Consider the following 144,179-nt stretch of genomic DNA (forward strand, 5'->3'; position numbering starts at 1 on the left):
AATGGCATCCATGTGGAAAGTGGAAATTATAGCACCCCCATAGGGCCCCTTGTACCTTCTTATAAAAGCAACTAAAACCTCTGAGTTTCCAATTGTGTAACCAAACTGCATTTTTTGTGTCATCCTTTAGTTTTTTTGTTGATTGATCTTCCAAACAATTTTAGGAATACCACCCAAAAATTCCTTCAATGTTTATTTTTTTCACTGAAGGCCAATGTTTAGTTTAAACTTTTGAAATACACTTAAATTTATAGAAAAAGAACATTTTTCTTCAAAGCAAACATTACATGTGAAAACAGAAATATATCACTCAAATCCTTCTCTAAATCACAAAGTAAAAAGTTCACGGCAGGAGATTGAAACATTTCCACTGTGAGAGAGGTTTTATGCTAGTTTAAACGTTACTAAAGCAATTACAGCCATACCTCGGCAAGGGACGTCAAGATTGGGCTTCATGAATAGTAACCCATTGGGGAAATCAAAACTTGGTCTTTGCAGTGACAAGCACATTTTAATCACTAGGCTCACCCCCAGCTCCATGATACAGTGACGGTAAGCCTGACCATACCAGCATCAAAACTTGATGTATCGATGAAGAGGTCCATCAGGGCCAACCCAGGTGTTAAGTCTGTATTCTGTGTGGAGGAAATAGAGTTACTGGATTTGTGGTGTTAAGAATTATGGTAGTCCTTTCAGATCTCTGCCTGTCTTGGGACTTTTGAAATAGTCACCCTAAATGCATAGCATTATATTTTCTTATCTGTTGTTCCTAAGAAAGACTGGTCAGGAGGAAGAAAAATGTCTAAATGACAATAGCGGTGACATGATACATTAGTGCACCATAGAATATACCCGTCAATATCCACACACAGGACTGACTGACTGAGTTTGGTTTTACACTGATTTTAGCAGTATTCCAGCAACATCACGGCAGGGGACACCAGAAATGGGCTTCACACATAGTACCCATGTGGGGATTCGAACCCGGGTCTTCGGCGTGATGAGCCAACGCTTTAACCACTAGGCTACCCCACCGCCCCTCCACACACAGGAACAATATGCCATATATCTAATTCTTGACAAAGAAACATGTTCAATGTCATTTGTCTCCAAAGCGTTTTAGCGTATTATAGCCTGTGTTTGTGTCTCAACTTATTCTTTCAGCTGTTTCAAATTGGCGTCATGTCTTATTCAGTGAGCAAGATAACAAAACTTGACATTTATGTACATAAACTCAACTGGTTCTTTAAAAAACTCAACGTATTTAGGCTACAATGAACAATCAATGAACATATTATCAGCTAATCCTTTGAACAAAGTATGCTGCTTTTACACAGGCACCTAGAAGTGGGTGCATTAATGTCTGCTTCTGTAAACCTAAATATGACATTTTAGACAAATCCACTCTGCAAGATAACAGTGAGTTTAGTTTTACGCCGCCTTTAGCAATATTCCAGCAATATCACAGCGGAGGACACCAGAAATGGGCTTCACACATTGTACCCATGTGTGGAATTGAACCCAGGTCTTCAGCATGACATGGAACACTTTAACCACAAGGCTACCCCACTGCCCTACAAGATAACAGTGATTACTTCATCAATATATTATTGGTTATTCCTTTGATTGAAGTATTTTGCAACTCAGAATTCCTCTCTTGCTCTGCTGCCACATCCATATTACATAATACGTTCACAAAATCAAACTTTTTCATAACAAAATCCTAGAGTGAATAATTCCACCTGACATGAGAAATGCCGAATGAGAACCACTGATTGCTCTATATCCTTGACACCCTCAGAGGCAGGTTGACCTATGTTAAATTGTTTTAGTCTAGGGAATCCGAGTGCTGCCACCACTGATCAATTCTTGTAATAAGCTATTAACTGAGCATCGAGTGAATGACGACAAATGCACAATTGTACGGCTTAAATGATAACATGACAAGAAGGAAGCAGTAATTGGTGTATTGCATGTAATCTGCCTGAAAACATATGTCATCATTGTTTTGGGGTCCATGAAATGAACTTCATTGTTGCAGAAATAATATGTATACATAATTGCTGCATACTGAAGAACACACTGTACATAGACATACATGGAAGGTGACAGTCTTTCGTGAACATAAGAATTCAAGGGGATTCCCCTGGTTTTCAAAGAGGCACTCACTGCTGGTCTGGAAGCCCAGTATGTCAGGTGAATATGGTGTCGTCCAGAAGACTACAAGGTGGAATTCTGTTTCCATTGGCAAGGTTAGGGATTGACTTCACTGGTAATTACCAACTTCTGAAAATGCCCCCGCCTAATTATATGTATTATGTTCATGTTATAAATCTATGTCTATTGTACTAGTCATCTCTTGTTCTACCTGGCTTAACTATTCTCTTCGGTTAGAACATGATAGTACTCTACCATTGAATGTTGCTCTATGTGTCAGTACTGCCGCAATAGGTGGAATATTGCTGAGTGCGGCATAAAACTAAACTCACTCACTCACTCTGTATCAGTTACTGGTACACAGTATAAGGACTTACAGAACAGGACTGATATGATCTAGATGGAATTTGACATTGTGCACTGTTGCATATAAAACATTCACAGTTCCTGACAGATTGCCTATTGATATATCAATTGCACCCATGCAGGGCCCCACTAATTCCAAGTTGTACACACCTATACAGTGCCCCAACCTTAATGTTGTACACACCTATACGGGACACCAACCTCAATGTTGTACACACCCATACAGGGCACCAACCTCAATGTTGTTTACACCCATACAGGGCCCCATTACCTCTATGTTGATCATTTCAAGAAGAAGTACCCCAAAATCAGGAAATCTGTAAGATCCATCAAACTATTCTTACACTAAGCCAATTGACTGGTGAAACCACACCTCATCGCCTGCGAAACCTGTCAAGTATTTCATCCCATGCATATCATGCCTGATGCCAAACTGCTGGTTTTGCAGCGTTTCCTTGTTTTTGCTACTTTGTGAATGTAGCAATGATTACTGTAATATCAATAGAATGTTCAGCTAACTTGCACTTTCAACACTTCATTTGATAATGTAGGCATTACTTGTCCATCTCAGCTGAGGGAATGGAGCCGATATTCTTGAGATATTCTTGTTTCATTTAATTAGTACACAGGTGAGATGACTGACTGACTGACTGACTGAGTTTGGTTTTACGCCTCTTTTAGCAATATTCTAGCAACATTACGGCAGGGGACACCAGAAATGGGCTTCACACATTGTACCCATGTGGGGATTCAACCCGGTCTATGGCGTGACGAGCCAACGCTTTAACCACTAGGCTACCCCACCGCCCCCAGGTGAGATGAGGTGGCATGGGCTTTAATGTTGTTTGTGAGATTATTTACCTATCATGTGTACCCATACAGCCTGGGGATCGAACCACTCATCTTCAGCTCTCTAGGAAGACACCTTATCTACTAGACATGGGACAGTCCAATATTAAGGAAAAGCACACGGTGATCAGAAATAGGTAATATGACACCGATCTTACAGTAAATGAGAGTGAGTATGGTTTTACCCTGCTTTTAGCAATATTCAAGCACTATATGGTGGGAACACCAGAAATAGGCTGAACATCTTGTCTCAATGTGGGGAATCGATTGCCACATTGGTGTGACTGTACATAATCGTGTCTGCAAGAGTGATTAAATGAGTATGGTTTTACGCCACTTTTAGCCAGCAAGTGAGTGAGTGAGTATGGTTTTACACTGCTTTTAGCAATGTTCCAGCAATATCTCGGTGGGGGACACCAGGAATGGGCTTCACACATTGTACCCATGTGGGGATTCGAACCCGGGTCTATGGCGTGACGAGTCAACGCTTTAACCACTAGGCTACCCCACCGCCCCCAGGTGAGATGAGGTGACATGGGCTTTAATGTTGTTTGTGAGATTATTTACCTATCATGTGTACCCATACAGCCTGGGGATCGAACCACTGATCTTCAGCTCTCTAGGAAGACACCTTATCTACTAGACATGGGACAGTCCAATATTAAGGAAAAGCACACGGTGATCAGAAACAGGTAATATGACACCGATCTTACAGTAAATGAGAGTGAGTATGGTTTTACCCTGCTTTTAGCAATATTCAAGCACTATATGGTGGGAACACCAGAAATAGGCTGAACATCTTGTAATAATGTGGGGAATCAATTGCCACATTGGTGTGACTGTACATAATCGTGTCTGCAAGAGTGATTAAATGAGTATGGTTTTACGCCACTTTTAGCCAGCAAGTGAGTGAGTGAGTATGGTTTTACGCTGCTTTTAGCGATGTTCCAGCAATATCTCCAGCAATACACCAGGAATGGAGCTTCACACATTGTACCCAATGGGGAATCACACATTGTACCCATGTGACAAGTAAACACTTTAACCACAAGGCTATCCCACCGCCCATAACCGCCTCCGTGGTTAGAGAGTCCGCCCGGAGAGCGGAAGGTCGCGGGTTCGATCCCCGGCCGCGTCATACCAAAAGACGTTAAAATATGGTACTTGTTGGTCCCTGTCTGGCGCTCGGCATTAATGGGTACAATAAGGACTGGTCAGCTCGGAGTCAGTATAATGTGTCTGGGTGGGGTATTCATGCTTCACTGCGGCAGGGTATCTCAGTGGGCTAGCACTATAAAACCAGCTTCAGTCTGGGCTAGTACAAGCAGCCGCACATACACATACACATGCATGCACGTCGTCATATGAGCGAAATATTCTCAAGCACGATGTTAAACCCAATTTCAGCTCACCTCACTCACCGCCCATCTGTCTGCAAGAGGCAGAAAAATGTTCACAGAATATAACCTGATCAATGATGACACAGCACCTTTATCACCATGGACACAGCATTTGTCCTGAGATTGGCATTAAGGGAGATGGCGGCACTCATTATACAGAGACATAAGGACTGGTCAACTGAACAAAGAGACAGAAGTGTGTCATCTTACCACCTGTACTCATGCTAGGGAGTCCCATAATCCAACACAGAAATAGATAGAATGGACATAAAACTAAGCCCACTTTGTGAAACAAGGACCACCTCCATCGCCATTGGCAACAAATCCACTGTTCCTCAATACAATCCCATTCATCTTATTTTCACTTATCTTAAGTATATGGTTGGATGGTGCCATAGAGCCAGTGACTTTTACCTTCAATTAGAAAGAGTTATAAAACTAAAGTTCAGTCCTCAAAAAATAAACTTGCAGAATTCGACAAAACTCATAAAATTGAACAAATCACAAACACATACTCATTATTCTGCAATGATTTACAAAGAACATTAGGTACACAGATGCAGTCAGAATCTGGGTGAGTGGCAGTGGGTTGGATTCTTTACAAATCAAAATTTTAAACCTCAATTTTCTAACCATAAAATGCAGCTAGTCTGTGCTTATAAGATCATTTTTGTGCTCAACAAATATTAATGATATTTGTAGATCACTTTACTCAAAAAGTAGACACTGTACTAGACAGCTTCAACTTGAGTGACACATATCTTCTTCTAAGATCAAATAATCCATGAAATGGACAAAAAGCTTTCAAACAATATGCAGCCCAAGCAAAGTTTATTCATACCATTCAAAAGACAAAGTGTTTGACTGCAAAAACAGTTTTATGATGTGTAGATAATACCTAATGACAAAGATAATGTCTCAGTCTCAAAGAGACATGAACTTTTACACCAGACATCAGAGCTTTGTCTTCATTAAGCCCTAAAGGAAAATACATCCTAAAAGCCTTCAAAATGTACAACAAGATTAATGTTAATCAAAATTTACTGAGACTGCTCATTTTTTCCATTTTCAGAGCTGCACGTACTCCATGACTCCAACAGAGGGACAGTGTGTACATTCATCAGGCAGTTCTCGTCAGAAGTTCCTTAAACTGACCACCCATGTGTTAGAGAAAGTCATTACGAGCATTGCTGACAGAATAACTAGGGTATATCCTAATCGTCACAAGAGTAAACTGAAGCTAGCAATTGCTCCTACTTGAGTAGTTCCCTAGATAATAGTATACAGACATAGATAGTCAGTGCTTTACTGCCCCAATAGCCATCCATAGGATCTGTAGACCGTGCCAGTGTGTAGTTGCTATCGCCAACCAAGAACAGGTTTGTCATGTGATAGAGGAGCTGTTTAGGGAGAGATAGGGGAATTCTGGAAGACATATCAATATGGAAAATCATCCAAGTGAATAAAACCCCATTGAACAAAACACAAAACAGCTCCAAGGAGATTTTGTTACATTCAAGACTGTTAACCTGGTGATAGGCACAAGGACAAAGCAGTGACTCCATCTGCTTCAGTGCTCAGTGATTCTCTATAGTACACTGATATATCGTTTAACATGATGTATAAGGCCTGAAAATAATAGTCTTGGTTCTCAGGCAAAGCTGCATCATCACAAAGTCCGCTGCACATTTTGCTTTTATTTCTATTTTCAATACAAAAATGTGTTTGATGTGCGTGCAAAGTGAGCTTGGAAGCCAGCTGATGATAATGGCAGCAGTAGCTTTTCGAGCTTGTTAGGCAGTTCGCTAATTTGGCCAATGACAGTATGAAACTGCATGAAACATCATAAGACATGATGACGTACAAATTGAAAGACCTTTTTTGTACACAGAAATTAATATTACCTGTGTATTTGCCTTGTAAAATAGCCAGACATTGCGATCACACGTTTCACCAATCTGTGGGTGATTAAATTTTGAAAATACTTTCCATGACCAATAAATAAAACAAAGGGCATACAAAATAAGGTACAGTGGTTGGGAGACTCTGTGTCTCCTACAACTAACGTTGCAGCGGGGGACAATAAACGTAAAAATATAGCCCAAGTCCATCAAAGTGGACTACTTTCACCACTGCAGTATGTCGCAGTATCCCATTTACATTGATTCAGGATCGTTCAAACCACCTTTCGATACCCGAAGCCCTAATGAAATGAACCAACATGCGTGTAGGGCTAGCCTTGCTCCAAGACTCTACTGAATGCTAAGCCATGGATTTAAAGTAATTCTATACTTTCAAGAAGCAAGTCTAGATAAGCGGACAGTACAAGGACCAAGTCTGTTAGAGGGATATCTATATTTTTTAGAAATTATCATTGAAACTATTAATTATTACCTTAGAGACTTGTCCAAGTCTATTGTAGGGCCTGCTGGCTCACTGGCATATTTTGTTTTTGCTCATCTCGATTACAAAAATGACATGACTGTGTTTGGGTTCTTTTCCTAAGTAGGATTTTTTCAGCTGTGTCTATCTGTTCTCAGGACACAAATGCTTGAATTTGGTGGGGGTTGGGGTGGGGGTTACTGATCATTTCCTTTACATGAGCAATCTTCTTCCTAACATATTTGTTCCGGCTCATTAGAGTCTGACTGTTCTTCTCGCCACTAACTGTGACTGACAGGTCGTGTGAACTTTGTTTTCATGGTACTCTCCATTGATTGGCTACTGTCCTTGTTGACATGTCAAGTTATGTGCATATAATAGCAATTTCTTGACAAAACAAACTTTTGGAACAAACTTTTTAACTTAGTCTTGATAAGTATCTCTTAGGTAAGTGCCCTAAATTTCATTCATGATTCAAGGGTTGAAATTGTATGAAATATTAAGTTAAAAATCATGGAGTCAGGGCCATGGAAAACATATGGGAAACTGACCACTGACAATGTATTAATACTGTTTTAATTATTGTGCATGTAACTTTCCATTGGTATCTGATATGGTTTTATGTTGGCACTCTTGTCTTGAACATGAAATGTGAAAGTCAACCAATTATCACAAAAATGTCTGTGACAACACTAATCCTGGACTATACCAGAGCAATATTATGTGAGGTGTTACAGTGAGTTATTCACCAAGGCCAACAATGGTTCTGCCTTCTGTGATATTATCTTATTACATCCTCCTGTTGCCATAGCATCAGCTGTATCGCCACATCTCTGGACAAGGTATCAGCTTATTGCTGTAAACCCTACAATCAGCTGATGACCCAGGGCAGAAATGGACTCTTTAATTGAGGTGGCGACAGGTTGACAGGGACCGTGGGTGTGTTGAAGAGGTGGTGATTAAGTCTCTATGCGCAGAGTCAGTTGGGAACAGGGCTTAATGATGTGTAAAGTAGATCATGCCTTCACTTAGCTCGAGATGTAGACATCACGCTTGTATGTGGTAATGTATACCAGTACAAAAGTGATCATATCATATGATTCAATGAGCACCCAAACTGTAAAACATGACAACACCCACATGAACCAACACGATCAGTTTCGTACCTGATGCGACTAAATTTTCTACATTAAACATTCATGATAACCTTTAAGCCACCAGTTACTTTGGACAGAACCTGGAGATTGCTTGCAATATTTTAACTACAGACCTGACTGTGCATGACTTGAGTATTTTGCAACAATGCTGAGTGGGTGATTGATTGATTGATTGATTGAGTGAGTGAGTGGGTGGGAGGGTGATTGATTGATTGATTGATTGAGTGATTGATTGAGTGATTGAGTTGAGTGAGTGAGTGAGTGAGTGAGGATGATTGAGTGAGTGATTGAGTGAGTGAGTGATTGAGTGAGTGAGTGAGTGAGTGAGTGAGTGAGACATATCATTCCCGTTTTATAGAATCAAACCAGGGATTTTGGCATGAAGAGCAAATGATTAAACTACTCGACTAACATACAACCCAGAAGCACACACAAAACCACTTGGACACATTGCTTCCGGTGTTTGAGTAGATATATTTTCAAATGTTTGTTCAACAGGTGTGAAAATTCTGTATTTGTATTTCCAGACCACAAAAGGGTAAGCTCAAACCTGTGAGCGTATCAGCGTACACATGCAGTCTGTGCACCCTAGGGAGTACATAACCACTGCCTCCAGAGAGGCAAAACCATCTTATCCCACAAGGTACCCATTCACTGCTGGGTTAACAGAGGCATATTTCAAACAGTCCACACCACAAAACACATGCTCCAGTGTTGGGCAGGAAGTTCAGGAAACTTTAAGAGCTGCCAAACACAGTCGGGGAATCACCTGCATTCAATGTCACTCTTCATATACAATTTGTAAGGACATGGTCAGTCCAGGGCCTGACTGTTGAATTTACAACAAAAATTATGGGTTGGGAAATTCTAGAACTGAACCAAATCTATTTTCCTTGTAAGCAACAGAGGAAGGTTCTCAGGAAACAATATGATTCCATGTTTTCCTCCACTAGGTGTCATTCTAGTACGTGGCCCCCTGTGCAGGTTATGACACAGAGGTGCTACACCTCCTCAGCTCTCCCTTGTTCCACTAATTAGATCCTGGCAATGAGAGCCACATGTGTCCTCACTATCACTGCCACTGTATCAACTGACAGTGCCAACCCTTCCCACAGAACAACTCTCTTTCACACCATTATTCTACATGTATAAAGACAGTGATTTCTGAAACTAAAACTGCATGTTCCTTGCACATATTAGCTATTTGGAAACATATGTCACCAAAATACTTGTTTTCCAAAGAAAAACGCAAGTTGAACTTAACTTGCCTAAACAACTATTTATTCATAAAATTATCAAATAATGACGCTGTTTATGCATTCCTTACTTTATTGGCTAAACTTGAGATGTTTAATAATGTTGCTGTATTCAAACATTGCAAGCATTCCCTGCATTCAAGAAATTCCAGATCAAGATGCTCAAATGTTTCTTGAACGAAGGAATGAGGACTGGCCCCCAAATCTTTTCTTTTTGTTAATTGGCATATTTGGTAACACCTGAAACTGTAAACAACAACTTTTCTAATTCTTGTAGACTTAATATAAGTGCCTGTAAAACAATGTGTAGAATAGAGAATATGTTCTCTATGAGGAAATACAATACCTCATTTGGGGCATTGATATTTCCGAACTGATAAAAGCATTTTTTCTATTTGTCGGACATGCGAGGGTGGGTGTCCTACCTGCTGCCTCCCTGATCTTCTGCATGAAGCCAGTGACTTCCTCCTCACCATCCTCAGGGCTGCTGGAGGTGCTGCTACGACCTGCATCCATGACGGTATCCCACAATGCTCCACTTTCCACTAACACTGCGACGAGGTATCCATTACACTGTCACCGTGGTTACCTAAAATACATACATGTCATCTTAATTACATGTGTAAGGAAATAACAATTAGTTGGAGAATGATGGAGGCAAGATGAAGGTTTAATCACTCCTGGTACATTAGTAAGTTATAAACTACCTTGTTGCAGGTGACGTCTATGACAAGCTGAACAAATCTACCTATGAGTGAGTGAGTTTAGTTTTACTCTGCTTCTAACAATATTCCAGCAATATCATGGCAGGGGACACCAGAAATGGGCTTCACACATTGTACCCATGTGGGGAATGAAACCCGGGTCTTCAGCGTGATGGGCGAACGTGTTAACCACTAGGCTACCCCACAGCCCTTAAACCTATGACAAAGCTTCAGATTGTGTGTACTTAATTATCTCAGCAGATGGCATAGCTTAGGTTAACTATGACTTAATCATAGAAGGAGTCAGGGAATATTGCTATGAGTTATAAACAATGGATCACACAAACCAGTATGAATCTATGTACGTTTATAGTGGCACCATCAAAGGTCACGTGCACAACTGTGTCCGTTTTGTGACTCCCATTCTTTGATATAGGCCTACTATTGCTGTAGAGCTAAGATAACTTGGTGTGTCTGAGCCCATATAGTCTGTCGTACAGACCCTGAAGCAAATATATCCAAGAAAGCCCACGCAAGTCTAGAAAATGTGGCAAGTCTAGATTTCCTCAGCTTCAGGGTCTCTGAAAATGAAGAAAGTCTCAGGGCTCCTTTTTATTATTATTATTTTTCTTTTACTATGAATTTTTCTATGAGACTTTTTTCTGGGCAAAGTATCAAATTTTGTTATGTTCCATTTTCAAGAAACGACTAGTTGTTAGTCTAGTCCCAATGCCTATATAACTGGGCATCACTATGTATCACTTAACAATCGAGATCCATCACATTTTGTCTGTAACACTGACTGACTGACTCCAGGCGCAATATTCCAGTTCAAGAACACCAGAAATGGGCTTCACTCATTGTACCCATGTGGGGATTCGACAGTTTAACCACTAGACTACCCCACCGCCCCCTAACAGCAGTATCACTTTGTGTATGAACACTGCTGGTTATATGAACATCAGTCATATTCAACATAATTCATCATGTACAGAACTGATCTTCATCCTTAGAAGCAACTAATGGGATCAGGTGTCAGGCTTGCTTTCTTGGTTGACACATGTCATCGGTTCCCAATTACGTAGATCGATGCTCATGCTGTTGATCACCGGATTGTCTGGTCCAGACTCAATTATTTACAGACCTCCAACATATAGGTGGAATATTGTTGTGTTGGGCGTAAAACTAAACTCGCTCACTCACTAATTCATCATGGGCTTCCAACCACTGGTATGTGCCACCCTGGTGTGTGTCCCCTTGATAGAGTAGGCGGAGATACCACAGAAAAGATCTATGAGAAGGGGAGACAAATGTCTTGATTGCTGTCCTCTGCGTTAGTATACAGGTTCAATCGTAATGTTTCCTTCTGTCAAAAACCAACCATACAGAGGACACATCTACATGAACACTTTCAACTGGCTCAATAACATGGATATATTTCATCATAAACTTGTTTTTCCTGCAATGAAACAAAACAATGGCACATTCTATGATTTAATGTATTACAGAGGCCACATAAAGATTGACATTGCCTATAGTATAATATATAACAAAATGTCAACCAATTTTTCACAGCAAAAATGAAATATTCACTTTTCATTTTTTTGTTTTGCACTTTTTTGTTTGTTTTAACTTTCATTTCAAGAACTTTTTTATTCTGAGGAATTAAAACTATTTTTCATGAAATCCTTCATTTACAAGGGGGATCAGATGCTTCATCTCAAGAGTTTAGGAATAAAATAACTATTACCTCAAATGTACTGCATATTTCCAAAAATTACATCTTGAATTTTTAAGTGCACACTAAAAATTCCTTTCAAGTTAACCTCAGCTTAACGTCATAATAAACCAAACTAAGGTATCTGAGTGAAAGATCCGAGGTTATTAAATGAACCCAAACAGCAATTTGATTTCTTTTTAATTGATTCCCTGGAACTTGGCCAACTAATTCTGTGAAAAATAAATTGGTTTGGCCTGACATTTAACAACAAATAACTTTACACAACCTCGATAAACATGAATCCATTCTTCATGAGTTGCACAAAGATGAGAAAGTATATTACAGGTACTTTCTCACAGAACAAGATGTCAGATGTCAAGTGTCTGACATAAATATCTGTTTTCTTTTGAGCATCACTTTCAATTACGCTGCACAGATTTGCAAGTCACTATCAAGGCGACAAAAATCGGTCAGATCTCTTGGCAAGGGCATAATGCAACCCATCCTATTATTCAGCTCTCGTGTTATCATAATCATCGGTTACGCCTCAGTCGCGTCCCATTGAGATTTGCCATCAGTTATGACAGTATGAAAACCACCTCACAATGCCTGCATATGAAAATACCTACCAATTTTCATGACAATGAACACACGACATACTGTGATATATAAATGGGGCAGTATGTTATCTTTGTCATCAGAGCATGCCTTGGTACTACAGGTTATATCCTACACGGAGGTGCTTGCTGGGAGATATCACCCGTTAAAACAATGGCTGAACAATGGCTGTACAATGACTCTTTGCCATCATCTCTGGTGTCTGGGACAGTCACTTGTGATTTTACAGACACAAAACCTGTGATAACACAAGCAAGAACGACATGTGAAGACGCATGGATTCTTTACAACATCGTTTTCATTCAAGAATTTTTCAGAAATTTCAGTGTGACATTCTATTATTCAATATTGCCCAAACAGGACTTGAGGTATGCATGTAGTGTTGATGTGTTTACAATTTGTTCACACAGTTTTACATCACTGAACCTGATTTCATGACAGGACTGAAATGGGTTTAACCAGTCTATAATTTGTGATGATATGTACCAATGTCCTCCAATCAAAACAAAAATGTTTCAACTGAAAAACCTGACAAACCCAAACAATATCAACAATTCATTTTCAAATGATGGAAAAAATTCCTTGTCATGTGCCACCGATATAATCTTCATAATATACTCTTAATTAAAAAACTTTCAAACTGGATACAAAATATGAGCGTTAACAAACTTTTCAAAGACAGACATCTGATGAATGCACCACCATTTCTCCTTATCACCACCCCAAAACACAACGCATGGGATGTACGTGCACTACGCAGTAGCCCCAGACATGAGCATTGGGTGTCACTCTTGATTTTGACGGTTTTCAAGAAGGTCAATAAATCACTGTAGATCATAAATTTTGACAATCATCTTGCATCACACAGTTGATAGCGTTTGTTTCTAGCTGGTTTTTTTGTTTGAAAATGAAAACTGCACACATGCAAATTTCACGTCATACACCAATCATCTTTCAAGAGCGATTACTGTACAAACAACTATGGTCATAAGGAAGTACAAGTGGTGAGGCACTCTAAAAAAATCATTATTATCACATCAACATTGATTAACTCTGATATATCTCCCAATTTTTTCAATTGTAAATTAAAAATGAAGTTCCACTACTTATATTTAGAGTATACAATACACATGAAATACATCACAATGCACAGATAATATATATCATTACAGCTCTGGGCCCCATTTCACAAAGCTCTCGTAGCGCTACGACCACCACAAGTCAGTGTTACAGTATATGAGGTAGGAATGCTACAAGGAAAGTTACGAGATCTTAGGTTTACAAGAGCTTTGTGAAACGGGGCGCTAGTCTAGGTATGTACTTTGCCAACATTGACAACTACTGGAGAATTGAATTCCAAGACTGTAGCAGCACATCAATGGAAGCCCAGAGCCCTAGATAAGATTTAGCTCATGTGGGTACTGTACCCACTGTATTTTTTTGGAGTGGGTATTATGAATGTTGAGTGGGTATTTCATTTTCCGTTACCCACTGCTTTCAAATATGTGCGTATTTCAGTCATTTTACTCACCTAAATATTATGTCATTAAGTAAGCTTACTAAGCAGGTATGTTCTGCCTCATGTCATACCTAATCAAAACCAACTTAAATATAATGGAAATGATATCATAAAAAATCACTCATCCTATACTGACAGTACAACACTTGTCCTATACTAACAGTACAACTTGATAGCAATCAATGTCTTTTTCATTACGCAAGCGACTTTTATAAATATATTCCGTACGCATTTGTTTTAAACTTTTTGCATATCTAACATTTTAAATGCATGATTGGTACACAACAATTATTTTTCAATGCGTAATTGGAAATGTTCTATGCATATTGTACCCAGATACGCAGCTTCTCTGGGCCTCTGGAAGCCACTCACCAGTTCCCCGTACTGCTTAACTCCACTGCTGAAAATGACATCAACATATGCATGTTTACAACAGTCCCATGGCACTCACCAAACAGCTACCAGTAATCCAAGGAATCAAAAACACATTAATCACAAAAATTAACTTCTCCCCCAAAAAATGTGAGAGAGATTTCGGCCAGATACTGACCACTCAGCTCGGTGTCCCTGTATACAAGCTAGTTGCTCCCTACACTGTAGCTAAATGCTGACTAGAATGTCCACTATCACATAACAACATCAAGGATAGACCACCTGTCCACCAGTTTGACCACAACGACCAATTAGCCAGCCTGACTGAGAATCTAATCTCACAAGCGACACCCCCCTCCTCAAAGGTTTAAGTCCTAAGCAACGTTTTATAGTCAACAGCAACCTTAAAAGCCTATTTGCAGAAACCACTGTGCATACCTGTGAAATACCTGAGTTACCTGTACTATAGGTAGACAGTCAGGTGTATCGTGTATTCAGATAGGTGTATCAGGTGGGAGGCTAATGCCTGCATGGTCATGCAGCCACTCGGGGCCAGCTATGGGACAGACTTACACACCTCAAATACTCCCTCCTGGATAAAGTCCATTTAAGATGGGGCACAATTTAGATTTATTGCCTTGTGAAATGCAAAAAGAGCTTTAATCATTAAAGTGTTTATTGTAGTTTGTATGTATTGTACTACTATAACCAAGTTTCTATTGTGATAAGAACACAAATACATTCAAAGTGTAGCACGTCACTGGATGATATTCTTCAGTCCAACACTGACATCCTCATCTGTGATAGGTTTCTGTGCATTTGGACTGATGCAACATAATTAAATACTTGGAAAATAAAGGGTGGTGGGTTAGCCTAGTGGTTTAGGTGGATCGTCATGCCGAGGACCCGGGTTCGATTTCCTACAATGGCACAATGTGTGAAGCCTATTTCTGGTGTCCCCCACCGTGATATTGCTGGAATATTGCTAAAAGCGGCATAAAACTAAACCACTCACTCACTCACACAAGTGAAGTGGTTTCACCTTGGGTCCCCATGTTCAAGACGTGGGCTCCGATCCACAAAGCAATTGTGACGTTGTGACCTGTTGTAACTCTATAGTCTATCATAGACTTATGAATGTTGTAGCCCTACAAACACTTTATGGATCAAGACCTGGACCCCTAAAGACATTCCAAAAACAGAAAGGCAGAACGACATGTGAATATGTGTGGATTCTTTTCACACATTCTTTTCATTCAACAATATTTCAGAAAATTCAAAGTGACATTCTGTTAGTCAGTGTTGCCCAAACAGGACTTGAGGTATGCATGTAGTGTTGTGTTCACAGTTTTCCATCACTGCAGGACACACTGCAAAGGGATGGCTGACTGACTGACTGAGTTTGGTTTTACGCCGCTTTTAGCAATATTCCAGCAATATTACGGCGGGGGACACCAGAAATGGGCTTCACTCATTGTACCCAAGTGGGGATTCGAACCCCGGGTCTTCGGCGTGACAAGCCAACGCTTTAACCACTAGACTACCCCACCTCCCCGCAAAGGGATGGTATACTGTGGGCAAGTTTTTAATCATAAAAGTGACATTTCTCACAAATGCCTATTTAATCTCTATTTAATCTTTACAAACCCTCACTTCTGAAACTGAAACATTACATCACACTCCATATTTTCTTGCATACATCACAGAATTATTTACAGAAAACAGCGGCACAGAAAAGAATGCGCTGAAACTATTATCAAAAAGTTTGTTGACATCTGAACTTTGTTCACTACTATTGAATCTCTGAAAACAAAACTTCACCTGTTGTGAGAGGTTTTATGTCAATTTTCTAAGCACCAAGGGCCCAAATTATTATTACAGCAAACATGGTATTCATTAGGTGAACATTTAGCCCTAGAAAATAGTTAACTCACTTCTATATCTACTGAATATATAATACAATCCAAATGGATCACAGAACAATGTTAATTTCAGCTGGAACTCAGGCAATTCATCATCGGTCCTTCTTGCAAAGGACCTTAGAGTCCCTTAGCTCTTCGGCCCTATCTGTAACAGGGAAAGCAAGAAATAAAAAATATCAATTATAAAAAAATTACTCTAAACTTGAGCTGGTTTCTTTTCAAAACTCATCCTTCATGTGTGGGTAACAGGACATGTACTTGTCATTGTTTCATCTACATGATCTACCGGTGTATAACTGTGTCTTGTAACCTCTTATGTCCAAGTCTGTAGTTATCTGACTGTGCTTGTCTTGTCCATGCTAGCATATTCTCCCCTACTTAACCCCAGCAACATGAATCAGGAAATATAGCAATAGGCACAAAGTGGGCACAACAGAATCATAAACTTAGTCCTTAATTCATTTTGTCATTCAAATATTGATTTTTTCTGTTATCTTATTACACAAGGTATTTGGGGATAAAGGTCTGTGAAACAAGGACGGTTTCACAGGGGTGGAAATAACTTTAAAATTGCTAGTGTACTTTGGAACAGTGGCACATGTAAAATCACTTGCCCTGATAATTTTTCCACTATACCGGCCGTTTTCTTGTTTATTTTTGAAAATAAACAACATAAATAACATTGGAAAGTCAACTGGACACTGGTACAGTGTGATATACAAATTTGCTTGCCCGACTGAGAAAAACACTGGACTCGGGTCGGGCAATGGGTTATTTCCACCCCTGTTTCACATTATGCATATATATGTTCATAAAAACTGATATATTTCATGGTTAGACTGACAGCTCAATTGTCTGCTTCTGATTACAAGTACATAGACACCACCAGTTTGTACACTGTTACGGCTTATAATTTGCCGTGACAAAAGGTTTAAAAGTCCCCTTTGAACCAGCAAAACAGAACACAGACAAGTCTAAAATATTCAATATTATATTGAACAAACAATGAGCATACTACAATGAATGACAATACAGATATGAAAAGATACTGTACATGTAGGTATTTTCATGTGGTGATCAAACAGATGAGTTATTCAGCTTTGTACCAGCTTAGGCAGATTCACAATCATTTGGAAGTAAGTGATCAGGGTAAGACTTAGTCTGTCTCACAGTCCCTGAACCACAGTATTTTCCCAACTGAAATCCCCCTCCCGTATTGCTTAAGATCTAAATAAAGCAAGTCTAGATTTCCTCAGGTTCAGAATCTCCCATCTCACTGGGGTTTCTCTTCAATTTCAATGGGTTTATCTGTTGCTATCAAAATTATATATATTCAGAGACTTAGCATTAGTCTAGGTAAGACTCTGTCTATGACTGACTGACTGACTGACTGAGTTTGGCTTTACGCCGCTTTTAGCAAAATTCCAGCAACATCACGGCGGGGGACACCAGAAATGGGCTTCACACGTTGTACCCATGTGGGGATTCGAACCTGGGTTTTCGGCGTGACGAGCCAACGCTTTAACCACTAGACTACCCCACCGCCCTTCTGTCTATGAAGCCTTATCTCCATTCAATGAACCAACACTGTGACAGTCGTTTCAGAGAATGAGGCAATTAATGCAGCTGGCAACAGCCAAGCCATAACACACAAGAAAACAAATAATGGTGGCTGAGCCATTACTGTCTGAAAGCATGAGTATTGGGTGTGAATCCTGCCTGCATTGTTCAAAAGGATTTTCAGAGAATTTTTTTTTTTATAATCATGAAGAGGGCAGGGATTGTAATGTAATTAATGTAACATGTTTTGCACCAGAACCACCATAAGGTTTCTTTCAGAAAACAAATAATTAAATTTCATGAAGAGGCAGGGGCGACTATGTAATAATTGCCTGTGGTGCCTTGTCAAGCTGGTATAGTGTAAGGGAGATAACTCTTGTGCAACAACTGGATGCCCATGCTTAACATTTGCAGATCTTGAGGGGGTGCTCACACACCTTATATGTAGCACACTAAACACTTCTACATGTGGATATTAATACCTGTTTGCGTCTACTACTGCAAATCAAGAGTGATCGACCCAATCACTGTTGTTCATACCTACCACAAGCATATTCTCTTTATTTAAGCCTTGAAATGAGCATTGTTTGATAACCTATAAATATATAGCATAGTCGTATTTTGACATGTTTTAAATCATATTTGTTGAAGCATGTCGACAATATTCCAACATTATGTTGGAATGGGCTGAAAGAAATTTCAATGATGGTTGATCAAGCTGTGCTATACGTCACAATATACCCAGCAATAGCAATCTGTTGAACCAAAGTGGAATGTTAATAATCATTAATATTTTAGACATATATCGATATTATATATTTTGTAAAGAAGCAGTTTCAACCGTTATATGTTGTACCTGAAAATTAAGTAAGAGATAGTGGTGAGCTATAGCAGATTTTGACTGAATGATCTGGACAGTACTTTAAAAAAAAATAGAAGGGAGCATCATGATACCCTGCCGAGGCCCAGCTATTTACTTTGAGTCCTGTATTTGAGGGTCCCTGGGATTCATACACTTAATTTTCAGGGGTTCTGGACTACAAAATGGGGGTCCCAGACATTTAAATATTACTATCAATACTATGTTGTAACATTGTTGTAATTCAGTTACTGTTATTGCATTGTGTAGCATGATCTTGATGATTAAATAGCAAATGATACCATAACCCGGCTATTAGCAGACTCAGTGATAACTTATTGTTACTTAATCAGACGCGCTAATAAATTTCATTGCTTCCGTTGTAAATTGTTATGTATATAGGATGCAGGAATTTGCGTCCGGTAAATCCCTGCAAGGCCTAGTTTAAATTCGGATTACCGTATATGACCGTTGATAAACCAAATTTTAAGGACCCCAAATCTCCAAAATGGTATCAGTTTATCTACAGGTTACACTTTCGTCAAACATTTTTTTCTGGTGGTAAGAAAATGACATTGTATCGTTTCGCATGAATAGTTCATAACAAGAGAACACGACTTTGCCAATGAAGACGTCAAATTTGCCATTAAACATCACCAGACAAGATTATTACCTTTTTAGTTCTAATTTGTTTTTGCTTGGCATTGTATTATGTGCAGGAATTAAGAGTACCATGTGTATTTGTGGATAGAGAATCCATTTTTGCATGTTTTGAGTATATTTCACTTGTCCTAATCATCCTAATGACTCTAAATAATATCAGCTATACTAAAAACAATGAAAATGTTGACGTTAGAAAACATAATGAAGGCATTTTTGACAAATATTGAACAACGTTAATGCCATACCCAGAATTTCTATGTACTTATGGACAAATGAAACAATACTGCATCTATATACAATAATTAATATTTCACATAGCATGACTTGGTTTTTTTTCTGTAACCATGGAAACTAGTTATACAGGGCTGCAGGGCAACTGGTGATTTTTTCAAAGGAATTTAAAAACTATGCAGAAAATCCATTAGGTTTTGGTAAGCTGATGACTGGCACACTCATATTCGAGCTATATGACAGTGGCTTGTAAATACTCCTACAGTCTGGACCTGACAATCCGTTAAGTTAATTAGTGAGTAAGTTTATTTTACACCACACTCAGCAATATTGCAGGTATATGGCGGCGGTCTGAAAATAATTGAGTCTGGACCAGACAATCCAATGATCAATAGCATCAGCATCGATCTGTGCGCAATTGGGATATGGAAGACATGTGTCAACCAAGTCAGTCAGCCTGACCACCCGATCCCTCCCATTAGTCGCCTCTTACAACAAGCATGGGTTACTGAAGATCAATTCTAACCTGGATCTTCATGGTTACCAGATACCATTAAGACACCATTTACGATTAACACTGGTTACTGATTATAACCATGGAACAAATGGCCCCATATAACAGATTAATATATAAAGCCTTCTTACATTTCAATCCTGTATATGCAAATATCAACAACAGCATAATGCAGCACTTAAACTATTTCGACAAACATGATAAACAAAACAATTTCAAACCTGCATCATTGTTCTGCTTAAAACAAAATCTGAACTGGCTAAAAACGTCTAACAGCACAACATGCACTTCAAGAAAATGAAAACACAGCAACAATTCTTCAACAAGCACTGGAAAGACATTCTAAATTCATCAAGATGACTCACAAAATGACCTTGGAAAATATCCCATGCAACATCTTACACAGCATCATCTGGAACTCGTCATCAAAGGACCACAAAAGACAAGTCTACACTAAAACATTCTGGATCAAACACAAAATTCATATGCATATTCATGAAAACATTCAGCTACTATTCTGCCTATCAATGCACAAAGCTTTGAAAAAATGTTACATCCAAACATATGTCATAATACATTTGCATATAAATAACATGCTAACTTTGCTATTAGCTTCAGAAGAAACTTACTGTCAACATCCCGCCATATTCCTGAATAATGTCAAACCTTGCCTTGACATGCTCAAAGGACATTTCAACCCAGAAGTCATCCAGCAAGATGAGACAGTTCATTTTGCTATAAACCTTTCATCTCCCAGGCCAAGAATCTTTGGTGAGGGAGAATGGGGGAGCAGCTGTACTACATGAGGGGGAGGGGCTGCAGTGTAGCTGGGAGGGACCGGCTGGGCGATGAGGGGTTCTGGACCAGCCTGAGTAACAGGGACGGGTCTGGTTTGAAGAGCCTAACAGTAGTTTACATCAGATAACGAGAGTGAACTTTACAGCTTGCTAGAAATAGTTGAAACAAACGAGGTCTGACAGGGGAATCCCACTTGAAACAGGAACACTTAAACATATAAAATATCCTGGGAAACAAGCTCCAATTACCTGTAAAGAAAGGCACAGCGTGCCAGATTGTTAAATATACATTTTCCTTTTATTTTTCTGAAATCTCAATAATGGTCCTTACCCATAAAGATTCAAAGGAATGTCAGGAAAGAGCCTGTCAAAATGGATGACCAAACAAATGAGATGGTAAAACATCAACTTTGTACTCCGGATTACCAATGCATTTCAAAATCATATCAACTTGGAAAGCAATTATTTGTTTCGTATCAAACTGAAGTCAGTTTATCCATAATATCTGGATTCCGCAAGTACATTTGTGTAGTAGATAGAAGAAGTGTTGCAAAAATTGACAGGTCCCATAGCAAATTGGCTAAATATTAAACTATCAAACCTGAGAGAAAAGTTGAACGTTTTTGTCACAAATGTTTACCATTTTAATTTGATTTTATTCATTCATTTGATGCAAACATGAACATGATTACTGACTCTGAAGAGGTTTAGATCATACTATTTTCACTGACAATTACTACTCTGAATTAAAAGAAAGGCATACTGCTTACTGTTGTACTGAGAACACTTCCAATGCTAATCACGCTGAAAGTCTGGGCAGAAATGTACTGTGCTTGTCTCATCTTCAATACAAGATACAAGATACCGAATATTGTATTGTGCAAATGTTCTATGGAGAAACAGTGACAACATTCTATAAACTACATAAACCTAGTGGTGGTCCGATTAATTGAAATAATCGAAGATTGGTCGCAGTGACTAAACGACCAAGCAATCAATCATGTTTTCTCACTTGTTTTCATCAACAATATTTTTCACAAGGTTGGTTTTATCTATTACATTTCATAAGCACTACAAGCTTGTTCCAAGTCGTGATTGAATTCATCTTAAAGACACCAAGAAATTTATGTTCCTAACATACTAGTCATACCTTAAAGATGTGAAATTTTGACAAAAACACCCCAAAAATAACTACATGTATTTTTCCTTATTTTTTTTTGTGCATTAACAAATTTTATAAATGACACTAACCAATTATTTTCGATGATTGATCGGTGGTAATGAACCAGAGATTGATTTTAACCAATTCCCAACACTACATAAACCAGATATATAATAAGTCAGAGTAACAATACATACACTATTATAAATGTGTATAATGGCCTAGGACAATCTAGAGATCTTCTACATTTGTTTAAAGTTGTACAGATGGTAGCAGATTATTTCTATACTATTTGGTTCATTATTTGTAAGGTGGATGTTAAATTTTTCTGTGGTAGTAAGGCTTTGAAAGTTATTAATTTGAGAGGAAAGGGAGTTAAATAAGGAGTGTCTTACATCTGAATATTTACTACAATAGTGTTTTTCATCAAGGACTCAGCATTTATCACAAAGATGGTCCTCAAAGGTGTAGGTGGTCTTGTTCTTCTACCCAGTTCAATTTTCAGCCTGTGATCTCTCAGACTTAGTTTTGTGAAGTGGATACAGTGTTTGTTTGTCTTGCAGTGTTCTAGGTATGGTTCAAGTTTAATTTCTCATTTAAATGTTCTGTATGTTCTAAGTTTGTGCCTTGTATTTGGTTTATCTTGAAGAGAAGAGTGGAACATGTCTTTAAATTTCGATTGGAGATATCAAAGTACAGAGAAAGAAATTATATTGTTAGAAATTCACATCTTTGCCATTGACAACCTATTGGACAATAGTGATGCATCTTAATTGTGAATGGATCAGCAACCCTTTCTCATCATAATGCTGGATACAAAGGGTAGTTATCAAGGGAACAGACTTCTAAACTATGTCTCCTGTACTACATTTATCACTATTTAGTGTGAGGTGAGGTGAAATTGGGTTTATCGTCGTGCTTGAGAATATTTCGCTCATATGGCGACGTGCATGCGTGTGTATGGGTATGTGCGGCTGCTTGTACTAGCCCAGACTTAAGCTGGTTTTATAGTGCTAGCCCACTGAGATACCAGGCCGCAGTGAAGCATGAATACCCCTCTCAGACACATTATACTGACTCCGAGCCCACCAGTCCTTATTGTACCCATTAATGCCGAGCGCCAGACAGGGACCAACAAGTACCAAATTTTAACGTCTTTTGGTATGACGCGGTCAGGTATCGAACCCGGGACCTTCCACTCTCCGGGCGGACGCTCTAACCACTACACCATGGAGGCGGTCTTACTGTGAAAGATGTGTTAAGCCAACCAAAAGGGCACTTTAAGTACATGCATCAACAATAAATTTGTTAGAATAGAATAGAAAAGGCTCATGAAGATCTGGGTTAGAATTGGTATTCAGCAACTTTCATCATGAGAGGCAACAAACAGAACGGGTGGTCAGACTCCCTGACTTGGTTGAGGCATGACATTGTATTCCAATTACATAGGCCATCCTCATGATGTCACTGGATTGTCTGGTCCAGCCTCAGTTATTTACTGACAGACATTATATAGTTATAATGTTGTTGACTGTAGCTTTAAATGAGAAACAAACAAACAAAACTGTACCCTGTTAATTATGTAAGATTCTATGAGATCAGAAAGACATGTGTGACACGTATGTTCCTGCTCCACATAAGTGAGTTGTTTTCACGCCGGTTTTAGCAATATTCCAGCAATATCATGGCAGGGGACAACAGAAATTGGCTTCACACATTGTACCCATGTGGGGCATCGAACCCGGGTCTTCAGCGTGACAAACGAACGCTTTAACCACTGGCTACCCAACCTCCCCTTGCACCATATAAGGGCAGTACATCTTGATTAATAGCATGCATCAATGAATGCGAGTATGTTGCAGTCTAAAATAATAATCATGATAATGTATTTAAAGTGCATAATTATAGCTTTTCAAACACACATTCTCAATACAACATTGATCTTAATCATTTAAATTGTTACTATACCAGAATATCTGAAAACCAACATTATAGCTTTAAAAAAACCCATTCTGAATACAACACTGATCTTGAGCCTTTAAAATATGAACTACATATCCTGTGTATGTGAAAACTGTAACAATCAAAACAGACCCATATGGTTGCAGACACAATGTGCAGGCAGACCGAATTACTCAAGGATGTAAACCGATTCCTTCAACAACAAAAACCTAACTCCAAATGCTGCAGCTAAACATCTTGGCATGGGTTAGCTCTATCATGTCTAAAGTAGATCGGGTTGCACGAGCTTAATTACAAAGCATTACATGCAGCGAGTTAAAACATTGGGCCACCAAAACAGTGCTTCAGGCCATGCATTTATCATAGTAACGTTTTATCAATATTGCACCAAAATGTCTGTTCCCAATTAATATAACATTAACTCAGTTTCTTCAGTTATCTCACATAGGCCGCAAACATGGCAGTTCAAGCTCATCCTGTGCCATGATAGTTTAAAATAATGATTCTTATTAATTGTGTTTTATTATAATGAGTGTTATCAATTGTGTTTTATTATAATGAGTCTTATTAATTGCTTTATTATAATGAGTGTTATTAATTGTTTTATTATAATGAGTCTTATTAATTGTGTTTTATTATAATGAGTGTTATTAATTGCATTTTATTATGAGTGTTATTAATTGTTTTATGATAATGAGTTTTATTAATTGTGTTTTATTATAATGAGTGTTATTAATTGTGTTTTATTATAATGAGTGTTATTAATTGTGTTTTATAATAATGAGTGTTATTGTGTTTTATTATAATGAGTGTTATCAATTGTGTTTTATTATAATGAGTGTTATCAATTGTGTTTTATAATAATGGGTCTTATTAATTGTTTTATTATAATGAGTCTTATTAATTGTGTTTTATTATAATGAGTCTTATTAATTGTGTTTTATTATAATGAGTGTTATCAATTGTGTTTTATTATAATGAGTCTTATCAATTGTGTTTTATTATAATGAGTGTTATTAATTGTGTTTTATTATAATGAGTCTTATTAATTGTGCTTATTATAATGAGTCTTATTAATTGTGTTTTATTATAATGAGTCTTATTAATTGTGTTTTATTATAATGAGTCTTATTAATTGTGTTTGTTGGTAGTTTAACATTGTACTCAGCACCATTCCAGCTATGTAACAGTTATTGATACAATGGAGCTCTCACCAAACAAACCGATGATTGACATCAGAGTGCCATTGCACAAAACAACTTAGCACTAAGACTACCTTTATGGGAGTTACAGTCACCTTAGCGCTAAGATCGCTTTGTACAATGACACATTGGAACCCACAATAGTAGTGGAACATTGCTAAACACTGCTGGGTCATGATGACTGACTGACTGAGTTTAGTTTTACGCCGCTTTTAGCAATATTCCAGCAATATCACGGCCGTGGGACACCGGAAATAGGCTTCACACATTGTGCCCATGTGGGGAATCGAACCCAGGACTTCGGCGTGATGAGCCAACGCTTTAACCACTAGGCTACCCCACCGCCTGGGTCATGATGACATGCACCAACCAATGTCAATGTTTGACAACCTGATCCCAGATCTTCACATTGAACCATAATGGTGGTTTACTTGAGTGAGTGAGTGAGTGTTTACTTTAACATCACATCGGCAATATTTCAGCCATATTGTGACGATGCTTGACATGAAAGTCTGAATCCTGGATACATAGCTTGAGTTTCATTGATAACCAAATTTGCCTACATGGAAATATGTTAACTTTTTAAAATAAAATGACAAACCCTTAGAATAACAGAGCTTTATCAATAATGGGCAACCAAAATGGAAGCTTATGCTTAACTAGTGCACAGCAACTTTTCAAAACTATAGAACTATAATTATAAAAGATGTTTAAGTTACAAATTACTGCTAAGGTAACAGGAAAACAATTATCTCGCCTTTTAAAACCGATTTCTTTCACAGGCAAATTACATAAAATGAAAACAGTATTTTGCCAAAATATATTTTGTCAATGTATTCATTACAATAACATATTTTTAACAACATTTTTATCATTTGCTCTTGAAACATTGGATTATTTCAGCGTTCGAAATACCTGCCTGCCCAACCCCCCGGGACGAGTTATTTTCAAACACAGACTGCCAGATTCTCAAATTCAACTGCCCGACAGTCGAGTTAAAAGTTAGACATGTATATGAAGATATTCTTTATATTTCAGGATAATAAATCACTATTAATTCACTTGTAAAAATACGTTATGAAGTTCTATTGGATGATAAACTACGTCGCTTGTCAAACCAAAATTATTTGCGGGTAGGTAAGTTTGGGTCAGGCCTGGCCTGTGGTCTGGCTGAGATTTTTGGGAGTTTCATACCCTGATTATTTGTAATAACTTCACTTGGACCACTCATTCTGACTCTGAGACTGACTTACTTCACCAGTTGATCAATGAGAATGGTAAGAGTTAATTATGAACATAAACTATAATGAGAGAATTACTTACCATGCATGGATTTAAGTGAGTGAGTTTGGTTTTACCGCTTTCAGCAATATTCCAGCAATATCACGGCGGCATGGACTTAAGAAACCACATAGACAATATATACCTTGATGCCAATTTGGGGGCATTACAAACCATTTAGTGCTAAGACCCCGTCAGTGACATTATATACATTGATACCGTTACAAGCCCCTGTATATAGTACAATTTAAGACCATGTTCGGGACAATATTGGATATCCATTGATGTCATTTTCCGGTCACAAGTTCATGTGTCCAAGAAATCAGCTGGTTAAAAAAATCATCCGAAATACCAAAACATATCAGCGCAGCAACTGTCACTCACGTCCTGCACCAGGCTGAGCAATATCAGAAACCACGTGTATTTGTTTACATATTCTTGACACCGATGACGTAACCATATAAAAAACGACCACGTTACCAACAGCACGATAACATATCTCACTTGATATACATTTCTCACCTCAATATCGATGGCATGCGTCGTCCACCTTCAAAATATACATGCAATTGTCGCCCGAGGCCTTGTGGATGTCAATTTGCATGTAAATAGCACCCTTTGTCCATGTCAATGTACACAAAACCCTTTGATGTCTGGCGCGTATTGTCACGTGATAGGACACGAGATATTTCGTGAAAAGGCGTGTCTTTGAGTTCCATACCACATGTAAGGCAACATATTGACAGAGGTGATGCAGTTATGAAACAAACTGATATTTTATTGTGTTTACTTTGTTATTTCAGAGACAATACATATATATATATTCTGTGTATTTAAATGCGTGTAGTGAATTCTTTCAAAGGCGATTACTGTCGACTAGCTATCTCTACGCATATTCATATTCCTTGAAGCAGTAAAATGACACACGTTTTACAAACACTCTGTTTACAGCAGTAGATATCACTCAATTGTTTTATATCTCTGATACCTTATTGAGCGTCCATGGTGCTCACAAAGAATATATTAACAGACGCTTCGGCGCTCAATTCATTATATGATTAGTTACCAAGAGACTAGTCTCCCCTGAAACTTAAAATCCGGAACATTCGGATTTCTTCGTCAGTCTCGGAAATGCCAAATGATGTTATGTAACTGAAAACATCGTTACCACCTTTTCTGTTCATCATTCGTAAATATCAAATATACAGAAATAATTCACATATATGTTTAAAAATGGCTAATATAATTTATTATTTTGTTTGATTTGTCATGACGTTTTTTTGGTTTGATTTGTCATGGTAAACAGACCATAAGAAAACTACAAAAACGATAATTATAATATTTGTTGGGTTTGTTTAAAGTCGATTTTATGAAAATACTTTATTCTAAATCTATATCTAATTCTTTTAAAGAAAATCCCCAACAACACTGATAGCAACGACAATTAAGTCTCTACGGATGATCAACTTCTTTATTGTAAATGGCTACGTTTCGGTATAGATACGTATAACGTTTTCAAGCATAAGGATAAGTATATGTATCTACACCGAAACGTCGTCATTGTACAATAAAGAAGTTGATCACCCATAAAGACTTGTCATTCCTATTACTGACAACTTCTAGAATGCCTCTCAAACAAAACATTGATAGCTGTGATAGTTTTAATCGATTCAGCCACATCATTCCATAACTTCACTGTTTTGACACAATAATGCGAAATGTGTCCATTTCCTCAAATTTATGCTCTGGGTTTATTTTTCAAAATACTGGTTAGATGCATGTTTGTATGTATCACGGATCAAGGAAATTAAGTGAAGGTGGGGTCCAGATATATTAACTCGAAATAAAAAACAACCTGGAAGTGTCCGTCATGCGTTGTTTGTTTATTGTTCGACACCTCACTCGCGAGTATTTCAGCTGCATTATTTCAGTGTTGGTACCCATAGTGGTTAAAGTGTTCGCTTGTCACGCAAAAGAACCGGGTTCGATTCCCCACATGAGTACAATGTGTGAAGCCCATTTCTGGTGTCGCCCGCCGTGATATTGCTGGAATATTACTAAAACCAAACTCACTCACTAACTCTGGCCAGCTGTATGACGGCGAATCGATTCTAAGCCTAAACACCCAGCCATCTACATAACGATGATAGACGTACGCGCCTGAGAAACGATGACATGCACCGATACGGCCCCTCAAGTCGCGTCTTACGATAAGCACGTCTTCAAGGACGAATTTCATTTACACGAAGCTGCAAAACGAGGAATTTAACACACAACAGCAAGAATAATCCCCTCCAAAACATCCCTTACAAACATATTTGTACTTAATGTTTTAGTACGAACAGGAAGAAAATAGTAGTAGTAGTAGTAGTAGTAGTAGTAGTAGTAGTGTTGAAAAACAACTCAATTAACATGTTCAGCTACACAATTGATAAACCTAGCGGAAACGCTCGTTAAATGATCAAATGGATATTATATGGCATGTACATGTATGTTTCTTTCAATGACGACATAAAATCATGGTTTCACACATTGCACCCATGTGGGGAATTGAACCCGGGTGTTCGGCGTGATAAGTGACGGCTTTAACCCCATCTCCCCCTGTAAGTGGCACGTGGAAACATTCCGACTGAATCAACTTATAACATTGTCCCAACAAATTACAAAAAATACAGAATCAAGTCGTGAATCGACGCATACTGATTTTGTTGATTAACTAACCCTGCGCCATAAGCAAGACTCCATCTTAATGGTGGCAGTAAATGTTCGAGTTCGGACCTGAGACCAGTGACTGACGTCACGATCAATGCCGCAATCTGTCTCGCCAGCAAAGCTCTTCTTGGGACCTCTGTTATGAAGAAAGGCCAGGGAAGGTTACGAGCGAAGCTGCCTTGCACTTAGCCATTGCCTAGCGAAGTTTGGGACGTGAATAACGTTCTTCTTTACAAAACAGTTATTTGTTCAGTATTAACACAATAGTTATTATTTTTGGGTTTTTCACATTCGTTTAACACATTTCGGAAGTCTGAATGTCAGTAAGAGCAATTCATCTCTTCTTGCAGGCCCAGAGCCCGAGACCTCGACCTCCACTAGCACGGTGACTGTTCGGGAGGGCGAAACAGCAATACTACCATGTACTATCATGTTTAAGGGACGTTACAAGGTAAACCAAAATAACAAAGCAGTGGACAGTAAAGCAATTACATGCCTAACATTATGTGGGTCAGAATCGTCAGTAACGGAGTGATGGGGTATAGAGACCGGCTAGTATAGAGTGGGTTTGGGGGGCTGGGATATTTCTTAGAGACATAACTTTTTCAGTCTCTCCGTGCTTACCTGCAAGAGCGCTTCTGCGGCATGACACAGTCAATCACCCAACCTTTTCGGTCAGTGATTCAAAGCTACCAGTTGTTTCAAAACGCCCATCCCTTCACACCTCTGTAAAAATATACTTGCCAGCACCATTAGTGGGTAATATGTAATATGTATGAACTATGGTATTGTCAGTACTGTAGCTTGAGGGGATTGACGGGAGCAGAGGGTATGCTCATGCTGCATACCAGAATCTCCTCTCTCCCCCCCCCTTTCCTACCACCACACACACAATGCTAATTGTTATGCTCATCTCCCCACCCATACTCTGCACACACGCAGGTCCAAGCACGAACACATAGATGGTTATGGTCTTTAATTATTTTAATTTATTCCCTCCATCTTGATTTCATTTAGACGGTTTGGACAGGTCCACACTCCACTTTATTGACTTTGGAGTACAGGCGACTTATTTACGACCCACGTATTTCCGTGGAGAGACCTTTCATTGACGAATGGAACCTCCACATAAAATCCGTGACCCAAACCGACCAGGGTCAGTACACGTGTCAGATTAACACCAATCCAGTGAGACTGATGCCCGTGGAGCTGGTTGTAACAGGTAACAACAAACGACAAAGCCCTGTCCACAGTCATGACTATTTGACTCACTCATTATGGTGTAACATGTGTGATCAAACTGTAGGAACAAGTTTCCTTATCCTTGCAGTCGGTTGATAGCCTGAATTCTTTGAGGGCACAACAGCGGTGCTACCTTGATGATCTCTTACAACATATATCAAGCCAAGTTGAAACTGAAACTGACATTCTCAAACCGGTAGTGATAAAGGATCTCGGATTAACTAAACTAACTGGGGCATGCTTATTAAGAGACGTTGTTTTTTTTAATTCGGCACTTATTAGAAAGTGAAAAATGAATAAAATGTTTTTGAACTGGAACAGAAATTGAACATGGATACCAAGAAACCTGGTTATACACTCCGGGTGTGTACCATGCCAGCCACTAGATGCATGTCATTGATAACAGCATAGGGATAGGCCAGGTAGGGAGTAAGAACAACATATAGCACTTGAAGCCCGAAATCAGGAGGGATAAAGTATTAGAAGTAAATAACAAGCTGATGGGGTGCTAATATATATAGTCTATAGGTTCATTAGTTCTTCCTACGCTGATGATATGTAGCACCCTTCGTCTCTATGTGCCACTTGTCATCAATTGCATGCTGTTGCTAGTGTTAATCTGATGGTCGTCACAATATAGTGTATATATATACGTCTCATCACTTGGTTGTAGTCACTTTTAGCTTGATAAGATGTAAGATTCGTCGCTCTATGCAATAAACAAGTTGTTATCAACAAAGTCTTATGCTTCATTAGTGTATAAATACACCCTGATATGTTGTAATTTTTAAGTAACGGATTTGGACATGCCTACATCATCGGATTAGCTTGAGAGAGATGATAATAGGGAAGAAGAAGTGAAGAAGAGTGGAGAAGAAGAAGGGACACATCTGTTCTTTCCTTGGTCAGGAGCTGCGTGTATTTTGTGGCTTGGGAGAAATAAAGGACAATCAGTGGCTATTTTTCTCTCCTTGTCATTTCACATGTTTACCTTATCTGACAAAATTACACTTTCAGGTGGCGTAGGTTGATGTCAGTTCAGGAAGTGAAATTATGATGTAATGTCTCTTAGTTTAAAAACAGTGGTTCCAGTGAGGCAGACTGAGAGTCATGCATATAGTCGAAAATATTAGTTCACTGAAGTATTGACTGCAATTTCCATTTACTTGGATAAACTATGAGTTGACTCTAATTATTGATAATCAGTTCCGAGTTCCAAAACAAGAGTCGATTGCACGATTATCATATTATGAGCATGTGTTAATAAGTCACATGTAGTAAAGCGTCAACCGTTTGTAAACGTATCCTGCCCCACCGATGGCACACGTCACATGGAAAGGTATGTCAGTTGTTTACCTTATGAACACATATATTCATAGGGAATTGCATCGGACATCACTTTTCTGACTGATGGGTCTGATTTCGAATATCACGCTCTTGAGGCGAGTTTATTTCTAAATAAAAGAAGGTAAACAAAGGGCGATGGAGTAGCCTAGTGGTTAAGGCGTTGGCTCGTCACTCCGAAGACCAGAGTTCGATTCCCCACATGGGCTCATTGTGCGGAACTGATGCTCTGTAAGGGATAACGAAATGGTGAAACTTGACGTGCTATTGTACAAATACGGTTTCAAATCTAAACCTATGCAATGTATAACCTACGATATGTCGCACCAACATTGCTAGCTTCAGAAATTGATGTGGCCTACGAGATTCACGGTTGCGGGATGTGGAAACGCTCTGGGCATATTGATTCCATCCTACCTTGTTTTCGCTGGTGCTAGAATGGTGCAGTGAATTGCTGTCGTGGTTATACATCGAAAACTGAGGGATTGTCAAATAATGTGATATGCCAAGATTACTGGGACAGGCACTCCTTTCGATATGCAACTAAGGCAACGCCGAAAAGACGCCAATCTGACTCAACTGCCACGCCTGGTCACCTGCAGTCGACACTCAGACAGTCTGGAATATATCCCTGATAGTCAAAAACGATTAATAAAACTGCTTTCCCAGCAGCTTATGACACATTTTATGGTCATATACACGCAAACCATCGGAAAAGTAAAAACTGAAAAAACCCACCTAAATACATGTACATACAAAGTATTTATTTTAGCTTTTCTAAATAGTGGACCTATGGTCTACGTGTCCTCGCTTACTTTCTTTATTTCCCCTACTGAAAGGCCACAGGCCTGTAGTACAATACATTTACAAAACAATATTAACACGCACATGCAATACACATGAAGAAGAGCAAACAATCATGGGTAGCTTACATTGTGTTCTGAGATATATTCTGTTCTAAACAACATGGTAGAGCAAGCAAAAATGGACAAGTTTTGAAGTATTGTATGGTTTTTGTTATATAACAATGCTTAGAATTTATGAAGTTTGGATGGACAAAATAATATTTCTTGATATGGGTCATTTTCAAAATTGGTAGGATTTTCAATTCCTTATTACAGTAAAAACAACCTCTTTAAAAATGATTTAATTTTGATTCAAATAAAATCTCAAACACTTAATTATTGAAAAATACAAACATGCAGACTCAAATGTACCAATTGACCTTTTAATTGATACATAAGTAATTAATAGGAGGGGGGAATGTCCTGACCGTTACCACTTTTTAATCAGAATCAGGATTTTGAAATATAATTCAGAAGAACTTTTAAAGATGACATACACAATCTTAACACCAACTTAATCAAACTTGAGGGTAAAACCTATCATGATGAATCTTTAAAGAGTTATTTTGTATCTTTCATTTGTTTGTTACAACAAATAATTGCATCTTTCTAAAACACTATTATGTACATAGCTTTAAACAGGTGAAATTGTCTAAAATAAACATCTGCTACTAAACCCAGAACATCTTTAGATGACACCAACATAAAGAGGAGTGTTTCATGTATTATCATGAATGAATTAGAGCAGTAAATTAACACCAGTAACGGTTAGGACAATAGTGGTAACGGTTTGGACAGGAATGGTAACGGGCTGGACATAAACCTTAAACAATTTAATTCAACATAGAAATAGGTAACATGACTTCTTAACATGATTTACTTCAACTGCTAACCCTATTTTGGACAGACAGTGAAATGTGTATTAGAAATGGTAACTTGTAACAAATATGGCATGTTTTCTTCCATTGACATTTGTTATATCAATATAAAATTTGTGAATACATTTTTGGCTTCTGAATAAAAACAAATTATAGCTTCTAAAGAATAGAAAAACACAACTGTCTTGATTGAAAAATCACATATTATCCAAAGAAAAGTGCAATTGACGGGTGAAAAATGAATGAACAGTAACGGTTGTGACATTATTGGTAACGGTCAGGACATCAGAGTAACAAACGAATGTTATCCCTTTAAGAACTTGCAAAAGATGACACTGTACACATGGTCATGTTACACAGGTAACTGCATAGATATCATATTGCTGTTGATATTATGGTGCAGTGTTAGTCCCTATGAAATATACTTCGTTCATTCACTTGTATACCGTTAGTAATTTAGTTAACAGTTAGATGGTAACAAATATTTATCAAATAGAAAGGTTTGGCCAACATATTAGCAACTAGCAATATTCTAAGTAAAGGGTAGTCTTACATATCTCATAGTTAAAGTAAAAACAGACTACAAGCCAAAAATCTTTAAAAGTTGGAATAAGTTAAGGTGATTACAAAATTCGTCAATATGAAAGATGTCGAAAATTTCATTCTGTAATAAAAACAAACAAATTTAAGAGATTTATGAAGTATAGAGAGGTTGAACTGTATTAATGCCAGAATTGCCAACTACAATAAAAACTACACAAATATATGCATATGAACATAGGTTCATTATGTTTAGTGAGATAACTTCTGATAAAAAGTTCCAAACTGTTGCCATAAAACCTGGATCGGTTTAAATATGAAAGAGTGGGAATATCCATGAAAAGCTTTTGCATAATTGAATCTTTTTTTTTATGAATTATTTCATATGAACACAGTTTCATTATATTTAGAGAGATGATTTGAAATAGAATCAAAATTCTGATAAAAGGTTCCAAACCGTTACTACATTTTTGTCAAAACCGTTACCAAAACCTTGAAGATTGTTTTAAATATGGAAGAGTGAAAATATCCATGAAAGGCTTTCGGATTATTGGATCTGTTTGATGAATTATTCCATATAAACACAGATTCATTACATTTTGAGTACTAATTTGAAATAAAATGAAAATTCTGATAAAAAAATATGTCCATACCGTTACTATTATTTGTCCAAACCGTTACCAGAAACTGTGTTTCTTATGCTACTACATCAAAACTCCTTTGAACAGTACAATTCCATCAACATTTTAACTCTGAAAGAAATTATACATTCGTAATATTTCTTTAAACATTAATGAATAACTTCATTAGTTTCTCAAAATAGAAATCTTTTTTGTGCTGGCCGTTACTAGGACTGTCCAAGCCATTACTTTGCAGAATGGTAACGGTTTGGACAATTTCTAAATAAATCTGAAATAAAAAGTGAATGATCCCTAAAAGATTTGAAAAGGACACGTCTTCCACTTCTTCCATTTCTTGTACCATTATTACCTATATATGTTACATCCCTAGTTTCTAGATCGCTACCACAAGCCCGTTCATAATATGGAAATTCAAGGTAGAACATAAATCTAGTAAAGTTTTATCAAAATCGTTTAGAGTTTTGTCGGCGGAAAACGTTTTAGATTGAAAAGTCAGTTAAAATGTCCCAATAGGACGTTAGTCGCTTTCTTGGGTTCTCTGGTTATTACCGTCGCTTTGTGTCGAAATATGCTAAGATTGCAAAACCGCTGACGAGTTTATTGCAAAACCGCTGACCAGTTTATTAGTTTGGCACTGCGGCAAAAAGAGGACAAGTAAGACAGATGAGTAGTAAATGTGGGGTAATGAACATCAGACTTCCTTCAGTGAACTTGTGAGCAAGCTCAGCAGCGCTCCAATCCTAGCCTGTGCAGACCTCACCCTTGCTTGCTGTTGTATGATACTTTGTTGTCGCCGACTTCTGGTATCAATTCCAAATTATCAGTCATTAAACAACGTTTATGTATATTAGATGAGGAAAAGTGGTTTTCAGAGCTTTGGGACGACGTAGGCAAGGCTAACGGTAATAAGTTACACACTTACAGGTTGTTTAAAAATGATTGTAGATCAGAACTGTAAGTAAGATATATTATGTCTAGACATAGACATAGTAATCTAAGTAAATTACGCTGTGGTATCTTACCTCTTAATATTGAAATTGGACGTTATAGCAAACCCCCACACCAAAGATTATGCCCCTTTTGTGATTCTGTAGCGTCTGAAGCCCATTTTCTTTTAAATTGTGCTTTTTACCATGATCTTAAGGTAACTTTATAGATGAATTTAGCTTTAGCCCAGATGATAGTGATCATTTGATATTTATTATGGTAATGAATACTACTGAAATCAAGGTTCTTCAACTTTTAGCTGATACAATTAACGATATGTTCCGTAGAAGGCAGTTACATTCTTAATATATTTTACCTATGCACTATTTTATGTATGACATTAACACAACCGTCCAGACTGTATATTGTACATTTTTTAGTTAACTTGTTTTAGTAGTGTCTCATAAGCCAATGTTATGGCTGGGTGATATGTTTTATCCAGACATGAAATGTTGTTTTACCTGTAACATATCATGTGACACTTTAATAAAATATTTCTGTCTGTATTTCTGTCTCAACCTTTCGAGCCCCACATTGATGCATGTGATGAAAGCCTTGGTGAGGTTTTATTCCCAAACCAAGAAGGCGAGGAAAGAGTGATAGCCTATGCAAGCAGAGGACTGTCTCGATCTGAGCGCAAATATCCAGCTCTCAAGTTAGAGGTTTTAGCTCTAAAATGGGCCATAACTAAGAAGTTTCATGACTACTTGTATGGCAACCATGACACTGTTTGGACAGATAATAACCCCTTGACACATGTTCCGACCTCAGTGAAGCTGTGGTCACCGCTGGCTTGCTAACCTTGCTGCCTACGACCTTTCTATAACGTTCATTCAAGGTGCAAGGAAAAGGGATGCTGATGCTCTGTCCAGGTTGAGGTGAGGTGATAGGCATCAAATCCGTATCTGCTATCTGTAACTTGCAGCAGACCACTCCTTTGGTGGAAATGTTATCTTTGACCCAAGACATGACTGAAGTGTTCCCATCGCTCCAATATGCTGGTATAGAAAAGTAGACCACACCTTTGTAGTTCCCAACGACAACCCTGAACACCACCTGAATTCCCAACATCCCTGTATGCAGTTCACAATGGAAGAAGAATCTGACAACAAGCTCCCTTTCCTCGACGTCCTAGTAAAGAAAGAAGACAACAAGCTCTCCACTACTGTCTACAGGAAACCTACCCATAACGACCAATACCTTCACTTTACCTCCAATCACCCTCTACAGGTTAAGAAAGGCATCATTTCCACCCTCACCCAAAGAGCCAAGAACATCTGCTCTATAACAGAAGCCCTAGAAACCGAGCTAAACCACATCCGCCATGTCTTCGTCCATTATAACGAGTACCCCAGAAGTTGGTCAACAATGTCATCAGAACCACCCTCAATAAACCCTCCCGTGGGCAATCAGCACCCTTCGTAATAAGTATCCCGTATGTCCCAGCAGTCAGCCACCAGATAAGACGACTCCTTCAGCAGCAAGCAGGCATAGACGTTCTGTTCCGGAGAGGCAAGTCCATCCGCAAACCACCGTCAACAACAAAAGATGACCCCACGGGAGTAGTCTACCAGATCTGTTGTGAATGTGGAGACTTCTATATTAGTGAAACATCCCGCCCGCTCCCACTGCGAATTAAAGAACATAAAACTGAAGCGCAGAATAACGACTACAAATCCGCCATAGCCGACCACACACAAGCTAACCCTGACCAACCGAGAAGACTACAAGATTAAGAAACTCCTTGAGGCCATAAACATCCGACGTAACAATCCCACCATGAATCGTGATCAAGGTTATTTCATCTCCTCGGCCTATCACCACCTAATCAAAGACGACCGCAAGTAATCCTTCCATTCCTCCCTTGTCCATCTGGCTTCCATGCTCCCCTTTGTGCATTGCAATCACAAGTGTACTTCAACCTACTTACTTATCATCATCTCATTGTACGTCAAACTCATCAATTGTATAAACTCAACTGTAATCACAATCAATCACTCTGTACATCAACCTCCTCTGCTGAAATCACTAATCAGATACATGTACAATGTACATCAACCTTGTCAATTGTATATAGTCACTATGCAGCAATGTATATATTCTCCTTGTTTCAAGTTGTTGTGTCACTTGCTTGATAACGGTGTTAGTACCTACACCGAAACGTCACACTAATTGCAATAAAAAAGTTGACTATCCATAGAACTTTGTTTTCCTTGATGATGTGGTGTTTGTTCGCAAATGTAAATGGTTGATGGTCACTGAAAGCATCCAATCTGAATGGGCAAGATGCATCGATAAGTTGTATAATAAAAGGCTGCAAGGTATCCAGCAATTATAAACCATGTATTTTATATTGTAATGTATGTATATTGTAATGTATGTATGTGTGTGTGTGTGTATGTATGTGCGTTCGTGCGTATGTATGAATGCATGTCTGTATGTACGTATGTATGCATGTATGTATGTATGTGTGTGAGCATGTATGTGTGTGTTACTGTACGCATGCCACTGTATGTATGAGAACTTAAATGTGAATATAGCATATTGTGTGTGTAACATTTGAAAGTATGTAGTATCACTGTGCATTTATTTAACTGAATTTTTAATCTGCAACATTTTAAGGTGTCATTTCGGCCCTCTGAGGCCCGGTGTTTGTATTGTATATCTTGACTTAATGTGTTGTACCTTGTAACACATGACACTGTAATAAACTACTAAATGTCGTTCTGAGAGGTAAACAGAAGCTGGCCGATCTGTGGGAAGAGAATTTCTATGTCGTGGAGGCAAAGCCCAATATGGGCATTCCACTTTTCAAAGCCCAGAAGGAAGGAGCTGTTGAATGTTATTATGTTCTTGACAAGTTGTTTTCAATTTTCATGGATTTTGATACGCCCCCCTCCTGCGCGCTCCTGTTTGAAGATGGAGTTTGTCGTTGTTTTAATAGTGTTTTCAATTGCTGCTCTGGAACCCCAACAACACCATATGTACGTTTAAAAAAATTATCAAGTGCATAAAATGGTCTCAGTTTCAGACTTGAAGTAGTAGACCTTGTAAACTAAAGCTTTAACATCAGCAGTAAACATTATTGTGTGAGATGAATCAATCGCTCAGTCAGTAGGATAAACCGTCACGTTACAAAATTTGCCCGTGGCTCTCGCTTACCTGGCTGTTACCTCAGCTGTCGCTACACTATTGTCACAAATCTTGAAGTATTGAATGAAAATAATGATGGTTTGTTAAGCAACTTTTTTATTTTGTTGACAATAATTATTACACAATTCTGCAGTGTTGGTGCGTTTTTCCTTTTACTTTGGCGCTGGATTGAGTCATTTACGATTCTTTGTTTTTGAGTTAGAGTAGAATTCATTGGGGAGATTTTGACTCAAACGGACTTGTACCTTATAGATATCGGATACTAGATTGCGTTTTCTAGTAGTATATGGGAAGCAACAGCCTTTTCTGACCGTATGCCCATACTTTGGAATGTTGCCTGCACAGCCATTGCATATTTTCTACCAATCGTTGTTGTTCTATATGTATAGCTGCCATTTCTCTAATTGAAAACTCGTTTGCTACTATTTGCAGTTTGGATACAGACAAAAAGTAACAAAAACATTGGTAGCACTGACCAAATATGCGCTGTAATTAGGTTCCTAGAGGTATGGTGCACCTCCACCGTTTTTTTTCCTCAACTGCTTATACTATTTTTTACCACTGAAAATATTTCCTGAAATGTATCCAGATGGTGTTGTTGATCTCGAATTTGTGTGTGTGAAACATTGGATGATAGAGAATATTACAATGCTTACACTTTAGAGGACATGACATGACTTTTTTCAACAAACATGTTCTCGCTTCTGAATTTCCATGATAAAATAATTTACATCTCTTTCCCAAAATAGCAATGTGTTTTGCGGTCTTAAACTTGTACATTACAAGTTATTTTATCTAGACTAAATATATTGAAATATTTTCTGTGTAAAATTGCGATGACCTAGTTGTTTTAAAGTTGTGCATTGCCACTAGAATATGCTGACACATCTATGCCTTTCTATGAGCAAATTCCTTCTCTGTAATCTTTATTGTCGAATGTAGGTCGGGATGTCTTGCGTGAATACATTCAAATTGGTTGGTGAGCTTTGTTGACGCAACGGACCTCTGTCCATTGTACTATCGCTAAGGGCAGAATTGTTTTTTTTGTGTTTCTCATCGCCCGATCGCCCGACCGTTCCTAATTTTATTGCCGACCCAAAAAAAAATAATAATAAAAATTCGTTCAAACACCGCCGACACGAACTAGAACGTACCGACTTGTCATATATAATGTTACCACAAAAAGATCAGAGTTATAACCCTTGACAACAGACCGACCATGATGTCTGCTACTCGCATAGCAGACGAAAACGAAAACAAACATCTGGTCTATTTTGAAGTATCACCTTTATATCCCTTTTAAAGTGGGAGTGGTGTCATCTTAATTTGATAACCTTTCACAAGTTATTAACTCTATAAACTCATTAAAGCACAATATATTTGTGTTAGATACACTGGTCTCATATATTTGTCTTAATATAAGGTCAGACTTAAAGCTACATTGGATTCCATCAATAGAACAAGTTTGATGTATAAACTTTGGATATAACAAACTTTCTGGACAAAAGGAGGGGTGCGCCCCCCTGCACCCATTTCCTACATTTTATCAGCTATTAACATCCAAAAAGCCAGATGTTATTAATTGTCTAGCAAAGTATGTATTTCTTGCCATGAAAAAAAGAAATAATCAGTTGCAATTGTAAAGAATATGCATGGCGCCCTCTATGCATGGTGCATACATGTTGTGCTACTTGTATAATGAACTGGTGGCCACCTTAGTGTAACAATCTCTCTGTCTCTCTTAATATCGATTGATCTACAAAGATTTCATTATTTAATACTTTATTGATAGATTAATAGGTGTTAGCTAAGATATTTAGGGTGAGTTTATCGTTAAAAAACTTGTTCACCTTCCTCTCAGTCGCTGCCACAAGTTTGAAGTCCAGAAAATGCGAGAAATTGTAATAAGAAGTACAACAAATGAGAATTAAGAGCAGTATTCAGAATTTTGCCTTTATTAATTTAAAAAAAAAATATATATATATTTTTCCCCGACCACCGACCCATGTTCACAATTTGGTGGCTTCGTGAAGCAAATAAAAAAATGATGCCCTAACGCTTACTCATGCTTCACCGCTTACCATTGTCGCCATTTACAAGACTTGAGCAGAGAAAGCGACCCTCTGTTGGTGTGGAAGGATGGCGATATACTGGACATTCATGTTTTTGATCGGACTGGTCTTTTGTCAAGGTTAGCATTAGTTAGAATATATTGAAATGGTTATATACTAATGTCCATACTGAAAATACTGCCTGTTTGAAAGTGAGTGAGCGAGTTTAGTTTTACGCGGCACTCAGCAATATTCCGGCTATATGGCGGCGGTCTGTAAATAATCGAGTCTGGACCAGAAAATCCAGTGATCAACAGCATGAGCATCCATCTGCGCAATTGGGAACCGATGACTGTTTGAAAGTAACTATATGATTAATCACCGTGTGTTCAAGGATTATTTCAAAGTATTCAGCAAATATCTGCTTGTGTCCCGGAGTACATGTAATCTCTATTTCCGATTATTTCAGGTAATGTAATAAGATTTCACGAGGGCTTTTGGCATATACCACATAATTTTGTGTTGGTTGACCAGCAAAGATACATTGCGAGTACGAGTAATATTTTCTGCTTGTGTATTGTGAATTCGTTGCAGTTCTGCTAGTTAGGATCATGTAATCGCCCACCTCCGTCCACCTACCTGTTTATGGCCGACTGTAGCATAAATTCTATACACAGCGTGAAGAAAGTCATGATATATCACTAATATTGATGATTGTGACGTCAAATAACAATGATAATAACATATAACGACATTCTGTGTGACTTGTCAGTTGATGTGACATTGTGCCACATCCAGTGGTCAAACGGACCGAGGCTGGACCCCATGTTGTACGGCTGTTTGTACGTAACTGGAACCTTTACAGCTTGTTGTTGTTACAATACACTCACCCACTCAGTCATAATCTTACACTGACATCTAGTCCTAGAAATATAGACATCTTATTGAAAATATCAAGTCTAAATAAAAGTTCGCACTCAAATGAAGCCTGGAACAGTTCTAAACTTTAGGCTGAGGAATTCCAGAATTGCCCGATCATTCTAGATTTGAGCCTATCTGTTTTATTATTCATATTCTATGGTCTGGGATACACACTATCATAACCCTTCACATTTTATAATATGTCATCACCCATTCAGCAATTAACTTCAAGGAAGTCTGAATGTCTGTAAGAGCAATTCATCTCTTCTTGCAGTCCCAGAGCCCGAGACCTCCATCATTGAGACGATGACTGTACAGGAGGGCGAATCAGCGGAACTAACATGTACTATCAAGTTTAAGGGGAATTACAGGGTAAGTCAAAACAACAAAGCAGTGGTCTGTGAATGATTTAAATGCCGAACATTATGTCGGTCAGCATTGTTAGTAAACGCAGTGATGGAGGTGTAGAGACTAACTATTATATGGTGGGTTTTGGGGCTGAGATATATTGTAGAGACATAACTTTTTCATTCTCTCCGTGCTTAGCTGCAAGATCGCTGCTAGGCATGAAACAATCAATCTGTTCGTTCTGTGCTTGAAAGCAAACAATTGTTTCTAAAACCCCATCCCTTCTCATCCGTGAAATAAAATTGTCGGCACCATCGGTGGTTAATAAAGTATAGTATTGTCAGAACTGTAGCTTGAGAAGATGGGCGGGAGCAGAAGCAAAATGGCTGTTTGACACTTTTGCCTCCGCACTGCCGCGAAATTCGTCGTGAATGCCTGTAATTTAGATGGTACGTATGAAAGCGTGAAGCCTAGTTTGCGCACTGTTCGCGTCCTGTTTATGCATAAGTTACGCACTTGGCACGCAATGCGTGACCGAAAATTGTGCACATTGTCACTCAATGGCACTCTATCGCGCGACTGATTTACGTCTACGCCAAGTATTGTTGGCGCATTGTTTACGTGTAGTGTACGGCATGGTACGCACGACGCGCATTGTTCCACATGTTCCATATGCATTGCCACAGCCACTTCACGCATGCGTGAAGCAGTCGTATTATTAGGTCCCGCTTTGTCCCGCTTGATGCCACGCCATAAAAATAGCAGGCATCACCCATAGCCTCATGCATTCCTCGACTTGCTGTGGACCTACAAGATGTTGAACATTAGAGGACAAGCTCTTAATGCAGAAAAGAAAAGATGTCTATATCTCGTTGAGAAGTTAAACCCTCATCTTGAGAAGAAGAGGAGGTGGGACTCAAGCTGGCACCACTCTCCGCTTCTGAGCCATTGGTCACCCGTGAAGATCTGGGTTAGAATATTGATCTTCAGTAACCCATTTTGGCGTAAGAGGAGACTAACGGAATTGGGTGATCAGGCTCGCTGACTTGGCTGACACATGTCATCGGTTCCCAATTGCGCAGATCGATGCTCATGCTGTTGATCACTGGATTGTCTGGTTCAGGCTCGATTATTTACAGACCGCAGCCACATAGGTGGAATATTGCTGAATGCCGCGTAAAATTAAACTCACTCACTCGAATCACTCCTAGCCATTGGTAATTCAATATAGCTTCAGAGTTAAATCTGCAAGTTCTTACCAGAGGTCTGCAAAGCCATCTTCGAGGGCCACAAGGACGAAGTACTCAGGTGCCCTAAAAATAAAGAGGAGTGGAAGGAGGTTGCTGAAGGTTTTAGTTCCAGATGCAACTACCACAACTGTCTGGGGGCTGTGGACGACAAGCACGTTGCTATGAAGAAGCCACCCAAAGCTGGATCATTCTACTACAATTATATGGGCTTCCACAGCATTGCACTCATGGCCCACGTTTTTGCTTGATACAAGTTCTTGAATGTTGATGTTAGGGCAGAGAATGGTGCTTCAGATGGAGGAACACGGAAGAACTGTACATTGCATGAAGCTGTCGAGGACAACTGAGCTCCAGTGCATGGACCAGCTCCACTCCCTAATGATGACAAGCCTGTGCTATATCATTTCATAGATGCTCTCCGAACTTGACTGATGAAACCATTCTCTCATCTCTCCCAGATTAACAAATTCGGCCAGCTTCATGGTTCCCCCATCCGTCCATTTGTAACCCGGTATTTCTTTCTTGCTGAGTCTGATCCTCTTTTTCTGCTGTGTTTGGGTCTCTTCTCGAGGTGCGGAAACATCAGCATTAGAGGAGTAGGAGTGGGAGAAATTTCACTCTCCCTCTCTGTAACCTCCGTCTCTATCTCTCTCTGTGTCTCTTGTCCGGTCGCTTCTTCAAGTTTTCTGTCCTCTGCTGGTCCTGCTCTTCCTCTGATTCTTTTCTTCTTGGCAGGCAGGCATCTTGTAGATTGTTCGCTGCCGAAATGAGAACTGTGGGAACTTCTTCTTCTTCCGTTAGGTGCTTTGGAGGCCGCCTTCGTCTGTTGGCATTTCGGCAGACCTATCACGCCTGGGGATGTGTGGGGCGTCCCTCCTTGGGATTTGTGGGGGAGGCTGTGGAGTCACTCCTTGGGATGCTTGGGCCGGATAAGGATGTCCCTCCTTGGGTCGCATGAGGTTGGGTTGGAGTGTCCCTCCTTGGGACGCACCGGCTGCATCTGGGTGTCCCTCCTTGGGATGCTTGGGCCAGATAAGGGTGTCCCTCCTTGGGACGCATGGGGCTGGATCGGAGTGTCCCTCCTTTGGACGCATGGGCTGTGTCTGGGTGTCCCTGCCTGGGACGGTTGGGTTGGGCTGGAGTGTCCCTCCTTGGAACTCATGGGCTGGGCGTGGATGACTCTCTTTGGGACGCATTGGGCTGGACCTGGTTATCCCTCCCTGGGATGCCTGAGGCTGTCCCTCCTTGTGTTGACCCTCATTGGGTCGCATGGTTGCCCCTCTTTGGGACGCATGGGTGTCTATAAACGTGTGCGTGAGTATATATAGGTTTGTTTTTTTTGTTTTGTTTTTAGTAGACACGGCTTCTTCCCTGTTTTCGCCCTGGGGAGCGGAAACGGCAACCCCCCTGTTTTCACCCTGGGGAGTGGGCACGGCCACCCCCTGCTTTCACCCTGGGGAGTGGACATGGCCACCCCCTGCTTTCACCCTGGGGAGCGGATACGGCCACCCTCCTGCTCTCACCCCGGGAAGTGGACACGACCACTCCCCTGTACTCACCCTTGGGTGTGGACACGGCCACTCCCCTGTTCTCACCCTGGGGAGTGGACATGGCTGCTCCCCTGCTCTGACCCTAGGGAGTGGACACGACCACTTGCTGCCTCTCATTTCCATCTTTAGGAAGCATGGATTTGACCCTCGTTGGGACGCATGACGGTTGGGCGGACCAGGCATTTTCATTTGGACCTTGGGGTCTGTGTGCAATGACCCCGGTGATGGCCGTGCAACTGATGTGTCGTGGCGTGGGAGCTTGGGTGTTATTGACTCCCCAAGCAGCTGTGCTGGTACTGTGAGGTCAGGAGCTTGGGTGATATAGTCTCCCTGGCATCCTCGGGCAAACCGAAGACTGGCTGACTGATATAATTTCTTTTAGATATACTGACATAGTTCAGTATATAAAAGAAAGTTGGCTAGAGGCCTGTACATTGCATGATGCTCCGTAGGAGCCAGCAGCTGCGTGGCTGTCAATGTACCTATCCCTGTTTCTTCTCTGAGTGTTTGCCTGGTTGTGTCAAACCGTTGGCAATCAAGTATGATGTGAGGGACAGTAGCTTTGGTGTGGCACGTGTGACAGTTTGTGTATGATGTTTTGGTGATGCCTAGCCTAAGGCGGGTGAGCATGATGTCGACTTGCCTATTTTGTGAGGGAGTGGTTCGCTTCCCTTTTACACTGGGGCGGAGTCCATGATACCATCTGCCTTTGTCTGAGGTGTCCCATTGCCACTTGCTAGTAATTGAACCTTGGATCATGCTACGAATTTTGTTTTTTGAGTAAGGATGGTCCAGTGACATGTCCAATTCTAGCGCTTGTCTAGCTAATTTGTGAGCTCTCTCATTTCCGGGGATATCTTTGGAGATGGTATTCAGCACAGCGTGATCTCTTTCTCATTTTCCCTTCTTAGTGTCTGAATGAGAACCAAAATGTCCCGGATGGTGTCGGGTCTACTGCTCGAATGCTTAGTTGCCAGTGACTGCAGTACACTGAGAGAGTCAGAGAGGATGACCACTCTTTTCTCTCTAAGGTTTCGACTGTACCTAAGTGCATGATGTATGGCTTCTAGCTCCGCCGTGTACACTGACTGTCCGTTGGGAAGGTGGACCAAGATTGATTGGTTTGTGGAGGCTGTGTATATCTAGATACCATAGGCGGTTCTATTTCTCACAGGATCCTTGGATCCATCAGTATATATGTGAGCCGAGACTTCATCCTACTAAGCGCAATGCTTCGTGGCAACATTGGGTTCTCACTTTTAAGCACTTCATTTGTGAGAGTGGTATCGACATTTGGTGATTTAAATTCCCATGGGGGACATTGCACTGTCATTTGACATGTTGGAGGCTCCACCCGGTCACATCCGTGTTCTCGTCTAAGCTGAATGACTCTGAGCCCGCCTGGTGTTATGTCAGGTCTCTTTCGGAGCCATGCTTTTATGCGTCCGGGTAGAGTTTCTCTTCCCTTAGTCTAGTGACAAGTGGATTGGAGCAGCAACTCCAACAGTTCAATGTCAGTTTCTCACGTCTGAGTTTGAGTGGTAGCTCACTAGTTTCCACTAGTAGGGCCTAGTGGGAGGTGCGGGCCGCCGTGCCCGTAACCAATTTAAGAGCTTGATATTGTATCGTTTCAAGCTGGTTTAGAACCGTTTGGGAGGCGCTGTGGTATGCTTCACACCCATAGTCTATTTTGAGGGTCTTATAGAGGGTGAGGAGCGTTTCGACGTTTGCTCCCCAAGAGCTGCCGGATACAGCTCTCATTGCGTTGAGGTCTTTCTGACATCTTTTGGCTATGCTGTTAATGTGTTTTGCCCAGGTGAGGTGTTGATCGAAAATAACCTCGAGAAATTGTGCCGATTTCTCAAATTTGACCGCTTTGCCCTTCAGTTTGAGACTGGGTGTGTTGCTTACTCGGCAACCCTTTCGCTTGATTACCACTCCGACTGTCTTCTCAGGTGAGATGGTGAATCCCCATTTGTCGCACCATTTTTCCACACCATCGAGGGTTTTCTGCATTAGAGCCTGAATTTTGAAAAACTCCCGATGTCTGACCCAGACAGCCCCATCGTCAGCGAACTTACTGGTGTTGATGTTATCGTCCTTTCGGACATGTTCAAATAGGTCATCAATCATGATGTTGAAGAATGTGAGACTGATAATGCTTCCTTGCGGCATGCCATTATCTAACCTGTGTCGCTCAGACAGGTGGTCTCCAACTAGGACTGATATTGACCTTTCTTGCAAAAAACTTTGCACATAATTTGGCATTTTCCCTTGTACACCAACATTCTCTAGGTTTTGGAGGAGTCCATCGTGCCATACCATGTCAAAGGCTTTGCTGAAGTCTAAAAAGACAGCAGCTAGGTACTGTTTCTTGACCTGGGCTAATCTGATGTCATTTTCCAGGCGGAAAATGTGGTCAAGACACAAGACAAGCGGTTTGATCTGTATCCACTCTGGTCATGAGATAAGTATGCGTTTGTCTCAAGTTGCCACCATTGCCTCCATACTTCTGCACAAGTTTTATGTTAGGGATATTGGCCGATATGAGTTGGCCGATGCCTTCTTCCCTGGTTTGAGCAGAGGTATTACTGCTGCATGTTTCCATATTTGTACGGTGACGCTGGCGACGCTGTCAGGCAGCCTTTTGAGCATCTCATAGCTGACCATGTCCTCCCCTGGACAAATACCCGGGGGCTGCTTGGGTCGTGGTGGCAATTTTTCTGACTTTCTTCAGAACAATTGTTGTTGCTACTGACAGAGGCAAAGTGGGTGGCTAAGATACTGGCTTTATCCGCTGTTGTGTTAGCCCCTCTGCTTTGACCTCAGTGGATGTACAATTGTCGACGACAAATGTAATCAGTCCACCCCGAGCTTGCCCCATTCCGTCTTTGCGGTATTGCGTGTAGCCAGGTAACTGAAAGTTTGCTCTCCTCCCCAGTTTCGCTTCTTGAATTAATATAACGTGGAGTTTCAGTACCTTTTTCTTTGACTAGGGCTTTGAGTTCTTGGCCATGCGACCTCAGACCGTTGGCATTCCATTGCATTATTTGTAAGCTCATGATGACAGTTGTGTCCTTATATTTGGTAGCTTAAATGTTTATTTAAGCTTGTGTATCTGCTGTTTGAGATGGGAGGCAGATTGCCCATAGGACAGTATGTCCACAGTGTGGTGAGTTTGGACCCTTCATCACTGTTCTTTTGTGTGCCTAGTGTGAGTAAGGCGGCACACATGAATTCAACCAGCTTGTCAGCTATTGTCTTGTTGTGGGCATTGGTGTTACTGTCATGGCTTAGTTCAGCATGCCTTTTGCCTGTTTCCATTTCATTGGTGGTTTCAACATTGCCAGTGTTGTTTGCCACCTTTTTTGACTTTTTTTGCCCCTTTTGCCTTTTCGCCTTTGGCGTTTGTTTAGGTCGCGCACCCTTGCCCTTAGGGTTGCCGGCACTGGTTGCCTCAGCGTCTATTTGTGCCTGTGGTTTGGCGTTGACCTTGCCCTTGGTCGCTGCCTGTTTACTGGCATCTACAGTTTTCGGTGTCTTAGTCAGTTGGCCTAGAGTCTCCGTGCTTAGACTCTTTTCTTTTGCTGTCTGCTCCTGCAGAAGTTAGACTGGGACGAGTGTCCCTTAACTTTGCAGATTGTGCAATATAGTGAGCAGTTGCCCTTGCAGATTTTGGCTGGCCTGGAGCATGTTCGGCATTTTGCCTCGCTGTGGCAGTTTGCCTTTACATGTCCGTAGTTCAGACGATTGACACACTGTTTTGTTCGCCGGAGGTAGGGAAGTGTCGCCACTACTTCACCTGCCACTTTAACGGTCTCTGGGACTGTTGTCCCTAATATTGTGAGTATCACTACTCTGGTATTTTTGCCCTGACTTTTAATCCTATACATGTCAGTAATAGTCGGATCGTACTGTTGCTGGGTAGTGAGCCTTTCATCAATAATCCCCTTATCAAGACAGGGACTGGCGATGGGCACGCTTTTATATACGCACTGCCGAGTGTGCGGTCGTCGCTGATTCGTGCTGATTTGGGGGTAAAACAATGCGTGAAGTAGGCGTGTCGATTTCTTGACATGCACAAAGTATTCGTGCCGTGCGCAAAACTAAGCGGGAACTCTTCGTGCCATGACCATGCGTGAACAAGTCGTGACAAATACACAATCCCTGTCCGCCCACTTCACGACAAGTGAGAAGGCGTGAATGTTGCAAACATTTTGTGATCAAATCGGGCCAATGCATGACACTGCGTGTCAATGCGAACAGGTCCGGAAATTGACACACTGTGATACAATATGATACAGTGTTTGCGACAAGGTTGCACAATGTTACTTGTTAAGGTCTTTTGTTATTTTAAGTTTTATTTATTCTCCACATCATTATTGCTTTTAGGTGCTTTGGATGCGTGCAGACTCAGCAATATTGACTGATGAGGACAGGCGAGTTATTGACGACCCACGTATTTCCGTAGACGAATGGACCCTCCACATAAGATCCGTGACCCTAACTGACCAGGGTCTGTACACGTGTCAGCTTAACACTAATCCAGTGAGATCGATGTCCGTGAACCTTCTTGTTAAAGGTAACAACAAACGACAAAACCATTGTACAATTGCGACAACATGAAGATTCTGTGTCACTTTGAAACGAAACAGATAAGATATATATGATATGATAATACCATTCAAAATTTGAAATAACTTATGACTTGTTTTGCTCATTTGTATGGTGTAACCTGTGTCATCTAACTGTCTAACAAGTTTCCTTATTCTTGCAGTGGACTGATAGCCTGAATTCTTTGAGGGCAGAACAGCGATGCTGCCTTGGCTATCCCTTCTAGATTATACCTTATACTTTCTCCATAAGATTTAAAGATTAACATCATACATACCAAGCTAATCTGCAACTGAACCTGAAATTCTAAAACCGGTAGTGATAGCCTTTGATTAACTAAACCCTGGGAAGGGGATGGTTATTAAAAGACATTTTGTAATTTGGCACTTATTAGGATGTGAAAAAAGAATAAAATGTTTTTGAACTGGAACAGAAACAGAACATGAATGCCAAGAAACTTTAAAACACACACCGGGTGTGCACCAACCCAGATGGTTGAGATACAGCATGTCATTGATAACAAGTGGTACATAATTGGATGAGGCCAGGTAGGGGGTAAGAACAACATACAGCACGGGCCTTGAAGCCCGAAATCAGGAGGGATAAAGTATTAGAAAGTAAATAACAAGCTGATGGGGTGCTAATATATATAGTCTATAGGTTCATTAGTACTTCCAACGCTGATGATATGTAGCACCCTCCGTCTCTATGTGCCACTTGTCATCAATTGCATGCTGTTGCTAATGGTCTGATGGTCGTCACAATATTGTATGTATATATACGTCTCATCACTTGGTTGTAGTCACTTTTAGCCTTATAACGTGTAAGAATTGTCGCTCTATGCAATAAAAAAGTTGTTATCAACAAAGTCTTAGTTTTAAAACAATGGTTCCAGTGAGGCAGATTGAAAGTGATACATAACGCATGCAATTAACGCATGCAGTCGAACATATTAGTTCACTGAACTATTGACTGGAATTAGGGATAATCAGATCCGATTGTCAAAACCAGAGTCGATTCCATGATTCCAACATTATGAGCATGTGTTAATAAATCACATATAGTAAAAGTGCCAGCCGTTTGTAAACGTCTCCTGTCCCACGTGACATCCTGCCCCGTCACACGTCACATGGAAAGGTATGTCAGATGTTCACCGTATGGACAAATATACTAGGCACATAAAGAAACTGTGCATACAAAAATTTAAAATCTAAATTTATCAAACCTGCCTAGACACATAAGGATTTAAACTCAGAGGTTAGTGACATGTATCCAACATGCATGCACGTGCCACGTTCCGTGACGTCAGTGGGTTCGTCCTTGAGACGTGCAATACGTTGTTGCAAGTGCATTCCGGGAAAGAGAAACAGTGCAAATGAATGCCACACAATACTGTCACTTTGGGAAGCTCAACCCTTGCCCTTGCGATCGTTCAAAAAATTAAACGGCTATTGAAACACATAGCATGCCAAGGCTCACGTCTGCACAACGTCATGAGGCCATTGGGATGGTCCGTGGGGGAATGTCTCAACGACAAGTGGCTGCACATTTCCACTGCCACCGGAACACCATTTCTGCACAGGTGAGACGCTACCAGAACACAAATGACGTCATCGATCGGCCACGTTCTGGACGTCCATGTGTAACAACGCCAAGACAGGACAGATGGATAAGGGTGACCCATCTTCGCCACAGGTTTCAGACTGCAGTGATGACTGCCCGAACCATCCCAGGACTTCGCCGTATCCACCCCAACACAGTTCGACAACGTTTACGTCATCACGGGATGAGACCACGACGTCCCGCCATACGGCCTATCCTGCCACAACGTCATCGACAAGCTCGACGAATGTGGTGCGGAAATCATGTCCGCAGACCCTTGTTTTGGTGGAGAAATGTTGTTTTTACAGATGAGTCCAAGTTTAACATTTCCCATTGTGATGGACGTCAACGTGCCTATAGACGCGTGGGAGAACGTTATGTACAGGCCTGTGTCTTGGAGAGGAATCGCTTTGTTGGTGGTTCCGTGATGATTTGGGGTGGAATAACAGCACGCCAAGAACTCCTTTGGTGATTGTTCAGGGCAACTTAACTGGTGTGGGCTACAGGGATCAGATTCTTCGACCTGTGGCGATTCCTTTTCTGCAACGTCATGGCCCTGGGTTAACATTCCAACAGGACAATGCCCACCCTCATACGGCAATTGTTGCTATGGCTTTCTTGCAACACCACAACGTTGACTTACTGCCTTGGCCTGCAAATTCACCGGATCTCTCCCCGATAGAGCATGTTTGGGTCGAGATGGATCGACGTCTACGCCGTCTTCCTCATCCGCCAGATAACGTCCTTGACCTCGCAACAAAGCTTGAGAGAATCTGGCGTGACATCCCACAAACCTTCCTTGCACGTTTGATAGGGCTCTATGCGTCGTCTATGCGTCGTCTTCGACAGGGTTTTATAATTTATCTTTACCTATTATGAAATTATATCTTGTTTTTAGTACGATATGGCTGAAATATTCCCGATGTGACATAAAATCTTAACTGACTCACTCACTCAAGATCTGTTCAAAACTTTGATTAAACAATGAAGATCAATTCAAAATGAATCTGAAGAAATGAATATACAATAAACTAAATAGTACCCATTCTCAATGTTCTTTACCAAATTAACTGAACTCTTCAACACTGACTGGACAGTTTTCTTCGTATAGATAACACTAAGTCCGATTTTTCATCTGAAAGTTTTGAAACAACACAACTGGACACTTCAACAATGAACAGTGTTAATATCATTAAAATCAGTCGTGCAGTGATTAATACATTTTTATATCGTCGGATGATGTTTTCGGGCGTCATACGTTTTCGGGTGGCAGTGTTTACTTTCTTTCTAGCGAGGCAGGTTCAGTCACGCAAACGCTGTAGATCTCTGATGATGGCTACTTTTTAACATGAAGTAGTTTTTATTGAGTAAATGGCAAGTTAAACAATTGTTTGCGCGATAATCGTGGTAAAAATAACCTCAAGAGTAAAGACCCATAACACAAGGACACTTGTGATGTTTTTCTGATGTTTAAACCTCAACCTGCCATACCCTGTAACCAAATTGTTTGTGAAGGTAATGTACCTCGTACATCGCGTTCGATTTGCTGCTTGGTTGAATGTTAACCTTGTGAGTCCTATCAACTGTATGTAGTGGATCTTGGTACGAATGTCAGTAAGAGTGAGTGAGTGAGTTTAGTTTTACGCCGCACTTAGCAATATCCCAGCCATATGGCGGCGGTCTGTAAATAATCGAGTCTGGACCAGAAAATCCAGGGATCAACAACATGAACATCGATCTACGCAACTGGGATACGATGACAACACTTTATTTCCCACGTGGTCAACGTATGGGTAGTTGCATACTAATCCCGTACGGCATAACTGTAAACCATTATGACGTCATATGCCTAGTCATCACTGCGCCGGAGTAAGCACTTTTGCATGACTTCACACTGTATTGTCGCATGGAACTCTGGTTAGGAGAGTGGCAAAAGTGTACTACAGAGCAAAATTCTTCGCAAGCTCTTTATGAAACCGGTTTCGGTTCAAAACCATAACAATAACAAAAATACGCTATTTTGCCAACTTAATGCATGTAATACGTGGGTAATAAATAAAATACCACACGAGGTCTCATTACATATGAATTATACGAAACTTGTGACCTTCCTATGGTTTCTGACCTCGCTTCACGTGACCATCTTATGGTTTCTGACCTCGCTTTCGCTCGGTCAGATACCATAGGAAGTACACTCGTTTCGTATAATTCGTATGTAATGAGACCTCGTGTAGTATTCTCTATGTACGTGACGTTCCTGTGTAGAGACTCTGTGTATGGTTCTTGAGGTTATCAGCCGATTCCTGAATGTCTGTGTTGACACTCTCCCTCTGAAGAAGTGTCTGCTGGTCGAGGTTTCAAACCTGTTCAGAGGAAGACGAACCCTGTTGTGTATTCATTTTAGTGTGACTTCAGATCTAAAACGGTGCCTGTCTGTTGCATACGGATCCTCAAACTGTGCAGATTGTCTGATGAGCCCAGCCCATGGAGTAGCGAAACTGCTACGATGTATTATCTAGAATTAAGCCCACCAAAGAGTACAAAATATGTGGATGTTAAGTTTCTTTTTTGTTGAGTACTTTCCAAAGCAGTCCTTAACACAACACAATGGTATTCTGTATTTGCCATCAAAATTGGATTGATACGCCAGTGACATTTTAGCAGGGCCAAACGTTAATTTTCATGACCTAAGTCTCAGCTATCGTTTCCCACTGAGATCCAATAACTTTCTGTGAACATACTGGCGACCCTCTGTTGGTGTGGAAGGATGAAGATATACTGGACATTCATGTTTTTGATGGGACTGGTCTTTTGTCAAGGTTAGTGTTATTTAGAATATATTGAAATGGTTATGTACTAATGTATGTACTGAATATACTGACTGTTTGAAAGTAAATATATATATGATTAATGATCGTAGGTTCAAGGATTATTTCAAAGTATAAAATATCTCCTTGTGTCACGAAGTACAGTTAATCTCTATTTCCGATTATTTCAGGTAATGTAATATCATTTTACGAGCGCTTTTGGCATATACAACATAATTATGTGGTGGTTGTCAAGCAACCTGACATTGCATATGACAAAATGTTATCTTAAACTAAACCTTAAACGAACCGCTTTGAAGCCAAATTGAATTTATGAGTCTGAATCATGAGACTACTCTGTGCTGCTTGTGCATCGTGAATCCCTTACTGTTCTAAGAGTTGGTATCATGCCATCGCCTACCTATGTCTACCGATCTGTTATGTCTGTGTCAGGTAGAGAGGGTTTATGAATGTTGTCTAAATATTCATTGTACTGGTCGTGCTACCCCTTTCTTCACAATGGTAGGCGCCAATGGGCGTGTCAAATATATTATCATGTGGGGGTTAATTGACCACACACACAGACACACACACTATGACACAGACAGAGACAGACAGACAAACACACAGACACACACACAGACACACACAGACAGACAGACACACGACCACACACACTCTGAATACTGTCTTCTTCTTGCGGTTTCTGAGGGTTAGAAATGAGCTCCGGATCCTCCTGTTTGTGGCACTAAGCATACCAATCACTCGAAGAGTCATACCATAGTCCTTATAATGCTGTTTGTGACGTCAAATAACAGGGGAATAGGAAAGGATGCTCGACATACTGAGTGACTTGGCAGTCGACGTGACATTGTCGTGGTCAAACTGGCCGGGGCTGGACCCCATGTTGTACGGGCTGTTGGTACGTGACTGCAAACTGCATTGCCACACCCACTCATAATCTTACACTGACATTTACTCCCAGAAATATAGACACCTTATTGAAAATATCAAGTTACAATAAAAGTTCACACTCAAATGATGCCTAGAACAGTTCTAAACTTCAGGCTGAGGAAATCCAGAATTGCCCAGTCATTCTAACCTTGAGCTTATCTTGTATTATTTATAGTCTAGTTTCTTGGAGACGCTCTATCAAAATCATTCATATTTAAAATAGTTATAATCCATTAAGGAATTCACTTTGTGAAAGGTACTTCAAGGAAGTCTGAATGTCTGTAAGAGCAATTCATCTCTTCTTTCAGGCCCAGAGCCCGTGACCCCGACCTCCACTAGCACGGTGACTGTTCGGAAGGGCGAAACAGCAATACTACCATGTGCTATGCAGGGAGATTACATGGTAAACTAAGCAGTGGACAATAAAGCAATTACATGCCTAAGATTATGTGGGTCATAATAGTCAGTAACGGAGTGATGGGGTATAGAGACCGGCTAGTATAGGGTGGGTTTTGGAGGCTGAGGTATTTCTTAGAGCCATAACTTTTTCAGTCTCTCCGTGCTTACCTGCAAGAGCGCTTCTGCGGCATGACACAGTGAATCACCGAACCTTTTCGGTCAGTGATTCAAAGCTACCAGTTGTTTCAAAACGCCCATCCCTTCACAACTCTGTAAAAATGTACTTGCCAGCACCATTAGTGGGTAATATGTAATATGTATGAACTATGGTATTTTCAGTACTGTTGCTTGACGGGATTGACGGGAGCAGAGGGCCTGTTCATGCTGCATACCAGAATCTCCCCCCCACACACACACACACGCGCGCGCGCACATACACACACGTACCCACGCACGCACACAAACACACATTTGTTAAGCTCAACTCCCCACCCTTAGATAGCACAAGCATGAACACACAGATGGTTATGGTCTTTCATTGTTTTTTATTTTTAGATTTTTTCTCTACATATTTATTACTTTTAGATGCTTTGGGTTGATCCATACTCCACTATATTGACTATTGGGGACAGACGAAGTGTTGACCACCCACGCATATCCGTGGAGAGACCTTCCACAGACGAATGTAACCTCCAGATAAGATCTGTGATCCCAACTGACCAGGGTCAGTACACGTGTTTGATTAACACCAGTCCATCGACACTGATGCACGTGAAGCTGGTTGTAACATTTAACTACAAACGACAAAACCTTGTCCACAATCATAAGAAAACTCCATTGTACAATTGCAACGACATGAAGATTCTGTGTCACTTTGAAACAATTCAGAGGGGATATACAGGATACGATAATATCATTCAAAAGATTGCTGAGATACAGGATGACATTGATAACAAGTGGTACATAATTGGATGAGGCCAGGTAGGGGGTAAGAACAACATACAGTACGGACCGTGAAGCCCGAAATCAGGAGGGATGAAGTATTAGAAAGTAAATAACAAGCTGATGGGGTGCTAATATATATAGTCTATAGGTTCATTAGTACTTCCTACGCTGATGATATGTAGCACCCTCCGTCTCTATGTGCCACTTGTCATCAATTGCATGCTGTTGCTAATGGTTTGATGGTCGTCACAATATAGTATGTATATATACGTCTCATCACTTGGTTGTAGTCACTTTTAGCTTGATAAGATGTCGCTCTATGCAATAAACAAGTTGTTATCCCCAAAGTCTTATGCTTCATTAGTGTATACTTACACCCTGATATGTTGTCGGTTTTAAGGAACGGATTTGGACAAGCCTACATCATCGGATTAGCTTGAGATAGATGATAATAGGGAAGAAGTGAAGACTAGGAGAGAAGAGGAAGGGACATATCCGTTCTTTCATTGGTCAGGAGCTGCATGTATTTTGTGTCATGTGAGAAATAAAGTGACAGTCTGAGGCTATTTCATTCTACTTGTCATTTCACATGTTTACCTGATCAGAAATTTTTTAACTTTCACGAGTTGATGTCAGTTCAGGAAATGAAATGATGATGTAATTTCTCTTAGTTTTAAAACAATGGTTCCAGTGAGGCAGACTGAAAGTGATACATAACGCATGCAATTAACGCATGCAGTCGAACATATTAGTTCACTGAACTATTGACTGGAATTACGGATCATCAGATCCGAGTGTCAAAACCAGAGTGGATTCCACGATTCCAACATTATGAGCATGTGTTAATAAATCACAAAGTGCCAGCCGTTTGTAAACGTCTCCTGTTCCACGTGACATCCTGCCCCGTCACACGTCACATGGAAAGGTATGTCAGATGTTCACCATATAGACAAATATATTCATAGGGAATTGCATCGGACATCACTTGTCTGACTGATGGGTCCGATACTGAAATGTCACGCTCTTGAGGCGAGTTTATTTCTAAGATATCTTCAGGGAATTTGTCAAGTAAACAATGGGCGTTGGGGTAGCCTTGTGGTTAAGGCTTTGGCTCGTCACACCGAAGACCCGGGTTCGATTCCCACATGTGCTGAATGTGTGAGGCCCATTTCTTGTGTCTCCCGCCATGATATTGCTGGAATATTGCTAAAAGAGGCTTTCAACTAAACTCACTCACTCACCAAAAGTGGACCCATGGCCTACCTGTCTTCACTTATTTGGGCCATTTGGAAAATATTTTGGGTCATGTGAAATTGCTGCGACTTGTTTGCCATACAGAATAGTAGTTACAAACATGAGTTCAAGATCTGTTCTTCTGTGGGGTTATGTAAGTCCCAAGGCATTCAAAGTAAATAGAATTTTCCACTTTTATAATCGTAGAATATATGTCTTTTTAATTTATGGCTAGATTATCTAAAATTGCTAATAGCCGAAGGGATGATGTGAATCCAGCTAGGGTCAATGTAGGAAGTAAACGTACTGTAAGTCCCCATGGTCCCTAGTATGGTGATCTACCTTCAGTTGTTGGCAATATATAGTCTGTTGTTTTTTTATTGCATTGTCATTTAAATGTAAAATATTTTAGATTTAAATTACTAGTTTTAATTATATTTCTGAGATAATCTAGTTATTTTACTGTCCTTCTTCGACAGGGTTTTATAATTTACCTTTATCTATTGTGAAATTATATCTTGTTTTTAGTCACGATATGGCTGAAATATTCCCGATGTGACATAAAATCTTAACTGACTCACTCACTCAAGATCGGTTCAAAACTTTGATGAAACAGTGGAGATCAATTTAGAATGAATCTGAAAAAATGAATATACAATAAACTAAATAATACCCATTCTCAATGTTCTTTACCAAATTAACTGAACTCTTCAACACTGACTGGACAGTTTTCTTCGTATAGATAACACTAAGTCCGATTTTTCCATCTGAAAGTTTTGAAACAACACAACTGGACACTTCAACAATGAACAGTGTTCATATCATTATAATCAGTCGTGCAGTGACTAATACATTTTGATATCGTCGGATGATGTTTTCACCGGGAACTTGGGGGGAAACCAACCAAACAGAGGGAACTTGGGGAAAACCAACCAAACACCGGGAACTTAGGGGGAAACCAACCAAACACCGGGAACTTAGGGGGAAACCAACCAAACACCGGGAACTTAGGGGGAAACCAACCAAACACCGGGAACTTAGGGGGAAACCAACCAAACACTGGGAACAAGACCTTTTGGCATATAATTCATATCAGGGTATGAAACTTTCAGCCAGACCACAGGACTGGTTAGATGTAAAACTTGCCAGCCCTGATCAAAACTTACCTGCCCGCAAATAGGTTAGGTTTGACAAGCGGCGTAGTTTACCATCCAATTCGAAGTCATCATTTATTTGTACGAGTGAATTAATAATGATTTATTATCCTGAAATATGATGAATATCTTCATATACATGACTAAATTTTAACACCACAGTCTGGCAGGTGAATTTGAGAATCTTGCACTCCGTGTTGAAAAACCCGTCCCGGGCGTTCGGGTAGGCAGGTATTTCGAACGCTGTTTATATGTAATTTAACTCTTTGACACCCCGCACAAACGTACGATCATGCAAGGGACTTAATTCATGACAACAGGAATGTGGCCGGGCTTTATCGCGAATTTCGACCTTTGAGAGCACGAATGTTACACTTGATTCTGATTTAGTCGATCAACTTTCTTCTCGTCAACCGGCGACGTTCTCGATTCTTACTTGAAATATTGACGGCATGTGTAAAAATAGACGACAGTGACTGTTTGCATTATCCACTTCAGTTTGACTACCTATGCCTACAAAAGACATGGGTTGATAATTGCATTGATATGCCTGAACTGTGTGACTTAACAAGTCTATTTCTGTACTGCCATACAACTAGTTACATATGGCAGACTTTCGTGAGGTATTTATGTGTTTATATGGAAACCTTTTCTAGATTTCTGTTCGAGGGCCCCTGTTGATATTGATACGACAGATCGTATCCGATTAGGTAAGCGACTTATAGACACAGTTCGTGATGTTTTACTTCTAGTAGCATACGCATATGCAGAGTGAAAACTTTGATGACTTTTGTCCTGGGGATGAATCGATGTACTTGTAGATGCTAGATTTGTAAATGACACTTGTGAATAGATTTGGGAAATTTCTGTTAAATGTTTGTTACGTTTTTAACTTGAATATCTTAAATGGCCGACTGGAAACAGATAGTGGAGGAATCCTTACTTATATTTCTGAACAAGATTGCAGGTTACTTGTTTACGCTGTATCATCACTGGACAGTTTCAGTATTTCTCATCAGGCGATGGAATAGAGAGTATTATTATGTGATATTTATATAGCGCACATATCCACGCAACTAGTGCTTGCTCAAGGCGCTGGTATTTGTTTCCCTCGATCACTGGATGTCAATATCAACGTCACATCGTATTGTCAATCTCAACTCCGTGGGGAGTATACAACTCTTGCTGCCACTAGGCACACCGAGATTATTGTGGCCTTCTCATCCTAACGAGGTAGCCAATTCACAGCTGGGTGGACTGGGACACATAGTCACAGTACTTTGTCCAAATTCACTGCACGTTGCTGTACCCGCAACTAGGTGTTTGCACATATTCATGTGGCCACCATCTGGACATATACCAACGGATTCGTGGGTTCTTTTAAGTGAACAGGGTTGTGTACTGTACACTAGGGGCTGTGACAACACAAAGTTGACTCCAAGGTTTTTTACACCCGGTCACAGGTGGGCTCGATCCCGACACCTTCAACTTCGCTGGATCTCTAGCCTGGCGCTTTAGCCAGCTCGCCCACCGCGCTCCTGCCTTTGATCCTTAGATGCACTGATCCAGGTGACCTTTAGTAACTAAAGATGTCACATTCGTGACCAACTCGTGTTATTCCGGGACAAGCCGACTCTTTTTGGAGGTTACGGAAAGGGGCGAGTGGTGACGAATGAAGATGTCAATGCAAGTACATCCAAGTACAGATGGAATAATGAACACGCTAACACATTCATGGATAACATATCAGTTATAGGTTTCAATTTAGACAATTTCATAAATGTCTTAGAGAAGGATGTATATTTAGCCCCAGAGTGATTTGTTTGATTTCTACTTGATGCAGCTGATGATGAAACCTGAGACCACACAATAGTATATGGTTTCTGATGAAACAGAGAATGAATGTTAATGACTCTTTGTGGACCAGAGTCTCCCTAGATAAAAGAAGAACTCGTGTTATTCCGGGACAAGCCGAATGCTGACTCGTGCCCCCCCTTCGGGACCAACTCGTGTTATTCCGGGACAAGCCGAATGCTGACTCGTGCCCCTCATTCGTGATCAGGGGCGGTGGGGTAGCCTAGTGGTTACAGCGTTGGCTCGTCACGCCGAAGACCCGGGTTCGAATCCCCACATGGGTACTATGTGTGAAGCCCATTTCTGGTGTCACCCGCCGTGATGTTGCTGGAATATTGCTAAAAGCGGCGTAAAAACAATCACAGTCAGTCAGTCTTTCATGACCAACTCGTGTTATTCCAGGACAAGCCGAATGCTGACTCGTGCCCCTCATTCGTGACCAACTCGTGTTATTCCGGGACAAGCCGAATGCTGACTCGTGCCCCTCATTCGTGACCAACTCGTGTTATTCCGGGACAAGCCGAATGCTGACTCGTGCCCCTCATTCGTGACCAACTCGTGTTATTCCGGGACAAGTCGAATGCTGACTCGTGCCCCTCATTCGTGACCAACTCGTGTTATTCCGGGACAAGCCGAATGCTGACTCGTGCCCCTCATTCGTGACCAACTCGTGTTATTCCGGGACAAGCTGAATGCTGACTCGTGCCCCTCTGGTAGGATGTCACATTGGTGACAATTATATTGTTTTGAAACGTGAAACATTTAAAACTACAATACCTAAAAATGTCAGAAAGCGCCCGTAAAATCCCGAAAGCATGTGCGCAAGATCGAGAGAAATATTCACATTGGCAACATGCGTGCCGTTATGTAAACAAGAGCACCTGTGTGTGTTTGAACCTCACCGTTTGCTGCCCTATCTTTATCAAAACCTTCAAATTAGACAGCATAGTTCTGTTTACTATATTCCTATAATGCCAAAAATGACGATATTAATTTTGCACGATTTATTAAACAGTCACAAAATGCAATGAACTTTATAAAGGTACCTCAATCCTTACGCGCATTCCTATTGGTTTGTCGCCCCGGGCTGTCAAAAACACCTTAAGCGTCACATATGCATAATGAAGCGTATTTACAGTGAGTGAGTTTAGTCTTACGCCGCACTCGGCAATATTCCAGGTACATGGTGGCGGTCTGTAAATAATCGAGTCTGGACCAGACAATCCAGTGATCAACAGCGCGAGCATCAACCTACGCAATTGAGATACGATGACATGCGTCAACCAAGTCAGAGAGCCTGACCACCCGATCCCGTTAGTCGCCTCTTACGACAACCTCGAGTTACCGGAGATCAATTCTAAGATAACATGTGTGAAGATATTTTTTTCCCGTAAAATTTATGCTCTTTTACCTCTACATTCTCAACAAAGCCTCAATCAAAAGCGTTTGGTTTATGTTCGAGTCCGGGTCAAGTCAGATCAACATTTGTGACAGTCTATGTTGACAGTCAGGAAATTGGGCTTCATTTAGATCAACTTGTGAGCTATGAATACTACGCTTTGAGAATTTATAAAGTGGTATTTAGTTAGAGATAATACTATTGTACAGATATTGTATATATGTACAGTTCAGGATATCTCTATGACGTTTAAGTTCCTTCTGACAGCGCGGACCAAGTCGGACCCAACATTTGTGATGTAAAGACTATGTTGTCCTCATTCCCACTTAACAAAAACCTGGAATCAGTGCGTAAAAGATAAGGTGTTAAACCAACAGACATCAAAGAAATGTGATGCAGTTGACAATTGGATTGTTTAATTGACCAAGTTGACAAATCAATATAAATCACCACAAAGGAAAGTACAAATTCAAATGTAATATGATACAACAGCAGTTGTCATAGTAATAAAGACAGTGATGGTCTTAATCACCTCTCAACAATAATAAACCTTAGGAAATACATGATACATTATAGGCGACAACGTATCATGTTATGGTGCTAGAAAGATTCTTATACCGTTGTCAAGCAAGGGTCATAAAATCATAAATTAATAAAGAAGCTGTCGTCCATAAAGTTCTATTCATCAAGTTCTATAATGCCAATCAAATAGAACATTAATCCAATCTGAAACTAGGCAGACTAATCCTGGATAATGATTGGAACACACAATGCTGGATTGTTGAGATGTAACGTGACATGAGAAGCAATAGTTAGCTCCCCTTATTTACCCAAGAAAAAGAAACTTCAACACTTTTATAGTCAAATGATCACTTTCCTATCATACTAACCCTTTATGAATGTGACAGACAAATAAAACATAAACAAGATTTAATGTAAATGGACTGCGGGTAAATAATATTCAGAGATGTCCATGGAGAAATGTAATCGATGCCTTTAGAATTATTCGTTCTCTACGCATCATAGTTTTATTAATATAGTGTCCTTAACCTTGAGTCACTTGTGGAAGCTTTGACCATTGTTGTGCACAGTGGTGAAAATGTAAATGTACATGAGAAAAATGGTACGAAAAAAAGGTGTTGGATATTAAGACTAAATCGTTTAGTAGTAGTAGTAGTAGTAGTAAAGTAGTTGTTGTACATACAAATCATGTATACATAAATTTAAAGAGCTGTACATGCACAAGCCGCCAGAAGGATATAAGAAACTTAAAGAGCATTAAAGTACGTGAGATGGATAAAATGATTAAAATAGATTACATTAAATGATTCAGTTGAAATTAAACATGTTTTTTTTGTGCAAATGGAGTCAAGCCATATGACTCGGTACTCGGAAACCAATTCAACGCCTGTGTCGTGGATGCAGCTGATGATGAAACCTGAGACCACACAATAGTATATGGTTTCTGATGAAACAGAGAATGAATGTTAATGACTCTTTGTGGACCAGAGTCTCCCTAGATAAAAGAAGAACTCGTGTTATTCCGGGACAAGCCGAATGCTGACTCGTGCCCCCCCTTCGGGACCAACTCGTGTTATTCCGGGACAAGCCGAATGCTGACTCGTGCCCCTCATTCGTGATCAGGGGCGGTGGGGTAGCCTAGTGGTTACAGCGTTGGCTCGTCACGCCGAAGACCCGGGTTCGAATCCCCACATGGGTACTATGTGTGAAGCCCATTTCTGGTGTCACCCGCCGTGATGTTGCTGGAATATTGCTAAAAGCGGCGTAAAAACAATCACAGTCAGTCAGTCTTTCATGACCAACTCGTGTTATTCCAGGACAAGCCGAATGCTGACTCGTGCCCCTCATTCGTGACCAACTCGTGTTATTCCGGGACAAGCCGAATGCTGACTCGTGCCCCTCATTCGTGACCAACTCGTGTTATTCCGGGACAAGCCGAATGCTGACTCGTGCCCCTCATTCGTGACCAACTCGTGTTATTCCGGGACAAGTCGAATGCTGACTCGTGCCCCTCATTCGTGACCAACTCGTGTTATTCCGGGACAAGCCGAATGCTGACTCGTGCCCCTCATTCGTGACCAACTCGTGTTATTATTCGTGACCAACTCGTGTTATTCCGGGACAAGCCGAATGCTGACTCGTGCCCCTCATTCGTGACCAACTCGTGTTATTCCGGGACAAGCCGAATGCTGACTCGTGCCCCTCATTCGACCAACTCGTATTATTCCGGGACAAGTCCGAATGCTGCGACTCGTGCCCTCATTCGTGACCAACTCGTGTTATTCCGGGACAAGCCAGATGCTGACTCGTGCCCCTCATTCGTGACCAACTCGTGTTATTCCGGGACAAGCTGAATGCTGACTCGTGCCCCTCTGGTAGGATGTCACATTGGTGACAATTATATTGTTTTGAAACGTGAAACATTTAAAACTACAATACCTAAAAATGTCAGAAAGCGCCCGTAAAATCCCGAAAGCATGTGCGCAAGATCGAGAGAAATATTCACATTGGCAACATGCGTGCCGTTATGTAAACAAGAGCACCTGTGTGTGTTTGAACCTCACCGTTTGCTGCCCTATCTTTATCAAAACCTTCAAATTAGACAGCATAGTTCTGTTTACTATATTCCTATAATGCCAAAAATGACGATATTAATTTTGCACGATTTATTAAACAGTCACAAAATGCAATGAACTTTATAAAGGTACCTCAATCCTTACGCGCATTCCTATTGGTTTGTCGCCCCGGGCTGTCAAAAACACCTTAAGCGTCACATATGCATAATGAAGCGTATTTACAGTGAGTGAGTTTAGTCTTACGCCGCACTCGGCAATATTCCAGGTACATGGTGGCGGTCTGTAAATAATCGAGTCTGGACCAGACAATCCAGTGATCAACAGCGCGAGCATCAACCTACGCAATTGAGATACGATGACATGCGTCAACCAAGTCAGAGAGCCTGACCACCCGATCCCGTTAGTCGCCTCTTACGACAACCTCGAGTTACCGGAGATCAATTCTAAGATAACATGTGTGAAGATATTTTTTCCCGTAAAATTTATGCTCTTTTACCTCTACATTCTCAACAAAGCCTCAATCAAAAGCGTTTGGTTTATGTTCGAGTCCGGGTCAAGTCAGATCAACATTTGTGACAGTCTATGTTGACAGTCAGGGAAATTGGGCTTCATTTAGATCAACTTGTGAGCTATGAATACTACGCTTTGAGAATTTATAAAGTGGTATTTAGTTAGAGATAATACTATTGTACAGATATTGTATATATGTACAGTTCAGGATATCTCTATGACGTTTAAGTTCCTTCTGACAGCGCGGACCAAGTCGGACCCAACATTTGTGATGTAAAGACTATGTTGTCCTCATTCCCACTTAACAAAAACCTGGAATCAGTGCGTAAAAGATAAGGTGTTAAACCAACAGACATCAAAGAAATGTGATGCAGTTGACAATTGGATTGTTTAATTGACCAAGTTGACAAATCAATATAAATCACCACAAAGGAAAGTACAAATTCAAATGTAATATGATACAACAGCAGTTGTCATAGTAATAAAGACAGTGATGGTCTTGATCACCTCTCAACAATAATAATCCTTAGGAAATGTATCACACATTATAGGCGACAACGTATCACGTTATGGTGCTAGAAAGATTCTTATACCGTTGTCAAGCAAGGGTCATAAAATCATAAATTAATAAAGAAGCTGTCGTCCATCAAGTTCTATTCATCAAGTTCTATATAATGCCAATCAAATTGAACATTAATCCAATCTGAAACTAGGCAGACTAATCCTGGATAATGATTGGAACACACAATGCTGGATTGTTGAGATGTAACGTGACATGAGAAGCAATAGTTAGCTCCCCTTATTTACCCAAGAAAAAGAAACTTCAACACTTTTATAGTCAAATGATCACTTTCCTATCATACTAACCCTTTATGAATGTGACAGACAAATAAAACATAAACAAGATTTAATGTAAATGGACTGCGGGTAAATAATATTCAGAGATGTCCATGGAGAAATGTAATCGATGCCTTTAGAATTATTCGTTCTCTACGCATCATAGTTTTATTAATATAGTGTCCTTAACCTTGAGTCACTTGTGGAAGCTTTGACCATTGTTGTGCACAGTGGTGAAAATGTAAATGTACATCGGAGAAAAATGGTACGAAAAAGGTGTTGGATATTAAGACTAAATCGTTTAGTAGTAGTAGTAGTAGTAGAAGTAGTTGTTGTACATACAAATCATGTATACATAAATTTAAAGAGCTGTACATGCACAAGCCGCCAGAAGGATATAAGAAACTTAAAGAGCATTAAAGTACGTGAGATGGATAAAATGATTAAAATAGATTACATTAAATGATTCAGTTGAAATTAAACATGTTTTTTTTGTGCAAATGAGTCAGCCATATGACTCGGTACTCGGAAACCAATTCAACGCCTGTGTCGTTCAGGGATCTTATATTCGTGAATACGCTTTCTCAGTAAAGTCCCGATTGTAATATACTATTCCAAAAAAGAAACGCATAACCCAGAAATCTTTTGCGAATTTTTTTAGATTTTCAAACATGTAAATAACTCGTCCACAAATAGACTTTAGTACATGAATTTTTACATCAGTTTAGGAGAAGGTAATGTCTATACAACCAGTTGGATAATTTTAGATAACGGATGCGTTGGGCGCTATGGTGACCACGTAGCATGGTCCCGACGTCTGGTCTCCAGGCTCTCAGTCCAATCTCTCTCAACCTGTTCCGTACAGTTTGGCCGGATATTCTCCAGTCTAGGCACCCTGGCTGCTGTGCTGTCATCCGTGGCAGTACGATCATGCAAATGTAGTACCCGGATGTACCGATCTTGGGCTGCAGTGGTGACTCGAGGTCTGCCTGTACGGGGACGGTCATTTATTATACCTGTTTGGTTGTAACGAGCTGCAAGCAGTGATATCGTGCTCAATTTAACATTCAGACGCCTGGCAACAGAAGATTAGTAATCTCCAGCGTGCATCCTTTCAATGGCGATGTTCCGTGTCGTAGCGTCAAGACGTGGCGTACTGATTTGACCTTGAAACGCCTTCTAAACGAATGCCGATTTTCGTAAGTAGTCTGGATTTTTAAAGCCAGACAGTGCATGTTCTTTGCTGCACAATTTCAACCGGAAGGTGATTTCTGTTGCGTAGTGGAGAGTGGAGATGCTTTTTAAATTTTTGTACGAAATCTCATCAAAATCAACATTTTCAGGTAAAGTCGATTTTCACTTGTGCAATTGTGTACATTCGTGTTATCAACACTTTTGTCACATAGTTTGACGATTGTTTGAACACAATACGTAATTAGTAGATTTAAATTAATACAAAACGCCCATGCGTTTCTTTTTGTGTGGATAGTATACTATTATCAGGATTCAAACCCACACTTTTAGAGTCAGGCACCTAATAAAAGTACTGAAATCTGTACTTTATTGAGAACGTTTAATGCCGAACATAACATATAACATTACATCAGTAACATTTTTCACAGTTAAGCTCAGTCAAATAGAAAGGAAATGTTTGTGCTGAGCGCGCACACATAACCATTCGCCTCAATGATTCTTAAAGAACGAATAAACTTGGTTTTTTGGTACTCTTTTAACTATTACATATGAAAGATTTGTGGTCAGTCTTACGCGGAACACCAAATTCATTCTTTAAAAACTTGTGGTTAATTAGTACCGAGCGATTAAAAGTTGCCAAAAAGTCGCCTGCTTCACTCTCGCCCGCCAACGAACTACAGACAGGTTACGTAACTCTATCGCAAGAGAACTGCAGTGACGTCATATGAGGAAGGATTTTCAGTTAGATGTATAGAAAGTGTGTAGCAAGCTCGTCATTTTGATGATTTCTCGACATCAACGAAGACATGCCAAATCGTTGCGTTGTCGTCAATTGCTCCTAGAGATCGGGCGATGCTGTCGCCATGCATAGATTTGCACAGGACCCCGCAGTTCGTGCAAAATGGGTTATGTTTGTGAGTGCGAAGCGAGCGTTGTGGAAGCCTAAAACGATATCTTACTTGTGTTTTAAAGAATCAAAACTACTCACCAGTCGGAGTAAAGTATGTATATAATTGATGACCATAAAGATTTTCCATGACACAACTTGTAACATAACGATTTCTGCCTCAGAAGCGAGGTTGTGGTCGAAGTAACAATAATACTGTAAGTACCTGTAGTATTATATTGACCCTCACCTCGCTTCCACGAGAGAAATTGTTATGTTATACGCTATGTCATGCAAAATCCTATTGGCCATCAATCAAATACATATTTTACTACCTGTTGATTTTGTAACTCGGTGAAAACAAACCTAAATAGCATTTATACTCAGACTGGCGGATGTTCGCGATAGGGCGCCGCCATTTTTGAAAATCGTGAAGTCACGGGCTAATTAGTCTGTTAGAATTAATGAGATTATGGTTTGTTTTCATCAAGTTAGAAAATCAAAACTACTTTCTACTCGTAGTTAAATATGTATTTGAATCATAACCAAAAGCAAGGTGGGGGTCGAAGTGACAATACCGCGTGTCAAATTTCTTGCTACATTCGCGTGGTTAACGTGCACTCACCAGTCTGTAGATACTAGTCAATGTACGTCTTTATATTTGGTCTTATAACCCTAATTAGTTTATTATCATACTTGTATGCATTTTGAAACCACCTCACACCGCTCACAACGAGGGAGTATTAATTGCTGTATTGCATGCAGTTTTAATTGCATGAGAACCGACACTGACACTGCATGTGAAAACCGACACCGACACTGTTTTGAGAATACAAACAGAACTTCATTGTTGCATAAGAAATACATATAAGCATTTGCTGTGTGCTAAAAGTGTATGTTCCTATTTACCTAAGTAAAATTTCAGATTCTTCTAGCAATGGCAAAATAGGGTTGTTTAGTTTACCGATTCAAATAAATCAAATGTCAATGTTTAATATCATACGTAATAGACGTCATATTTTTACATGACATGATTAAATATCGAGGTAAAAAAACACAGAAATGGGATCAATTTGGATCAGTCATTATACAAATAAGGCCTAACGACACCAAGCGATTTTGACAGAATCGTCTATGAAAACAAGTTGTAACTCGGAAACTAGGCAAAGCAGGAGACAAAATTATATGACAGTAGATTGTGAGAACATATAGCTTTCATTTTCCACAACAGTTGTCACGATTTCAGGTTTATACAAACCGGTAAACAAGATAATTTACCCCCTGAAATGTCGATGAATTCTGCATCGGCCCTCATATCTATTCCTCATATGACGTCACAGAGACGCCCCGTTCTGATTGGTTGAAATTTCGTTCGCGGGTGAGAATTGTGCACTGTTGTCAAAAAGGTCTATTTAAGTTGATTAAAGATCGAAGTGAGTAGTTTTAATGACGGGGTTTCATTTATAGCGATGCCAGTGATTGATTTATGTATTTGTACCCCCCTAGAGTATATGTGATCTTTAAAGTGTTTACTATAGGTGGAAAAAGTAAGTCAAAGTTGTCAGTTCCAGCAAAATCAGTATCACTGTCGTGTCGTGTCACTGTTGTTTATCCATTACAGCAAGATTCGCGATTTTACAGGAATCCTTCGTGCAGTGATGCGTTAGGCGTCCAATTCCTATGTTTGTGTGAGCGTCCTGTTTTCTCCGTAAAGCAGGGCTTGCTTACCATTTTCGCCATAACCTGGTGCCGTATGTGATTTTCAGCTGTCCATTCAGATATTTGTTATCACGTTTTTGCCCTAATGGCCAAAGCAATCTTTTCCGTGTGATAATTGAGATTAGTTTTACTCCCGCTCTGAGTTAGTTCATATTAACATAAACTACCGGGCAAAAGAATGTTATCACTTTTTAAGTAATTGTATACAAAAACAAAAACGTTTGAACCCAAGCGGAAAACATTCGCCAAAACAATGATAACAACACAGCTATTCCTAAATTCGTACGAATCGTGTATTTTCAAAACGTGAAAAACGTTATTGTAGAATATTGGCTCAAATGCACGAATATGTCAAGACTTATACAAGCGCCACGAGACTGGGCAATCCGTATGCCGAATATCCGGCCTTTTATGTCAGCTTGCAAGGACCTTCAAATGCAGCCAGGCCACCATTGATAAACTGATAAACCGCTACCAGCAAACAGCCCAGACCCATGACCGTCCAAGGTCGGAAAGACCAAGTGTCGCGACGCCGGCCGAAAATAGATCCACCTCCGGAACAGATTCGGAAATGTCAATGGCGACGACAGCACAAGGACACGTCATTTGCAGACCAACAGTCCTTCGACTACTTGGCATGGTTGGTATACCGCCCCTTCCGTTGAATGTCCTTGACCCGTTTACACCGTTAATGCAGACTGTAATGTCCACGAACTGTACGTCGATGGCAGCGACGTGACTGGGAGAGAGTGCTCTTCACAGATGAAAGTCTGTTCAGTAACGATGGCAGAGTTCGACTTTTTCGAACGAAGTGGAGGAGAGCGACAAATTGCATTCAAGACGTTCATCCATTCGATGGAGAAGGCGTCATGGTATGGGGCTGCATTTGTAGCCAGAGAACAACAAGACTGATTGTCATACGAGAAAATCTGAATTCCCAGTGACACAGGAATGAAGTGTTGACACATTTTGTGTTGCCCTTTTTTCACCAACAGCCAAGAAGAGTCATTTTGCAGCACACCGTCAGAATTGGTCGAGAATACCTGCACAACATTAACGTCAACGTATTGCCTTGGCCAGCGAACCCTATTGAATATTTCTGGGATCATCTTGATCGTCAACTGAGACAGCGTGCACCACCGACAGGAAGTCTCATGGACTTACGGAACAGGAATCCTGCTGACGTCATCCGCCGACTGACGACGTCAATGAACATCCGTGACCAACTCGTGTTATTCCGGCACAAGCCGAATAGCGACTCGTGCCCCTCTGGAAGGATTTCATATTGGCGCACGAACATCAGAACTACCTTAACCAAGAACGATAACTCTATCCCTGTTTGATTCCAATGTTTCTTAATACCACCAAAGCACTCGTACATTGTTTTGCTGTTTTTGTTTGTACTGGTACATTTTATAGAATTAAACCTCTTTGATACAACTAAAAGAAGGAGAAAAACATTTTTGTTAAAGACACATTCTAATGTAATTATTACCAGCTGTTCACCTTATATTTCCAATTTAATAATCATAAATGACAATTGTTTTATTGAATATGCGAAAAAAAAATTCAGCTACATTAAATGCCAAAGGAAATGCTTTAAAATATGTCTCAAACTGAACATTCGTGTAAATTTGCTGTCACACCCATGGTGGATTTTTTTAAGGAATTCGCTGAAAAAATATGAATGACCCAAAAAGTCAGACTAAAATATCCCCAGAGATTGTGAAATATAAGCCCAATGTTAAAGATTAAAGTTGATTAGTTACATACAGATATAATATTATTGTTTTGAAACTCGTAGCGATTTATAATTGCATTTCCTAAAACTGTTGAAAGCACACGTAAATCTCCAAAACAAGCCCGCAAGATTGTCAGAAATACACTGAGTCTCAATTGAACCCATGAGAGCCGTATCAGTATTTTCTGTCTGGCAGAAAAATAACATACAGGCAATAGTGATACAAAGTTAAATAAGACTTTAATTCTTCAACACATTAACACACTCAACAGTGGCACAGAATTGAATCAAACTTTTACTTTTAACACAGTAAACACTTTAAACAGAGTAACATACTATGGAAGAAATAAGCACTGGATTGGGAATAGCACTGCATGGACAACCTTTCATGATAGCACTGAATTACAATTAAAGTCCAACTAAATGTGACATGCAATCGGCAAATTCCATTGGAGTTTTCGCACCATTTCTGAGTAGAATTTTTGGGGCCTTCTTAGCACCGTGTAGGATCTTAAGCATTTTTGTCTCAGTGTGGCTCTGCTCTCTTCGGATAAGGACAATGAATCTATATATGTTGGGGTGCTTAGTCTTGCATGCCATCCTTCGACATGATTTGTGGTCCTGGCACCCACAGTGTGGAAGTGATTCCACACCTGTCTTCCAGGACCCTCAATCCACTGCAGTGTCACATAGTCCGCAAAAGTGTTTACTGTGTTAAAAGTAAAGGGTTGATTCAATTCTGTCTGGAAATTCTCGCTTGTATTCTTATCAATATCCATATCCATGCAAATAAGCAAATGCTATAGATGTAAAACTTGTCACTTACGTTGAAGACCGTCTTCGTACAGGGCAGGCATGGGTCTGGTATCAGACTTGATCATATGCTTCAAATTGGCAAGGGATTTGTCCACTTTGATCTTGCTCTGATTTGCCGGATGGTTGTGGGTGTTTCGATATGTCGTAATAAGATCATTGGCAGTGTTGATGGTTGCTGGACACCCTGTATTGCAACATCTCCAATGCACACCGGTGTTACGTCTGTATTCTAAACTTATAACCTTGATAGACAAGGTTACGTATTCCTGCGTAATATTTACCTGTGAACAAGATGAAATTTATTCAGTGACATTAATTGAACATGGATAATTGGTGAGTTGATATCAGTCTGACAATCTATCAGTCCCTTGGCCATGAGTTAAGTTCAGCTAAATCATGAGACGACCCCTTTCCTTAGAACAACATCACTAATCCTAATCCTCTGCAGGCTACCTCCATAGTGAGGATAAACCGTCTCAAATAGTTGTGATTAATGTTCTTCATCGGAGGACGTGTCACTGTAAATAATACGGCGACGCTTGGCGGAAGGCGACAGTGACATCTGCTCATCTCAGCTTGGAATTCCCACTTGTTGAGATTCGAGGTTTATGTTAAAGACTCCACCGTAAATTGGGCCTGAAAACACCTTGCCTACAACCTCGAATGAAGACGATTTCAAGCCCATTGTGTTCTGAGAAGTGTTTTCAACCCCGCCATGAGAAACCACGGGAGGCATGGCAGTGGCAGAAGAACACATGTTTTGTGCCGGAGGACGCGGCTGACAGGGGCAGTGATCGAGACACAAGAGCGCCGCTCATCTTTTATAGTCCAGTCAGAATACCGAAACACCTTAAACAAATTGCAACAAAAAGTATTTTTATCAAAACACATTTAGTTGTCACCACATTATAACATATCAAAAGCATAGAAAGATATCATTGTTCAAAATATTGTTTTTGAGAGCCCCCGAAATTGACAAACGTCATACATTTGCCGCATTCAAAATAAGACCTTGCTGGGATACCGTAGCCAAGTTGAACGTAAATAACATGGCCGGACGGCACTTGACACTGATCATACAGGTAAATATATTGTCTATGTTCAATGAAAATGAAGTTATTTCTATTCATAAAATGTATACAATCCTTCATAGGTACGTGCAATGCAAAAACAGTGATCACATTTGACATAATTCTTTCATCATTGTTACTTTGTCAGCAGGCGTAACAGAAGCCTGTAGAATAAAGATTTACAAATTAGTAGATTTTAGATATATTATGTATGAGATACGTACTATAATACATAATATAATGTTAAACATGATATACTCTTAATTTCTTATCTTTTTCAATTTGTATCAATGATTTATTTCTGTGAAGCTCAGTTCTGCTTGAATTCTAAATCTTTGGAAACGCTTGTCCGCCATAAATAAGAAATCGATTTTGAAGGAATATACCAAGTTTTTTCGCATTTAATGGCTCTAAAGACCCAAAATTATTTCCTTTTTTCCTTTAAAAGTTATTTTAAACAAGACATAAAAAGTTATATCTATCCCTTTATACTTAAAATACTATTATATCTTAATAGATTTATTTAAAAAATGAAAATAATCGTAGCTCTGTATCATTTTTTATATTTTAGGGAAAAGAATGGCTTGCTCTGTTCTCTGTGGATTGCTGTGTATTGATGATAGAAAGCCCACTGTTAAACTTAGTACGAAGGAAAGTGAAAGTATCAACAAGGCAAGCAGAAGTCGTGGAATGACATGGAAACTGAAGGACAGACTGTTCATCAAGAATGTAGACGCATCTATCTCAACCCGAACAACACAGCAGCCTCCAGCAGGAAGTCAACAGACGACACTGACATAAGATCTCAGAAACGCGAGCTTCGTTCAGTGGACAGCAAGTTTGATTTTCAGACTGACTGTTTATTTTCGGTCAAGTGGGAAGTAAGAAGCAAATGATGCACATGGTCCACGTTCGCACTGAAACGAAGGTCCAAGATACCATTAGAAGTGTCTGTTACCAAGGGCTGCAATACCCCCTCTACAGATAGGTCTTGCTGTTCAAATGCATCATCATTTTGCATCAAGATTCCTAATTGATTCACTCAATCGCCATGGATTTTGCTCTTCGTATACAGAAATGAAGAAATTTGAGAGACCACCCAAGACACAGATATATCTGGTTTTGAGTCTGGGCAGTTTCTTCAGTTTGTGGCAAATAATGTTGACAACAATGTTCGGACTCTTGATGGTTTCAATACCTTTCATGGAATGGGCATAATAGCAACAGCCGCTCCTGGAAAGAAAATCAACAAAGCAATACCAAGGACAGGTGCTTCCTCAAAGGATATAGTGGCAATTGGACGAATTGGAATTGGCTTTTGTTTAAACCAAGACTCGCCATCACGAGGGACACCCTTTGTGTGTGAGACTAAATAGAATGGATGGTCATTTGAAGAGAAATTCTGAGAACGGAGGCCACGATACTTCTTCTACAGAGCTACCGGACACCAGTCAGGGTCACTCAGTACAGAAGGAGGACAGATCATAAGCCAAAAAACATGGTATTATTCCTCCACAATTTGTTAAGAATAGCATCGGGAGATCCCTCTCCGAGTTGACCCATTTCCCGAAGTTTGTTTATTTCAGACTCAGACACGACCTCGGCGGCTTGGGTTACTTGCAAAGACCTCCCTAGATCGAGCAAATTCGGGGTCAAGTAGTATTGATTTTTGATAGTTCAATCTCCTCAAATGGCGGTCCAAACTTGATCGAAATCCGCGAAGGGACGATGGCTCATACTCGTCCCCGTTAGCTTTTTGGCATCCATGAAAAAAATGCACAGTATTTGATTCAGTTCGTTTGGGGGAATCTTTTCAAGAGATCTGTATTCCTTCAGAACATTTTGGAGATACATCGTTTCAAGTCATATGTTGTTTTCTTAGCCGTGTTTTTTCATTTTTGGTCAAAAAGTCATTAATTTCTTTATTCCATACTTCATCATTTGTGTCATCGAAATTAGCATCTAGGCCAAGATCACCATCCTTATTTTCTCTAAACAGTTCATTATTCAGTTCTTGTGACAGATCCAAAGCATCGCCAGTCCGCAAATTTGGGGGAGGGACCAAAGAAACAGTCTCGGGCAACACTTTCAGTCTATATCTAGGTACTTGCTTTCCACCCTGGGCAGTCCTGACAGGAATGAGTGATGAAAGTAGTACCGGTAATTTCAAAGTTCACGTATTAATATTAGCCAATCAAATCAATCGAAGGCGTTATGGCACATATGTTTTATAACGAAGTGCCACGTGGGTATTAAATGATATATACTCAGCAGCTAAAACTCCACGTCAGTACGAATTCAAAATTAGATAGGCACTGTAATCAAATCGTCACAAAAATGGACAAAATAAGCGGATCAAAAGCATTTTTTGTGTACAATATCTTGACACATCAATGAATAACACAGCACAATTTCAAGATATTACGTGAACGTTTGCAGTCCAGTCAGACTCTTGACTTCAGTATCTAGTGTGACCACCACGAGCGGCAATAACTGCAGCACAGCGTCTATGCATGGAGTGCACCAATCGATTGATGAAGACCATTGGCACCTGGAACTACACTCTGAGAAAGGCCTGGCGCAATAGATCGGCTGTGTTCGGCCTTGGTATGACATTATTCAGTCTCCTCTGAATTTCATCCCAAAGATGTTCAATTGGGTTTAAATCAGGACTAAGGGCTGGCCACTGCATAATGTTGACACCGTTCTGCTGTAGGAAGTCCCGTGTAGCTCTGGCAGCATGGGCCATTTCTGGTGTCCCCCGCCGTGATATTGCTGCAATATTGCTACAATCGGCGTAAAACTAAACTCACTCACTCACTCACTCACTCACTCTGGCAGCATGGGCCCGGGCGTTATCATGCTGGTGAGGTGAGGTGAAATTGGGTTTTACGTCGTGCTTGAGAACATTTCGCTCATATGACGACGTGCATGCGTGTGTATGTGTATGTGCGGCTGCTTGTACTAGCCCAGACATAAGCTGGTTTTATAGTGCTAGCCCACTGAGATACCATGCCGCAGTGAAGCATGAATACTCCACTCAGACACTATACTGATTCCGAGCAGACCAGTCCTCGTTGTACCCACTAATGCCGAGCTCCAGGCAGGGACCAACAAGTAGCATATTTTAACGTCTTTTAGTATGATGCGGTCGGGGATCGAACCCGCGACCTTCCGCTCTCCGGGCGGACGCTCTAACCACTACACCACGGGCGTTATCATGCTGGAAAATGTTGTTCCGGTGACGTGCGAAATGTGATTTGACCTGGGGTCTGAGAGCGTGGTCGATGTAGCGCACCGCTGTGATGCCGCCTTCTCTCCCTGGACCAAGGTTCTGGAACACCACAGGACCCACTCTCTGGTTCAGGCCTATTCCACCCCATGCAATGATGTTCGCACCTCCCCATGAGTCTCTATCAATAACACATTGGTCTGAGTAACGCTGGCCACGTCGTCGCCATATTCTTGTTCTACCATCTGCAGTTGATACGCAGTACCGACTCTCATCTGTGAACAGAACAGTTCTCCATTGCCTGTACCGCCATTTATCGTGTTTTAGGGCAAACTGTAGACGTTCACGCCATTGACGAGGGGTGAGGATAGGTCTACGGTAAGGTCTACGGCAATGAAGATTCCCGCTGTTAAGACGTCGGCGTACTGTATCAGTACTGATTGGTCTTCCGTGTGTTCCCACTCTCTGGCATGCTGTTTCGGATGCCTGCATGAAGGGAAACTGTACATGCTGTCTCACAACATGGCGGTCTTGTCATCACCCTTGGTCTGCCAGTACGGGGGCGATCATTTACGGTGTTGGTGGCCCGGAAACGTTGCTGCAGCCTGTAGATGGTCCGAACGTTGACCTGGAAGTGACTGGCAACGGATTGTGCAGTTTGGCCAGCTTCAAGTCTTCCTAGCGCCTTGTTCTTCTGAGCTGTTGTGAGTCGCGGCATTTTGCTGACGTTGTAATGTGAATGTTTCAACCAGGTTTGGGGGTGCATTCTATAGGGCTGGTCCTTGTGAACAGCACGTGCAGCATAAGTTGCATGAAAAACATGGAGAACATCGTACCATCTCCGAGATCAGGTTGCGTTTTTGAGACCATTTCCTAGGTTCCATTCTGAGTTTGGGAAGGAATGTCTTTGCTCAGGTAAATTTGGAGATGTTGTCAAAAACAGATGGTTGGTTATACCTACTTGGGTTGTCAGTCAAGACGTGATGAGGTAATTTTACGACGATGTAAATTGGCCACAGTCGCTTTACTATCTGCTCAAAAAGGATGGAGATGGACCTCCTATGTGCATCTCTTGCGATGAAGTGTTCACTGTGTGGACTTTTTCAAAGGGATTCTCATTATGCAGCAATACATCTGAAAGATCTGTTTTCCCGCGTGAGCGTTCATCTCATTGTAAACTACTCGAGAGAGACTGATCTGTATCATAACTTGTAACTATGCAATGTGAATGACGGATTGCTTGTTTGTAATTGTGTTCTATGGCTCTTTTCTTTTTGTAAGTAATAATGCAATGAATAACTATGTTTCTGAAACCCCCCAACTCATTTAAGCTTAGTAATTATAATGTCCATGTATGCAGACATCGGTCTCGTCGCTATATGGCTGAGATAATGCCGATGCGACGTAAAACCCAACTCAACTCAACAGTCAAGACAGCCCTTGACTATTAAGTTTCTGTTCTTCATAAAGTTATCTTAAACTAAGCATTAAACGAACCCCTTTAAAGCCACTGGCATCTGATGTTGCTGAAGGAACCAAGTTAGCTATTGGATATGCTATACAGGAGATATAATTAATGGCTCCATTTGAAGCTGTTTTTTCATTTACCTACCTACATACCTTGCATAATTCAACACACACACACGCACGTGCGCGCGCACACTGAATACCGTTTCCATTCTGTGGTTACTGAGGGCAAGAAATGATCCCCGGAACCTCGGGTTTGTTGTTAGAGCCGCTTGTAGCGTGAAGACAGTCATGATATAGCACTGATATTGCTGATTCTGACGTGAAAAAACAGGGAATAGGAAAAGATGCTCGACATTCTGTGTGACTTGTCAGTTAATGTGACATTGTACCACATCCAGTGGTCAAACGGACCGAGGCTGGACCCCATGATGTACGTGCTGTTGCTATGTAACTGGAACCTTTACAACTTGTTATGGTTACAATACACTCACCCACTCAGTCATAATCTTACACTGACATCTAGTCCTAGAAATATAGACATCTTATTGAAAATATCAAGTCTAAATAAAAGTTCGCACTCAAATGAAGCCGAGAACAGTTCTAAACTTCAGGCTGAGGAAATCCAGAATTGCCCAGTAATTCAAGTCTTGCTTAGCTGCAAGATCGCTGTTCGGCATGAAACAATCAATCACCCAATCCTTTCGTTCAATGTTTCAATGCAAACAATTGATTCTAAAAAACCCTCCCCCCACCTCCCCTTCACACACCTGCAAAATTAAAATTGTCTGCACCATTAGTAGTTAATATGTATAGACTATGAACTATGGTATTACCAGAACTCTAACGTGAGGGGATGCAGATAGCTCAAGTACGAACGTATAAATGGTTTATGTGGTCTTTCATTATATCATTTTAATTTACTTTTTACATCTGTATTGCTTTTAGACTTGTTAGACGGGTGAATATTCCATTTTGTTGACTTTTGAGGACAGGCGAATTATTGACGGCCAACGTATTTCCGTGGAGAGACCTTCCGTAGACGAATAGAACCTCCACATAAGATTCGTGACCCAAACTGACCGGGGTCAGTACATGTGTCAGATTAACACTAATCCAGTGAGATTGGTACCTGTGAACCTTCGCTAACAGGTAAGTACAAACGACAAAACCCTGTCCACAATCATAAGAAAACTCAATTGTACATTGCGACGACATGAAACCATGTGTTACTTTGAAACGAAACAGAGAAGATATATAGGATGTGATAATATCATTCAAAATTCAAAATAACCCAGAACTCTTTTAACCCATTCATATGTTGTAATCTGTTCCAGTCAACTGCAGGAACAAGTCGTCTAATTCTTGCAGTGGACTGATAGCCTGAATTGTTTTTGAGGGCAGAACAGCGATGCTACCTTGGCTATCCCTTCTAGATTATACCTTGCACTTGCTCCATAAGATTTAAAAGATTAACATCATATATACCAAGCTAATCTGAAACTGAACCTGAAATTCTAAAACCGGTAGTGATAAACAACCTTTGATTAACTAAACACATGGGAAGGCATGGTTATTAAGAGACATTTTTAAAAATTTGGCACTTATTAGAATGTGAAAAATAACTAAAATATATTTGAACTGGAGCAGCAAACAGAACATGGATTGGATACAAAGAAACCTGGATATACACTCCGGGTGTGTACCGCCCCAGCCACTAGATGGCTGAGATACAGCATGTCATTGATAACAAGTGGTACATAATTGGATGAGGCCAGGTAGGGAGTAAGAACAACATATACCACGTGCCTTGAAGCCCGAAATCAGGAGGGATAAAGTGTTAGAAAAGTAAATAACAAGCAGATGGGGAGCTAATATATATAGTCTATAGGTTCATTAGTTCTTCCTACGCTGATGATATGTAGCACCCTTCGTCTCTGTGTGCCACTTGCTATCAATTACATGCTGTTGCTAATGTTAATCTGATAGTCGTCACAATATAGTATGTATATATACGTCTCATCACTTGTTGTAGTCACTTTTAGTTTGATAAGGTGCAAGCATCTACACGTCGCTCTATGCAATAAAAAAGTTGTTATCCCCAAAGTCTTATGTTTCATTAGTGTATACTTACACTCTCATATGTTGTCGTTTTTAAGGAACGGATTTGGACATGCCTACATCATCGGATAAGCTTGAGATAGATGGTAATAGGGAAGAAGTGAAGACTAGGAGAGAAGAGGAAGGGACATATCCGTTCTTTCATTGGTCAGGAGCTGCATGTATTTTGTGTCATGTGAGAAATAAAGTGACAGTCTGAGGCTATTATATTCGACTTGTCATTTCACTTGTTTACCTGATCAGATTTTTTTTAACTTTTACGAGTTGATGTCAGTTCAGGAAATGAAATTATGATGTAATTTCTCTTAGTTTTAAAACAATGGTTCCAGTAAGGCAGACAGAAAGTGATACATAACGCATGCAATTAACGCATGCAGTCGAACATATTAGTTCACTGATCTATTGACTGGAATTAGGGATAATCAGATCCGATTGTCAAAACCAGAGTCGATTCCACGATTCCAACATTATGAGCATGTAATAAATCACATGTAGTAAAAGTGCCAGCCGTTTGTAAACGTCTCCTGTCCCACGTGACATCCTGCCCCGTCACACGTCACATGGAAAGGTATGTCAGATGTTCACCATATGGACAAATGTATTCATAGGGAATTGCATCGGACACCACTTGTCTGACTGATGGGTCCGATTTGGAAATGTCACGCTCTTGAGGCGAGTTTATTTCTAAGATATCTTCAGGGAGTTTGTCAAGTAAACTATGGGCGTTGGGGTAGCCTTGTGGTTAAGGCTTTGGCTCGTCACACCGAAGACCCGGGTTCGATTTCCACATGTGCTGAATGTGTGAGGCCCATTTCTTGTGTCTCCCGCCATGATATTGCTGGAATATTGCTAAAAGCGGCCTTAAACTTAACTCACTCACTCATCAAAAGTGGACCCATGGCCTACCTGTCTTCACTTATTTGGACCATTTGGAAAATATTTTGGGTCATGTGAAATTGCTGCGACTTGTTTGCCATACAGAATAGTAGTTACAAACATGAGTTCAAGATCTGTTCTTCTGTGGGGGTATGTAAGTCCTAAGGCATTCAAAGTAAAGAAAATTTTCCACTTCTATAATCGTAGAATATATGTCGTTTAAATTTATGGCTAGATTATCTAAAATTGCTAATAGCTGAAGGGATGGTGTGAATCCAGCTAGGGTCCATGTAGGAAGCAAATGTACTGTAAGTCCCCATGGTCCCTAGTATGGTGATCTACCTTCAGTTGTTGGCAATATATAGTCTGTTTTTTTATTGCATTGTCATTTAAAGTTAAAATATTTTAGATTTAAATTACTAGTTTTAAATATATTTCTGTGATAATCTAGTTTTTTGACTGTCCTTCTTCGACAGGGTTTTATAATTTACCTTTATCTATTATGAAATTATATCTTGTTTTTAGTCACGATATGGCTGAAATATTCCCGATGTGACATAAAATCTTAACTGACTCACTCACTGTAGATCTGTTCAAAACTTTGATTAAACAGTGAAGATCAAATTAAAATGAATCTGAAAAAATGAATATACAATAAACTAAACAATGCCTATTCTCAATGTTCTTTACCAAATTAACTGAACTCTTCAACACTGATTGGACAGTTTTCTTCGTATAGATAACACTAAGTACGATTCTTCCATCTGGAAGTTTTGAAACAACACAACTGGACACTTCAACAATGAATAGTGTTCATATCATTACAATCAGTCGTGCAGTGACTAATACATTTTGATATCGTCGGATGATGTTTTCGAACGTCATACGTTTTCGGGTGGCAGTGTTTACTTTCTCTCTAGCGAGGCAGGTTCAGTCACGCAAACGCTGTAGATCTCTGATGATGGCTACTTTTTAACATGAAGTAGTTTTTATTGAGTAAATGGCAAGTTAAACAATTGTTTGCGCTATAATCGTGGAAAAAATGACCTTCAGCGTAAAGACCCATAACACAAGGACACTAGGTTTTTTTTTTCTGAAGTTTAAACCTCAACCTGCCATACCCTGTAACCAAATTGTTTGTGAAGGTAATGTACCCTGTACATCGCGTTCGATTTGCTGCTTGGTTGAATGTTAACCTTTTGAGTCCTGTCAGCTGTATGTAGTGGAACTAGGTACCAATGTCAGTAAGAGTGAGTGAGTGAGTTTAATTTTACGCCGCACTCAGCAATATTCCAGCTAAATGGCGGCGGTCTGTAAATAATCGAGTCTGGACCAGAAAATCCAGGGATCAACAGCATGAACATCGATCTACGCAATTGGAATACGATGACATGTGTCAACCCAGTCAGCGAGCCTGACCACCCGATCCCCTTTCGTCGCCTCTTACGACAAGCATGGGTTCCTGAAGATCAATTCTAACCCGGACCCTTACGGGTGCCGTCAGTAAGATACAGTGGATGGCAATCAACTGAGACTAAGAAACTGGCACATAATGCACCCCAAACAATGACGCTGACGGACACAACACTTTGTTTCCCACGTGGTCAACGTGTGGGTAGTTGCATACTAATCTCGTACGTCACACGAGTGTCGTAACGACTTGACCTGAGATTCTAAGGATTTGATTGGATAACAGATCATATCCGTCGAAAAACATAAACGCAATGTTGATGTTAGCCGAGTGAAGCAATTGCAAACCAAGAAACGGGGTGCTACGGAGTAGTTTACTTTAGGAGGCTGTACGAGGCGATGACAACTGACATGCATCGTGACGTCGGTTACCAAAGGCACAGACGAGAATGATATTTCACGGAAGCGAGTTTAGTATTCTATTTGTTACTCTCCAACATAAACTGATGGAAACTGCCTACGAAGTGTGATGATTCTCAGCTTTCCACGAGTCAAGCAATGTCTAATGCCATTGTGACAGAGGTATTAGCATTGTGACGTCATAACTGTAAACCATTATGACGTAATATGCCTAGTCATCTCTGCGCCGGAGTGAGACGAGAATGGTATTCACGGAAGCGAGTTTAGTCTTCTGTTTATTACTCTCCAACATTTAGAGAATAACCAACGAGGTACGAGTGATTACGGGAAATATGCCCGAGTTGAAATAATGTTCACAGTGCCGAGCCTTGGCGAGGCACTGAACATTATTTTAACGAGGGCATATTTCCAGTAATCACACACTCTGGCAAAAACCTGTCAAGTTTTGGGAAAGTCAACGGTTAAAGGTTGAGAAATCAAAAAGACAACCATCCCACGAATACATCTAGAAAAAGTTTTCTGTCAAGAAACTCAACAAGTTTGAAGATTAAACAACATTTTGTTCTGTGGAAGGCGTGTTACACTCTCGTCTTAGTAGAGTACAGCAGTTCCAAGAAGGGTAACTTTAGTTGGAATCTGAGTCTATGAAATGTGTCAATCTCTGCATCGGCTACTGGGACCAACCTCTCAGATTAATTAGGAATGCGTGGATATAAAAAGAAGAACATTTAGCACTGTTTCCGGTAAGAAACTAGCTGTTTTCTGGTTCGATGGCATGGACGCCGTGTCCGACTTATTTGTCACACCTTCAGATAACATCTTTAGTCGGTATCTTGCTGTTTCTATTTCCCCGAATTCAGTTTCAACAACAAACAGGTTTTGGGAATTCAAGGGCTGTAAAATTCTTATCATTCTTCCTATTTGGTCACCGTCAACTTTAACTAGGTAAGTGACCTTGATCGGGGTTAGCCTAACGGCGGCCATGTTTGTTTATAAACAATGCAAACGATTGTTTTGGTTTTTTTTAAAGATTATATAATTTAAAAAGACTACTATTTATAACGCAATTTTATTCCAAAATAATAACGTCTAATAGAAAGAATATTTATATTCTTTAACCATAATGTTTTTTTTTTAGATCTCGGAATGTGTGATTACATTACTTAATGTCAATTTATCAATGAATCGATGAAACTTTATGAATGAACGTAGGGTGTGAAAGTAGTTCCGGTATCCAATGAAAATGTACAAATATACGATCAGCCAATTAACGTCGAGAATCACTAAATTGCATACTGTGCAAATATCAAAAAGATATTACACGGGATCTCCTCACCCGTATGGGTAATAATTAGAGAATAACTAACGAGGTACGAGTGATTACGGGAAATATGCCCGAGTTGAAATAATGTTCACAGTGCCGAGCCTTTTCCCGTAATCACTCGTACCTCGTTGGTTATTCTATTTATTACCCATAATGTAATTTAAAAGGAAGAACCACGAAATAAAAAACACCCGGAGACAGGACTTGTGACCTTAAACAGCTGATTCGTATTCATGCGCGTATTAAACCTAACTTCTCCAGTGGTAATAACATACTACGCTATGGAAAAAGTACATCATAAAATCGCTTTAAAATACAACAAAATTATTATGCCTGGAATAATTAATTAACATTTGTTAATATGATAAAAATGATCTTTTAAATATATCATTGAACTTAATACGAGCTAAACATTAATTCGATCAAGTCAGTGTGACGGAACATCGTTCATTCACGACTGACGTGTTTTCTGGCGACGGGTGACGGTGTAGTGTTGAAACACACTCTGGCAAAAACCTGTCAAGTTTTGGGAAAGTCAACGGTTAAAAGTTGGGAAATCTAAAAGACAACCATCCCACGAATACATCTAGAAAATGTTTTCTGTCAAGAAACTCAACACGTTTGAAGATTAAACAACATTTTGTTCTGTGGAAGGCGTGTTACACTCTCATCTTTAAGTAGAGTACAGCAGTTCCAAGAAGGATAACTCTAGTCGGAATCCGAGTCTATGAAATGTGTCAATCTCTGCATCGGCTACTGGGACCAACCTCTCAGATTAATTAGGAATGCATGGATATAAAAGTCATCTTGAAGAAGAACATTTAGCACTGATTCCGGTAAGAAACTAGCTGTTTTCTGGTTCGATGGCATGGACGCCGTGTCCGACTTACTTGTTACACTTTCAGATAACATCTTTAGTCGGTATCTTGCTGTTTCTATTTCCCCGAATTCAGTTTCAACAACAAACAGGTTTTGGGAATTCAAGGGCTGTAAAATTCTTATCACTCTTCCTATTTGGTCACCGTCAACTTTAACTAGGTAAGTGACCTTGATCGGGGTTAGCCTAACGGCGGCCATGTTTGTTTATAAACAATGCAAACGATTGTTTTGGTTTTTTTTAAAGATTATATAATTTAAAAAGACTACTATTTATAACGCAATTTTATTCCAAAATAATAACGTCTAATAGAAAGAATATTCATATTCTTTAACCATAATGGCTTTTTTTTAGATCTCGGAATGTGTGATTACATTACTTAATGTCAATTTATCAATGAATCGATGAAACTTTATGAATGAACGTAGGGTGTGAAAGCAGTTCCGGTATCCAATGAAAATGTACAAATATACGATCAACCAATCAACGTCGAGAATCACTAAATTGCATACTGTGCAAATATCAAAAAGATATTACTCGGGACATCCTCCCCCGTATGGGTAATCAAAAGTGATAGAAACTGCCTACGAAGTGTGATGATTCTCAGCTTTCCACGTGTCAAGCAAGGTCTGATACCATTGTGACAGAGGTATTAGCATCGTGACGTCATAACTGTAAACCATGGAACTCTGAGTAGGAGAGTGGCAAAAGTGTACTACAGAGCAAAATTCTTCCGCAAGATCTTTATGAAACCGGTTTCGGTTCAAAACAATAACAGTAACAAAAATACGCTATTTTGACAATTTAATGCATGTAAGACGTGGGTAATAAATAAAATACCACACGAGGTCTCATTACATACGAATTATACGAAACTCGTGACCTTCCTATGGTTTCTGACCTCGCTTTACGTGACCTTCCTATGGTTTCTGACCTCGCTTTAAGTGACCTCCTTATGGTTTCTGACCTCGCTTTCGCTTGGTCAGATACCATAGGAAGGACACTCGTTTCGTATTATTCGTATGCAATGAGACCTCGTGTAGTATTCTCTATGTACGTGACGTTCCTGTGTAGAGACTCTGTGCATGGTTCTGAGGTTATTAGCCAATTCCTGAATGTCTGTGTTGACACTCTCCCCCTGAAGAAGTGTCTGCTGGTGGAGGTTTCAAACCTGTTCCGAAGAATACGAACCCTGTTGTGAATTCAATTTAGTGTGACTTCAGATATAAAACGGTGCCTGTCTGTTGCATAAGGACCCTCAAACTGTGCAGATTGTCTGATGAGCCCAGCCCATGGAGTAGCGAAACTGCAACGATGTATTATCTAGACTGACTGACTGAGTTTGTTTTTACGCCGCTTTTAGCAATATTCCAGCAACATCACGGTGGGGGACACCAGAAATGGGCTTCACAAATTGTACCCATGTGGGGATTCGAACCCGGGTCTTCGGCGTGACGAGCCAATGCTTTAACCACTAGGCTACCCAACCGTCCCGTATTATCTAGAATTAAGCCCACCAAAGAGTACAAAATATGTGGATGTTAAGTTTCTTTTTTTTGTTGAGTACTTTCCAAAGCAGTCCTTAACACAACACAATCGTATTCTGTATTTGCTATCTAAATTGGATAGATACGCCTGTGACATTAGAACAGGGCCAAACGTTAATTTCCATGACCTAAGTCTCAGCTATCGTTTCCCACTGAGATGTAATAATTTTCTGTGCACATACTGGCGACCCCCTGTTGGTGTGGAAGGATGAAGATATACTGGACATTCATGTTTTTGATCGGACTGGTCTTTTGTCAAGGTTAGTGTTATTTAGAATATATTGAAATGGTTATGTACTAATGTATGTACTGAATATACTGACTGTTTGAAAGTAAATATATATATGATTAATGGTCATAGGTTCAAGGATTATTTCAAAGTATAAAATATCTCCTTGTGTCACGAAGTACATTTAATCTCTATTTCCGATTATTTCATGTAATGTAATATAATTTTACGAAAGCTTTTGGCATATACAACATAATTATGTGGTGGTTGTCCAGCAACCTGACATTGCATATGACAAAAAGTTATCTTAAACTAAACCTTAAACGAACCGGTTTGAAGCCAGTTTGAATTTATGAGTCTGAATCATGAGACTAATCTGTGCTGCTTCTACATCGTGAATCCCTTACTGTTCTAAGAGTTGGTATCATGCCATCGCCTACCAATGTCTACCGATCTGTTATGTCTGTGTCAGGTAGAGAGGATTTATGAATGTTGTCTAAATGTTCATTGTACTGGTCGTGCTACCCCTTTCTCCACAATGGTACGCGCGAATAGGCCTGTCAGATATATTATCGTGTGGGGGTTAATTGACCGCATGCACAGACACACAGACACACACACACAGACACAGACACACAGACACACAGACACACACACACACACACACACACACACACACACACACACACACACACACACACACACACACACACACACACACACACACACACACACACACTGAATACCGTCTTCATCTTGTGGTTTCTGTGGGTTAGTAATGAGCTCCGGAACCTCATGTTTGTTGCACTAAGCATGCAACATATCTCTTGCCAACACCAGACAAAATGACTGTATTAGCCAAAGGACAAGGTATGATAAGGGTGGGTTTTGGCCCACAAACAGAATTGGCTGAACACATGTTATTTGTTTAGAGACAAGATGGCTTTGCATAAAAAAGCTATTTTTTAAATGATCTGAGGCCATAATTTCAATGCAGAGGGGCCAAAAATGGGTTTTATCAGTTCCCATGAAAAAATAAGAAGAAATCTTAAATATCAGTGTGCCATAATGACTTATATACAACTATTAGTTTATTTACATACAAACTGTATCAGTTTTGCAACAGGTATTCATGAAGAAGAAACATGTCAACATCAATCACACGGTTTTAACTTCAAGGGGCCCAATTAGGGTTGCAATACATTGTGGACAGTAATTCAATTACTTGCCAATTGATTACAAAAAGCACATTATTGACCACTTTCTTTGCAAACATAAACTATAGGTCAATTTTACAATATGTACTTATGATAACCAATCATGTCCCACGAAAAATCACAGGGGGCCCATTTTAGGTCTAATTACATTTTGGGCACAGCTTGATTTTAACAAGTAAGTGTTAAAAGTCAGTATTCACAACCGGTTTTAGCAAATATACAGTAAACATCTCATTCATAACATGTTATTACAATAACCAATCATGTTGCACTAAAAATCACAGGTCTTGACCTCAAAGGGGCCTATTTCAGGTGAAATTACATTCTTGGCACAGCTTGATTTAACACCATGTAAGTGTTAAAAGTCAGTATTTACAACCGGTTTTAGCAAATATACAGTAAACATCTCATTCACAACATGTTATTACAATAACCAACCATGCTTCCCTAAATATCACAGGTCTTGACCTGAAAGGGGGCCATTTTGGGTGAAATTACATTCTTGGCACAGCTTGATTTAACACCATGTAAGTGTTAAAAGTCAGTATTTACAACATTCTTGCAAATATATACCGTAAACATCTCATTCTCAACATGTTGTTATAATAACCAATCATGTTGCACTAAAAAGCACAGGTCTTGACCTCAAAGGGGCCTATTTCAGGTGAAATTACATTCTTGGCACAGCTTGATTTTGACACCAAGTAAGTGTTAAAAGTCAGTATTCAAAAATCTTCAAAAAGTAATTATTCACAACTCATTCACTGCAAATATATATAAAACATCCACTTTCACTCTTCATCCACATGGTCATCAATCTCTGAATCAGTTTCTGAATCACTGTCAACAACTGCAGCATTCAACCGTGTATCACTAGAGTTGCTGGAAACAGGCATATTGTCTTGGTGTCTGCCATACCCAGATCTTCTCTCAACTGAAAAACAGATGACTTTATATCAAAAGAAAATCCTGTTTTAAAACTTTGATATTATAAATCTATACAAGAGTAACATTACTTATTTATTTTCAAATGTCAGTAGTCTGGCCTTGAATGCTTCTGCAGATTTAATCACCACTGAGACATCAGTATTTCTGAAATTCTGTCACATTAAATAAGAAAATTGAAGAAAAAATATTGGTTATTTTTTAGCACTCACATTATTCTTACCTTCCACCTCAAGTTTTAAGTTGTCATCTTCATGAAATGACACTCCTGAAATCAGTCCAAGCAAATTTCTCTTATCTGAAAACAAATATTTGAAATCATAAAAGAATTATCATTATGTTCAAGAAATTGGTGCTTTGTAATTTTTCTAATGCTAAACATGTCAATAGGATAGTTATATAGGGAAGGGAATTGACCTCCAAAAGCATAATCAATTGTTGAGGCCACTTTTTGATCAATTATAGATATAAGATAAAAACAACTGTTAGAGCACTTGAAAACAAAGGTAATCAGTCCTCAGTTTTAATATGACAATTGAAACCAATAGTCATTGATTCTGTAAACATATTTTTAAGAAGAAATAGTGAACGCTTTAATTGATTATGTGATTTGGTTATCGGTAATTGACTGGCAGCCCACAAAATATCCATAAACTAATTATTTGTTTGATCAGTGCACCACTAATTAACAGCTCTGGACAGTTTGTAAATATTTACTTAAAGAAATTACCATACTAACATTTTGAAACAATGCTTACCTTCTACAGGTTCTTTATTGTGTGGGAACAAAGTGGAAAAGTCAGTGTCTTCAGGCTTAAACAAGATTTACATGATGTTAATTCAAGTTTGTTTGAACAGTGTAACTTACATTACCAAACTTAAGAAATATTTTTACAAAATTTGTATTTCATGTGCACAAGTTTTGTCAGCCAATTTACAATGTTTAACTTAACTTTTGAAAAAAAATAGAAGAAAAGAAAAAACAATTAGGATTTGAACCTGAATGTCTGATAACAGAAAAAAAATTGAGAAGCCATCACTGTAACCACTAGGCTACAGATTCTACTGTTATTATTTGTCACTTTAAGCTTATATATACACTTTGCAACAATGTGTCACTTGACGTCTGCTTGCTTTTCATAATCTGCTAGACCTTGATACAATGTTCTTATTCTAACAATATTAAATGTAGCCTGATATATCCTAGAAAACATCAAGGTACATTATTTTTGTTAAAATGTGTATGTTTATACACTGTTACATCCAGTGGAATGCCAGTGTTATTTGACAGTGACAGGTGACACAGAGGGGTTTGCTAAACAGATGATAGAACAAATATGAAAAAATTCTAGCATAATTACAAAGATTCTCACCTTTAGAATGCTGCCTGATCATATTTTGAAAAATCTTCTGATGTCTTCTTATTTTTCCAGCAGTGATCAACAGGGTCTCCAAAAAACTACCCTTGTTTACCTCAAAGTAATCAGCCTTGAGAGTCCCTTACGATATTGAAACTGTTTAATAAACATGTTTGATAAGTTCATTTTAGTGCTCTAAAACATTCAAAATAGTAATGAATCATGCTATAGTTGTGTAAATGTGACAGATAGTTTTCAGAGATATTACTTTACGCCAATGTTTATTTTTGAGATGTTGTATGGGGCAATTTCATACAACAGAAAAAATGTACTTTTTTAAACATTTTGATATGAGCAAAAGCGTGACCCACCACAATTTTTAGGAGTGCATTCTAATTTACTCTCTTCATGTGTGGTGAAAAACTTGGGATGGGTCAAGCTTTTGCTCACACTTTTTTATCACTCTGAAAATATGAAAATGCAGGTTTTTCGAAGATATTGTAAAATAGGTTAATTTTGAGGTCTTCAAAGAGGGAAAAAACAGCACTAAAACATAAAAAAAACATATGGAGGTAATTTCAACAATTCATTTAGCATTTTTTATGCTAAAATTATCATGTTGTAGAACTTTGAATATCATGAAATTTTGTGGGCCAATAAGGGCTTTTATCATACCTTGTCCTTTGCGAACGTCATTAAGTCCTTGTTTCATCCGGCGGCCATATGAACAACGTTTGAAATCTACGTATCATCTGGCCGTCAGATTTACACACGTTTAAAGGGGTGTTAAAATAAACGAACATTCAACTCTGCATTTACATGTGTTCCACAGGTGTGTAAATCTCGCCATTGTTTCCATGTGTTTCCTAACATGTGTAACATATGTAAATGCTGTGATTGTAGGACATGCATTTCAATACCCTTGAAATCTCGTATGACCAGGGTTAAGTTTGTCATGTATTTAGTACATGCGTAAATGGTTGGAAATGGATAAATATAGTGTTACAAGATTAGCACTACTTTAACATGTATTTCAATGGTTCTGTAATGTAACTGTCCCACTGGGTTCGTAAGCGCATCCGACCACGCCATAATGTACTGAGATAATTAGAAACACATGGCGAAGTGATACCCATGACTGAGCACCACTAACAACGTGCGTGTCTTTCTTGACAAACACAAGTAGTAGATACAATAGCGGTCCGAGACCAAGTCAAACAAAAGCCTCTGCAAAGCTATAAAGCTTTTGTCAGGCCCTTAGATCTCACCCTCCATTGTCTACTACTTTTTAACCCCCAGTTAACTTCCCAGCCCCACGTGACACAATAGTGTCACACGTGGCACTACTGTGCCACTATGACGTGTTGACAGGAGGTAACATTGTACCATACGGTATAATCAATAATTCCTCTCTAACAAAACCTCTCCCTGGCCCATCTCTCAAGTAGTACAAGTTCGGCTCGTCGTCTTTGATGTCCACTTTATCTATATTGTAAGTTTTGACTGACCATATTGGATCCGTGGCTCGCTTACGACTATACCCTTCGTGTTCCCCCGGCTGGTAGAGGTACCTCGCTAGGGCCCTATCTGGTATCTGTTTCTCCTTCCCATGCATTGGTGCAGCCGACTCAGCCACTATTGATTTTAGTTTGATAGCGTCGGCTGGTTTCTTGCCAGTGAGCCAAGTGGTTTCGCTGTTGATGGCCGACACCACCTGAGGTAGCCGCACTACCCATTCAGTAGATGATTTCCCCGGGTTGGCCATTTCTCTCGCATACTGATGCCCGAATAAGCACTCAGCCAAAGCCCTATTGAATCTCTCGACTATGGCTTGGTTGCGATGGGCTCTGGCCGTGCCATGCCTGACCTTGGTATTGTGTTTGTCTAGCAGTTGTGACACGGCACCCATGAACTCCCCCCCGGGGTCGACTTGCAGCTCTGTGGGCCACGTCAGCGGACTGCGCTTGTACATGCGTTCGAATCCGCTGGCTACCTGGGCCGAGTCTTTTGCGGTCAAGGGTTCGGCTTCCTTGTAGCGACTAGCCACGTCCACGACGGTTAGGGCATACTTGTACCTCTTATCGTGGGGTAGGAACAGGAGGTCGGCTTGGTGAACGCTATTGGGTATGCTAATACCGAACTTCCTTCTAGGCACGTAGCGTGGTGCCGGTAAATAGATCTGCCACAGGGCTTGTTTTTCAAGCCACGCTTTGGCCTCGTTTGGGGGTACTCGAGCCATTTTACCAGCTTATGTACGGCGCTAGCTCCTTTCCAGAACACACTCTGGCTGTAGTAAATAGCCTCAAACTTTCTCTGGTTCCGTGACATCCCACCATATATACACCTATGTTTTCTCCAATATACTAAAATTTAATTCGTTGTTATCATCCCAAAATGAAGACATTTCCTTGAATACTGCTAAATATCTGTTTTATGCATTCGAAAAAAGGAAATCAATTTTGTCATATTAAGATTGTATATATTATACATGCTTTCATTGTTAACATTTTATTTCAAGTCTGCACCGATGAGGTGTTTTTGTACTCATAGGCCCGTGGCCTCATAGTATCAGAAATAAAGATTTGATTTGATATACACCTATGTTCTTGGTTCAATTTCTCATGCCCGTACGCGTACGTGTTGATCCCATCAATAGCTATCCAACACTGTGTATCCATCGGCGACAGGGACGTCTTGTTTATCGTCAGTCCGTATATCCTATGCCCATCACTTCTAAGCATGTTCATTTTATGCCTGAAGGTACGGGTCTTCGCCTTTCTGATCTCACCATTGTCGGACTTCAGGATGAAGTACATCTTGGGCCTCAAGCCTATGTACTCGGCAATGGGTGTGCCAGCACACTCGTCCTTCATCTTACCTACGACCTTTTTATTTACCGTGCTGTGTATGGCATGGCCCTTGGGGTAGTCGCTGGTGTCATACAAATCGAGGCGTTTCTTCATGTCCTCGTACACGTCCTTGGTTCGAATCTCCATTAGCAGGGATTCCGTGTCAGTGTACAGCACTTCGCACCTGTCGCCGTACTGTTTCTTGAGCTCGTTGTAGTAAAAGTCGTACATCAGGTGTTTGGATAAATCGAGGATGCTCATCCCCACGTAAACAGGCCGGTTGAATTTGATGTGACTTTTCTTCATGTGTAGGGCCACCAGGTCGTCGGTGAATATCTTGCTCCGGTTGAATGCCGGACTGGCTATCAGTTTCCTGAGCTTGTCTTCCTCTTTTGACCGAACCAGTTTCACGATCACGCATTTCCTCAGGTTCTCCATAGTCTTACCGAACCCCGAGTTGTTCATGAGCTCGTAGAGGTTTCTCTCAAATTCACTGGTGGCCCGCTTTTGCTGGTCCGTGTTCATTCTGATGTAGGGCACCATCCAGGGGCTCTGGTCGATCATGAGCACCCTGTGTATTTTGGTCAGCCTCATACCCAACGACAGGTACAGCTGTAGGTTGCGATAGTGAACGATGTACTTCGTCTTATTCATTAAGTTGGGTACTACTTTTTCAACGTCTGCCACCCGCCCACCTAGCAAGTTATGTTGGTACTCAGATATCCAGTCTGGGTTAACCCTCATACGTTCGGGGGCCAGGGGGTAGCTGTTGTGTGATGTGTGTAATGCCTTGGGGTATTCCAAGTCCACTTCGAGGATATAGCCTTTGTTCGAATCCGGCGAGATGCTCATAACATCAATCTCATACGATACCCATTCGAACCCCCCTGTGGGTAAAAACTGACTCATGGCCAAGCCGTACAGGTTGTTGGCGTCGAGGTAGAGAATATGATTGATTGGCTTGCTCGGGTCGTAGCCCTTCATGTATTGATTATTTGCTTTCTTGTATCGTTTGGTTGCCATGGAAATCCCACCTTGCAAGCCTTTCTCAATGAACAGGTGCATGTCGTAATCGGTGAGCAATTCCAACTTAACTCCAGTCTTTTTCAACAATGCATCCCACGACAGACCTGGGCTGGTGTAGTACCATGCGGGGTCGAGTTGATATTGCTTGAAACACGTCCTCCTAAACGTCTCAAACACGTCGGCTAGCAGGAGTACATCTGTCCTCAAGTACAGGTCATGGTAGTCACCCAGATTCTTACAGACCAGTTTATTCCATACTTTAATCGCGTGCGAGTAATCATCTTGGGTGATTGTCGAGTCGGTCAGGTTGCTGTAAAATTGTCTGATGGGGGGTAGTCGGGTCTCGGCGAACTTGGCCCAGCCATCAATGTACTCGTAGGGGTACACGCCCTTCCTCATCAGCAGGGGTCGAGTCTCGGCGTCGGTGTATCGGTCGGTGATGGGGAAGGTATTGTTGGCCTTGACCAGACTGTCAAGTGACGACAGGAGGAACTGAACCGAGTCGATGAACCTCAGGCCATTCAAGCTGAAGGAGATGTATCTCTCCATGTTGTTGGGGATACTTTTCTCTTCCTCCTGCAAACATTTTAGAAACTTTTCAGCCGCGTCGGGACCCCTATACACTACGGGAGCTTTCGTTTCCCAATCACATCGGACGACCATGTATCCAAACCCACAGGCCTCGTGCTCCTGTGTTTTTTGTGTGGCTGGGGTACCCCCACCATCAACGCGTTTGACCAAGGCTTCTAAGTCGCCGTAGGAGACATAAGGCACGGACATCTGGTTCTTGTGGTTGCCGAATTTTAAGATATTGTCGCCTTCCTTAGGCATGTCGACTCGTATGGCCGTCTGCCCCACATCTTGGCAATCCTCCCGGTGGGATTCTAATAAATCAGCCATGTAGGCATCGTATGCAAAAGTGTTTTTTCCCATCGTATTTCGACTGGTCGTGCAACAGCCTGCTGAGGTGTTTTATCCACGTGTAGTGATACTTATCACCTTGCTGGGTCATGAATCCCCCAACAATGGGCTGATCCTGTGCATGATCATTTTGTTGCCTGCGTTATAAGCTATATTATTCTGTTTTTCTACTTTAGTGATCTGGGATATGGGATCTATACCATCCCAGTTGAGCCCATTGTCTTGGGGATAGCTAGAAAGCCTGTCCGAATGATTGTCAGCTGGAAACAAGGCTGACCTGGTAGCTACCCTCAGGCAATTGTCTCCTCTATTCTTGACGTTGACCATGGCCTGTTTTGCTTTGTAGTAGGGGGACAAGTCTATGTACGACCCCCCTCTGAATGGCACGTAGTTAGCTATGTCTAGGTAGACATTATCGATTTTATCAACAACCCACCCGGACCCCATGTGTGTGTAGCGTTCTAGGTATTCTCGTATCTGCTGAAAACTGATATCGATTGGCTCGTCTATAGTCTCGGTATGAGTCACGACTTCTTGTTTACTTCGGAAGTAAGGCTGAACGTACTCAATGACCCCATTGGGGTTCCCCCCTGCTGGTTATCGAGTGACATTTTCACTGTGATTTGAAACTTTATACTTCCCAAATCGTTTAGTTCCTCATTGACTTAATCAGTGATTAGAGGCTTGATATCGGCGATGTCTATGTTCCTATCAACATGCATGTGCCAGCCTCTCAAATAGTTACCTAGAGCGTGCTCAGTGCACATGAACTCTAGGTCAATAGCTCTATTCTGCTGTAATAGTTCTACAAGCTGTGGTTTCCTCATACAGGAATAACCTACTAACCCCAACTCGCGGGCCTCCTGTTTGAGTTGTTTCACAGTGTGGGGCTTTGCTACAGGGTCGTGTAATGATAATGCGACTAACCCGGCTCTCCCCAGGTGGGAATAACCCGTCAACCCTAGCTCTTTTCCTGGGAGTTTTAGTTGTTTTACCATGGGAGGGGGGTGTATGTTAAGTAATCTCAACAACTGTGGTTTCCTCCTTCGAGAGTAACCAACTACACCTCGCTGCCCCGCAATCTGCTTGAGCTCCCGAGTATTTGACATTGTTTACACACATAACTAGGTCAATCTCTAATTTCGCCACTGGGAAGGTAACTAAAGAAATTTGTTCCTCAATAATAACCGTATCGATTATTGGCTCAGTGTCGTATTCCCGTTTTTATTATTTCCAGAATGTCGCTGATATATGAATGTAAATCAACTGCTTCAGTTAAAATATACTCTCTGAAGACACCCTGATTTACAACAATCATCATTTGACAGTTGATGTGTCCCAATTCTTTGAGTTTGTTAATAATAAGAGGCTTGGCATCAGTAATAGATACATGTTCAATTCGCCAGCTATTCATTATTTTTATACTCGTAAATAATCTCTAATTACACCTCTATCCTGAGGAAGCGCCTATGTTCTTTTCTATAGTCTTTTTTCTTCTCGTAGATAAGATGATGTCTGACTACGTTTGCTCCGTGAGTTTTGCATAGGCAGTAGTGACCTTTCACCCCGATACCACACACAGAACACGTGTAGTTCAGGCTTCCCATGTGGAAACAACAGTACACCTCAGTCCTGCATCTCCTACCGCAGGCCTCGGTCTTCCCCATAAGTATGTACTGACATCGGTACGGGGCAGGTATCATCTTTGGTATACTTATATGAGTACTTAGTCTAATTGTTTTACAACCAACGCAGTCGCTGCTAGACCCAGCATGATAAAGACCAGTTCCCGGTCCTTTTGCCCCGGGGTAGGGGTGTAAAACTGAGAGAGTGTGGGCTTATGGAGTGGTTCTAGCTGTTTACCGGTTAGTAGGTAGTATTCTCTCGCTGCGTTGTCGACATCATGGAATGTTTTAACGGCATGGTTCTCATGCTGCTAGACCCAGCATGATAAAGACCAGTTCCCAGTCCTTTTGCCCCGGGGTATGGGTGTTAAACTGAGAGAGTGTGGGCTTATGGAGTGGTTCTAGCTGTTTACCGGTTAGTAGTATTCTCTTGCTGCGTCGTCGACATCATGGAATGTTTTAATGGCCTGGTTCTCACGCTGTAGTCGTTCGTTATTGTAATCGATCTTCTGTATACGTTTGTTTGCGTACTCGGCTTGCGCTGCTTGTAATCGTTCCACAGTCAGGTCGTGGTGCTTACGTTCAGCTTGTATCTCAGCCACGTGCGACTCCCGTAGTTTTTCCCGGAAAATGCCGGGGCGTTAGTAAACGAGTGGCGATCGCAGCCATCTTATATATAATTACATATAATTTTCTCCGGTAGGATCCCTTGTTTTACGAGGATGTCCTTGGTGGCCATCGCCATACCCAGGTTCATTATGAGCACACACATATCCTGCAGGTTGAAATCTAGTCGGTTGTTTAAGCACCATTTTGGTCAACCGAGCGTACCCTACAGCTAGACTGGCGACCACGGTGGCGTGGTATGCATCGTTGACGAACGTTTTCCCCTCAGACATTATGTATATGATATAAAAATATATATTTATAACATGATATGTGGGTTGACCTCTAATTGTGGGGGAGGGATACCCTCCCTGGGTGGTTGTTTATTATATAACCATGAGAGAGCCATGGCAGCAGTTGCACCTGCAATCCACAGAAGTGGAGCCCGGCTCCACGTGTTACTCTTAGACCACCTTTTTTACCGGCAGCTACTCTCTTGGGGTTCTTCTGCCTGGTGACTGTGTGGGTGGCGGGAATTGGGGGCTGTTAACATCGGGGTTGACGCCCAACTTTTGGTCTGCCATGGCTACGACTAGTTCGTTGTTGTAACCCACCACTTTTTTTACTCTCAGTTGCATATCGCTCGGAGCCATGTACAGTCACACGTCGAACACGTAGTCGACTTTCGACCGGGCGTATTCCAATACGTCTTGGTAGCGTCGAATAGCACTCGGGAGATCAACTGGAGCATTGATAGCATCCTCAACGTAAACAACGAACTGTTTCTGCGCCTCGTAAGCAGTCCACTTGAACAGTCCACCGATGAATGCGTTTGATTCTGAGCGCCAAGCACGGCCCACACGTACGTTCGAATCTAGTCATTCAAGCGTTCGATGCCAGCATGAGTGAATCCTCTCGATTTGTCCCACATGAACTTTTTCCAGTCATCCGCTGGCCCCTGCTCGAACCTCCAGACTCGGTAATCCTTGCTTTTGTTGAAAGCCATGTAAGGGTCATCCCATTCGTTTGTTGTGAGGTGATGATACGACTTGTACCCCCATACTTTCATCTTCTCGCTGGCATCCACGATAGGCATATTGTGAGCGATGGGGATACCCAACCCGTGGTTTGGCCCCGGCAAACGCCAATCCGTCTTTGGGTCTAGCTTAAATTCGTTGCAAATACGTTCGTAGGCCCGTCTATAGTACTGGTTGTTTACTGCGTCCCACGCCTTGTCCTGTGTGAGGGGGGCGCTGATCTCTTTGAGGATACGTCTGACCTCGTAGTACACGTGGAACGTGAACACAGACTGACTCAGTGGCCCGCCGAGTGTCGGTTAATGTCAAGCCACACCCAGTCGTTGCACACCAGATGGCGAAGTTGAGTTGATTCTGCCAGAACTGCATCAGGTTGTTGAACCAAGCGTGGACTACCTTAACGTTAGTCACAAAAAACCTATACCTAGCAAATACATCTATAAACTGGGCATCGAAAAACAACCCATCAGCGACCACGATCTTCATGTGTGGGAAATCTATGTCCATTTTAGGGTAAAACACTCCCGGTTTGTACATTTATTAAAGTATTATATAATGGATATATACTCTTACATGTACGTAACATTTCCAGGAATAACGAGAGGTGAGGCCGTTCAGCTGATGCACGTGATCGATAACACGTCGGGTCAACTGGAAGTCGCACTCTGCGATATCACCTACCTACCGCGATGGATTAACATCAACACAAGCAACAATAAACTGTTCGTCAGAGGCGCCCGCAACCAGATAATCGACGGCTACTACAGCGTGTGCTCGCTAAGCGATGAGGTCTTCAAACCCTTGGGAGCCGAACTCAAGATGAATGACTCAAATGGCACAGTGGTGTTAATCAACAACGGAATAAACCCTTTGAGGCTCGGCCGGCCATTGGCGAGGACACTTGGTATGCCGCCTGATGAGATAAAACCAACAACTACCATCACAGGCACAAAGTTACCCGACATAGTACCATACCGAGAGCTGTGCATTCATCTCGGTCAGCTGAGCACAACAGACAACATTCAAGGGGGTCACCCTTCCACGATACTGGGAGCCGTACCGGTGAAAACGGAGAAATACAACGACGGCAGAACCGAGTCGTTTTCACCGCGGCAGTATAAGAGGTTAACTCGGGGTAACATCCCGGAGCTGATAATATCGGTGTTAGATATAAATCATAATCCTGTGAATATAGGATACCTCAGCATAACGCAGCACATAAAGTGACTAGCGCACAAGGCCCTGGAATGAGGTTGAAAAAATGCTTCAATGCGTTGATCTCCGAACTCGGGTACACAAGCGGATTCGACGACCCCGGAATAGATGGTAAATTGTATGATTTGCAACTGAAAAAAAACATTTACAAACGCGTTGAAGTCCCCTCCGGTAGAACCCTAGGTGATATAGTAGATACCTCAGGAGCGGCCGTCAACACTTGGTACACCCTAGTCCGCACCGGTGATGATAGATGGATGGTATAAACTGTTTGACATAGAAGATGTTGAGAACACTACCGTCGCCCGAACCAAGCCATATACGCTCGTCTTCACTGACGATGACAAGTGGGTGTTGTTACCCGCTAAAGGCGACTGGTTTCTCAATATTAGGTTTGGCTCCCCCTACGTGTTCACGGAGAACAAAGACAACTACCTAAACAAAGTCGTGAACAACGGAACCCTGCTCGTGGCTTACGTCCCGGCTCATAGACGTGGCGTAGTCATCAGCCCAGTCGCCAGTATGGCAGCCCACATGCTATCGAGTAAACCGGGAGTGCAAGACGGGGCATTGCAGTTGGTGTCTGAATTTGCTTGCGTGGTCAACATCCTGGCGAGCCTTATATGTCGATAAACAAAGATGGGTATATCACCAAAATTAGGAACAGCGGTATCTTACCCAGGGTTGTCATTCCGGGGGTTGATATATGGCCTCGGTTAACACTGGATCACATGAGCAACATGTTAGATGTTTCAGACCGGGATGTCCCGTTAAGGTTTGACAGCCCCGATTCCCAATCAGGGCTTATCACTGTGAAACCAGGCTTCACACTCATCATAGAATTCCTGCTCACAAAAACATCCCGGTCTGATACAATAGAACTACAATTTTTACCCGGGGTGAGAATATATTGGGTTCCCCTGACCAGGGACCACCCTTACTTTATCGACAAACAACGTCACTGTGTCGTCATACAACCTGACTCCCGAACGGGCCATATAGGCCTTTTATCAATCTCCTACGGGGTTTGTGCGGCTGCAGTGTTAACTATTAGCCTCTCACCTATTTCCCTGCGTAGGTATCTAGGCCTTATAATCCTCAAGTACATTGATTGACTATTAACTGAAGCCCAATTAAAAAATATCTCATAAGATATATTATATGCACACAGGATGGGTCCATACCCAGTGGTAGAGGAAGTCGCGAAGACACTGGAGACTGTGGACGGATTCCGCTTGAGACAGTTTTGCGATGTAAAACGCCAACTAGAACAGGACCACAACACGCAGAAAGCACTATGTAAGAAGTACCATAGAGCTTTCAATATCGTGGATGGGGCTGATACTGCCCTTACAACAACCAGCATGGGACAAGGAGGGGCAGGTGTTGGGTTGTTAGCCACCATCGTGGCCACACCTATAGTGCTAAGCATTTAGATAACAGCTGGGGTTGTAGGGGTGGTAGGGTTGACGTTTAAGGTTGTATCCCGCAGACTGCACCGTAAAGCGTTGAAACATGATGAGATCAGGGTTCTAGCCGAAGCAAAGCTGAACACGGTAAGTGAACGTAATTCTAGAGCACTCACTGACACTAAGATCTCAGAGGAGGAATTTCGTTCAATCTTCTCTGAACTTGACAAGTACCTTAAGATGAAACAAGGAATCCAGTCCAAGTCTCGTAAGTGTGCTATCAGCGCGGACGAAAAAAAAGAAAGTACATAGAACAGGGGGTATGGAAAGCCCAGCAAGCCTTTATTACGAACACCAAAGAGATCATAGGCAATTCACCTTCAACTGTTTCATCGAGGTCAACGCGACATAGTGTCAAGTGCTAGTTCATGGTCATAGCGACACTATTTTGTCACGTGGGGCCGGGAAGTTAACTGGGGGTTAAAAAGTAGTAGACAATGGTGGGTGAAATCTAAGGGCCTGACAATAGCTTTATTTGTGAAATAAAGCTTTGCAGAGGCTTTTGTTGGACTTGGTCTCGGACCACTATTGTATCTACTACTACACATGGTGTCTGTTTAACAGGTTCAAATAGCGGGACTATGGGCCAGAGCGATATGTATGTTAGGGAGTGTGTGTGTGTGCGAGGGGTGTGGCATGGGGTAGGCCTAGGGTGGGGTGGTGGCGGTGGGTCGGTGCTGGGGTACTGATAAGTCTTTCTGACCAGTAGGTAATATCGTTTATACTTTTTGTAATGGAAATTACATAACAGTTTAAATAACTGACCTTAGGTACACTTCTTATATATGCTATACAAGGAGACACTGCTAATTACAATAAAACACAGACAGATGTGTTCACACAGACATGAACCGGTAGGTCCCGAATTTTAGTGCTCACTTGTATGAGTTATCCGACTGATCATAACTGAACAAATTTCATTATCTATACTTGCATAAACGATGATTACAATCATTTATTAATGATTCTCGGTGTAAATTACTGTTGTAAATGTGTGAACATGCACATACTTGGTATGACCTCTTTTTGATTCGGAATACAGGTATTATTTCATACAGACGTATTCTCAAATTTCAGTTACCCGACGGAATATACTGTAGACATATTTTGTTTCCACCTCTTGGGTAGACTAAAGAAAATTGTAGCGATTGCAGTTAGCTCATAATTTTCAGAATAGACCTATTTTGTTTCCATCTCTTGGGTAGACTATAGAAAATTGTAGTGATTGAAATTAGCTCACAACTAAGCAGTTTCGATAATTATTGAAAGCTTACTACTTGACAGCATTATGTTGTTCATGCGTTTTCTTTCTTGCTTTTGCTTATTGCTGTCTAATTTGTTATACATTATATAATTATGTTAATCATTTTGGTATCTCAATATTATGGAATATAATGTGTACTTGTTGATCTATCAAAGTAACGAAACGTATTACCTGTATGCTTTACTGTTATTGGGTGAAACTGTTAAAAGTACCTTCGTACAGAATTTCGAGGAAATAGAAACTGAAAATTACTAGATCAATGGAAAACTTAATTTGATAAAGATCGCAAACAATCATTATTTATATTCCACTTTTTAAATGATCGGTGTGCAGATCATGTCACTAACATAAAAACTGAGTGATATGGTGACAAAACTGGGTTCAATCTTGAATGTATAATAAATGCACCAATGTATATTCTTTAACAGTATCAAGGAATGATGGGGTACGCTCGTGGTTAAAGCGTTCGTCTGTCAGGTAAAAAATCGGTGGTTGATTTCCGACATAGGCACATTAAGACTGAAAATATATTATTTTGATAAAAGTCAAAGATCTTAATTTCAATTGAAAAAAAGAGACGAAGTAATTTGGAAGATTCACAGACTAACAGTCTATATCGGGGCTACAGGTGCAGGCAGCATCTTCAATTATAAAATCACATTCCACAAACAATAGATAAAGGTTTAAATGACAAGCCTGCTAAGCTCTGTCCTCTCTCAATGCAGTATAACCAGAGTTCTGTGGTCACTACCTCAGGTGGCCAAATTCAGCCATCCCATTACTTTACAGTATTTTCTTACAGACATATATATGGAAAATTAACGTTTACGGGTATGGAAAAAAGTGGGGGGAAACACGTGTAAAGTATTAATCAGCTGAGATTATCCTTCAAAAACATCATATGTACATTATCACTTATCATATGTGCAACCAAGGCATTACAAAAAGGACATATTTCCAGACAGCATAACACCACCTTGAGCTAGAGTTAACGCAAGGGAAATAACCCTTGTGTTTTGAAATGATGCCTTAATCATAGTCACAATGAAGTGTAGGTTGCCATGCATTTTCTAGTCTGTCTCACAGTCCCTGAACCACATTATTTTCCTTACTGCTTAGTGTGTCTCACAGTCCCTGAACCACATTATTTTCCTTACTGCTTAGTCTGTCTCACAGTCCCTGGTCCACATTATTTCCCCTACTGCCAAGCCCTCTCTGCAATGTTAAAGCCTTAAATGAAGCAAGTCTAGATCTCCTCAGGGCCAGGGTCTGTTAACATCTGCAAGAAACCTAACTCACTTTGGGGGTCGGGTTACAAAGTAAACATATCTATAGCTAACTGTCATGGCTAGCCGGAATGAATCTGGTGTCTGCCTGGGGCTCCTTTTCAATTTAAATGGGTTTGTTTGTTGCTATCCAAATTATATATATTCAGACACTGAGCGTTAGCCTATGTATTTTCCAATATGATGAAAATACTAATACATGTATTTACCAAATAAAATTCTAAAGGAGCCTTTCTTAAAGCAGTGACTTAACGTCATACATAGCTAGACTTGCTTAGATGATAGACTTCATATAAAGCATCATAGATATTTCACAAACATGGTACAGGAATCTTAGCCTCATTAGCTTATTGCCTCACCACTTGCGAATTAAGCGTTGGCAGATGTAAATGTTACTGGAGATGTTGGTCCCGCCAGCTGTGGGTGTTTGGTATGGCACTCCATAACCCAACCCTGCAGTGAGTTTTCCTAGAGACGGAAGGGGAAAAACTATCGTTCTGTGACTAAGGAAAACCAAAAATTTGGACAACAAACCATTGTTTGGGTCTTTTAATTGTAAATATGATTCAAATAGTTTAACCTAGATTTCGATATCCTCCGATAGGTACATTTGGTGGAAAATATACATTTATACCGAGACAAGGACGAATGTATATGTATAATAAAATGTAACAGCCCTAGTATCCATTTTGACTTTTGTCTTCTACCCGTCAGAACTAGATTAACAACTAGTCCCTGATATGAACATATTGTACAGAAAAAAAGTTCATAGTAAAAAAAATATAAAATAATGAAAAGGAGCCCTGAGACCTTCTCCTGAAGCTGTGAAAATCTAGACTTGCGATATATTGTAGACTTGCGTGGGCTTGGATATATTTGCTTCAGGGTCTGTATGACAGACGACGTCCCAACATACGCTCAGTCACATGTGTCTCCAGGTCACGGAGAATCAGTGGTTAGAGGCCCGTATTGCAATTCTCGTGCGTTTGCCAGGCGCGTAGCAAGCCATTTTTTTCGTGTAAGCCCTATGGGCTGCAAAGCCTTATATTTAGGTGGTATTGAGGGCTTGCCCAACTTTAATTTTTTATGAGACCTGAAGACGTTTGATGATTTCAATAGCTTCAAAATATTGTGGAAAGACTTCCGCCCGTATGCCCCCTTAAATTTCATTCTAGCCAATTCATATCACCTGAATACATACTGTATATATTCCTCATCTGATAAGGATGAGTTTTAACGTGATTTGTTTATTGTAACTGAACATACTGAAAGACATAGTCTACTTCTAAACATGCCACTCAAAGAAAGTTTCCTCATCGTCAAAATTAAGGGGTGGTACGGACGGAAGTCTTACCACCATGGAAATTGAAATGTGATTTCCTCTTATACAAATATGTTTGGGCATAGTTTACACATGTCTGCTGCATTGATACAATACCATACATCGAGTATTTGGTGTTTTTTCTAAAATAATTTGATAAACAAATGAAAAATAAACAACTGCATTTCAGTGATGATTCACATATAATCAAAACTGTAACAAAACATCCTCATACCTGTCGATGGAAAAACAATCATCACTGAAAGTTATGATATGAAGAATAACCTGTTTACTGTACATGGTAATGCTTTAATCAAAGAATATTGTAGTCAGTATGATTCATTGAGGGATTTCCACTTTTCAAATGGAACGTATTTGTAGGTATTTCTGGCAAGAATTAGAAGAAAGATTATTTTTTAGCAAAGATCATGTGTAAGCTCGAGCTGTTTTTTATAATGGTAGCTACGCCCCTGTTTGCATGTGTTGTTGACGCGGCATGGACGCCTTGTAACATCTCTTTTTGATTGTGCTTCACAAACACATGCCCATGATATGTTTGGAATCGTGCCAAGGATTAGCAGATATTTATCACGAAAACAGGTTTTTATGTAGGTAGCTTGATCCTCGCTTTTACAAAAGCCTATAGGTTCGATCACAATACATTTTGTTTTACAGCTTCTCTTTTCTTAACATGCTCACGTCAAAACGTATTTAAATTCTAATCGTAGATTAAAGAATAACACAATAAATAGTATGCCAAATTATCGTTACTATAACAACCCTGTGATATTTCACCTTATGTAAGAGAGTAATGCAGATGATACTGTCGGCCGTAAAAATTTGATAAGTTGCCTCATCGCTATCAATAAACACTGGGTATCTATATAGAGAATACTACACGAGGTCTCATTACATACGAAATATACAAAACGAGTGTCCTTCCTATGGTATCTGAAAGCTCGGTCATATCACATAGGAATGTCACGAGTTTCGTATAATTAGTATGAAATGTGGTGTTTTATTTATTACGCACGTCTTACATGCATTAAATTGACAAAATAGTGTATTTTTGTTAATATTTTGGTTTCAAATCGAAACCGGTTTCATAAAGAGGTTGCGGAAGAGTTTTGTACTGTAGTACAATATTTGCATGACGTCACACTGTAAAGACGTCACTGCCTTAGTAACCGACGTCACGATTCATTTCAGTTGTCATCGCCTCGTACAGCCTCCTACAGTAAACTACTCCGTAGCACCCCGTTTTGGGGTTTGCAGTTGCTACATTCGGCTAACATCACTGGTGGAAACATTGCGTTTATTTTTTTCGACGGATATAATGTCTCAGTTCGACTCACAATTACACAGCGACACGGCAACGTTCGCGATGTTTACATTCCCACAATGCATTTAAGTCGTAGAATGAATGAATTCACGTGTTAGTTATGAATGAAAAAATAGTAACGTCAAAATGTGACCTGATTGAGAGGTCATCGGTTATCCAATCAAATCGTTAGAATTTCAGGTCAAGTCGTTAGGACACAGGTCAACGCCATACGACACTCGTGTGACGTACGAGATTAGTATGCAACTACCCATACGTTGACCACGTGGGTAATAATCAATTATATGTGTGATCAAAGGCCATATGATAGATTATGTGGTCTCTGGTGTGATGGAGGAGAACTTGCGTCGCTAGTTTTCTCGATAATCTGAACACAAGTATGTAGCGTGAAACCGGCAGACACTTTAGAAGAAAGAGTTTGCCCTACCTGTAACAACGATGTCCCGTGTCTATAAAAGGGATATAATGTGGGGATGAATGACATGTACTTTTATCTTGGCTCGTTTATGATGATACATACTGCGATCTTTCACAATAATCCCTCTGGCTATCAGATTGAGGGTACGTTTTAAACACAACCGGTATTTCTATCATTGTATTTATAAAGTTCTTCGAACATTCTCCAAACACGTCCGTCAGATACATTGTGCACTACCCTTTTCTCGTTTGATTTTCTCAAACGACTGTTACAAGTTCGAAGAATCCTGGTCAAAGTAGAAAAGTCTTAAGACTATACCCTACAATTCCGTAACTTACACATTGTACCCTAAATGGGTAGAGCTTTCGTTCGGGGAAATATCAGAAGGACAATGATACAGTTATTTCCAATGTTGTAGAAAGCTCTCCATTTACTTAGGAAAACACTGAGATATTGTATTCATGTCGGAATGATATTTTCAGCCCCTGTCAGATCTGAATTTGAACATGCGAGGTCTGCGTCTGTGTCAGACTAAAGGCCTACAAGATGTTTAGCAACACTGGGGCGTAATAGCCATAGATCTACTCCAAACAAGGGATATATATCTTGTGAGAATGACTTCTCCGACAGGGAAACTTACAGCAATGCGACATCACAATTACTTACGTGATATTTACTCGCAATCTGAGTTATGGATCGTCAATTTAAATAGGACAATATAGACGAATTTCACAAAAGGCACAGAGATCCAACATGCCTATGATATATAAAGAGAACGCACCCGCCTGCGCTATCCGGTCATAATCGCTACACAATATAAACAATTTTTCATTTCATGTCCCTCAGAATATATAATTTGATATGGCATTGTTTGTTATCGTATACTTTTGCGTTAGTGAAACAAATGTGGACAACTTTAAAGTTTATGTATGGCGTTATTACAGCAAAGACTGAGCGAATGGCGAAATAACATTGTTCAGGCACTGTGAGACTATTAAGGAAGGTCTCATGCAGGCTATAATATTCCAATTATGTACTGCCACAAAATATTTTACAGTAGTGATGCGCGAGCTGAACAGACTTAAGAAATTACGAGTTGATTCGTGTAGCATATTTGGCTGTGCTCCAAGAGAGACAAAGTGCTATTCCATTGGGACAGCTAGCGACACTTGCGAGGACAAAGGGGCAACGCATCGCCCTTGGTTTACCACTGAACCTTTTAATCCCCCGAATCATGCACCTCACAAAATTTGCCATCACCACAGACAAGGCGTAACTGACACTGGTAGCAAGAGCGAGTGCAGCTTGATAAGGCGTGTTAGCTTGCGTAATACTGCTTTCTTTGTCAGGCTCTTTTGGTGATAAGAATATTGAAGTCATGTGAACGTTGATTTCAAACGTATTAAAATGTGTGAAAATGAAATTACATGAACCAAATAATTCACATGATGGATATATACGATCATCTTGCTTGAGTACAGGTAACATGAAGGTGTATGAACCGTTCATATACATACCCCTGAAATCCGGTATGATACATAAATATCTAAGGTGTGTAAATATTTGCAAATTTGAAAATTTACATGTGTTTCCCCACCTAAGTAAATTCACATGTTTCCAACCCGAGTAAACTTAGAACGAAATCGGAAATTTCAGCACCCATTGAAATTCAAAGGAATGCATTGGAAATACTGTATGATCATGTATTTACCGGGGTATCTGTTTTGCAATTCATGTTTGGAAATCCCTGACAATCCGGTCAGGGCATACATGAACAAGGTGCTTGTGCATACGAAAATGTACGATGAGCATATGTTTCAAAGGTATAGATTCATATGAAATATATGCCCTAAGTTAGGAAATATCTGAAAACATACGTAAATCCGGTCATGGCATGTATTTCCTACTGTATTTACGATCATTTCAATGGTTTACTATCCGGCTTTTGGTCCTGTGCAATCACTCGACGAGTCATACCATAGTCCTTATAATGCTGTTTGTGACGTCAAATAACAGGGAATAGGAAAGGATGCTCGACATACTGAGTGACTTGGCAGTCGACGTGACATTGTCGTGGTCAAACTGGCCGGGGCTGGACCCCATGTTGTACGGGCTGTTGGTACGTGACTGCAAACTGCATTGCTTCACCCACTCATAATCTTACACTGATATTTACTCCCAGAAATATAGACGCCTTATTGAAAATAGCAAGTTAGAATAAAAGTTCACACTCAAATGAAGCCTAGAACAGTTCTAAACTTCAGGTTGAGGAAATCCAGAATTGCCCAGTCATTCTAACCTTGAGCTTATCTTGTATTATTTATAGTCTAGTTTCTGGGAGGCGCTCTATCATAATCATTCATATTTAAAATAGGTATAATTCATTAAGCAATTCACTTTGTGAAAGGTACTTCAAGGAAGTCTGAATGTCTGTAAGAGCAATTCATCTCTTCTTGCAGGCCCAGAGCCCGAGACCTCGACCTCCACTAGCACGGTGACTGTTCGGGAGGGCGAAACAGCAATACTACCATGTAAAATCAAGTTTAAGGGACGTTACAAGGTAAACCAAAATAACAAAGCAGTGGACAGTAAAGCAATTTCATGCCGAATATTATGTGGGTCATAATAGTCAGTAACGGAGTGATGGGGTATAGAGACCGGCTAGTATAGGGTGGGTTTTGGAGGCTGAGGTATTTCTTAGAGACATAACTTTTTCAGTCTCTCCGTGCTTACCTGAAAGAGCGCTTCTGCGGCATGACACAGTCAATCACCCAACCTTTTCGGTCAGTGATTCAAAGTTACCAGTTGTTTCAAAACGCCCATCCCTTCACACCTCTATAAAAATATACTTGCCAGCACCATTAGTGGGTAATATGTAATATGTATGAACTATGGTATTGTCAGTACTGTAGCTTGAGGGGATTGACGGGAGCAGAGGGCATGCTCATGCTGCATACCAGAATCTCCCCACACACGCGCATACACACACACACGGACCCACACACGCACGCACGCGCGCACGCAAACACACATTTGTTAAGCTCAACTCCCCACCCTTAGATAGCACAAGCATGAACACACAGATGGTTATGGTCTTTCATTGTTTTTTATTTTAAATTTTTTCTCTACATATTTATTAATTTTAGACGGTTTGGACGGATGGAGACTCCACTTTATTGACTTTTGAGGAGAGGCGAATTATTGACGACCGACGCGTATCCGTGGGGAGACCTTCCATAGACGAATGGAACCTCCACATAAGATATGTGACCCAAAATGACCAGGGGCAGTACACGTGTCAGATAAACACTATTCCAGTGAGAGTGATGCCCGTGGAGCTGGTTGTAACAGGTAACAACAAACGACAAAACCCTGTCCACAATCGTAAGAAAAACTCCATTGTACAATTGCAACGACATGAAGATTCTGTGTCACGTTGAAACAATTCGGATGGGATATACAGGATAAGATAATATCATTCAAAAGATGGATGAGATACAGCATGTTATTGATAACAAGTGGTACATAATTGGATGAGGCCTTGAAACCCGAAATCAGGAGGGATAAAGTATTAGAAAAGTAAATGACAAGCTTATGGGGTGCTAATATATATAGTCTATAGGTTCATTACTACTTTCTACGCTGATGATATGTAGCACCATTCGTCCCTATGTGCCACTTGTCATCAATTACATGCTGTTGCTAATGTTAATCTGATCGTCGTCACAATATACATGTAGTATGTTTATATACGTCTCATCACTTGGTTGTAGTCATGTAAGAATTGTCGCTCTATGCAATAAAAACGTTGTTATCAACAAAGTCTTATGCTTCATTAGTGTATACTTACACCCTGATATGTTGTCGTTTTTAAGGAACGGATTTGGGCAAGCCTACATCATCGGATTAGCTTGAGAGAGATGATATAAAGGAAGAAGGAGTATGGAACATTGGAGCAGAAGAAGAGGACACATCTGTCCTTTCCTTGGTCAGGAGCTGCGTGTATTTCGTGTCATGTGAAAAATAAAGTGACAGTCAAAGGCTATTTTGGTCTCCTTGTCATTTCACATGTTTACCTGATCAAACGAAATTACACTTTCGAGAGTGGCGTAGGATGATGTCAGTTCAGGAAATGAAATTATGATGTAATTTTTCTTAGTTTTCAAACAATGGTTCCAGTGAGGCAGACTGAGAGTGATACAATATGCATGCACTTCACGCATGCAGTCGAACATATCAGTTTGCCAAACTATTGATTGTAATTTCCAATAAATAGAATAAACTATGAGTTGTCTGGAATTAAGGATAATTATATCCGAGGGAATTATGTAAAGGTTCCCAGCCATGTTGGAATTAATGCATAAAAGCAAAGAAACCCTTAAGATTTGCAAATTAAATCTCTGCCAAAAGCAAAGTCGATTGCACCATTCCCACAATATGAACATGTGCAGGGTGTGTGTTAGCGTATCCACTTGGACAGTTGTCGTTTCTGACTGATGCTCCCTAAAGTATAACGAAATGGTGTTCCAAACAGGATCGGTGAAATAGGAGGGTAGCTTTCACTTAGTTCAGTTCATAAATAAACATTGAGAAAATGAGGTAAATTTCTTCTGGTATTTTGATGACCTTGACCTTGGACAAATACGGATTCAAATAAAAACCTGAAGCACGTTTAACAGAGGAGAGACAAGAGTCAACCAATCCCATGTCGCATTCTTGGTCACTCTGAGAGTGTGGGTAGGACCTAACCCCCGAAGTACTAGAAATTTTGTTTACTAGGAAAGGATAATCCTAAATATCACATATGTAACATTTGACCACTTTCTGAAAGGCATGGGTATTCTTGGCTTTCGGTCTTGGGTTCGGTGTCAGTTTACACTCGCAGAGATGTACACCAAGTACGTGATCTGGACTACCAGTCGTCAGCCATCCATATTGTGGAGCTGCGGTGGCTGAGTTGGTTGGATAGCTGGTTTTGTCTACCTTACTCTGAGGGGGTGGGTTCGAATCCCGTATGGAACCCAACACAAGTATTTGTACTTTACCAAGACGGTGTAATTCCAAACATAACCTCGGCTATCCAGTGTGATATAATTGAATCCTAGTGTGTTAAATATCCTGGACCCATTCCCTTGCCAAACTGATATAATTTTGACAGTACCGTCCTTGCATTTATCACTTACAGACAACAGTAGTAATAAATGGGTCATAATGCACCCCATCCGGATCCGTGCCGGATCCGCGATAATATATGCACGAGAATACATGAATATGTCAATGTAGGCAGGACGTCACAGGTCAGGAAAGGTTAATGAAAGGTGGATGTTTGAATGCGTTCATGCTTTCTTGCAGAAACCCCTTTATAAGAAGTGAAAAACAAAATCAAAGTGTTATGAATAGACCTGTGTATAGCGTGTAGTCATGACCCTATCGAGTTGTCAGCCCAGTTTAAATTGAGCACGCTTGACAACTCACGTGACCCCGTCTTGAATATGGGGTGTATATTAAGTACATAATACCACAATAATGACTGGTTCTGTTCTGAGAGATGGAATGTAGAAATGTATTACTTGTATATAGCTCAGTCGTCAGCCATTGCATCGATTTTATACAGAACATAATGTATCCTGTACAAGTTTAAAACCACGAAGGTTGGTCTGTTGGGAAAAGAATACGGTGGGATGCGTTATATGTAATCTAAAAGGTGAGACGTGACTGATCACAGTTCACGAATATGTTAATATGTCCTGGAGACGGAATGTACAGGAAAGGGACAAAATACAGCAGTTACACGAATAACGACGAGGGGAGATTTGGTTCAGGTTAGGCATGTCATTACTGATTAGTCATCGTACCCCGACGGCAAACGTTCACGTAATGTCTTGGAATTGTGCTGAGTTATTCATTGATGTGTCATAATATTGTACACAGCAAATGTTTTTCATCCGCTTATTATGTCCATTTCTGTAATGATTTGATTACAGTGCCTATCTAATTTTGAATTCGTACTGACGTTTTTCTGCTGCTGAGTATTATGCCAGTAACAGCGGTGCCATCTGCGAATTTCACAGTAAACACGCCATTTAATGACAAGTAACAGTCATTGGTATACAAAATGAAGAGTAAGGGTGAAGGAACACAGCACTGTGGAGCTCCAGTTGAATTGTAAAGAAAAGAAGATTGATAGCAATTGACACTGAGTTGTATGTACCTTGAATTCTTCAAACCCACCTGATAATGTTGCTATTAACACCTAGATTAAACAGTTTACTCATCAAAAGTGTGCCTGGATGGTACTGAAGGCGGGGAAAAAATCAATAAAGAGGATTCTTACATGCATGTAGTTGTTACAAGTCTCCAGATGAGAGTAATCCCGTCCCACGCCCTGGTCTATATGCAAACTGTAAAGGATCTAGTAAATGACTTACATTATCAAGTAACAATTTTGATAACCCGTTCTAATCACTTCATCGCTATCGATGTCAAAGCAACTGGGAGATATTTACGTGTCAAAAAATGACAGCCAAATCTGGCATTAAACGAATTCAATTCATTAGCAAAATGATTGATCTTTAAGAATATGGTCAACTTTTGAGACCAGGCACAACTTTTGAGACCAGCCACTGGGTAGTACAAATTGAGGGATTTTCAAAAACATACGAGAGTCCAGTATTGTCTAATATATTTTTAACGTGCGAGAGCCAGGGATGATCTTTTTTATCTATTGATCTTGGAAGTGATAAATACTTGTAAATTAAGTTCGTAAGCTTTAAAACACCTTCTTGGTAAGTTAACTTGTGCCAAAAGTTTAATAAACGTTTACATATCATAATTCTAATTGGGAATCTTCCTAGTTCCCCATACAGCATGAAACGAGGGGTTGAATTTCTTAATCCTGTAATGAGTCTTAAGAATTTTAAATGAATTTTCTCCAAAATTTCAAGGTTTTCGAAAGACCAGACTTCTGCACCAAAGGTATGACATGCTCCTTCAAAAATCCCAGAAATTAGTACACTCAAAACACCCTCTCAGTTGATCCAGTGACTCAGTGGTCCATGACTTAATTTGCTTTTCCGTTATCTGAAGATCTCTGTCCATGCGAATCGGATGTCCAAAACCAGAAAGAGTTATTTATCCTGAATTCACACTTTCGTTCAGCCATGTTTCAGTGAAGCACAATAAAGAACTTTCCCGGTATTCGTACATGAATTTTGCACACACCTCCAATCCCGTCAGTTGGTTTCGTAACGACCGCAGGGGCGGTGGGGTAGTCTAGTGGTTAAAGCGTTGGCTCGTCACGCCGAAGATCCGGGTTCGAATCCCCACATGGGTACAATGAGTGAAGCCCATTTCTGGTGTCCCCCGCCGTGATATTGCTGGAATATTGCTTAAAGCGGCGTAAAACTAAACTCAGTCAGTCGTAACGACCGCACATTTTAGGATTTTCCGTCTCAAACCTTCTCTTTTGCCCTCTCTTGTGTTTCTTGACATCTTCTTTCAAGCACTCCTCAGGAACATCTTTTAGACATATTCCCGTCAAAGAAGAGTCACGGAACTTCAAAAGTTGAAGGCGATCATAACGGGTGGCCGTGGCGTCACCATGGCTACCAGCGTAAACAAAGCCAAACTGTCCGGCTATGATGAGTAGGGCTATCAAGCCGAAGAAAACACTGAAAACCCGCAATCGGTTCACCACGCTCTTCACATATGGAAGAAAAACACCTTTGTTCAAAACCTGAACAACTTTGACCACAGAGGAATACACATAAAACTAGCAAAAATGTGACCGCGCAGCGCCACCTATCAATGTTCTGCTGTCTCAAGAAACTTGTCACAACACGAGCGACATGTGAACGAGCACTATCTTGCTGAAGCGTGAAGTTACGTAGGTCTCTGTCCTTGAATGAACGCCTGCACATGAGGCCCAATGATCTAATCCCTGTATCGCAGACCTCGGCTCCGTACAGTCCTGGAACTGTTTGGTCGTAAGCCAGGAAACAAATCTCTCGTGTTCCCATTATGTTGAAAACTTCTCCATGGAGATGAGATCGATGGACACCAAAATGTCTTGCAACTTAATTTTTGGCCATTCCAGTCTCCAGCATACCCACGTCGCGGAGACGCTGATTTTCTGTAAGCCGTGGCATGATGTACGCACAGTTTAGGTTGAAATTAGAAGTCACACCAACTGAGCGAAGTATCGTACAATCGTCAGTTGTATACCGGATTTTGGTGAATCCAACATCCGGACATGCGTCTTCGTGTCAAGTGCAATCCACTGACCGGGTCCCCAAAAGTTTTACGATGACAGATTTTGAAAAAATTCAAGCAAAACTCAGTGAAATCAGTGAAACATTATCAGCTATCAGGATTAACCAAGAAGTAATTGAAAGTAGATTGCTGACAGTCGAAGAAAATTCGCAGGTACGTCCTGTTATACAAGAAAACTCTACCGAGGTTCCTCAGTCTGATAACCGCCAAATTGGCGGGATAGCGAGCCAGGACGGCCATGTCGACCTGGGGACACATTCTGTCGCTGCTGCCGACATCCAGAGAGAATTCGAGTGTGTTAGAGACAGTTTAACGAAAGTACTGATTCCAAATGAACTGCGTGTGTTTGACACGAAACAGGGCATCAAACAGGAAAATCAGGCGGTGCTAGCATTACTCAGCAAATGTGCTAGATATTCTCAGACTGCAATGAAACAGTTGTCTGTGATTGTTGATAAAGGACTAGACAAGATTAATGATGGAGACATCCATAAACTTTTCATTATTTTAAACGCGGAAATAAATCATCTACAAGGGGAGTATTCGACCCTTCTGGTGAACAGTCAGTTTGATGGTGAAACTGCAAAACTTTTCAGATGTTTAGAGAAAAACACTACAGCTTTTTCAGCACAATCTCTCAACAATCTGCGGCATGCTGCACAAGATATCAGCGGCCAGATCCTCGTTTTGTCACCCCATCTAGACGTGGTTTTTTAACAGTCGTTATATCACAATCTACAAACTATTCTCGTGGATACCGTGGTAGACAGTTTCGTCGTGGATACAATCCCGTGTGTTTCAACAGCTCAATAGACAGTTACCATACACCAGATTTCTCGGTCAGACAGGGAATAATGCTATGCAGGACTCGTGATCATTTTAACAGTATTAACTGTTATGTCACCTCAGGTTTTTAAAGCAAGAAACATATGTAATTTTCTTAGAAACAAACAATTGGTGCATGTGATACAGTGTTAAAGTGGATTGAGATAGGAGTTGATATTCCTTTTGTTTCAGAACCTGAGACTTTTGAGCTTCCAAATCGCACACTTTCCTCAAAAGAATGTATTTTTATTGACAATGAGATAAGTAATCTTGTCCGCTGTTCAGCACTTGCTGTATGTCACAATAGACCTCATTGTGTATCACCTTTAAGTTGTGTCCCAAAGAAGGGTAAGGATTCATACAGGCTTATTACTGATCTTAGACAGCTTAATCAAAATGTAGTTTGTCCTAAGTTTAAACAAGAGGACATATCAACTGTGTTAGATTTTGTACAACCTAACCATAAGTTGGTTTCTGTTGATATTAAGAATGGCTTTTATCATGCATGTTCCAGTCAACAAAGTGTCTCAACAATATTTAGGCATACAGTGGCGAGGAGTGTATTATACCTGGCAATGTTTGCCTTTTGGTCTATCAGTTAGTCCATATTTTTTCAATAAGATATTAAGGACAGTGATTTGTCATCTGAGACAAAAAGCCTTAAACATTTCAGTGTACGTGGATGACTTTATTGGTGCAAATTTCTCAGATTGTATTGAAAAGGATAAGGATATTCTTTTGACAACCCTTGAGGGTCTTGGACTTCAGGTGAATTTTGAGAAATCAGTGTTAGATCCTACATCTACATTAAGGTATGTAGGTTACATTCTATCTACAGATAATACAGATGGACATGTCTGGATAAAGATTCCTAAGGATCGTATCACAAAACTGAAACATGACATTAGAAGAGTTATTTCAAAAGGTGTTTGTACATCGAGAACTCTAGCTAGGATAGCAGGACAATGTATTTCTATGGCTAAAGCAATTGTACCAGCAAAACTTCTGTTGAGAAACATTTACGCACCAAATCCACATGGCAGGATACACTTTACTTGGATCAAGCAGCTGTGAAGGATCTGAAATGGTGGTTTTCAGCAGTAAGCTCATGGAATGGTGTCGCGGTACAGCCCCACACAATAGACGTACAGGTGATAACCGATGCATCTTCGGTAGCCTGGGGTGGTACATGTCAGGGGCTGGAAGCCCACGGTTTGTGGAATACTCGAATGTGTCACCAGCATTCAAATGTGAGAGAATTAACTGCTATTCTAATGTGTCTACATGCGTTCTCCAAACAGATTCAGGGGAAATCAGTTCAAGTTCTCAGCGACAATATCGCAGCAGTGGCCTATATAAACTTCCAGGGAGGACCAAGCAGGGAATTGACTGCGATAGCCAAACAAATATGGACATTTACTTTAAGTATGGACATAAGACTTACAGCCAGACATCTAGCTGGCAAAGAAAACGTGCATGCAGATGCCCTCTCCAGACCACTAACACGGTTCGAATGGAAACTAAACCCGACAGTATGGTCATACATAGATCGGATATGGGGACCTCATACCATCGATCGCTTCGGTTCCCTGCTGACAACACAACTGCCTCGTTACAACAGTCTCTACTTCGATCCTCTAACGGAAGGAGTGGACGCGCTTGCCCAGACCAACTGGACATCAGAAAACAACTATGTCAACGCCCCATTCCATCTTCTTTCAAGAGTACTAGAGACCATACTCCAGCAAAATGCAGTCGCAACAGTCATAGCTCCACGTTGGGAGGGACAACCATGGTGTCAACGGCTGATAGCAATGTCAGTATCACCGCCGATTCTGTTACCGAACCACAAGCGGACCTTTTTACCCATAGGGCCAGAACCAGAACCCCTTCGAAATCGAGGATGGCAGATATATGCCTGGCGAGTGTCTGGCATGAGAAATTAACTAATCTTGGATGGTCGCAGAGAGCGTCACAGCAATTCCAATTTACTTGGGCCAAATCAACATTATCTTTATACAACAGACAATTACAAAATTGAAATCATATTGTGAGAGTGTGGGCGTGTGCTTTCCTCCACATTATCAGGACACAGGGACCATTGCTAGTTTTCTATGTACTTTAGCGGACTCCAGTGATCGGCCAGCATCACAATTAAAGTCTACATGTGCTGCAATATCATGTCTCTATGAGGCTCTTGGCAAGCCGTCACCTATGACTCTTGGAGACCTCAGCAAAATGTCAACAGCTCTGATAAAATCAGGTACATCTAAACCATGTCGCAGAACCCTGTAATGCCATGTGAACAGTTCAGGTGTTTATTTGAATCTTGGCCTAATAATGACAACCTGTCAACTAAGGACTTGAGACTAAGGGCCATAACTCTACTTGCCCTGTGTTTGATGACCAGACCCTCTGATCTAGCACCGAAAGCTGTGCACTATGAATCAGAGTCTCAGTCTAGCATACCTGTTGTTTTCACTACAGATCAATTGGAATTTAACAGAGATTGATCTCTCACTGTGATACTGTTTGGTATAAAGAATGATTCTGATCGTTCAGGCTTTGAGGTTCGAATACCCAGAGGATCTTCGATAAAGTCTGACCCAGTGGAGTCACTCAGGGTGTACATTGACAGAACGGCGAGCTACCGGTCAAAGGGGAATAACCCCGTGTTCCTTACTTTGACTGCACCTTACAAAGCACTTACAAGCCAAAGCATAGCTTCTATTCTGACAGATTCTATCAGGCGAGCAGGCCTGAATGGACAAGGATTTACAGCTAGGTCCTTCAGACCTACAGGTGCCACTGCAGCAGTACAGATTGGTACCAAACCTGAAACTGCTATGACTATTGGTAGATGGAAGACTGAAAAAGTATTTCGTGATCGGTATGTCTATCCTCAAACACAGAGCTCATACTGTGATGACCTTCTCAGATATGAAAAGACTTATTAGTGCTTACCGTCACTGTTCCAGTATAACAGGTTTGATATGCAGTTAATGGCATGTTTACCAGTGAGTAGGTTTAGAATGAATAAGGTGTTGTCTTTTTGTTTACCATAGTTACTGTATGAAGTTGAATGTTTCTTTGGAAACCACGGTTTCATGTTAACATTGTTAAAGTTAGTGTTTGTGTTTTCTGCAAATATTTACGGTTTGATATGTTTTTATGGTTGTTGTCTTAAAAGCAAACGTTTATTTACTATAATAGGTGTTCTTAGTATATTTCTTAATAATACTAAGGATTTAATCATGTTACTCTAAAAGCAGGCAATAAACTTATTTGAGCTCAGCTGTGTAGTGACGTTGGTTTAAAAGAAACTGAAGTCACACCAACTGAGCGAAGTATCGTACAATCGTCAGTTGTATACCGGATGTTGATGAATCCAACATCCGGACATGCGTCTTCGTGTCAAGTGATTTTATTATAGGTTTATACAATATAGCTCACCACCTAATTTTCACATGTGTACCCATTACTATTTCCCTCTATTTGACTTTGAATTGTTTGTATTTGGGTGTAACATCAGTCTTATTATCTATACACAAGGCCATATAGAAAGTGGTTAAATGTAACATATGATATATTTGGGATTACACTATCTCAGGAAAGTACCGATTGTAATAAACTATTCCAAAAAAGAAACGCATAACCCAGAAATCTGTTGCGAAAACTTTTAGATTTTCAAACATGTATAACTCGTCCACAAATAGACTTTAGTACATGAATATTTACATCACTTTAGGAGAAGGTAATGTCTATACAACCAAGTGGATAATTTTAGATAAGGGAGGCGTTGGGCGCGATGGTGACCACGTAGCATGGTCCCGACGTCTGGTCCCGTACAGTTTGGCCGGATATTCTCCGAAGTCTAGGCACCCTAGCTGCTGTGCTCTCATCCGTGGCAGTACGATCACGCAAATGTAGTACCCGGATGTACCGATCTTGGGCTGCAGTGGTGACTCGAGGTCTGCCTGTACGGGGACGGTCATTTGTTATACCTGTTTGGTTGCAACGAGCTGCAAGCAGTGATATCGTGCTTAAACTAACATTCAGACGCCTGGCAACAGAACATTAGCAATCTCCAGCGTGCATCCTTTCAATGGCGATGTTCCGTGTCGTAGCGTCAAGATGTGGCGTAGTGATTTGACCTTAAAACTCCTTCAAAACGAATGCCGATTTCCGAAAGTAGTCTGAACATTTAAAGGCAGACAGTGCATGCTCTTTGCTGCACAATTTCAACTGGAACGTGATTTCTGTTGCGTTGTGGCGATGCCTCTTTAATTCTTGTACGAAATATCATCAAAATCAACATATTCAGGTAAAGTCGATTTTCACTTGTGCAATTGTGTACATTCATGTTATCAACACTTTTGTTACATAGTTTGACGATTGTTTGAACACAATAGGTAATTAGTAGATTTTGAAAAATACAAACCGCCCATGCGTTTCTTTTTGTGTGTGGATTGTGTACTATTATCAGGATTCAAACCCACACTTTTAGAGTCAGGCACCTAATAAAAGTACTGAAATCTGTACTGTATTGAGAACGTTTAATGCCGAACATAACATATAACATTACATCAGTAACATTTTTCACAGTTAAGCTCAGTCAAATAGAAAGGAAATGTTTGTGCTGAGCGCGCACACACATAACCATCCGCCTCAATGTTTCTTAAGTGTTTACTATAGGTGGTACAAGTAAGTCACAGTTATCAGTTCCAGCAAAATCAGTATCACTGTCGTGTCGTGTCACTATTGTTTATCTATTACTGCACTGACTGGTCAAGATTCGCGATAGGAATCATTCGTGCAGTGATGCGTTAGGCGTCCAATTCCTATGTTTGTGTGAGCGTCCTGTTTTCTCCGTAAAGCAGGGCTTGCTTACCATTTTCGCCATAACCTGGTGCCGTATGTGATTTTCAGCTGTCCATTCAGATATTTGTAATCACGTTTTTGCCCTAACGGCCAAAGGAATCTTTTCCGTGTGATAATTGAGATTAGCTTAGCTCTGAGTTAGTTCATATTAACATAAACTTCCGGGCAAAAGAATGTTATCACTTTTTAAGTAATTGTATACAAAAACAAAAACGTTTGAACCCAAGCGGAAAACATTCGCCAAAACAATAACAACACAGCTATTCGAAAACATCGCACGAATCGTGCATTTTCAAAACGTGAAAAACGTCATTGTAGGATATTGGCCGAAATGCACGAATATGCCAAGACTTATACATTCGCAACTAGACTGTGCAATCGGTATGGCGAATATGCGGCCTTTCATGTCAGCTGGAAAGGACCTTCAAATGCAGCCAGGCCACCATTGATAAACTGATAAACAGCTACCAGCAAACAGGCCAGACTCATGACCGCCCAAGATCGGGAAGACCAAGTGTCACGACGCCGGCCGAAAATAGATCCACCTTCGGAACAGATTCGGAATTGTCAATGGCGACGACAGCACTAGGACACGCCATTTGCAGACCAACAGTCCTTCGACGACTTGGCATGGTTGGTATACCGTCCCTTCCGTTGAATGTCCTTGACCCGTCTACACCGTTAATGCAGACTGTGATGGCCACGAACTGTACGTCGGTGGCAAGGAGTGACTGGGAGAGAGTGCTCTTTACAGATGAAAGATTGTTCAGTCTGTTCAGAAACGATGGTAGAGTTCGACCTATACGACGTAGAGAAGAGCGTCAAAGTGCATTCAAGAAGTTCGATGGAGAAGGCGTCATGGTATGGGGTTGCATTTGTGGCCAGGTGAGGTGAGGTGAAATTGGATTTAACGTCGTGCTTGAGAATATTTCGCTCATATGACGACGTGCATGCGTGTGTGTGTGTGCGGCTTCTTGTACTAGCCCAGACTTAAGCTTGTTTTATAGTTCTAGCCCACTGAGATACCATGCCGCAGTGAAGCATGGATACCCCACTCAGACACATTATACTGACTCCGAGCCTACCAGTCCTTGTTGTACCCATTAATGCCGAGCGCATTGGACCAATAAGTACCATATTTTAACGTGGTCGGGGATCGAACCCGCGACCTTCCGCTCTCTGGGCGGACGCTCTAACCACTACACCACGGAGGCGGTCGCATTTGTGGCCAGAGAACAAGAAGACTGGTTATTTTTCGAGGAAATCAGAATACCCAGAGATACAGGAATGAAGTGTTGACACCTTTGTGGTGCCCTTTATTATTCAACAACAGCCAAGAAGAGTCATTTTGAAGCACACCGTCAGAATTGGCCGCGAACACATTAACGTCAACGTTAACGTCAACGTATTGCCTTGACCAGCGCGTTCTCCAGACATGAACCCCATTAAACATTTCTGGGATCATCCTGATCGTCAGCTGAGACAGCGTGTACCACCGACAGGAAGTCTCATGGACTTACGGAAAATGAATCCTGATGACGTCATCCGCCGACTGACGACGTCAATGACGTGTGTTGGCGTGTATGGATGCCCAGAGTGGTGACATTGATGACGTGTCCCATGACTCCTGTCTCGATATGTGACTCGTTATGCACTTTTTGAATGAATATCTGATTTGTGTAAGTTGTATTACATAGCTTCGGTCCGTTATCAGGAATGTATTACAATGTGATTTTAGCAGTATTTTCATATTCAGATCTATTTGGGTTCGAGTGTGATCTCGAATGTTTTAGAACAGCATCGATTAATCTAGCATGGTAAGGAACATTCTAGAAGTTTTGAAGAATATGATAGGGATCCAGCCCATGCCTCACATTACATTACATCAAAACCAGTGACAGTAGAAATAGTTTTAGCCTGAAGATCCAGCTTAAGCATATTTTGAATAATTGACTAATAGCATTGCTTACAAAGGCATATTCTGATATTCTTTTAGATCCTTTGGTGTACAACCAAAGAGAAGGAGCCCTAAGGCTAACACGTCTTATCCCCTTCTAGTTGGCAGTACCATTCCTTTTATCACGACCTGGTCGTGGGTATAACCCTTCATCTGGGTAATTTGCTGTCTCTGTATCTGGTAAGAATACGATTTTGTCACATCCTAAATGGTTATTCGTCATTTTCCCGTTATATATCATGCATCTAATTTCGTTTTACTCTATGAGACATTAGGTGAAGCCATTCTTTCTTAGATATATTATGGAATTCAACGAATCCGCAATAATTAAACGTATACAATGCTTTTTTAAAAAAAAAATCTATCGTTTATCATAATAAGAAATGAGCCTTGCTAACTTACACTGGTCAGAAGGGTACAGGAAGTACGTTATTTTGACTACCAGTTGACGGACTTCCATTTTTGTGGAAGCTTCAATTGCACAATGGGTTAATTCAATTTTGAGTGTTCCGGTGCCCCACATTCAGAATTCAGATTCAGATTTGTTGTATTTGAGTGGTACTGTAATAATGAGATAAATCAATATGGTCCAGATATCAAAATTCCATCAACCAAACACTCATACCTTTCAGAGCAATCAAGTATCAAACCTCGGTGGGTCCAACCGTGACATGCATCCGTAGCCAGAGTTTCTTCGACCTGTCTACATCAGCTTAGCAGCTTATAGCGTGACTGGGTTGTTGTGGTAACAGCGTTTCTGAAAACACCGTTCACACTTTATACCCTAGCCTTACTTCCTTCACATCTCATGCGCCCCGTGAAGATCCGGGTAGGAACTGGTTATGAGCAACCCATGCGTGTAGTAAGAGGCGATTAACAGGATCGGGTGGTCATGTCATCGTATCCCAACCGCCGTCATATAGCTGGAATATTGCTGAGTGCGACGTTAAACACTAACCAAGCCAAACCACATCTCATACCATTGTATCGCACAAGCTGCACAATCAATCAATAATCAGTGTGTACTGACATTCAGATGCAGGGTCTAATACTATGGTCGTTGTATTAGGGGTTATTATCAGTGCCGATAATAACATGGTGCCGATTTTGCGCTGGTTGGAAATGGTTCTGTGGAAGCGTTTGTGACCTTTCGAACCGGTTGCATCAGTACCTCTCTAAGCGCTATCAGCCATGTCAATAAAGGTGGCCACATGTTCATCTGGAAGGTCTTCGGCCATGGTACCAACCCATTAAGACAAGGGCAATGGACGCAATTTATCGGACAGCTGCTTAGAACAGACTAATTGCAAATATGTCGACAAATAAAGTACCATCAAATGATTTCACTTTGTTTTGTACTTCGAAAAGCATACACCATATTCACAGTCTCCAAAATATCCACAGGCATTTTACAACAGCAGTGACAAAACCCTTTCCACATTAATAAGACATCTATGCCAAAAACAGAGTCTATTGTACAATTGTGACTATATCATGAGCAGGAGTATTACAGCTGTATGATGTTGTTTGTAAACAAATCGAGAGGTACATTCGTAGATGGATTTTCGAAAATGATTTCTAACCCACGATGCAAATGAGTCAGTAATCCAGGCTAAGTAAAACCGTCACAAAACGCGTTTGAGACAAGTTGGCGGTGCCCGGAATTACTGGTAGAGAGGGTTTATGCATGTTGCATTCGTGACCAACTCGTGCTATTCCGGGACAAGCCGAATAGCGACTCGTGCCCCTCTGGAAGGATTTCATATTGGCGCATGAACATCAGAACTACTTTAAACAAGAACGATAACTCTATCCCTGTTTGATTCCAACGTTTCTTAATATCACCGAAGCACTCGTACATTGTATTGCTGTTTTTGTGTTTACTTATTCATTTTTTCATCTACATTAAATCCAAAAGCAGATAACCCAATGACTTGAAAATATTTCGCAAACTGAACATTGGTATAACCTTGCTGTCACACCCCTGATGGAATAAAAAAAAGTCAGACTAAAATATCCCCAGAGATGTGAAATATGAGCCCAATGTTAAAGATTATATTTGATTAGTTTTGCAACTCTTAGCGATTAATAATTGCATTTCCTAAAAAATGTTGGAAACGCACGTACAATTTCCAAAAGAAGCCCGCAGAAATCGTCACATCGTCAGAAATACACTAAATGTTGGACCCATGATAGCCGCGATGTCAACAAACGCACGTTCGTGTATTTGAATCTCTCACCGTCCATGGCACTATCCTTACTAAAATCTACACGAGGCAACACAGTTCTGTTAGCTACGTTCTTTGTGCTTTCAATATGACGGTATATATTTTTCATGATTATTTAAACAAACACATAATGCCATAACCGATTTAAGTACTGGGGATTATTTTTATCAAAGCACGGCAGTTATTGCGCTCGTTCTGATTGGTTCGTCGTATTTTCGTACATATCAAGCATCGAGACGGGGAAGAATCTTCTTGGAGGAACCTTACGGAGAGGGGCGAGTGGCGACGAGTGTGCATGTTGTGAAGATATCCATCGTACTAGTTGTCCTGGACACCTGCTACCCCTTTCTTCACAATGGTATGAGCTGTGGGTGGGCCTGATATATAATCGTGTGGGGTTAATTGTCCAGTCACCACTCGCGAACCAGTAGATATATATATGAATTACCGTAACCGAACGGACATGTTTTGACAGGACTGGCTAGATTATAATGTACTAAAACCAATATATACTACTCAAAACAAGTTAAGGGTCATGCGATGTCATCATGTAATGTTATTGGTGAGGCTGGTTGCATTATGTATTAATAAAAGTTTACATTCCGTGTATGGCAGATTATCCAAAACCATTGCAGAACCTGGATAAAGGCTGCAGATAACCGTGGTGCCAATAGTCATCATGTGGCAGGGTGTTAAAAAATTAATAAAGTGAAACATCGGGTGCTTCACAGAAGCGCCACCACTGTGTGTGTGAAAGATGATGTTTCATCATGAACAAAATGTGCACGTGTTCGTCGTGGGATTAGTGCTGTGTTTGCTTATTTTCCCTATAAAACTTGTAATTGTCGCATTGTTATTGTCACTTGAAATTCAACAATGGCAAGACGTCATCTGAGCATGACAGACAGAGGAAGAGCTCTTGCGTGGCTTCAAGATGGAGAACCTCAACGCAGTGTGGCTCAGAGACTAAATGTGAGTCAGAGTGTCATTGGAAGGTTATGGCACCGGTTTCGTGCCACTGGAACGCTGACTAATCGACCACGTTCTGGCAGGCCTCCATCAACAACTCCTAGAGAAGACCGATACCTGACAAATATGGCTTTCCCACAACGCAGAGTAGCTGCCAGACAATTCAGTGACCAACTGAGAACTGCCCCAAGTACCCTGGTATCTGATCAGACTATCAGGAACCGACTGACGAGGAACAATCTTCGGGCACGGTGACCAGCAGTGCGACCACCGCTCCTTCAGCGACACACGAAGGCAAGACATGACTTGTGTAAACGCCATGTTCGTTGGCAACGTGCTCAGTGGGCATCAGTTCTTTTCTCCGACGAGTCTAGGTTTACTCTACAGTTCAATGATGGTAGAACTCGTGTGTATCGGCGTCCAGGAGGGAGGTTTGCTGACGTTAAAGTCAACCAACGTTTGCCATTTTGAGGTGGGGGTGTCATGGTTTGCGGTGCGTTTTCCTTTCATCAAAGGACACCTCTCTATGTCCTTAATGGTACCCTGACCTGAAATCGCTATCTATGGGAGATTATCAGACCCCTTGTTTTGCAATGTTTACAACGTACCGGCGTCGGATCCATATTCGAAGGTGGCAATGCCCGACCACACCGTGCCCGTGTAGTGGCGGACTTCCGTAGACAGAACAATGTTTAGCACATAGAATGCCCGGCATATCCAGCAGATTTAGCCCCTATGGAACGTGCTTGGGACGAGTAAGGACGGCGGCTTCGTAACAACCACGCCCCTCCAAACAACCGTGCAGAACTGGCCCAGTATCTCATTGCAGAATGGCAGACAATACCACAAGCCTTCTTCCAACGTCTGGTGAACAGTATGAGACAGAGGTGAACTGCTTGTCTTACTGCTTTAGGTGGTTTCATCCGTTATTAGTCAAATTTGGCGTTTGAATTTTCACTTCTGACAGTAGGTCACTTGGACCTTATTGATCAGCAATCAGTGACATTCCTTCTGTTTTTGTCTCCCGTTATGGTTATCATGAAATGTTGGCTCGAGTCGTTATATGATCGCTACATTTCACTGTTATTTATATTTGTAGTTATGGCCATTAAAAGTTTTGACCCTTAACTTGTTTTGAGTAGTATATATCAATGTCAACCGACAATGATTGCCCCCCCCCCCCAATGTGTATTAGAATATAAAATTCACTGTCATGTTACATAATCAAATATCCTAATTCTTCTCCTGCAACACGGGAGTAAAAAAAGGCAAAAATCTATCGCCACTTGTTTTCACTTTTTATAAATTAAATTGAGCCCTTTCTACTGAAACGAGGAAGTAAAGGTGTTAATCTAGAATACCAAACCGTTACCGAATTGATACTTTGCCTGCAGTTTATTGTCTTGCTATATGCAGATGATGCTGTCGTATTCAGTGAAGACCCTGAAGACTTACAACAATCACTCGACACTTTTCATGTATATTGATCACGATGGAAACTTGGTCAAAACCAACATAATAGTTTCTTGAAGCGGGCCTTCTAAAAACAGCAAACTGAAATATAGATTCACGTTCGGCATCATCGTTAGCAGTGTTTCAAGGGTATTAAGTATACACATTAAGTATACACCTACTTAAAGAGAGAGAGAGAGAGAGAGAGAGAGAGAGAGAGAGAGAGAGAGAGAGAGAGAGAGAGAGAGAGAGAGAGAGAGAGAGAGAGAGAGAGAGAGAGAGAGAGAGAGAGAGAGAGAGAGAGAGAGAGAGAGAGAGAGAGTGTGTGTGTGCGTGTGCGCACATTTATGCTGTACTTACAACTGATACAGGCCTGACCGTTATGGTATCTGCCATCAACACACAGACACCTGGAGACAAGAGAGTTGCAAGAGACGGTGTTATTATCGTCATCGCATTGGCTGGTGCTGCAGTTACCCCCATATACTTGCTCTGAAACATATATCGTCTACTGTTAGTCTTATGACATGACCACTTATGGTGAAGGCGTGTACAACTAAATGCTATCGACACTTTACTCGGTTGAAGCAAAGCTGTATAATGTGGAAATCTGGTTATGTTGTATGGTGCTGATGAATGTCGACAGACAGGCTGACACTCAATGCTGATATCACTTTATACCTGAATGTAAAAGTCGGTATTGTTTTCACTGAGTTTAATCTGTAACACATGTAATCACAATAGCCAGAGAGAGAGAGAGAGAGAGAGAGAGAGAGAGAGAGAGAGAGAGAGAGAGAGAGAGAGAGAGAGAGAGAGAGAGAGAGAGAGAGAGAGAGAGAGAGAGACAGAGAGAGAGAGAGAGAGAGAGAGAGAGAGAGAGAGAGAGAGAGAGAGAGAGAGAGAGAGAGAGAGAGAGAGAGAGAGAGAGAGAGAGAGAGAGAGAGAGACTACAATCAACAATACCTGTACATGGTTTACAGTATCGATGACACATAACTATCAAGTAGCCAGCCACCTGCACGGTGGAACGGACGTTCATAGTGTTAAGACACCTCTGGAGTGTACTGGATAGAGCACCAGGCAAAGAGCAGAAAGTTGGTTATTCGACCCGTGTCGCGTACCGTTAAAATGGTATTTGTTGTCAATTTGTCGTTCAGGTGATCTGAACTCTGCTGCGGGACTGAAGTCACAGAGTTGTGTAACAGTTTTGTAACATCAGTCACAATATGAAAACACAATGCCCTTTAGAAAGTTGTCAAATGTAACACATGATATATTTGGGATTACACTTTGTCAGTTAAGTATCTAGTACTTTTATTAGACTGAGACCCATTCGAGATTCGAACGACACTCTCAGAGTCAGGCACCTGATAAAAGTACCGAGAAAGTATAATCCCAAATATAACATAAATATAAATCAATATATCAGTAACATTTTCCCCAGTAAAGATATGTCAAATAGAAAAGAAATGTTTGTGCTGAACGCACACGCTCTAAATAGAAGCGACAAAACCCTTTCCACATTCATAAGAAATCGATTGAGTCCATTGTACAGTTGTGACTATATCATGAGTATATATTTGTTTCAGCAGTATTACAGCTGTACGATGTTGTCTGTAAACAAATCAAGTCTGGACCAAACATTCCAGTGATTGTCATAATGCAGCCAGCAAACTGCACGGTGGAACGGACGTTCATGGTGTTAAAAAACCTCTGGAGTGTAGTGGATAGAGCACCAGGCAAAGAGTAGAAAGTTGGTTAATCGACGCGTGTCGCGTACCGTTAAAATAGTATTTTTGTCAACGTGCTTGGCACTCGTCGTTAAAGAGAGAAAACCGTCTGCTGTAACATAGACTTACGACAGTCGTAGGGCTACGGTAGCTTTGTGAAACGGGGCTCTGGTCATACGAGTCCTCGTATGTTCCCCGGTGATCTATACCCGTTATTCGAACCGGCGATTGGGCTGGGTAATTAGTTGATTAGTCATCGTACCCCAACGACGTGGAACGTTGCTTCTAATACCAAAAGGTGTTTTTATCTGGCCCACCCTTGTGTATCACCTTTGTAGCGGTAACATTTGGTGAGGGAATCAGCAAATACGTCAGCAAATGTCAGTCGATAGGAAAACTTCACACTACTTGCAAACACCATATACTTACAGGTATTGGTAGCAGGTTGCGCTGATGGTAGAGCCGCATCATCAAGCCCAGGATCAATATATTTGCCATGCGCTTAACAGGATCTATTACAGAAGTGTTATATCACACCTTTGCTGGCCATGAAATTGTAACATGACACGCCTTCATGTAGGTGCTATAGTAAAGGTGCAAGATACCATGATCTGATCAGAATTTTGCATGGCTTTAAATAAGGATCTTTAACTGTGTATTAGTCTTAACGCTAGGGTTGCCGTACATCTATATTAAATTATTGTTACGGTCAAAAACGCCCTGAAATGAAGAATGACAGATATAGTGTTCTACTTTTCCATAGGTGTCAATATGAACAGTATTCAGCAAGGTGTAGACATTTAGACAGTTGACGTTTCTAGCGCCGCTAAGGAGTGTAGCTAAATAAACATTGAGAAATGAGGTAAAGTGATTCTGTCGGTTATTTGCCGGACCATTTATCACCCCACAGCCCATCTCAAGATCCCCTCCATCCGACTTCGAACCTTTCCCTAAGATGAGAAAAACTACGCATATATGCTGTTATTACACCATTGATGGAAGAAATGACATCAAGATGTTTCCAAAAGTCAAATGCAAAGGTTACTGTCATTACGAACTTTCTCACGAATCTATTCGTTTGCCTGATGTAAAAACCCAACATAAGTCACGAGATGTAAGGAAATGCCTTCAGTCAAAACTGCAAACACTTTCGGATAGGGTTCTCCTCATATGCATATAACCTCAACATATACTTACTTCGTGAAGATCCGAGTTAGAATTGGTGTTCAGCAACCCATGCTTGTTGTAAGAGGCAACCACCAGGATTGGGTGGTCAGATTCATTGGTTTTGGTTGACACATGTCATCGTATCCTACTTGGGTAGAACGAAACTTATAATGTTGATCACTTGATTATCTGTTCCAGACTCGATTATTTACACACCGCCGGGGTATAGTAGGAATATTGCTGAGTGCGAAGATAAAAAAACAAACAAGCAAAACCAAGAGCAAGAACCAAGTCTTGTCATTGGGAAAGGTATTTTGATGAACTTATTGGACACATGCGGTCTCAAATCCAAACCTTTGCTATTTATAACGTTTGAGGGAAAAGAATGAACCTATTGCACCAAACATTGTTAGCTGCTGAAATTGCTGTGGCCTAAGAGCTTCATAGTTGTGGGGTGTGGAAACGTTCTTAGAACTTTGATTCCATCCTACCCTGTATTCTCTGGTGCTAGAATGGTGCAGTGAATTGCTGTAGTGGCTATACATAGGAAAATAAGCGTTCTTGTCATTTAGTTATGATCAGTCAGACAGTGACTTCTATATTTGTATGTCGTCTGATTATGTTCTCACACCCACAACACTGGGATACTTATGTTATCCTCAACCTGCTCAACCTCAACCTGCCATTCCTAGTACCACATAACCACATTGTTTGTTTGGGTGATGCACACCGTACTTCGAGTTCGATTTGCTGCGTGGTTGAATGTTAACCTTGTTACACCAGGACCATGCAGCTGCGTGAATGACAGGACTGGGGTCACAACTAGTTATCAATGTCAGTAAGATTGCACTGGATGGCAATCAACTGGACCAACAAAATAGCACAAGATGCTCTCCAAACAATGACGGACACATCAATGTGCGTGACGCTCCTTTGTATAGGTTATGTGTATGGTTCTGAGGTGATCAGTGGATTCCTGACGGTCTGTGTTGACACCCTCCCTCTGAAGAAGTGTCTGCTGGTGGAGGTTTCAGTCGAGAAATGATGCGGAAAAGACGAAACCTGTCCTGTATTGATGTGACGTCAGATCTAAAACGGTGCCCGTCTGTCGCATACGGGGCCTCAGACTGTGCAGACTGTCTGCCGACTCCAACCCATAGTTTCAATGACGCTGTAATTTTTGAATGGTTTGTTTCTGAAGCTATTGGGGTTTTATCCTCCTTGATATTGTCTTCAACATGGCAAGGCGTGATTGTTTGGTAAGTTTCTGGATGGGACACTTTCTGGAAGGATGGTAATGTAACCCTGACAAGAGGACGATCCGAGGCCTCTTTAACCTGAATCTGCTTACGCTGTGTGGGAACTTATCTTCCCTTTTTGTTTGTTTCAAATACACCTGAAAGCTCAAATTTAATTTAGAAATTTAGTTACCCATTGACTTTGTGTGTTCACTTGGTGATTTTAAGCTCTGAAAGATTTGTGAATCAACCTGGTACAACTTTACATTACTCCATTCCACAATATCTTACACCCCTGATGATTATGAAACATATGTGTTTTATCACTAGAGTGAAGTGTTGCCAGCTAATGGGTTTTACATGTTCAATCATTACGTCCGTAATGACTCAGGACACAAACACTGATTTATTTTGCTTTGGGTATGCCACCTTTCGTATGCTAACATTTTAAAGAGTAGAAGATTTCAAAATGATAGAACAAGAAATTCACTAAAACTCATTTTAGGGGAAAAAGATATTTGAATGATCTAAATTGACAATGTTTTTTGTATTCTTTATGATATATTCGTTCAGTGAATTCTGATTTTACCATGCATATCGTATGGCTATAAAAAGGGTTTTGTAGGTTTATTAAAACTTATTTTGATTTGCAAGTTAATCCACCTTTCGATACATTTCTGATGAATTCATCACTGCAATGATGGACATTTCTAACGGATAATACCACATCAGGAGGGTAGCATATCGATAGCAATTTACACAAAAAAGGTTTCATTTTGCAGTCAAATATATAACGAATAAAGTAACTGTGCATTTTTTGATCTAATGCCATTTTAATGCCAAAAGATAATAACATGATTTGTGATGTTTTCTTTAATCACTGTTTAACTTTTGACGGATAAGTAAACCCAAGTACAAAATATTGCACTTTTGATTTGCGATTGTACGCTTATAATTTGGTTTATTTGTTTTTTTCATAATCAGCAATGTATATTATATGTCATGAATAAGTGATAATTGTGTTTAAATAATGTTTGATTTTTTGATTGCATGTGACCTATAAAAAAATTAGTTTTGTGTGTGTCCACCATTGACGTTGATGCAGCCTTGACAACGACGATGCATAGACGACACTAAGCGATTGAAAAAAGCTTGCAGAATGTTGTTCCACGTAAGAACAAACGCTTCCCCAATTCAGCTAACGTCAATGGCTGATTCTGGGCTTGACGTAAACGTCGATCCATTTCATCCTAAGCCTGCTTGATAGGGGAAACAGCTGGCCACGGGAGTATCAAATTGTTCTGCTGTCTCTGGAAATCTATCTCAACACGAACGAGCATGTGGGCGGGCATTATCTTGCTGAAGCATGAAATTATGTCTCTGTCTTTGAATGAACGGCAGCATATGAGGCCAAATGATCTCATCCCTGCATCGCAGACGTGTCATATTACTATTGACAATGGCAAATTGTGTCCGACCATGACATACCGCAGTTGAACGATGGTATTGATCATGATATTGATCACTGGATTGTCTGGTCCAGATTCGATTATTCACAGACCGCCGCCATATAGCTGGAATATTGCGACTTAAAACAACCAACCAACCAATCTGTACACCCTTGCACTGCTATCTGAGCTGTCAAGATGAAATCCTGAATCGTCAGTGAACAAAACATAATCCGAATATTTTCTCCTGTACCGTAGATGCTGTCTTATTATTTATTTATTATAAAATTGGACGTATTGCAGGCAGTCGGGTCGGATGTTGTATACCTACAGTCGGTCACGTACAGTCCTGGAACTGATTGAACTTAAGCCAGAAATGGTCTGAGCAGTCAAACTGGCAGTTTGGAATCGATTCCTTAGATGGGTCAGTCGAAAGTGGTGGTCTTGCTGGTCGGTCGGTCCGAGACAAATCTCTTGCGTTCCCATTATGTTGAAAACGTCTCCATAGAAATGGACACCAAAATGTCATTCCACTTCATTTTGGTTCATTCCAGTCTCCAGCATATCCCCGTCGCTGATTGTATGTCAGCCGTGCGATGACATACGCGCAGTTTAGGTAGAAATTTACGTGTTTTCAACAACATTCAGAGGCTAGAGAGTAATCAACCAATTTTCCAATTTTCAATATCAGGTGTGTGAACTTCAGGTGTCAAAAAGCATGCAAAACGTGCACACAGTGCACTTGCCACGTTGCGATACGTGCCATCATGTTAATTTAGGGTTATTCTTATAACTTTCGAAATAACTGTTATTTTATGCAATTTTATGTTATGCACAGTTACTTTTTTCCCGACAAAACCGTATGCTGCTCTTACAGCTCAGGAACCACATGTATCACGTGTTAGAGGTGATTTAGCATGGGCGGAGTTTGCATACAACAGATGTAACTCATATCTGATTTATATAGGTGGAAACTCTCTAAACGATTCACTTCGTCAGAGTCCGCAGCTAAAGATGGAGCTCCCCCTAATGTTACTTCTCTGTGTGGCAATCTGTTCACTTGCGGGAAAGGGAGTTGCTGGAAAAGGTAATTTAAAAAAGGGACGAATCCAAACATAATACAACTTTCATCAGTGTAAAATTTTATAGAGGATATTATTGTTTCATTGTTCAACTTTAAAATTATTTTTGCAAATGAGTACGCCATATGGCCCAGTACTGGGAAATCAATTCGACGCCTGACACGTGTCGTTCAGGTGATCTGAACTGCTGTGGGACTGAAGAAGTCACAGAGTTTTGTAACAGCTTTGTAACATCAGTCACATTATCTATACACAAGGCCATATAGAAAGTGGTTAGATGTAACATATGTTACATTTGAGATTACACTTTCTCATTAAAGTACCAATTTTAGTACTTTCATTAGGTTCCATCCGGGATTCGAACCCACACTCTCAGAGTCAGGCACTTAATAAAAGTGATAGAATCGGTACTTTACTGAGAACGTGTAATGCCAAATATAACACATGTGCATGTTACATCAGTAATATATTTCATGGTAAAGCTGAGCGAAATAGAAAGGTAATGTTTGTGCTGAACGCACACTTACATAACCCATCCGCCCCAATGTATCGTAAGTGTTTACTATAGGTGGTACAAGTAAGTCAAAGGTATCAGTTCCAGCAAAATCAGTATCACTGTCGTTTCGTGTCACTGTTGAGATTCCATTAGAGCCGACTGGCTGGTCAAAATTCGCGATATTACAGGAATCATTCGTGCAGTGAAGCGTTAGGTACCAAATTCCTAATAGTATGTTTGTGTGAGCGTCCTGTTTTCCCCCGTATAGCTGAACATGCTTACAACTTTCGCCATAACCAGGTGCCGTATGTGATTTTCAGCTTTCCGTTCAGATATTTACTATCACGTTTTGCCCTTACGACCAACGGAATCTTTTCCGTGTGATAACTAAGATTAGTTTTACTCCGGCTTTGACTTTGTTCATATTAATATAATCTACCGGGCAAAAGAAAATTATCACAAATAAAGTAATTGTATAAAAAATACCAAGCGGAAAACATTTGCTACAACAATGATAACAACGCAGCTATCCGAAAACTTCGCACGAATCGTGCATTCTCAAAACGTGAAAAACGTTATTGTGGTCCAAATGCACGTGCATGATTGAGGCATAAATACCGATGTTGGACAGAGCAAGCATACAGTAACCACAAAAACCACCACGAATGTGTCAAGACACGCAAGCGAAACGAGACAAGGCAATCGGTATGGCCAATAAACGGCCTTTTACGTCAGCTGACTAGGACCTTCAACTACAGCAAGGCCACCATTGATAATACCAGCAAACAGGCCAGACCCATGACCGCCCCAAATCGGGAACACCAAGAGTCACGACACAGGCCGGATACAGAACCACCTCCGGAACAGATTCGGAATGTCAACGGCGGCGCCAGCACTAGGACACACCATTAGCACACCTGTAATGTCCACGAACTGTACGTCAGTGGCAGCGACGTGACTGGGAGAGAGTGCTCTTTAAAGATGAAAGTCTGTTTAGTCTGTTCAGAAACGATGGCAGAGTTCGACCTATACGACCTACAGGAGAGCGTCAAAGTCCATTCAAGAAGTTCATCCGTTCGATGGAGGAGTTGTCATGGTATTTGGCTGCATTTGTGGCCAGAGAACAAGAAGATTAGTTGTCACCCGAGGAAATCTGAATTCCCAGCGATACAGGAATGAAGTGTTGACACCTTTTGTGGTGCCCTTTATTCAACAACAGCCAAGAAGAGTCATTTTGCAGCACGCCGTCAGATTTGGTCGAGGATACCTGCACAGCACTAACGTCAAGGTATTGCCTTGGCCAGCGCGTTCTCCAGACATGAACCCCTTTGAACATTTCTGGGATCATCTTCATCGTCAGCTGAGACAGCGTAGCCCGAAGAATTCTTAAGTTTCATCGTAGCCAATGTGTTAAGAATGGGCTTAAGAAGTTCGTGGGGCTACGAACGTTTCGACAATAGCTAACCAGGAATCCTGCTGACGTCATCCGCCGACTGACGACGCCAATGAGGAGACATACGTTGGCGTTTATGGATGCCCAGGGTGGTCACACTAGCTATTGATGACGCGTCCGCTGATTACCGTCTTATTATATGATCCTTTATGCACTTTTTGATTGAACTCTGATTTGTGTAATTATCAATTTTGATCCCTTGACTCTTTTTTAATGAACAGCGGCAAATGCAATACCAACATTACAATGGATTTTCAGTCAAATTATTGGAAATGATTTCTGTTTGTAGAGTAGTTATCATACATCTTACATACATCTCACATACGTCTTTGTTTCTATTTTGTGGTCACATGAAGTTGGTAATAACTTTCTTTTGCCCGATAGTTTACATTATACTGAGTAAAGAGTTCTACCTTTCAGTGCTTTTGGCTGATGCATTGTGCAAGCTGTCCAACTGGTATGCTAAAAGAATTTGATCATATTTAAAACTTCATTTAAATCTCTAAATGCTGGAGTAAGTTATTATTTAAGCAGTGTTTGAAATTTATTACATATATTCGGTTAAGAGTCGAATTTCTTAATATTGCGTTTTCATAATAGTTCGTTGTCAGGAATGTATTACAATGTGATTTTAGCAGTATTTCCATATTTACATCTATGTGTGTTCGAGTGTGATCTGGAATGTTCCCGAACAGCATAGATTAATTGTGCATTCTAAGAAAACATTCTGGAGGTTTTTAAGAATGTGATAGGGATCCAGCCCATACCTCACTTTACATTACATCAGAACCAGTGACAGTGGAAACTGTTTCAGCCTGAAGAGCCAGCTTAGGCCTGTTTTGAATCGTGTGACCAATAGCATTGTTAAACAATACTTACTCAGTGGCAACTTACAAATGCATATTCTGATATCCTTTCAGATCCTTTGGTGTACTTTGTGGCAACTCTACCGTAGAGAAGTAGCCCTAACATAGGTTATCACTTTGGTGTTGGTAGCATCATTCCTTTTAGCAGCGTTGATACCAACATTGGTCTAGGGTATAACCCTTCATCTAGGGTATTTACTGTCCCTGTATCTGGTAAGAAAATGATTTTGCCATATTCTGAATGGTTATTCATCATTTACATATCTGATATATATTTCGTATCTAATTTTAATTTTATTCTATGAGACATTTCATTTATAAGATGAAGACATTCTTTCATCAATATATACTAGGCACATAAAGAAACTGTGCATACACAAATTTAAAATCTAAATTTATCAAACCTGTGTAGACACACAAGGATTTAAACTCAGAGATTAGTGACATGTATCCAACATGCATGCACGTGCAACGTTCCGTGACGGCAGTGGGTTCGTCCTCGAGACGTGCAATACGTTGTTGCACGTGCATTCCGGGAAAGAGAAAGAGAGCAAATGAATGCCACACAATACTGTCACTTTGGAAAGCTCAACCCCTGCCCTTGCGATCGTTCAAAAAATTAAACGGCCATTGAAACGCATAGCATGCCAAGGCTCACGTCTGCACAACGTCATGAGGCCATTGGGATGGTCCGTGGGGGAATGTCTCAACGACAAGTGGCTGCACATTTCCACTGCCACCGGAACACCATTTTTGCACTGGTGAGACGCTACCAGAACACAAATGACGTCATCGATCGGCCACGTTCTGGACGTCCACGTGTAACAACGCCAAGACAGGACAGATGGATAAGGGTGACCCATCTTCGCCACAGGTTTCAGACTGCAGTGATGACTGCCCGAACCATCCCAGGACTTCGCCGTATCCACCCCAACACAGTTCGACAACGTTTACGTCATCATGGGATCAGACCACGACGTCCCGCCATACGGCCTATCCTGACACAACATCATCGACAAGCTCGCCGAATGTGGTGCCGAAATCATGTCCGCAGACCCTTGTTTTGGTGGAGAAATGTTGTTTTTACAGATGAGTCCAGGTTTAACATTTCCCATAGTGATGGACGTCAACGTGCCTATAGACGCGTGGGAGAACGTTATGCACAGGCCTGTGTCTTGGAGAGGAATCGCTTTGGTGGTGGTTCCGTGATGATTTGGGTTGAATAACAGCACGCCAAAGAACTCGTTTGGTGATTGTTCAGGGCAACTTAACTGGTGTGGGCTACAGGGATCAGATTCTTCGACCTGTGGCAATTCCTTTTCTGCAACGTCATGGCCCTGGGTTAACATTCCACCAGGACAATGCCCGCCCTCATACGGCAAGGGTTGCTATGGATTTCTTGCAACACCACAACGTTGACTTACTGCCTTGGCTTGCAAATTCACCGGATCTCTCCCCGATAGAGCATGTTTGGGACGAGATGGACCGACGTCTACGCCGTCTTTCTCATCCGCCAGATAACGTCCTTGACCTTGCAACAGAACTTGAGAGAATCTGGCGTGACATCCGACAAGCCTTCCTTGCACGTTTGATAGGCTCTATGCGTCGTCGATGCACTGCTGTTCTCAATGCCGATGGTGGACATACCCGTTATTGAGCTTGTGACATGGTCGTTTGACCCCTGTCCCGCTTGTGGACTCGTGACGTCATTGTGATTGACTTTTCAATTGAAATTCCCCCGACTTGTTATGGTCTCATGATACCTTCATTAAAGTTTATATGTACCTTTGACATTGTTATCGTACTTATCAACTGGGATAATATTTTGACAATGCACAGTTTCTTTATGTGGCTAGTATATTAAGGAATTCAACGAATCCTCAATAGGAACATGTATAAAAGGTATTATTTTTAAAAGTAACGTTTCATCTAACCATGGTAAGCAACGAGCCGTGCTTATTTACACTTGTCAGAGGGGTACACAAAGTACGTCATCTTGACTACCAATTGACGGACTCGAATGCAGAGCGGGGTAGTTTGATTTTGTGTGGTGCTCCACTCTAAGAATTCACTAGAAAAGTGTATTTACACATATAACCTATTATACGTCAGTATTTTCTGGAATTTTCCGCAAGTTACACTAACACTGCCACAATAACGAAAGATTTCCAGATTTGTTGCATCTTTAAAAGTGGTAATGTAATAAATAAATCGTTATGGTCGGATATTCTAGAAAGACCATTCCATCAATCAAATACTCATACCGATGTACAATGTACCCTTCTGGACAATCAAGTATCAAAGGGCACTTACCGGTATTTGGTCAAACTTCGGTCGGTCCAGCCGTAACATGCAGACTTCGTGCTAACAACACCATCTTTGCAGGTTACAGTGGGATTGGAATATGAATCTAACTTGCTTCACATCGTATACTGACATTTAGATGTAGGTCATACTACTATGGTCGTTGTATTCCAGGTTATTAACAGTTCAGGGCACTTCTGCAAACAACTGGTAAAGGTGGTTCCGATTTCGCGCTGTTTGCAAATGGTTCTGTGAAAGCGTCGGTGACCGTTCCCACCGGTTGGACCAGTACCACTCTGAGCGCTATCATCCGTGTCAACAAAGGTGACCACGTGTTCATCAAGATTTGGCTGTGTCCGGAATTAGGGCAAATCTGTTTTGTTTGTTACTGGGAGAGAGGAGGTATGCATGTTGTGAACATATGGACTATCGCGCTATACAAATACCCATATAATAATATCCATCGTACTGGTTGTCTTGGACACTTGCTACCCCTCGTCACAATGGTACTCGCCAGTGGGCGTGTCTGATACACAAATATAGTGCCATGCAGGGAAACTGTCAGGTCACCAGTTAAGCCATTAACCGTAACGGAACGAGTATACAATGACCCTACTGGCTAGATTATAATGAACTATGATAAATATTTATCAACTCTCTCTCTCTCTCTCTCAAAGAGCAGAAAGTTGGTTATTCGACCCCAGTCACGTACCGTTAAATATGGTACTTGTTGTCATCCTGTCTGCCACTCGCCATTAAAGAGGGAAAACAAGGACTTGGTCCCGTCTCACAAAGCTATCGTAGCGCTACGGCTGTCGTACCTCCTATACTGTAACATAGACTTATGACAGTCCTAGCGGGGCGCTGGTCTGATCGGAGTCCTCGTATGTTCCCTAGTGATCTATGCTCGTTATTAGAAACTGTGGTTAGGCAGGGTGATTAGTCGATTAGTTATCATACCCCAAGGATGTGGAATGTTGCGCATAATACCAACATCTAGGTGTTTTCCTGGCCCACCTGTGTCCATCCTGGCCCACCTTTGTCTATCCTGGCCCACCTTTGTCTATCCTGGCCCACATGTGTCTATCCTGGCCCACCTATGTCTATCCTGGCCCACCTGTGTCTATCCTGGCCCACATGTGTCTATCCTGGCCCGGCTTTGTCTATCCTGGCCCACATTTTCTATCCTAGCCCGGCTTTGTCAATCCTGGCCCACCTTTGTCCATCCTGGCCCATCTTTGTCTATCCTGGCCCACCTTTGTCCACCCTGGCCCATCTTTGTCTATCCTGGCCCACCTTTGTCTATCCTGGCCCACATGTGTCTATCCTGGCCCGGTTTTGTCTATCCTGGAACACCTTTTCTATCCTATCCCGGCTTTGTCCATCCTGGCCCACCTTTGTCCATCCTGGCCCATCTTTGTCTATCCTGGCCCACCTATGTCTATCCTGGCCCACCTTTGTCTATCCTGGCCCACATGTGTCTATCCTGGCCCGGCTTTGTCTATCCTGGCCCACATTTTCTATCCTGGCCCGGCTTTGTCCACCCTGGCCCACCTTTGTTTATCCGGGCCCACCTTTGTCTGTCCTGGCCCACCTGTGTCTATCCTGGCCCATCTTTGTCTATCCTGGCCCACATGTGTCTATCCTGGCCCACCTTTGTCTACCCTGGCCTACCTTCGTCTATCCTGGCCCACCTGTGTCTATCCTGGCCTACCTTTGTCTATCCGGGCCCATCTTTGCCGCGTGACACCGGTAACATTTGCTGAGGGAATCAGCAAATACGTCAGCAAATGTCAGTCGATAGGAAATCGTCACACTACTAAACACCATACACTTACAGGTATTGGTAGGTAGCAAGTTGCGCTGATGGTGGAGTGATAGACACGTGATACTACCGTAGACATCCAAATGGCGAATGCATAACTCTGCCTGAACAAAAAGATACACATTATGTCAGATATGGCAGATAAATTCTTACTTGGCATTTTTTTTTAAACTTTACAATCATATAAATTTCCCAAGAAAATTGACAAATCATGTTAACAAGGGATCAATGTTCATAAAATGTCTGGGAGTGTTTCAACGCCAGGTTGTTGCGAATTTCCACTGCCACCGAAATACCATTTCACCACTTTTGAGACGTTATCAGAACAATAACGAAGTTGCCGATCGCCCAAGTGGAGGACGTCCACGTGTTACAGCGCCATGATATCTCCGGCACAGGTTCCAGGCTGCAGTGACCACTAGTCAGACCATCCCAGGACCTCAGCCTATCCACCCTAACACAGTCAGGAACAGCTTATGTCATTACGGGATACAACCACTTAGTCCCGCCATTATCAGTTCCGTTTCTTCAACGTCATCGATTTCGTGAAGATCCGTGATGAATTGGTCTTCAGTACCCGTGCTTGTCGTTAGAGGCGACTAACGGGATTGGGTGGTCAGGCTATTGCTGAATATTGCTGAGTGCGGCGTTAGACAACACACCAACCAAAACCAAATCAACATCATGGCCCAGGAGTGACATTCGAACAGCATAATGCCGGTCCTCAAGGGCTAGGGTTGTTATGGCTTTTCTTCAACATCACCATGTTCAGGTACAGATACTCCCTTATAGAGAATAATCACGGCGGCTCTCAGAGTGTCAGCTATGTCACCACATGACTATTATGGACTGTAACAGTATGAAAAGGGCGAGGTTCGCTGACTGAGGTGGAATAGTTACATGACGTATGAAAAGTAATTGAAATATGATCACCAAAGAATTTTCAGACACTTTCATGAATGGCTAAATGAAATGAGAGACCACTTGTTCGCGGAATTGATAAGCACATCCTGCTCTGCCACTATTTTATTTTATAAAGTGCCAATGAGTGAGTTTCAATACGGCAATATTTAAGCCGTATTGTGATGAGAATATGAATACTAAATATAGTTAGGATGATGTTGGACAGTTGGTTGGTCGGTCGGTTGTTTAACGCCACACTCAGCAATATTCCAGCTATATGGAGGCGGTTTGTACATAATCGAGTCTGGACCAGACAATCCAGTGATCAACATCATGAACATCGGTCTGCGCAATCGGGATACGATGACATGTGTTAACCATGTCTGCGATGCTTACCACCAGATCTCGCTAGTCGCCTCTTACGACAAGCATGGGTTACTCAAGACCAATTCTAACCCGGATCTTCACGGATTTTGATGGACAGTATCATAATGTCTCAGCGAACAATCAATGTTTCGATCAAAGAACTGCACAGCATCGAGCATCATATTCACATAATTTCATGTTGGGTGAATTGGATGATTGTCAGGTTTGTGTTCGGTCGGATAACTCCCTACATGATAATGAATCATAAACACTTGCTTAAGATATCATCGGAAGCATACAATAGACCCCTTTAGTAGACATTTCTTATTCGGAAAGGGTTTTCAGCTTTTACAGTCTAAGTAAACGTAGGCTCAGTATTATTCGTTACACTGCTATACTCAGTATATCAGTGTAACGAATAATAATACTGAGCCTAAATTTACTTAGACTGTAGCTTTTATATTTTATTGTCCTCTTCGACAAATACAAAATTCAGATACTGTTCAATTTCAACTGTGTATTACAGGGTAAACAATGGAGTGTATTTCTCGAAGTTTGGGGGAAATATACAAGAAAAACCATCAACAGGTGTTTACAGTATACTCATAAGTTTTGCATTCTCAGTGATATCATCAGGAGAACATGTTGGTTAACTGTGTAGATAAAATACATGTATTTATTTCTATTTGGAGCTTTATTCTAAACAAAACACGGGAAGTGTAAAAAAAAGAGAAAAAAAGTATGAATCCCAATTCCAAGATAGTCTTTCAATAGAGATTGGCTCAATATATTGGCTGGACAATATATCATTTTTTCAACTTCATGGAAATATGAGTAAATATTCCTTCATAAATGTATAAACTGAGAGGCGAAAGAAACGATACCAAACGCAGCGTAGCATTTTCTGTAAAAATATCAAAGCCAGGGGCGTAGCTACCACTATTAAAAAAAGCCCGGGCTTACACGTGATTGTTGCTAAAAAGGTTGGGCAAGCCCTCAATACTATCTAAATATGAAGCTTTGCAACCTATCGGGCTTACACGAAAAAAATGGCTTGCTACGCGCCTGAAAGGTGATTATATACCAAATAATCAGCTGTAATCACGTCACAGACAGTCATGAAGGTCATGCATTCCAGGAATATAGTCGCCGAAGGCAACAGTACTCGCTAGGTTTGGCCCAGAGTTTATTCACATACATAGCGTAGGTTATATTTTATAACGTTTTAAATGGCACTGTGTATTCATAGCTTTTCACCGTGGGAACCCTGTCAATTTTAACTTTCACATGGGTGTACAAAGTACGTGTTCTGGAATACCAGTTGTCATACTTTAAGTTTTGTGAAAGCCTTGAAAAAATAATGTATATTCTACCTGCAGATTTCAAATGACGATTTTTTGTAACCACAACTCGAGATTGTTTATTAGAATCGGTTTAGGAATAGCATATTTCAAACCTGGGATGTGTCAAACATACTACCGTTACAGGAAACATGCAACACAAACATGGATGCCCGTTGTCAGGCGACACGTGGTTACAGAGTTATCCCCCTTGGAGAGTTCTTAATGGCATAAGACATGTCTGTCCAGTACTTCTTCTTGTGGGTCATAAATAGAACATAGTTCTTGTGTCTTGTTTGACGTTCCATGTTCCAAGGCCAGACTGTACACCGTCATCTTTAAGGTCAGACTGCACACAGCAACACTCTTTAAGGCCAAATTATACACTTCGACATTCTTAACTACCAGACTGTACAAGCAACACTCTTTATGGCAAGACTGTACACTGCAACATTCTTTAAGGCCAGACTGTACACTGCAACATTCTTTAAGGCAAGACTGTACACTGCCAGATCTATAAGGCCAGACTG

General features: G+C 40.8%; 2 protein-coding genes across 2 annotated transcripts; both read left to right on the forward strand.

Annotated features, from left to right (window-relative positions):
• Positions 1-29,709: 29,709 nt before the first annotated feature.
• Positions 29,710-80,470, forward strand: LOC124265444 (cell adhesion molecule 2-like). Its single transcript, XM_046700236.1, has 3 exons — positions 29,710-29,816; positions 30,383-30,587; positions 80,305-80,470. Exons 1-3 carry the CDS (start codon positions 29,796-29,798, stop codon positions 80,463-80,465), a joined length of 387 nt encoding a protein of 128 aa, XP_046556192.1. The 5' UTR covers positions 29,710-29,795; the 3' UTR covers positions 80,466-80,470.
• Positions 80,471-86,893: 6,423 nt separating this feature from the next.
• LOC124265443 (limbic system-associated membrane protein-like) lies at positions 86,894-110,893 on the forward strand. The gene is made up of 4 exons (XM_046700235.1): positions 86,894-86,980; positions 109,308-109,408; positions 109,995-110,199; positions 110,724-110,893. The coding sequence occupies exons 1-4, from the start codon at positions 86,929-86,931 to the stop codon at positions 110,756-110,758; spliced, it is 393 nt and encodes a 130-aa protein (XP_046556191.1). The 5' UTR covers positions 86,894-86,928; the 3' UTR covers positions 110,759-110,893.
• The last annotated feature ends 33,286 nt before the right edge of the window (positions 110,894-144,179 follow it).

The sequence above is a fragment of the Haliotis rubra genome, unplaced genomic scaffold (assembly GCF_003918875.1).
Source record: "Haliotis rubra isolate DU_JTF1 unplaced genomic scaffold, ASM391887v1 Scf98, whole genome shotgun sequence".
NCBI lineage: Eukaryota > Metazoa > Mollusca > Gastropoda > Lepetellida > Haliotidae > Haliotis > Haliotis rubra.

Excerpts from the sequence above, each read along its gene's own strand:
- LOC124265444 (XM_046700236.1), top strand. The coding sequence starts at position 29,796 with ATGTTTAAGGGACGTTACAAG. Across the intron at positions 29,817-30,382 it reads TGTTTAAGGGACGTTACAAG|ACGGTTTGGACAGGTCCACA; the intron begins GTAAACCAAAAT and ends GATTTCATTTAG. Across the intron at positions 30,588-80,304 it reads CGTGGAGCTGGTTGTAACAG|GAACGGATTTGGACATGCCT; the intron begins GTAACAACAAAC and ends GTCGTTTTTAAG.
- LOC124265443 (XM_046700235.1), top strand. The coding sequence starts at position 86,929 with ATGAAGATATACTGGACATTCATGTTTTTGATCGGACTGGTCTTTTGT. Across the intron at positions 109,409-109,994 it reads AGTTTAAGGGACGTTACAAG|ACGGTTTGGACGGATGGAGA; the intron begins GTAAACCAAAAT and ends TATTAATTTTAG. Across the intron at positions 110,200-110,723 it reads CGTGGAGCTGGTTGTAACAG|GAACGGATTTGGGCAAGCCT; the intron begins GTAACAACAAAC and ends GTCGTTTTTAAG.